The following is a 122,537-nucleotide window of genomic DNA, read 5'->3' on the forward strand; positions in this document are numbered from 1 at the left end:
ACGTAGTTACAGACTGGAATCTAATCGAGGCGTTCAGGGGGTTTAGTTATAGAATAACAGATATCCGATAGTGAGTTACAGACTGGAATCTAATAGAGGGGATCGGGGGGGTTTATATATAGAATAACAGATACCCGGGATTGAGTTACAGACTGGAACTAACCGAGCGGTTCGGGGTGTTTTATATATAGAATAACAGATACTCGGGAGTGAGTTACAGACTGGAATCTAATCGAGGGGTTCGGGGTGGTTTATATATAGAATAACAGATACCCGGGATTGAGTTACAGACTGGAACTAACCGAGCGGTTCGGGGTGTTTTATATATAGAATAACAGATACCTGGGAGTGAGTTACAGACTGGAATCTAATCGAGGGGTTCAGGAGGGGTGGTTTATTGATAGAATAACAGATACCCAGGAGGGAGTTACAGACTGGAAACTCAACGAGAGATTTGGCGTGGTTTATATATAGAATAACAGATACCCGGGAGTGAGTTACAGACTTGAATCTAATTGAGGGGTTCGGGGTGGTTTATACAAAGAATAACAGATACCTGGGAGTGAGTTACAGACAGGATTCGAATCGAGGGGTTCAGGGGGGTTTATATACAGAATAACAGATACCCTGAAGTGAGTTACAGACTGGAATCTAATCGAGGGGTTCGGGGTGGTTTATATATAGAATAACAGATACCCGGGAGTGAGTTACAGACTGGAATCTAATCCAGGGGTTCGGGTGGTTTATATATAGAATAACAGATACCCGGGAGTGAGTAACAGACTGGAATCTAATCGAGGTGTTCGGGGTGGTTTATATATAGAATAACAGATAGCCGGGAGTGAGTTAGAGACTGGAATCTAATCGATGGGTTCAGGGTGGTTTATATATAGAATAAGAGATACACGGGAGTGAGATACAGATTGGAATCTAAACAAGAGGTTCGGGGTGATTTATATATAGAATAACAGATACCCGTGAGTGAGTTACAGTCTGGAATCTAATCGAGGGTTCGGGGTGGTTTATATATAGAATAATAGATACCCGGGAGTGAGTAACAGAATGGAATCTAATCGAGGGGTTCGAGGGGTTTATATATAGAATAACAGATACCCGGGAGTGAGTTACAGACTGGAATCTAATCGAGGGGTTCGAGGGGGTTTATATATAGAATATCAGATACTCAGGAGTGAGTTACAGACTGGAATCTAATCGAGGGGTTCGAGGGGGTTTATATATAGAATATCAGATACCTGGGAGTGAGTTACAGACTGGAATATAATCAAGGGGTTCACCGGGTTTATATATAGAATAACAGATACCCGGGAGTGAGTTACAGACTGGAGTCTAATCGAGGGGTTTGAGGTGATTTATATATAGAATAATAGAGACCCGGGAGTGAGTAACGGAATGGAATCTAATCGAGGGGTTCAGGGAGGTTTATATATAGAATAACAGATACCCGGGAGTGAGTTACAGACAGGATTATAATCAAGGGGTTCACTGGGTTAATAGATAGAATAACAGATACCCGGGAGTGAGTTACAGACTGGAGTCTAATCGAGGGGTTCAAGGTGGTTTATATACAGAATAACAGATACTCGGGAGTGAGTTACAGACTGGAATCTAATCGAGGGGTTCAGGGTGGTTTATATATAGAATAACAGATACCCGGGAGTGAGTTACAGACTGGAATCTAATTGAGGGGTTTGGTGTGGTTTATATATAGAATAACAGATACCCGGGAGTGAGTTACAGACTGGAATCGAATCGAGGGGTTCGGGGTGGTTTATATATAGAATAACAGATACCCGGAAGAGTTGCAGGCTGGAATCTAATCGAGGGGTTCGGGGTGGTTTATATATAGAATAACAGATACCCAGGAGTGAGATACAGACTGGACTCTAATCGAGGGGTTCGGGGGGGTTTATATATAGAATACCAGATACCCGGGAGTGAGTTACAGACTGGAATATAATCAAGGGGTTCACCGGGTTTATATATAGAATAACAGATACCCGGGAGTGAGTTACAGACTGGAGTCTAATCGAGGGGTTTGAGGTGGTTTATATATAGAATAATAGACACCCGGGAGTGAGTTACAGACTGGAATCTAATCGAGGGGTTCAGGGAGGTTTATATATAGAATAACAGATACCCGGGAGTGAGTTACAGACTGGAATCTATTCGAGGGATTCGGGGTGGTTTATATATAGAATAACAGATACCCGGGAGTGAGTTACAGACTGCAATCTATTCGAGGGGTTCGGGGTGGGGTTTATATATAGAATAACAGATACCCGGGAGTGAGTTACAGACTGCAATCTAATCGAGGGGTTCAGGGGGGTTTATATATAGAATAACAGATACCCGGGAGTGAGTTACAGACTGGAATCTAATCGAGGGGTTCAGGGTGGTTTATATATAGAATAACAGATACCCGGGAGTGAGTTACAGACTGGAATCTAATAGAGGGGTTCGGGGTGGTTTATATATAGAATAACAGATACCCGGGAGTGAGTTACAGACTGGAATCTAATCGAGAGGTTTGGGGTGGTTTATATATAGAATAACAGATACCTGGGAGTGAGTTACAGACTGGGATCTAATCGAGGGGTTCGGGGTGGTTTATATATAGAATAACATATACCCGGGAGTGAGTTACAGACTGGAATATAATCAAGGGGTTCACCGGGTTTATATATAGAATAACAGATACCCGGGAGTGAGTTACAGACTGGAATCTAATCGAGGGGTTCGGGGTGGTTTATATATAGAATAACATATACCCGGGAGTGAGTTACAGACTGGAATATAATCAAGGGGTCCACCGGGTTTATATATAGAATAACAGATACCCAGGAGTGAGTTACAGACTGGAATCTAATCGAGGGGTTCAGTGGGTTTTTATGTTGAATAACAGATACCCGGGAGTGAGTTACAGACTGGAGTCTAATCGAGGGGTTCGGGGGGGGTTTATATATAGAATAACAGATACCCGGGAGTGAGTTACAGAATGGAATCTAATCGAGGGGTTCAGGGGGGTTTATATATAGAATAACAGATACCCGGGAGTGAGTTACAGAATGGAATTTAATCGAGGGGTTCAGGGGGGTTTATATATAGAATAACAGATACCCGGGAGTGAGTTACAGACTGGAGTCTAATCGAGGGGTTCGAGGTGGTTTTTCTAGAATAACAGATACCCGGGAGTGAGTTACAGCCTGGAATCTAATCGAGGGATTCGGGGTGGTTTATATATAGAATGACAGATACCATGAGTGATTTACAGACTGGAATCTAATCGAGGGGTTCGGGGGGCTTTAGAGATAGAATAACAGATACCCGGGATTGTTACAGATTGGAATCTAATCAAGGGGTTCGGGGTGGTTTATATATAGAATAACAGATATCATGAGTGAGTTACAGACTGGAATCTAATCCATGGGTTCAGGGTGGTTTATGTATAGAATAAGAGATACACGGGAGTGAGCTACAGATTGGAATCTAAACAAGAGGTTCGGGGTGATTTATATATAGAATAACAGATACCCGTGAGTGAGTTACAGACTGGAATCTAATCGAGGGATTCGGGGTGGTTTATATATAGAATAACAGATACCCGGGAGTGAGTTACAGACTGGAATCTAATCGACGGGTTCAGTGGGTTTTTATGTAGAATAACAGATACCCGGGAGTGAGTTACAGACTGGAGTCTAATCGAGGGGTTTGAGGTGATTTATATATAGAATAACAGATACCTGTGAGTGAGTTACAGACTGGGATCTAATCGAGGGATTCGGGGTGGTTTATATATAGAATAACAGATACCCGGGAGTGAGTTACAGACTGGAATCTAATCGACGGGTTCAGTGGGTTTTTATATAGAATAACAGATACCCAGGAGTGAGTTACAGACTGGAGTCTAATCGAGGGGTTCAAGGTGGTTTATATATAGAATAACAGATACCCGGGAGTGAGTTACAGACTGGAGTCTAATCGAGGGGTTCGAGGTGGTTTTTCTAGAATAACAGATACCCGGGAGTGAGTTACAGACTGGAATCTAATCGAGGGGTTCGGGGGGTTTATATATAGAATAACAGATACCCGGGATTGAGTTACAGACTGGAATCTAATCAAGGGGTTCAGGGTGGTTTATATATAGAATAACAGATACCCGGGAGTGAGTTACAGACTGGAATCTAATCGAGGGGTTCAGGGTGGTTTATATATAGAATAACAGATACCCGGGAGTGAGTTACAGACTGGAATCTAATTGAGGGGTTTGGTGTGGTTTATATATAGAATAACAGATACCCGGGAGTGAGTTACAGACTGGAATCGAATCGAGGGGTTCGGGGTGGTTTATATATAGAATAACAGATACCCGGAAGAGTTGCAGGCTGGAATCTAATCGAGGGGTTCGGGGGGGTTTATATATAGAATATCAGATACCCGGGAGTGAGTTACAGACTGGAATATAATCAAGGGGTTCACCGGGTTTATATATAGAATAACAGATACCTGGGAGCGAGTTACAGACTGGAGTCTAATCGAGGGGTTTGAGGTGGTTTACATATAGAATAATAGAGACCCGGGAGTGAGTTACAGACTGGAATCTAATCGAGGGGTTCAGGGAGGTTTATATATAGAATAACAGATACCCGGGAGTGAGTTACAGACTGGAATCTATTCGAGGGATTCGGGGTGGTTTATATATAGAATAACAGATACCCGGGCGTGAGTTACAGACTGGAATCTAATCGAGAGGTTCGGGGTGCTTTATATATAGAATAACAGATACCCGGGAGTGAGTTACAGACTGGAACCTAATCGAGGGGTTCAGAGTGTTTAGATATAGAATAACAGATACCCGGGAGTGAGTTACAGACTGGAATCTAATCGAGGGGTTCGGGGTGGGGTTTATATATAGAATAACAGATACCCGGGAGTGAGTTACAGACTGCAATCTAATCGAGGGGTTCAGGGGGTTTTATATACAGAATAACAGATACCCGGGAGTGAGTTACAGACTGGAATCTAATCGAGGGGTTCAGGGTGGTTTATATATAGAATAACAGATACCCGGGAGTGAGTTACAGACTGGAATCTAATAGAGGGGTTCGGGGTGGTTTATATATAGAATAACAGATACCCGGGAGTGAGTTACAGACTGGAATCTAATCGAGGTTTTCGGGGTGGTTTATATGTAGAATAACATATACCTGGGAGTGAGTTACAGACTGGAATCTAATCGAGGGGTTCGGGGTGGGGTTTATATTTAGAATAACAGATACCTTTGAGTGAGTTACAGACTGGAATCTAATCGAGAGGTTCAGGGTGGTTTATATATAAAATAACAGATACCCGGGAATGAGTTACAGACTGGAATCTAATCGAGGGGTTCGGGGTGGTTTACACGTGAATGATTTAGATTTGAATTTAGGAGGGTTGATCAGGTAAGTTTGCTGGTGACACGAAAATTGGTGGGGTCGTCAATATTCAGGATAGCCTTAGATTACAGGAGGATATAGATGGGCTGATCAGTGGCAAATGGAATTTAATCCGGATAAGTGTGAGGTGATGCACTTGGGCAGGACAAACAAGGCTCGGGAATACACGATGAGTGGTAGGACCCAGGGAAGTTCCGAGGATCAGAGGGACCTTGGTGTGCATGTCCACCGGTCCCTTAGGGTAGTGGGACAGGTAGATAAGGTGGTTAAGGAGGAATATGGGATACTTGCCTTTATTATCCAAGGCATAGAATATAAGAGCAGGGAGGTTATGCTGGAACTGTGTAAAACGCTGTTTAGGCCACAACTATAGTATTGCATGCAGTTCTGGAATCTGCATTATAGGGAGGATGTGATTGCGCTAGAGAGAGCGCAGAGGAGATTTACCAGGATGTTGCCCGGGCTGGAGAGTTTTAGTTATGAGGAGAGATTGGATAGACTGGGGTTATTTTCCCTGGAGCAGAGGAGATTGAGGGGAGGACATGATTGAGGTGTATACAATTATGAGGGGCATAGATAGGGTGGACAAGAAGGAACTTTTCCCCATGGTGGAGGGATCAATAACCAGGGGGCATAGATTTAAGGTAAGGAGCAGGAGGTTTAGAGGGGATGTGAGGAAGAATTGTTTCACCCAGAGGGTGGAGGGAATCTGGAACTCACTGCCAGAGACCCTCGTAACATCGAAGAAGTATTTGGATGTACACTTGCTATGATGCCATGGCGTTCAAGGCTGTGGGCCTAGTGCTGGAAGATGGGATTCGGATAGTTCGGCACTTGTGTTCAACCAGCGCAGACCCGATGGGCCGAAGGGCCTTTTTTTGTGCCGTTGGCCTCTGTGACTCCAAACCTGCTGCTCGGATTCTGTGAACCTAAATTAAGGAGTTAGGTAGCGTCGGGGCAGTCTGTTGGTTTGGTCTAAATATTTCACGTTAATTGTGGCTCGGGGAAGTGGGGGCTTCGGTGTTACAGTGCCCGACCCCCAGTGAAATCCTGACACTGGCAAGGGGGCTGGACCAGTGACCCAAGAGCTGCCGAGCGCCCGGGGAATACGGGCTTAAATATCCCCCCGCCCCCCCCCCCCACCGTCCCATCGGTGGCGGAGTTTGAATTCCAATTGGCGAATCTGGAATCGAAGGCGACGGCGATCCATGAAAATCTCACCTCCTCCGGCCCCTTTAAGGGAGGCCATTGGTCCCTAGCGACGGGGACAGCCAAGTCAGGCCACCCGCCCTTCCGGCCGGACTGTCGGAGGCGGGTTCCACGGTCGGTGAGCACTCGGCGAATGACCCCGAGCGCGCCGGTCGCTCCTGCTGACCGCCACCTTTCGACACTCGGGCGAGCAGTCGGCTGGGGGGGGGGGGGTGGTGGTGGGCCGCGAACTTCCGGGATTGCCCCGCCACACTCTACGACGGGAGGGGGGGTGAAAAGGGGGTGGCCGATTGGTCAGCAAGTCTACGCTGTCTGACGGCCAAGGGGAGCTCTCGGGTTACACAGGAAGAAAAGGGAGGAGGGCCCAAGAAGTGTTGTTGCAACCGTTCAAGGCATTGGTGAGTGCGCACCTGGAGTACTGTGCACAGGTTTGGGCCCCTTACTTGAGGAAGGATGTAGCTGCACTGGAGGCGGTTCACTCGATTGATTTGAGAGAGACAGGACTTGGCTTAGGAGAAGAGATTGAACACTTCAGGCTGATAATTGCTAGAGTTTAGAAGGATGAGAGGGGATCTAATTGAGGTGTATAAGATGCTAAAGGGGATAGACAAAGTAGACGTGGAGCAGATGTTGCCCCTTGTGGGGCATTCTAGAACGAGAGGCCACAGTTTTAGGCTAAGGGGGGGTAGATTTAAATCAGAAACGAGGAGGAATTATTTTTCTCAAAGGGTGGTGAATCTGTGGAATTCACTCCCTCAGAGAGCAGTGGAGGCCGGGACACTGAATAAATTTAAGGAGGAGATGGACAGATTTTTAATCAGTGACGGGGTGAAAGGTTATGGAGAGAGGGCGGGAAATTGGAGTTGAGGCCGAAATGAGGTCAGCCACGATCGTTAACGAATGGCGGGGCAGGCTCGAGGGGCTGAATGGCCCGCTCCTGATTCTCACGCATTCCCGTCCGCACTGTGGAGGACGGGGAACCCTCAGGGCGGATGGCACTGTCGCTTCCGGGTCGGCGAAAGTCGGCCACATCAGAAGCCGCTCGGAACATCGTAGATCGGTCGCCGGCCGTGGTGACCGGCGCACTCGGGGTTGATCAGCGGTTGCTCCTCCCATTGCATCCTGGGAATCCAACCCCCCTCCACCCCTAACCGCCGTGCACGGACAGCCCGTCAGCGGCAGGCTTGCCCCCCTTCCCCCCACCCCACCCCGAAGACAGGCTCGACCGATCACCTCGGGTTTTGGGGGAGGGGCGGCTGGCGCACTCGAGCTCCTTCAGTAAGTGCTGTCCCAATCGTGGAAACGCACCCGACAAGGGGGCTTTATCTCGTCCTCTCATCTCCGGCGAGAACAATCCGGGCCGGTCGATCGCTAGACGTCTGTACGATCTGCCTCGAGCGCTCCCCGCGGGCAGCCGCTTCCACACTCCCCACCCCCCCCACCACCACCACCACCCCCCACCTCTCTGGGCGAAGGCGTTCCTCCCAAACCCCCAGGCCGCATTCCCTCACCAGCCGGCGATTACTGACGGGGTCTCCGGCGCTCTTCCCAACCGGATACAGGCAGGATCGTCCCCCTGGATCCGCTTGACCAACACCGGACCCCCTCCCCTCCCCTCTGACCCACTCGGTCTTGTCTTGCCCCGAGAGAGAGAGAGAGAGCGAGCGAGCCCGAGGGCAATGCCCCTCCCAGGCCATTTCAGGGACTGTCCTCGCAAATCGTCAACCAAACCTCCTCACCACCCCACCCTCCGGGGGCAGAGGGCGGGATTTTGGGGGGGGGGGGTGCTGGGTGGGTGGGGGAAGGCCAGAGGTCAGTGGAGGGGCAAAGGCCACAGTTTTCACCACACCACACCACACCCCCCCCCCCCAACCCCTTCCTTCCACGCGCGACACCCCACCCCTGCCAAGCCCACCAGCCTCAGCGCCGCCACCACCCGCGATCGGATTCCACCACACGCGCCGTGGCAAGAGGGAGCAACAATCCTCCCACCCCCGCTGTCCCCACCCCCCTGGACCCCGACGCTTGCCGGCAGATCTGTCGGCTCGGTTCACCCACCCCTGGGTCAACACTACCGCTCCAGCCCCCGCTCCAGAAACCCCAAACCACAGAAGAGGGGGAAGTTGGCGCTGAGCCGCTGGTTCATTTTCCGGGAGCAACCCCCAAACGCAGAGATGGAAGGTGACGCTCAGCCGCTGGTTCATTTTCCGGGAGCAACCCCCAAACTGCAGAGGTGGGCGGAAGTTGACGCTCAGCCGCTGGTTCATTTTCCGGGAGCAACCCCCAAACCTCAGAGTTGGAGGAAGGTGACGCTCAGCCACTGGTACATTTTCTGGGAACAACCCACAAACCGCAGTGGGGGGGGGGGGGGGGGTGGGGGGGGGTGGCATTCAGCAGCTGGTTCATTTTCCGGGAGCAACCCCAAAACCGCAGAGGTGGGGGGGGAGGTGACGCTCAGCCGCTGGTTCATTTTCCAGGAGCTCGCAACGCCCCCAGTTTCGGTGAACTCCGGCCGCGCGGAGAGGGTGAACACGCGACCCCCATCTCGAGGCGAGAGACAAACAGAGGAGAGCGAACCAGGAGGGGGGGCTTTTTTACAGAAATGAAAGGAAAGTCCATTTTTTATTGTTCATTCTTTTTCATCGTACTTGCCTATTTACACGTGTCAGCGGCACCCGCGTCCTTGTCAAGCTTCCGCCTCTCTCCCCCCCCCCCCACCAGGGGGCGCACACCCAGCTCACTGCTGCAGCCACACCCCCCACCCCCCCCACCCCTCTCCACACGCCCTCCGCCCACCAAGAGGGGGGGGGGGGGGGGGGGCGGAGTTTCACACCAATTTCGGGCGGGTTAACAAGCCCGTCCTACAAAGCTGCTCTCCCACCCCCGAGCCGCGTACCACCCGACGCAATTTCGTCACCGCTCACCACCCACTCCCCCCCAACCCACCAACCACCCCCCCAAACCCCCACCTCTTCTCTTCACGCTCCCACATGCCTCGCAGCCCAGGGGTCACCAGGAGCGGAATTAGAGCCAGAATAAATCTCCCCCCCCCTCTCTACACCGTCCCCCATCAAACACTCCTCAGGACAGGTACAGCAAGGGGTCAGATACAGAGTAAAGCTCCCTCTAGACCGTCCCCATCAAACACTCCCAGGACAGGTACAGCACGGGGTTAGATACAGAGTAAATCTCCCTCTACACTGTCCCCATCAAACACTCCCAGGACAGGTACAGCACGGGGTCAGATACAGAGTAAAGCTCCCTCTACACCATCCCCATCAAACACTCCCAGGACAGGTACAGCACGGGGTTAGATACAGAGTAAATCTCCCTCTACACTGTCCCCATCAAACACTCCCAGGACAGGTACAGCACGGGGTTAGATACAGAGTAAATCTCCCTCTACACCGTCCCCATCAAACACTCCCAGGACAGGTACAGCACGGGGTTAGATACAGAGTAAATCTCCCTCTACACTGTCCCCATCAAACACTCCCAGGACAGGTACAGCACGGGGTTAGATACAGAGTAAAGCTCCCTCTACACCTTCCCCATCAAACACTCCCAGGACAAGTACAGCACGGGGTTAGATACAGAGTAAAGCTCCCTCTACACCGTCCCCATCAAACACTCCCAGGACAGGTACAGCACGGGGTTAGATACAGAGTAAATCTCCCTCTACACTGTCCCCATCAAACACTCCCAGGACAGGTACAGCACGGGGTTAGATACAGAGTAAATCTCCCTCTACACTGTCCACATCAAACACTCCCAGGACAGGTACAGCACGGTGTTAGATACAGAGTAAATCTCCCTCTACAAGGGCTGGCGAGGGTGGGGGGGGGTTGGGGGGGGGGAGTGCCAATGGACCCTCTGGGAGAGGGGAGATGCGGGCGGCTGGTGGTGGGGGGAGGGGGTCGTGACTCTCGAGCCGAGGTGCTGATGCGGGGTGGGTGCACCAAATTCAGCGAGTGCCCGCAGGAGCCCTGCTTACTCTCCGTCCCTCTCTCTCCCTCCCCCGAGATTCCTGCTTTCGGTGGGGGGGGGGGGGGGTGGCGGAGAGAGAGAGAGAGAGAGAGAGAGAGCGGACGACGTCCAGGTCCAACCGACAGCCGAGGGGGGCCCTGGCGGGGAGGGAGAGTTGCCCCACCAACGACCGAGGGGTCCCCCAACAAACCGCACCCCCCCCCCCCCCCCGCTGGACTGACACTGCAGCACTCCCCCTCAGCCTCCCTCGAGGAGGAGAGGCAGCGATCGATCGACCGAGAGAGCAAGAGAGAGCGAGCGCGCGCGCGCGGGAGAGAGAGAGAGAGGGAGACACACACACACACACACACGCACACACAAGGGAGAGAATAGATGCCGATGTTTTTAAGATTCACAAAGAGTAAAAATATTGGGTGAGGTTAAAAATGCCAAGGATTAAAAAACGGACAAATAATATATATATATATATGTATAGAGAGAGAGAGAGAGAGAGAGAGAGAGAGAGAGACAGAAAGAGAGAGCGGGAGGGACAGAGGGTGAGACAGGCAAAAAAAAAAATAAAAATAAAAAGAGAAATCTAATAATCACCATCGAACAGGAGCCAACGGGAGGGGAGGGGGGGGGCGGGGGGGAGAACTAGGTCGCAGCCTAGGCCTGAGGCCTAGACGTCGGGTTGCTAGAGTCCCCAAGGGCGAGGCCTTGACACAAGACGAGGTGAAGGAGGAGGAGGAAGGTTGGAGGGGGGGGGTGGGGGGTCCCGGGTTTCTCAAGACCTAGAAAGAGTCGCCGGACGGTGGGATCCGTGGGTCCCTCTAACCCTCCTCACCCCAACTTCGACGACCCCCACCCCAACCCCAACCCCAACTCCACCCCCCCCCCCCGCCCCCCCCAGACTCTCGTGAGGCCGCTCTCCCAAAACCTCCGGTTGTCTTGACCGGCGGGCGGCGCATCCTGCGCTGGAGACGCGTCTCGGGTCATCGGGGGAGGGAAGGGGGGCAGATCTTCGCTGAAATGCACACCCTCCCCCTCCCTCCCTCCCTCCTCTTCCTCCTCTCTCCGCCGGCTCTGAGGGAGGGAGGGAGGGAGGGGTGTAGAGCGAGAAAGAGAGAGAGAGAGAGAGAGAGAGTCTGTCGAGAGGCCAGGGGCACCCTCTTTAGGAGCCACCCATCTGATCGACCTGGAGTGCAGAGGCGCTGACGGTCAGGCAGGGCTCCTTGTGGGACTCAGGTTTGAAGGGCAGGAGGTCAAAGGAGCACTGGGCGCCATCGGGGGCCGGAGGCCGCGAGACCGCGACCGGCGCCGCTCCATAGAGCTCGGCACCTTGCTCGGGGGTCTTGTGTTTCCTCATGTGTTTCATCAGATAGGTCTCCTGCGGGAAGGAGCAGAGGGAAAGAGAGAGTGAGAGAGGGTGTCAGGTCGGAGGGTCAGCCCCTACCCCAGCCACGGGGACACCCACTCCACCACCGCCCCTCACCAACCACCCCCCCCCACCCCGCCCGACTTTGCACCCATCCAACACCCCCCCAGGGACAGGTACAATACAGAGCTCCCTCTGTGAATGGGGAAATCTGACAAAGGGAGAGCATGATAACCCTCCTATAGTCCCAGGGACAGGTTACAATACAGAGCTCCCTCTGTGAATGGGGAAATCTGACAAAGGGAGAGCATGATAACCCTCCTATAGTCCCAGGGACAGGTTACAATACAGAGATCCCTCTGTAAATGGGAAATCTGACAAAGGGAGAGCATGATAACCCTCCTATAGTCCCAGGGACAGGTTACAATACAGAGATCCCTCTGTAAATGGGAAATCTGACAAAGGGAGAGCATGATAACCCTCCTATAGTCCCAGGGACAGGTTACAATACAGAGCTCCCTCTGTAAATGGGTAATCTGACAAAGGGAGAGCATGATAACCCTCCTATAGTCCCAGGGACAGGTTACAATACAGAGCTCCCTCTGTAAATGGGAAATCTGACAAAGGGAGAGCATGATAACCCTCCTATAGTCCCAGGGACAGGTACAATACAGAGATCCCTCTGTAAATGGGAAATCTGACAAAGGGAGAGCATGATAACGCTCCTACAGTCCCAGGGACAGGTTACAATACAGATCTCCCTCTGTAAATGGGAAATCTGACAAAGGGAGAGCATGATAACCCTCCTATAGTCCCAGGGACAGGTACAATACAGAGATCCCTCTGTAAATGGGGAATCTGACAAAGGGAGAGCATGATAACCCTCCTATAGTCCCAGGGACAGGTTACAATACAGAGCTCCCTCTGTGAATGGGAAATCTGACAAAGGGAGAGCATGATAACCCTCCTATAGTCCCAGGGACAGGTTACAATACAGAGATCCCTCTGTAAATGGGAAATCTGACAAAGGGAGAGCATGATAACACTCCTATAGTCCCAGGGACAGGTTACAATACAGAGATCCCTCTGTAAATGGGGAATCTGACAAAGGGAGAGCATGATAACCCTCCTATAGTCCCAGGGACAGGTTACAATACAGAGATCCCTCTGTAAATGGGAAATCTGACAAAGGGAGAGCATGATAACACTCCTATAGTCCCAGGGACAGGTTACAATACAGAGATCCCTCTGTAAATGGGGAATCTGACAAAGGAAGAGCATGATAACCCTCCTATAGTCCCATCCACTTTATACCCAGTGTCAGCATCGAGCACTCCCAGGGACAGGTACAATACAGAGCTCTCTCTACATTACCCTGACAGTGTAACCCCCTCCCCACTTTATACCCAGTGTCAGCATCGAGCACTCCCAGGGACAGGTACAATACAGAGCTCCCTCTACATTACCCCACTCACCGATGTGTACGATTTCCTGCAGGAACTGCAAGCGAATGCCTTGATATGTTTGACAGTGTGCGTCGCCAGGTGAACCTGCAGCGAGGGGGAGTCCGTGTATGCACGGTGACAGTGTTGACACTTAAAAGGTTTGTCCTTATTGTGTTGTCTCCTGTGTGACTGAGAGAGAGAGCGGGAGAGTCAGAGGTGTAACACTGCTGGGGAGCGGGAGGGTGGAGTGCGTGGGGGAGAGGGAGAGAGGGGGGAGAGGGAGTGAGGGGGGAGAGGGAGTGAGGGGGGAGAGGGAGTGAGCGAAGGAGAGAGAGAGTGAGCGACGGAGAGTGAGCGAAGGAGAGAGAGAGCGAGCGAAGGAGAAAGAGAGTGAAGCAGAGAGAGTGAAGCAGAGAGAGCGAGTGAAGGAGAAAGATAGAGGGAAGGAGAGAACGAGGGAAGGAGAGAGAGCAAGTGAAGGAGAGAGAGCAAGTGAAGGAGAGAGAGAGCGAAGGAGAGAGAGAGCGAGTGAAGGAGAGAGAGCGAGTGAAGGAGAGAGAGAGCGAGTGAAGGAGAGAGAGCGAGTGAAGGAGAGAGAAAGCGAGTGAAGAGAGAGAGCGAGTGAAGAAGAGAGAGAGAGCGAGTGAAGGAGAGAGAGAGAGCGGGTGAAGGAGAGAGAGAGCGAGTGAAGGAGAGAGAGAGCGAGTGAAGGAGAGAAAGAGAGCGAGTGAAGGAGAGAGCGAGTGAAGGAGAGAGCGAGGGAAGGAGAGAGCGAGGGAAGGAGAGAGAGAGCGAGGGAAGGAGAGAGAGAGCGAGGGAAGGAGAGAGAGCGAGCGAAGGAGAGAGAGCGAGCGAAGGAGAGAGAGCGAGCGAAGGAGAGAGAGCGAGCGAAGGCGAGAGAGCGAGCGGAGAGAAAAAGCGAGCAAAGGAGAGAGAGCGAGCGAAGGAGAGAGCGAGCGAAGGAGAGAGCGAGCGAAGGAGAGAGCGAGCGAAGGAGAGAGCGAGCGAAGGAGAGAGCGAGCGAAGGAGAGAGCGAGCGAAGGAGAGAGCGAGCGAAGGAGAGAGCGAGCGAAGGAGAGAGCGAGCGAAGGAGAGAGCGAGCGAAGGAGAGAGCGAGCGAAGGAGAGAGCGAGCGAAGGAGAGAGCGAGCGCGGGAAGGAGAGAGCGCGGGAAGGAGAGAGAGAGCGAGGGAAGGAGAGAGAGCGAGCGAAGGCGAGAGAGCGAGCGAAGGAGAGAAAAAGCGAGCGAAGGAGAGAAAAAGCGAGCGAAGGAGAGAAAAAGCGAGCGAAGGAGAGAGAGCGAGCGGAGAGAGAGAGCGAAGGAGAGAGAGAGCGAGCGAAGGAGAGAGCGAGCGAAGAAGAGAGCGAGCGAAGGAGTGAGCGAGCGAAGGAGTGAGCGAGCGAAGGAGAGAGCGAGCGAAGGAGAGAGAGAGCGAGCGAAGGAGAGAGAGAGCGAGCGAAGGAGAGAGAGAGCGAGCGAAGGAGAGAGAGAGCGAGCGAAGGAGAGAGAGAGCGAGCGAAGGAGAGAGCGAGCGAAGGAGAGAGAGCGAGGGAAGGAGAGAGAGAGCGAGGGAAGGAGAGAGCGAGGGAAGGAAAGAGAGAGCGAGGGAAGGAAAGAGAGAGCGAGGGAAGGAGAGAGCGAGGGAAGGAGAGAGAGCGAGCGAAGGCGAGAGCGAGCGAAGGAGAGAGAGCGAGCGAAGGAGAGAGAGAGCGAGCGGAGAAAAAGAGCGAGCGAAGGAGAGCGTGCGAAGGAGAGAGCGGGCGAAGGAGAGAGAGAGCGAGCGAAGGAGAGAGAGAGCGAGGGAAGGAGAGAGAGAGCGAGGGAAGGAGAGCGAGAGCGAGCGAAGGAGAGAGCGGGCGAAGGAGAGAGAGAGCGAGCGAAGGAGAGAGAGAGCGGAGAGGGTGAGCGAGCGAAGGAGAGAGAGCGAGCGAAGGAGAGAGAGAGCGAACGAAGGAGAGAGAGAGCGAACGAAGGAGAGAGTGAGCGAAGGAGAGAGAGAGCGAGCGAAGGAGAGAGAGAGCGAGCGAAGGAGAGAGAGAGCGAGCGGAGAAAAAGAGCGAGCGAAGGAGAGCGTGCGAAGGAGAGAGAGCGAGCGAAGGAGAGAGAGCGAGCGAAGGAGAGAGAGCGAGCGAAGGAGAGAGAGCGAGCGAAGGAGAGAGCGGGCGAAGGAGAGAGCGGGCGAAGGAGAGAGAGAGCGAGCGAAGGAGAGAGAGAGCGAGGGAAGGAGAGAGAGAGCGAGGGAAGGAGAGCGAGAGCGAGCGAAGGAGAGAGCGGGCGAAGGAGAGAGAGAGCGAGCGAAGGAGAGAGCGGAGAGGGTGAGCGAGCGAAGGAGAGAGAGAGCGAGCGAAGGAGAGAGAGAGCGAACGAAGGAGAGAGCGAGCGAAGGAGAGAGAGAGCGAGCGAAGGAGAGAGAGAGCGAGCGAAGGAGAGAGAGAGCGAGCGAAGGAGAGAGAGAGCGAGCGAAGGAGAGAGAGCGAGCGGAGAAAAAGAGCGAGCGAAGGAGAGCGTGCGAAGGAGAGAGAGCGAGCGAAGGAGAGAGAGCGAGCGAAGGAGAGAGAGCGAGCGAAGGAGAGAGAGCGAGCGAAGGAAAGAGAGCGAGCAAAGGAGAGAGAGCGAGCGAAGGAGAGAGAGCGCGAGTGAAGGAGATAGAGCGCGAGGGAAGGAGAGAGCGAGCGAAGGAGAGAGAGAGAGCGAGCAAAGGTGAGAGAGAGAATGAAGCAGAGAGAGAGCGAAGCATAGAGAGAGCAATGCAGAGAGAGAGCGAGTGAAGGGAGAGAGCGAGCGAAGGAGAGAGAGCGAGCGGAGAGAGAGCGAGGGAAGGAGAGAGAGCGAGCGAAGGAGAGAGAGAGCAAGCGAAGGAGAGAGAGAGCGAGCGAAGGAGAGAGAGAGCGAGCGAAGGAGAGAGAGCGAGCGAAGGAGAGAGCGAGCGAGGGAAGGAGAGAGCGAGCGAGGGAAGGAGAGAGCGAGCGAGGGAAGGAGAGAGCGAGCGAGGGAAGGAGAGAGCGAGCGAGGGAAGGAGAGAGCGAGCGAGGGAAGGAGAGAGCGAGCGAGGGAAGGAGAGAGCGAGCGAAGGAAGGAGAGAGCGAGCGAAGGAAGGAGAGAGCGAGCGAAGGAGTGAGCGAGCGAAGGAAGGAGAGAGCGAGCGAAGGAGAGAGAGAGCGAGCGAAGGAGAGAGAGAGCGAGCGAAGGAGAGAGAGAGCGAGCGAAGGAGAGAGCGAGCGAAGGAGAGAGCGAGCGAAGGAGAGAGAGAGCGAGGGAAGGAGAGAGCGAGGGAAGGAGAGAGAGAGCGAGGGAAGGAGAGAGCGAGGGAAGGAGAGAGAGAGCGAGCGAAGGAGAGAGCGAGCGAAGGAGAGCGAGCGAAGGAGAGAGAGCGAGCGAAGGAGAGAGAAAACGAGCGGAGAGAGAGAGCGAGCGGAGAGAGAGAGCGAGCGGAGAAAGCGAGCGAAGGAGAGAGCGAGCGAAGGAGAGAGCGAGCGAAGGAGAGAGCGAGCGAAGGAGAGAGCGAGCGAAGGAGAGAGCGAGCGAAGGAGAGAGCGAGCGAAGGAGAGAGCGAGCGAAGGAGAGAGAGAGAGAGAGAGCGAAGGAGAGAGCGAGCGAAGGAGAGAGAGAGCGAGGGAAGGAGAGAGAGAGCGAAGGAGAGAGCGAGCGAAGGAGAGAGCGAGCGAGCGAAGGAGAGAGAAAGCGAGCGAAGGAGAGAGCGAGCGGAGAGAGCGAGGGAGGGTGAGAGCGAGCGAGCGAGGGAGAGAGAGAGCGAGGGAGGGAGACAGAGAGCGAGGGAGGGAGAGAGAGCGAGTGAAGGAGGGAGAGAGCGAGCGAAGGAGGGAGAGAGCGAGCGAAGGAGGGAGAGAGCGAGCGAAGGAGGGAGAGAGCGAGCGAAGGAGGGAGAGAGCGAGCGAAGGAGGGAGAGCGAGCGAAGGAGGGAGAGCGAGCGAAGGAGGGAGAGAGCGAGCGAAGGAGGGAGAGAGCGAGCGGAGGGAGAGAGCGAGCGAAGGAGGGGGAGAGCGAGCGAAGGAGGGAGAGAGCGAGCGAAGGGGGGAGAGAGCGAGCGAAGGAGGGAGAGAGCGAGCGAAGGAGGGAGATAGCAAGAGATGGAGGGAGAGAGCGAGCGAAGCAGAGAGAGAGCGAGCGAAGGAGAGAGAAAGCGAGCGGAGAGAGAGAGAGCGAGCGAAGGAGAGAGAGAGCGAAGGAGAGAGCGAGCGAAGGAGAGAGAGAGCGAGGGAAGGAGAGAGAGAGCGAGGGAAGGAGAGCGAGAGCGAGCGAAGGAGAGAGCGGGCGAAGGAGAGAGAGAGCGAGCGAAGGAGAGAGAGAGCGGAGAGGGTGAGCGAGCGAAGGAGAGAGAGAGCGAGCGAAGGAGAGAGAGAGCGAGCGAAGGAGAGAGCGAACGAAGGAGAGAGCGAGGGAAGGAGAGAGAGAGCGAGGGAAGGAGAGCGAGAGCGAGCGAAGGAGAGAGAGCGAGCGAAGGAGAGAGAGCGAGCGAAGGAGAGAGAGCGAGCGAAGGAGAGAGAGCGAGCGAAGGAAAGAGAGCGAGCGAAGGAGAGAGAGCGAGCGAAGGAGAGAGAGCGCGAGGGAAGGAGAGAGAGCGAGCGAAGGAGAGAGAGAGAGCGAGCAAAGGTGAGAGAGAGAATGAAGCAGAGAGAGAGCGAAGCATAGAGAGAGCAATGCAGAGAGAGAGCAAGTGAAGGGAGAGAGAGAGCGAGCGAAGGAGAGAGAGCGAGCGGAGAGAGCGAGGGAAGGAGAGAGAGCGAGCGGAGAGAGAGAGCAAGCGAAGGAGAGAGAAAGCGAGCGAAGGAGAGAGAGAGCGAGCGAAGGAGAGAGAGAGCGAGCGAAGGAGAGAGCGAGCGAAGGAGAGAGAGAGCGAGCGAAGGAGACAGAGAGCGAACGAAGGAGAGAGAGAGCGAGCGAAGGAGAGAGAGAGCGAGCGACGGAGAGAGTGAGCGAAGGAGAGAGAGAGCGAGCGAAGGAGAAAGAGAGTGAAGCAGAGAGAGAGTGAAGCAGAGAGAGAGTGAGTGAAGAAGAGAGAGCGAGTGAAGGAGAAAGATAGAGTGAAGGAGAGAACGAGGGAAGGAGAGAGAGCAAGTGAAGGAGAGAGAGAGTGAAGGAGAGAGAGAGAGAGAGAGAGAATGAAGGAGAGAGAGAGAGAGTGAAGGAGAGAGAGAGAGAGAGAGAGAATGAAGGAGCGAGAGAGCGAGCGAAGGAGAGAGCGAGCGAGCGAAGGAGAGCGAGCGAGCGAAGGAGAGAGCGAGCGAGCGAAGGAGAGAGCGAGCGAGCGAAGGAGAGAGCGAGCGAGCGAAGGAGAGAGCGAGCGAGCGAAGGAGAGAGCGAGCGAGCGAAGGAGAGAGCGAGCGAGCGAAGGAGAGAGCGAGCGAGCGAAGGAGAGAGTGAGCGAGCGAAGGAGAGAGCGAGCGAAGGAGAGAGCGAGCGAAGGAGAGAGCGAGCGAGCGAAGGAGAGAGAGAGCGAGCGAAGGAGGGAGAGAGCGAGCGAAGGAGGGAGAGAGAGTGAAGGAGACAGAGCAAGCGAAGGTGAGAGAGAGCGAGAGAAGGGGAGAGTGAGCGGAGAGAGAGAGCGAGCGAAGGAGAGAGAGAGCGAGCGAAGGAGAGAGAGAGCGAGCGAAGGAGAGAGAGAGCGAGCGAAGGAGAGAGAGAGCGAGCGAAGGAGAGAGAGAGCAAGCGAAGGAGAGAGAGAGCGAGCGAAGGAGAGAGAGAGAGCGAAGGAGAGAGAGAGAGCGAAGGAGAGAGAGAGCGAGCGGAGAGAGAGCGAGCGAAAGAGAGAGAGAGCGAGCGAAGGAGAGCGAGCGAAGGAGAGAGAGAGCGAGCGATGGAGAGAGAGAGCGAGCGAAGGAGAGAGTGAGCGAAGGAGAGAGAGAGCGAGCGAAGGAGAGCGAGAGCGAGCGAAGGAGAGCGAGAGCGAGCGAAGGAGAGAGCGGGCGAAGGAGAGAGAGAGCGAGCGAAGGAGAGAGAGAGCGAGCGAAGGAGAGAGAGAGCGAGCAAAGGAGAGAGCGAGCGAAGGAGAGAGAGAGCGAGCGAAGGAGAGAGAGACTGAGTGACGGAGAGAGTGAGCGAAGGAGAGAGAGAGCGAGCGAAGGAGAAAGAGAGTGAAGCAGAGAGTGAAGCAGAGAGACAGTGAGTGAAGAGAGAGCGAGTGAAGGAGAAAGATAGAGTGAAGGAGAGAACGAGGGAAGGAGAGAGAGCAAGTGAAGGAGAGAGAGAGAGAGTGAAGGAGAGAGAGAGAGAGAGTGAAGGAGAGAGAGAGAGAGAGAGAATGAAGGAGAGAGAGAGAGAAAGAAGGAGAGAGAGAGAGAGAATGAAGGAGCGAGAGAGCGAGCGAAGGAGAGAGCGAGCGAGCGAAGGAGAGAGCGAGCGAGCGAAGGAGAGAGCGAGCGAGCGAAGGAGAGAGCGAGCGAGCGAAGGAGAGAGCGAGCGAGCGAAGGAGAGAGCGAGCGAGCGAAGGAGAGAGCGAGCGAGCGAAGGAGAGAGCGAGCGAGCGAAGGAGAGAGACAGCGAGGGAAGGAGAGAGACAGCGAGGGAAGGAGAGAGAGCGAGCGAAGGCGAGAAAAAGCGAGCGAAGGAGAGAGCGAGCGAACGAGAGAGAGAGCGAAGGAGAGAGTGAGCGAGCGAAGGAGAGAGTGAGCGAGCGAAGGAGAGAGCGAGCGAGCGAAGGAGAGAGCGAGCGAAGGAGAGAGCGAGCGAAGGAGAGAGCGAGCGAAGGAGAGAGCGAGCGAAGGAGAGAGCGAGCGAAGGAGAGAGCGAGCGAAGGAGAGAGCGAGCGAAGGAGAGAGCGAGCGAAGGAGAGAGCGAGCGAAGGAGAGAGCGAGCGAAGGAGAGAGAGAGCGAGCGAAGGAGAGAGAAAGCGAGAGGAGAGAGAGAGCGAGCGGAGAGAGCGAGCGAAGGAGAGAGCGAGCGAAGGAGAGAGAGCGAGCGAAGGAGGGAGAGAGCGAGCGAAGGAGAGAGAGAGCGAGCGAAGGAGAGAGAGAGCGAGCGAAGGAGAGAGAGAGCGAGCGAAGGAGAGAGCGAGAGAGCGAGCGAAGGAGAGAGAGAGCGAGCGAGCGAAGGAGAGAGAGAGCGAGCGAAGGAGAGAGAGAGCGAGCGAAGGAGAGAGAGAGCGAGCGAAAGAGAGAGCGCGCAGAGAGAGAGAGAGCGAAGGAGAGAGCGAGGGAAGGAGAGAGAGAGCGAGGGAAGGAGCGAGCGAGGGAAGGAGAGAGCGAGGGAAGGAGAGAGCGAGCGAGGGAAGGAGAGAGCGAGCGAGGGAAGGAGAGAGCGAGCGAGGGAAGGAGAGCGAGCGAGGGAAGGAGAGAGCGAGCGAGGGAAGGAGAGAGCGAGCGAGGGAAGGAGAGAGCGAGCGGAGGAGAGAGAGAGCGAGCGAAGGAGAGAGCGAGCGAAGGAGAGAGAGAGCGAGCGAAGGAGAGAAAAAGCGAGCGAAGGAGAGGGAGAGCAAGCGAAGGAGAGGGAGAGCGAGCGAAGGAGAGAGAGAGCGAGCAAAGGAGAGAGCGAGCGAAGGAGAGAGAGAGCTAGCGAAGGAGAGAGAGAGCGAGCGGAGAGAGAGCACGAGCGAAGGAGAGCGCGAGTGAAGGAGAGAGAGCGCGAGCGAAGGAAACAGAGCGCGAGCGAAGGAAATAGAGCGTGAGCGAAGGAGAGAGAGCGAGCGAAGGAGAGAGAGCGAGCGAAGGAGAGAGAGCGAGCGAAGGAGAGAGAGCGAGCGAAGGAGAGAGAGCGAGCGAAGGAGAGAGAGCGAGCGGAGAGAGAGAGAGCGAGCAGAGAGAGTGAGCGAAGGAGAGCGCGAGCGAAGGAGAGAGAGCGCGAGCGAAGGAGAGAGAGCGCGAGCGAAGGAGAGAGAGCGCGAGCGAAGGAGAGAGAGCGCGAGCGAAGGAGAGAGAGCGCGAGCGAAGGAAATAGAGCGCGAGCGAAGGAAATAGAGCGCGAGCGAAGGAGAGAGAGCGAGAGCGAAGGAGAGCGAGCGGAGAGAGAGCGAGCGAAGGAGAGAGAGAGCGAGCGAAGGAGAGAGAGAGCGAGCGAAGGAGACAGAGCGAGCGAAGGAGACAGAGCGAGCGAAGGAGACAGAGCGAGCGAAGGAGACAGAGCGAGCGAAGGAGAGAGAGAGCGAAGGAGAGAGAGAGCGAGCGAAGGAGAGAGCGAGCAAAGGAGAGAGAGAGCGAGGGAGGGAGGGAGAGAGTAAGGGAGGGAGACAGCGAGGGAGGGAGAGAGCGAGGAGCGAGAGCGGGAGAGAGCGAGGGCGGGAGAGAGAGAGCGAGGGCGGGAGAGAGAGAGCGAGGGCGGGAGAGAGCGAGGGCGGGAGAGAGAGAGCGAGGGCGGGAGAGAGAGAGCGAGGGCGGGAGAGAGAGAGCGAGGGCGGGAGAGAGAGAGCGAGGGCGGGAGAGAGAGAGCGAGGGCCGGAGAGAGAGAGCGAGGGCCGGAGAGAGAGAGCGAGGGCCGGAGAGAGAGAGCGAGGGCCGGAGAGAGAGAGCGAGGGCCGGAGAGAGAGAGCGAGGGCCGGAGAGAGAGAGCGAGGGCCGGAGAGAGAGAGCGAGGGCCGGAGAGAGAGAGCGAGGGCCGGAGAGAGAGAGCGAGGGCCGGAGAGAGAGAGCGAGGGCCGGAGAGAGAGAGCGAGGGCCGGAGAGAGAGAGCGAGGGCCGGAGAGAGAGAGCGAGGGCCGGAGAGAGAGAGCGAGGGCGGGAGAGAGAGAGCGAGGGCGGGAGAGAGAGAGCGAGGGCGGGAGAGAGAGATCGAGGGCCGGAGAGAGAGAGCGAGGGCCGGAGAGAGAGAGCGAGGGCCGGAGAGAGAGAGCGAGGGCCGGAGAGAGAGAGCGAGGGCGGGAGAGAGAGAGCGAGGGCGGGAGAGAGAGAGCGAGGGCGGGAGAGAGAGAGCGAGGGCGGGAGAGAGAGACCGAGGGCGGGAGAGAGAGACCGAGGGCGGGAGAGAGAGACCGAGGGCGGGAGAGAGAGACCGAGGGCGGGAGAGAGAGACCGAGGGCGGGAGAGAGAGACCGAGGGCGGGAGAGAGAGAGCGAGGGCGGGAGAGAGAGAGCGAGGGCGGGAGAGAGAGAGCGAGGGCGGGAGAGAGAGAGCGAGGGGCGGGAGAGAGAGAGCGAGGGCGGGAGAGAGAGAGCGAGGGCGGGAGAGAGAGAGCGAGGGCGGGAGAGAGAGAGCGAGGGCGGGAGAGAGAGAGCGAGGGCGGGAGAGAGAGAGCGAGGGCGGGAGAGAGAGAGCGAGGGCCGGAGAGAGAGAGCGAGGGCCGGAGAGAGAGAGCGAGGGCCGGAGAGAGAGAGCGAGGGCCGGAGAGAGAGAGCGAGGGCCGGAGAGAGAGAGCGAGGGCCGGAGAGAGAGAGCGAGGGCCGGAGAGAGAGAGCGAGGGCCGGAGAGAGAGAGCGAGGGCCGGAGAGAGAGAGCGAGGGCCGGAGAGAGAGAGCGAGGGCCGGAGAGAGAGAGCGAGGGCCGGAGAGAGAGAGCGAGGGCCGGAGAGAGAGAGCGAGGGCCGGAGAGAGAGAGCGAGGGCCGGAGAGAGAGAGCGAGGGCCGGAGAGAGAGAGCGAGGGCCGGAGAGAGAGAGCGAGGGCCGGAGAGAGAGAGCGAGGGCCGGAGAGAGAGAGCGAGGGCCGGAGAGAGAGAGCGAGGGCCGGAGAGAGAGAGCGAGGGCCGGAGAGAGAGAGCGAGGGCCGGAGAGAGAGAGCGAGGGCCGGAGAGAGAGAGCGAGGGCCGGAGAGAGAGAGCGAGGGCCGGAGAGAGAGAGCGAGGGCGGGAGAGAGAGAGCGAGGGCGGGAGAGAGAGAGCGAGGGCGGGAGAGAGAGAGCGAGGGCGGGAGAGAGAGAGCGAGGGCGGGAGAGAGAGAGCGAGGGCCGGAGAGAGAGAGCGAGGGCCGGAGAGAGAGAGCGAGGGCCGGAGAGAGAGAGCGAGGGCGGGAGAGAGAGAGCGAGGGCGGGAGAGAGAGAGCGAGGGCGGGAGAGAGAGAGAGCGAGGGCGGGAGAGAGAGCGAGCGAGCAAAGGAGAGAGAGAGCGAGGGAGGGAGAGAGAGAGCGAGGGCGGGAGAGAGAGAGCGAGGGCGGGAGAGAGAGAGCGAGGGAAGGAGAGAGAGAGCGAGGGAAGGAGAGAGCGAGCGAGCGAAGGAGAGCGAGCGGAGGAGGGAGAGAGCGAGCGGAGGAGGGAGAGAGCGAGCGGAGGAGGGAGAGAGCGAGCGGAGGAGGCAGAGACCGAGCGGAGGAGGCAGAGACCGAGCGGAGGAGGCAGAGAGCGAGCGAAGGAGAGAGCGAGCGAAGGAGAGAGCGAGCGAAGGAGAGAGCGAGCGAAGGAGAGAGCGAGCGAAGGAGAGAGCGAGCGAAGGAGAGAGCGAGCGAAGGAGAGAGCGAGCGAAGGAGAGAGCGAGCGAAGGAGAGAGCGAGCGAAGGAGAGAGCGAGCGAAGGAGAGAGCGAGCGAAGGAGAGAGCGAGCGAAGGAGAGAGCGAGCGAAGGAGAGAGCGAGCGAAGGAGAGAGCGAGCGAAGGAGAGAGCGAGCGAAGGAGAGAGCGAGCGAGCGAAGGAGAGAGCGAGCGAGCGAAGGAGGGAGAGAACGAGCGAAGGAGGGAGAGAGCGAGCGAAGGAGGGAGAGAGCGAGCGAAGGAGAGAGAGAGCGAGCGAAGGAGAGAGCGAGAGAGCGAGCGAAGGAGAGAGAGAGCGAGCGAAGGAGAGAGAGAGCGAGTGAAGGAGAGAGAGAGCGAGCGAAAGAGAGAGAGAGCGCGCGGAGAGAGAGAGAGCAAAGGAGAGAGCGAGCGAAGGAGAGAGAGAGCGAGCGAAGGAGGGAGAGAGCGAGCGAAGGAGGGAGAGAGCGAGCGAAGGAGAGAGAGAGCGAGCGAAGGAGAGAGAGAGCGAGCGAAGGAGAGAGAGAGCGAGCGAAGGAGAGAGAGAGCGAGCGAAGGAGAGAGAGAGCGAGCGAAGGAGAGAGAGAGCGAGCGAAAGAGAGAGCGAGCGAAAGAGAGCGAGCGAAAGAGAGAGCGAGCGAAAGAGAGAGAGAGCGCGCGGAGAGAGAGAGAGAGCGAAGGAGAGAGCGAGCGAAGGAGAGAGAGAGCGAGGGAAGGAGCGAGCGAGGGAAGGAGCGAGCGAGGGAAGGAGAGAGCGAGCGAGGGAAGGATAGAGAGAGCGAGGGAAGGAGAGAGCGAGCGAGGGAAGGAAGGAGAGAGCGAGCGAGGGAAGGAGAGAGCGAGCGAGGGAAGGAGAGAGCGAGCGAGGGAAGGAGAGAGCGAGCGAGGGAAGGAGAGAGCGAGCGAGGGAAGGAGAGAGCGAGCGAGGGAAGGAGAGAGCGAGCGAGGGAAGGAGAGAGCGAGCGAAGGAGAGAGAGAGCGAGCGAAGGAGAGAGAGAGCGAGCGAAGGAGAGAGAGAGCGAGCGAAGGAGAGAAAAAGCGAGCGAAGGAGAGAAAAAGCGAGCGAAGGAGAGGGAGAGCGAGCGAAGGAGAGGGAGAGCGAGCGAAGGAGAGAGAGAGCGAGCGAAGGAGAGAGAGAGCGAGCGAAGGAGAGAGAGAGCAAGCGAAGGAGAGAGAGAGCAAGCGAAGGAGAGAGCGAGCGAGCGGAGAGAGAGCACGAGCGAAGGAGAGCGCGAGCGAAGGAGAGAGAGCGCGAGTGAAGGAAACAGAGCGCGTGAAGGAAACAGAGCGCGAGCGAAGGAAACAGAGCGCGAGCGAAGGAAACAGAGCGCGAGCGAAGGAAATAGAGAGCGAGCGAAGGAGAGAGAGCGAGCGAAGGAGAGAGAGCGAGCGAAGGAGAGAGAGCGAGCGGAGAGAGAGAGAGCGAGCAGAGAGAGAGAGAGCGAGCAGAGAGAGCGAGCGAAGGAGAGAGAGCGCGAGCGAAGGAGAGAGAGCGCGAGCGGAGAGAGAGCGCGAGCGAAGGAGAGCGAGCGAAGGAGGGAGAGAGCGAGCGAAGGAGAGAGAGAGCGAGCGAAGGAGAGAGAGAGCGAGCGAAGGAGAGAGCGAGAGAGCGAGCGAAGGAGAGAGAGAGCGAGCGAGCGAAGGAGAGAGAGAGCGAGCGAGCGAAGGAGAGAGAGAGCGAGCGAAGGAGAGAGCGAGCGGTGAGAGAGCGAGCGAAAGAGAGAGCGCGCGGAGAGAGAGAGAGCGAAGGAGAGAGCGAGGGAAGGAGAGAGAGAGCGAGGGAAGGAGCGAGCGAGGGAAGGAGAGAGCGAGCGAGGGAAGGAGAGAGCGAGCGAGTGAAGGAGAGAGCGAGCGAGGGAAGGAGAGCGAGCGAGGGAAGGAGAGAGCGAGCGAGGGAAGGAGAGAGCGAGCGAGGGAAGGAGAGAGCGAGCGAAGGAGAGAGAGAGCGAGCGAAGGAGAGAGAGAGCGAGCGAAGGAGAGAGAGAGCGAGCGAAGGAGAGAGAGAGCGAGCGAAGGAGAGAAAAAGCGAGCGAAGGAGAGGGAGAGCGAGCGAAGGAGAGGGAGAGCGAGCGAAGGAGAGGGAGAGCGAGCGAAGGAGAGAGCGAGCGAAGGAGAGAGAGCGAGCGAAGGAGAGAGAGAGCGAGCGAAGGAGAGAGAGAGCGAGCGAAGGAGAGAGAGAGCGAGCGAAGGAGAGAGAGAGCGAGCGGAGAGAGAGCACGAGCGAAGGAGAGCGCGAGCGAAGGAGAGAGAGCGCGAGTGAAGGAGAGAGAGCGCGAGCGAAGGAGAGAGAGCGCGAGCGAAGGAAAAAGAGCGCGAGCGAAGGAAAAAGAGCGCGAGCGAAGGAAATAGAGCGTGAGCGAAGGAGAGAGAGCGAGCGAAGGAGAGAGAGCGAGCGAAAGAGAGAGAGCGAGCGGAGAGAGAGAGCGAGCAGAGAGAGCGAGCGAAGGAGAGAGAGCGCGAGCGAAGGAGAGAGAGCGCGAGCGAAGGAGAGAGAGCGCGAGCGAAGGAGAGAGAGCGTGAGCGAAGAAGAGAGAGCGCGAGCGAAGGAGAGAGAGAGCGGAGAGGGTGAGCGAGCGAAGGAGAGAGAGAGCGAGCGAAGGAGAGAGAGAGCGAGCGAAGGAGAGAGAGAGCGAACGAAGGAGAGCGCAAGCGAAGGAGAGCGAGCGGAGAGAGAGCGAGCGAAGGAGAGAGAGCGCGAGCGAAGGAGAGAGAGCGCAAGCGAAGGAGAGCGAGCGGAGAGAGAGCGAGCGAAGGAGAGAGAGAGCGAAGGAGAGAGAGAGCGAGCGAAGGAGAGAGAGAGCGAGCGAAGGAGAGAGAGAGCGAGCGAAGGAGAGAGAGAGCGAGCGAAGGAGAGAGAGAGCGAGCGAAGGAGAGAGAGAGCGAGCGAAGGAGAGAGAGAGCGAGCGAAGGAGAGAGAGAGCGAGCGAAGGAGAGAGAGAGCGAGCGAAGGAGAGAGCGAGCGAGCGAAGGAGAGAGAGAGCGAGGAAGGAGAGAGAGAGCGAGCAATTGAGAGAGAGAGCGAGAGAAGGAGAGAGCGAGCAAAGGAGAGAGCGAGCAAAGGAGAGAAAGAGCGAGCAAAGGAGAGAGCGAGCAAAGGAGAGAGCGAGCAAAGGAGAGAGCGAGCAAAGGAGAGAGAGAGCGAGGGAGGGAGAGAGCGAGGGAGGGAGGGAGAGAGTAAGGGAGGGAGACAGCGAGGGCGGGAGAGGGAGAGCGAGGGCGGGAGAGAGAGAGCGAGGGCGGGAGAGAGAGAGCGAGGGCGGGAGAGAGAGAGCGAGGCCGGGAGAGAGAGAGCGAGGGCGGGAGAGAGAGAGCGAGGGCGGGAGAGAGAGAGCGAGGGCGGGAGAGAGAGAGCGAGGGCGGAGAGAGAGAGCGAGGGCGGGAGAGAGAGAGCGAGGGCGGGAGAGAGAGAGCGAGGGCGGGAGAGAGAGCGCGAGGGCGGGAGAGAGAGCGCGAGGGCGGGAGAGAGAGAGCGAGGGCGGGAGAGAGAGAGCGAGGGCGGGAGAGAGAGAGCGAGGGCGGGAGAGAGAGAGCGAGGACGGGAGAGAGAGAGCGAGGGCGGGAGAGAGAGCGAGGGCGGGAGAGAGAAAGCGAGGGCGGGAGAGAGAAAGCGAGGGCGGGAGAGAGAGAGCGAGGGCGGGAGAGAGAGCGAGGGCGGGAGAGAGAGCGAGGGCGGGAGAGAGAGCGAGGGCGGGAGAGAGAGCGAGGGCTGGAGAGAGAGCGAGGGCTGGAGAGAGAGAGCGAGGGCCGGAGAGAGAGAGCGAGGGCGGGAGAGAGAGAGCGAGGGCGGGAGAGAGAGAGCGAGGGCGGGAGAGAGAGAGAGCGAGGGCGGGAGAGAGAGAGCGAGGGCGGGAGAGAGAGAGCGAGGGCGGGAGAGAGAGAACGAGGGCGGGAGAGAGAGAACGAGGGCGGGAGAGAGACAGCGAGGGCGGGAGAGAGCGAGGGCGGGAGAGAGAGCGAGCGAAGGAGAGAGAGAGTGAGCGAAGGAGAGAGAGAGTGAGCGAAGGAGAGAGAGAGCGAGCGAAGGAGAGAGCGAGCGAAGGACAGAGAGAGCGAGCGAAGGAGAGAGAGAGCGAGCGAAGAAGAGAGAGAGCGAGCGAAGGAGAGAGAGAGCGAGCGAAGGAGAGAGAGAGCGAGCGAAGGAGAGAGAGAGCGAGCGAAGGAGAGCGCGAGCGAAGGAGAGAGAGAGCGAGTGAAGGATAGAGAGAGCGAGCGAAGGAGAGAGAGAGCGAGCGAAGGAGAGAGCGAGCGAAGGAGAGAGAGAGCGAGCGAAGGAGAGAGAGAGCGAGCAAAGGAGAGAGAGAGCGAGCAAAGGAGAGAGAGAGCGAGCAAAGGAGAGAGAGAGCGAGCAAAGGAGAGAGAGAGCGAGCAAAGGAGAGAGAGAGCGAGCAAAGGAGAGAGAGCGAGCAAAGGAGAGAGAGAGCGAGCAAAGGAGAGAGAGAGCGAGCAAAGGAGAGAGAGCGAGGGAGGGAGGGAGAGAGGGAGGGGGAGAGACAGCGGAGGGAGAGAGCGAGGAGGGAGGGAGGGAGAGAGCGAGGGCGGGAGAGAGAGCGAAGGCGGGGGAGAGAGCGAGGGCGGGAGAGAGAGAGCGAGGGCGGGAGAGAGAGCGAGGGCGGGAGAGAGAGCGAGGGCGGGAGAGAGAGCGAGGGCGGGAGAGAGAGCGAGGGGCGGGAGAGAGAGCGAGGGCGGGAGAGAGAGAGCGAGGGCGGGAGAGAGAGAGCGAGGGCGGGAGAGAGAGAGCGAGGGAGGGAGAGAGAGAGCGAGGGCGGGAGAGAGAGAGCGAGGGCGGGAGAGAGAGAGCGAGGGCGGGAGAGAGAGAGCGAGGGCGGGAGAGAGATAGCGAGGGCGGGAGAGAGATAGCGAGGGCGGGAGAGAGAGAGCGAGGGCGGGAGAGAGAGAGCGAGGGCGGGAGAGAGAGCGAGGGAAGGAAGGAGAGAGCGAGCGAGGGAAGGAGAGAGCGAGCGAGGGAAGGAGAGAGCGAGCGAGGGAAGGAGAGAGCGAGCGAGGGAAGGAGAGAGCGAGCGAGGGAAGGAGAGAGCGAGCGAGGGAAGGAGAGAGCGAGCGAGGGAAGGAGAGAGCGAGCGAGGGAAGGAGAGAGCGAGCGAGGGAAGGAGAGAGCGAGCGAGGGAAGGAGAGAGCGAGCGAGGGAAGGAGAGAGCGAGCGAAGGAGAGAGAGCGCGAGCGAAGGAGAGAAAAAGCGAGCGAAGAAGAGGGAGAGCGAGCGAAGGAGAGGGAGAGCGAGCGAAGGAGAGAGAGAGCGAGCGAAGGAGAGAGAGAGCGAGCGAAGGAGAGAGAGAGCGAGCGAAGAAGAGAGAGAGCAAGCGAAGGAGAGAGCGAGCGAAGGAGAGAGAGAGCGAGTGAAGGAAACAGAGCGCGAGTGAAGGAAACAGAGCGCGAGTGAAGGAAACAGAGCGCGAGTGAAGGAAACAGAGCGCGAGCGAAGGAAACAGAGCGCGAGCGAAGGAAACAGAGCGCGAGCGAAGGAAACAGAGCGCGAGCGAAGGAGAGAGAGCGAGCGAAGGAGAGAGAGCGAGCGAAGGAGAGAGAGCGAGCGAAGGAGAGAGAGCGAGCGGAGAGAGAGAGAGCGAGCAGAGAGAGAGAGAGCGAGCAGAGAGAGCGAGCGAAGGAGAGAGAGCGCGAGCGAAGGAGAGAGAGCGCGAGCGGAGAGAGAGCGCGAGCGAAGTAGAGCGAGCGAAGGAGGGAGAGAGCGAGCGAAGGAGAGAGAGAGCGAGCGAAGGAGAGAGAGCGAGCGAAGGAGAGAGCGAGAGAGCGAGCGGAGAGAGAGAGCGAGCGAAGGAGAGAGCGAGCGAGCGAAGGAGAGAGCGAGCGAAGGAGAGAGAGAGCGAGCGAAAGAGAGAGCGCGCGGAGAGAGAGAGAGAGCGAAGGAGAGAGAGAGAGAGCGAAGGAGAGAGCGAGGGAAGGAGAGAGAGAGCGAGGGAAGGAGAGAGCGAGCGAGGGAAGGAGAGAGCGAGCGAGGGAAGGAGAGAGCGAGCGAGGGAAGGAGAGAGCGAGCGAGGGAAGGAGAGAGCGAGCGAGGGAAGGAGAGCGAGCGAGGGAAGGAGAGCGAGCGAGGGAAGGAGAGAGCGAGCGAGGGAAGGAGAGAGCGAGCGAAGGAGAGAGCGAGCGAAGGAGAGAGAGAGCGAGCGAAGGAGAGAGCGAGCGAAGGAGAGAGAGAGCGAGCGAAGGAGAGAAAAAGCGAGCGAAGGAGAGGGAGAGCGAGCGAAGGAGAGGGAGAGCGAGCGAAGGAGAGAGAGCGCGAGCGAAGGAGAGAGAGCGCGAGCGGAGAGAGAGCGCGAGCGAAGTAGAGCGAGCGAAGGAGGGAGAGAGCGAGCGAAGGAGAGAGAGAGCGAGCGAAGGAGAGAGAGAGCGAGCGAAGGAGAGAGCGAGAGAGCGAGCGAAGGAGAGAGAGAGCGAGCGAAGGAGAGAGAGAGCGAGCGAAGGAGAGAGAGCGAGCGAAGGAGAGAGCGAGCGAGCGAAGGAGAGAGCGAGCGAGCGAAGGAGAGAGCGAGCGAAGGAGAGAGAGAGCGAGCGAAAGAGAGAGCGCGCGGAGAGAGAGAGAGCGAAGGAGAGAGCGAGGGAAGGAGAGAGAGAGCGAGGGAAGGAGCGAGCGAGGGAAGGAGAGAGCGAGCGAGGGAAGGAGAGAGCGAGCGAGGGAAGGAGAGAGCGAGCGAGGGAAGGAGAGAGCGAGCGAGGGAAGGAGAGAGCGAGCGAGGGAAGGAGAGAGCGAGCGAGGGAAGGAGAGCGAGCGAGGGAAGGAGAGAGCGAGCGAGGGAAGGAGAGAGCGAGCGAAGGAGAGAGCGAGCGAAGGAGAGAGAGAGCGAGCGAAGGAGAGAGCGAGCGAAGGAGAGAGAGAGCGAGCGAAGGAGAGAAAAAGCGAGCGAAGGAGAGGGAGAGCGAGCGAAGGAGAGGGAGAGCGAGCGAAGGAGAGGGAGAGCGAGCGAAGGAGAGAGCGAGCGAAGGAGAGAGAGAGCGAGCGAAGGAGAGAGAGAGCGAGCGAAGGAGAGAGAGCACGAGCGAAGGAGAGCGCGAGCGAAGGAGAGAGAGCGCGAGTGAAGGAGAGAGAGCGCGAGCGAAGGAAACAGAGCGCGAGCGAAGGAAATAGAGCGTGAGCGAAGGAGAGAGAGCGAGCGAAGGAGAGAGAGCGAGCGGAGAGAGAGAGAGCGAGCGGAGAGAGAGCGAGCAGAGAGAGCGAGCGAAGGAGAGAGAGCGCGAGCGAAGGAGAGAGAGCGCGAGCGAAGGAGAGAGAGCGCGAGCGAAGGAGAGAGAGCGCGAACGAAGGAGAGAGAGCGCGAACGAAGGAGAGAGAGCGCGAGCGAAGGAGAGAGAGCGCGAGCGAAGGAGAGAGAGCGCGAGCGAAGGAGAGAGAGAGCGGAGAGGGTGAGCGAGCGAAGGAGAGAGAGAGCGAGCGAAGGAGAGAGAGAGCGAGCGAAGGAGAGAGAGCGCAAGCGAAGGAGAGCGAGCGGAGAGAGAGCGAGCGAAGGAGAGAGAGCGCGAGCGAAGGAGAGAGAGCGCGAGCGAAGGAGAGAGAGCGCGAGCGAAGGAGAGAGAGCGCAAGCGAAGGAGAGCGAGCGGAGAGAGAGCGAGCGAAGGAGAGAGAGAGCGAGCGAAGGAGAGAGAGAGCGAGCGAAGGAGAGAGAGAGCGAGCGAAGGAGAGAGCGAGCGAGCGAAGGAGAGAGCGAGCGAGCGAAGGAGAGAGCGAGCGAGCGAAGGAGAGAGAGAGCGAGGAAGGAGAGAGAGAGCGAGCAATTGAGAGAGAGAGCGAGCGAAGGAGAGAGCGAGCAAAGGAGAGAGCGAGCAAAGGAGAGAGCGAGCAAAGGAGAGAAAGAGCGAGCAAAGGAGAGAGCGAGCAAAGGAGAGAGCGAGCAAAGGAGAGAGAGAGCGAGGGAGGGAGAGAGCGAGGGAGGGAGGGAGAGAGTAAGGGAGGGAGACAGCGAGGGCGGGAGAGAGAGAGCGAGGGCGGGAGAGAGAGAGCGAGGGCGGGAGAGAGAGAGCGAGGGCGGGAGAGAGAGAGCGAGGGCGGGAGAGAGAGAGCGAGGGCGGAGAGAGAGAGCGAGGGCGGGAGAGAGAGAGCGAGGGCGGGAGAGAGAGAGCGAGGGCGGGAGAGAGAGAGCGAGGGCGGGAGAGAGAGAGCGAGGGCGGGAGAGAGAGAGCGAGGGCGGGAGAGAGAGAGCGAGGGCGGGAGAGAGAGAGCGAGGGCGGGAGAGAGAGAGCGAGGGGCGGGAGAGAGAGCGAGCGAAGGAGAGAGAGAGCGAGCGAAGGAGAGAGAGAGCGAAGGAGAGAGAGAGCGAGCGAAGGAGAGAGAGAGCGAGCGAAGGAGAGAGAGAGCGAGCGAAGGAGAGAGAGAGCGAGCAAAGGAGAGAGAGAGCGAGCAAAGGAGAGAGAGAGCGAGCAAAGGAGAGAGAGAGAGAGGGAGGGAGAGAGGGAGGGAGAGAGACAGCGGAGGGAGAGAGCGAGGAGGGAGGGAGGGAGAGAGCGAGGGCGGGAGAGAGAGCAAAGGCGGGGGAGAGAGCGAGGGCGGGAGAGAGAGAGCGAGGGCGGGAGAGAGAGCGAGGGCGGGAGAGAGAGCGAGGGCGGGAGAGAGAGCGAGGGCGGGAGAGAGAGCGAGGGCGGGAGAGAGAGCGAGGGCGGGAGAGAGAGCGAGGGCGGGAGAGAGAGAGCGAGGGCGGGGAGAGAGAGAGCGAGGGCGGGAGAGAGAGAGCGAGGGCGGGAGAGAGAGAGCGAGGGAGGGAGAGAGAGAGCGAGGGCGGAGAGAGAGCGAGGGCGGGAGAGAGAGAGCGAGGGCGGGAGAGAGAGAGCGAGGGCGGGAGAGAGAGAGCGAGGGCGGGAGAGAGAGCGCGAGGGCGGGAGAGAGAGAGCGAGGGGCGGGAGAGAGAGAGCGAGGGCGGGAGAGAGAGAGCGAGGGCGGGAGAGAGAGAGCGAGGACGGGAGAGAGAGAGCGAGGGCGGGAGAGAGAGCGAGGGCGGGAGAGAGAGAGCGAGGGCTGGAGAGAGAGAGAGCGAGGGCTGGAGAGGGAGCGAGGGCTGGAGAGGGAGCGAGGGCTGGAGAGGGAGCGAGGGCTGGAGAGAGAGCGAGGGCTGGAGAGAGAGCGAGGGCTGGAGAGTGAGCGAGGGCTGGAGAGTGAGCGAGGGCGGGAGAGAGAGAGCGAGGGCGGGAGAGAGAGAGCGAGGGCGGGAGAGAGAGAGAGCGAGGGCGGGGAGAGAGAGAGCGAGGGCGGGAGAGAGAGAGCGAGGGGCGGAGAGAGAGAGCGAGGGCGGGAGAGAGAGAGCGAGGGCGGGAGAGAGAGCGAGGGCGGGAGAGAGAGAACGAGGGCAGGAGAGAGAGAACGAGGGCGGGAGAGAGAGAACGAGGGCGGGAGAGAGACAGCGAGGGCGGGAGAGAGCGAGGGCGGGAGAGAGAGCGAGCGAAGGAGAGAGAGAGCGAGCGAAGGAGAGAGAGAGCGAGCGAAGGAGAGAGAGAGCGAGCGAAGGACAGAGAGAGCGAGCAAAGGAGAGAGCGAGCAAAGGAGAGAAAGAGCGAGCAAAGGAGAGAGCGAGCAAAGGAGAGAGCGAGCAAAGGAGAGAGAGAGCGAGGGAGGGAGAGAGCGAGGGAGGGAGGGAGAGAGTAAGGGAGGGAGACAGCGAGGCGGGAGAGAGAGAGCGAGGGCGGGAGAGAGAGAGCGAGGGCGGGAGAGAGAGCGAGGGGCGGGAGAGAGAGAGCGAGGGCGGGAGAGAGAGAGCGAGGGGCGGGAGAGAGAGAGCGAGGGCGGGAGAGAGAGAGCGAGGGGCGGGAGAGAGAGAGCGAGGGGCGGGAGAGAGAGAGCGAGGGCGGGGAGAGAGAGAGCGAGGGCGGGAGAGAGAGAGCGAGGGCGGGAGAGAGAGAGCGAGGGCGGGAGAGAGAGAGCGAGGGCGGGAGAGAGAGAGCGAGGACGGGAGAGAGAGAGCAAGGACGGGAGAGAGAGAGCGAGGGCGGGAGAGAGAGCGAGGGCGGGAGAGAGAGAGCGAGGGCTGGAGAGAGAGAGAGAGAGAGCGAGGGCGGGAGAGAGAGCGAGGGCTGGAGAGAGCGAGAGAGAGCGAGGGCTGGAGAGAGAGCGCGGGCTGGAGAGAGAGCGAGGGCTGGAGAGAGAGAGCGAGGGCTGGAGAGTGAGCGAGGGCTGGAGAGTGAGCGAGGGCTGGAGAGCGAGAGGCGAGGGGCGGGAGAGAGAGAGCGAGGGCGGGAGAGAGAGAGCGAGGGCGGGAGAGAGAGAGCGAGGGCGGGAGAGAGAGAGCGAGGGCGGGAGAGAGAGAGCGAGGGCGGGAGAGAGAGAGCGAGGGCGGGAGAGAGAGAGCGAGGGCGGGAGAGAGAGAGCGAGGGGCGGAGAGAGAGAGCGAGGGCGGGAGAGAGAGAGCGAGGGCGGGAGAGAGAGAGCGAGGGCGGGAGAGAGAGAGCGAGGGCGGGGAGAGAGAGCGAGCGAAGGAGAGAGAGAGCGAGCGAAGGAGAGAGAGAGCGAAGGAGAGAGAGAGCGAGCGAAGGAGAGAGAGAGCGAGCAAAGGAGAGAGAGAGCGAGCAAAGGAGAGAGAGAGCGAGCAAAGGAGAGAGAGAGCGAGCAAAGGAGAGAGAGAGCGAGCAAAGGAGAGAGAGAGCGAGCAAAGGAGAGAGAGAGAGAGGGAGGGAGAGAGGGAGGGAGAGAGACAGCGGAGGGAGAGAGCGAGGAGGGAGGGAGGGAGAGAGCGAGGGCGGGAGAGAGAGCAAAGCGGGGAGAGAGCGAGGGCGGGAGAGAGAGAGCGAGGGCGGGAGAGAGAGCGAGGGCGGGAGAGAGAGCGAGGGCGGGAGAGAGAGCGAGGGCGGGAGAGAGAGCGAGGGCGGGAGAGAGAGCGAGGGCGGGAGAGAGAGCGAGGGCGGGAGAGAGAGAGCGAGGGCGGGAGAGAGAGAGCGAGGGCGGGAGAGAGAGAGCGAGGGCGGGAGAGAGAGAGCGAGGGCGGGAGAGAGAGAGCGAGGGAGGGAGAGAGAGAGCGAGGGGCGGGAGAGAGAGAGCGAGGGCGGGAGAGAGAGAGCGAGGGCGGGGAGAGAGAGAGCGAGGGCGGGAGAGAGAGAGCGAGGGCGGGAGAGAGAGCGCGAGGGCGGGAGAGAGAGAGCGAGGGCGGGAGAGAGAGAGCGAGGGCGGGAGAGAGAGAGCGAGGGCGGGAGAGAGAGAGCGAGGACGGGAGAGAGAGAGCGAGGGCGGGAGAGAGAGCGAGGGCGGGAGAGAGAAAGCGAGGGCGGGAGAGAGAGAGCGAGGGCGGGAGAGAGAGCGAGGGCGGGAGAGAGAGCGAGGGCGGGAGAGAGAGCGAGGGCGGGAGAGAGAGCGAGGGCTGGAGAGAGAGCGAGGGCTGGAGAGAGAGAGCGAGGGCCGGAGAGAGAGAGCGAGGGCGGGAGAGAGAGAGCGAGGGCGGGAGAGAGAGAGCGAGGGCGGGAGAGAGAGAGAGCGAGGGGCGGGAGAGAGAGAGCGAGGGCGGGAGAGAGAGAGCGAGGGCGGGAGAGAGAGAGCGAGGGCGGGAGAGAGAGAACGAGGGCGGGAGAGAGAGAACGAGGGCGGGAGAGAGAGAACGAGGGCGGGAGAGAGAGAACGAGGGCGGGAGAGAGACAGCGAGGGCGGGAGAGAGCGAGGGCGGGAGAGAGAGCGAGCGAAGGAGAGAGAGAGTGAGCGAAGGAGACAGAGAGCGAGCGAAGGAGAGAGAGAGCGAGCGAAGGACAGAGAGAGCGAGCGAAGGAGAGAGAGAGCGAGCGAAGGAGAGAGAGAGCGAGCGAAGGAGAGAGAGAGCGAGCGAAGGAGAGCGCGAGCGAAGGAGAGAGAGAGCGAGTGAAGGATAGAGAGAGCGAGCGAAGGAGAGAGAGAGCGAGCGAAGGAGAGAGCGAGCGAAGGAGAGAGAGAGCGAGCGAAGGAGAGAGAGAGCGAGCAAAGGAGAGAGCGAGCAAAGGAGAGAGAGAGCGAGCAAAGGAGAGAGAGAGCGAGCAAAGGAGAGAGAGCGAGCAAAGGAGAGAGAGAGCGAGCAAAGGAGAGAGAGAGCGAGCAAAGGAGAGAGAGAGCGAGCAAAGGAGAGAGAGCGAGGGAGGGAGGGAGAGAGGGAGGAGGAGAGAGACAGCGAGGGAGAGAGCGAGGAGGGAGGGAGGGAGAGAGCGAGGGCGGGAGAGAGAGCGAAGGCGGGGGAGAGAGCGAGGGGCGGGAGAGAGAGAGCGAGGGCGGGAGAGAGAGCGAGGGCGGGAGAGAGAGCGAGGGCGGGAGAGAGAGCGAGGGCGGGAGAGAGAGCGAGGCGGGAGAGAGAGCGAGGGCGGGAGAGAGAGCGAGGGCGGGAGAGAGAGCGAGGGGCGGAGAGAGAGCGAGGGCGGGAGAGAGAGCGAGGGCGGGAGAGAGAGAGCGAGGGGCGGAGAGAGAGAGCGAGGGCGGGAGAGAGAGAGCGAGGGAGGGAGAGAGAGAGCGAGGGCGGGAGAGAGAGCGAGGGCGGGAGAGAGAGAGCGAGGGCGGGAGAGAGAGAGCGAGGGCGGGAGAGAGAGAGCGAGGGCGGGAGAGAGAGAGCGAGGGCGGGAGAGAGAGAGCGAGGGCGGGAGAGAGAGAGCGAGGGCGGGAGAGAGAGAGCGAGGGCGGGAGAGAGAGAGCGAGGGCGGGAGAGAGAGAGCGAGGGCGGGAGAGAGAGAGCGAGGGCGGGAGAGAGAGCGAGGGGCGGGAGAGAGAGAGCGAGGGCGGGAGAGAGAGCGAGGGAAGGAAGGAGAGAGCGAGCGAGGGAAGGAGAGAGCGAGCGAGGGAAGGAGAGAGAGAGCGAGGGAAGGAGAGAGCGAGCGAGGGAAGGAGAGAGCGAGCGAGGGAAGGAGAGAGCGAGCGAGGGAAGGAGAGAGCGAGCGAGGGAAGGAGAGAGCGAGCGAGGGAAGGAGAGAGCGAGCGAGGGAAGGAGAGAGCGAGCGAGGGAAGGAGAGAGCGAGCGAGGGAAGGAGAGAGCGAGCGAAGGAGAGAAAAAGCGAGCGAAGGAGAGAAAAAGCGAGCGAAGAAGAGGGAGAGCGAGCGAAGGAGAGGGAGAGCGAGCGAAGGAGAGAGAGAGCGAGCGAAGGAGAGAGAGAGCGAGCGAAGGAGAGAGAGAGCGAGCGAAGGAGAGAGAGAGCGAGCGAAGGAGAGAGAGAGTAAGCGAAGGAGAGAGCGAGCGAAGGAGAGAGAGAGCGAGTGAAGGAAACAGAGCGCGAGTGAAGGAAACAGAGCGCGAGTGAAGGAAACAGAGCGCGAGCGAAGGAAACAGAGCGCGAGCGAAGGAAATAGAGAGCGAGCGAAGGAGAGAGAGCGAGCGAAGGAGAGAGAGCGAGCGAAGGAGAGAGAGCGAGCGAAGGAGAGAGAGCGAGCGGAGAGAGAGAGAGCGAGCAGAGAGAGAGAGAGCGAGCAGAGAGAGCGAGCGAAGGAGAGAGAGCGCGAGCGAAGGAGAGCGCGCGCGAGCGGAGAGAGAGCGCGAGCGAAGTAGAGCGAGCGAAGGAGGGAGAGAGCGAGCGAAGGAGAGAGAGAGCGAGCGAAGGAGAGAGAGCGAGCGAAGGAGAGAGCGAGAGAGCGAGCGAAGGAGAGAGAGAGCGAGCGAAGGAGAGAGAGAGCGAGCGAAGGAGAGAGCGAGCGAGCGAAGGAGAGAGCGAGCGAAGGAGAGAGAGAGCGAGCGAAAGAGAGAGCGCGCGGAGAGAGAGAGAGAGCGAAGGAGAGAGCGAGGGAAGGAGAGAGAGAGCGAGGGAAGGAGCGAGCGAGGGAAGGAGAGAGCGAGCGAGGGAAGGAGAGAGCGAGCGAGGGAAGGAGAGAGCGAGCGAGGGAAGGAGAGAGCGAGCGAGGGAAGGAGAGAAAGAGCGAGGGAAGGAGAGAGCGAGCGAGGGAAGGAGAGAGCGAGCGAGGGAAGGAGAGCGAGCGAGGGAAGGAGAGCGAGCGAGGGAAGGAGAGAGCGAGCGAGGGAAGGAGAGAGCGAGCGAAGGAGAGAGCGAGCGAAGGAGAGAGAGAGCGAGCGAAGGAGAGAGCGAGCGAAGGAGAGAGAGAGCGAGCGAAGGAGAGAAAAAGCGAGCGAAGGAGAGGGAGAGCGAGCGAAGGAGAGGGAGAGCGAGCGAAGGAGAGAGAGAGAGAGCGAGCGAAGGAGAGAGAGCGCGAGCGAAGGAGAGAAAGCGCGAGCAGAGAGAGAGCGCGAGCGAAGTAGAGCGAGCGAAGGAGGGAGAGAGCGAGCGAAGGAGAGAGAGAGCGAGCGAAGGAGAGAGAGAGCGAGCGAAGGAGAGAGCGAGAGAGCGAGCGAAGGAGAGAGCGAGAGAGCGAGCGAAGGAGAGAGCGAGCGAAGGAGAGAGCGAGCGAGCGAAGGAGAGAGCGAGCGAAGGAGAGAGAGAGCGAGCGAAAGAGAGAGCGCGCGGAGAGAGAGAGAGCGAAGGAGAGAGCGAGGGAAGGAGAGAGAGAGCGAGGGAAGGAGCAAGCGAGGGAAGGAGAGAGCGAGCGAGGGAAGGAGAGAGCGAGCGAGGGAAGGAGAGAGCGAGCGAGGAAGGAGAGAGCGAGCGAGGGAAGGAGAGAGCGAGCGAGGGAAGGAGAGAGCGAGCGAGGGAAGGAGAGCGAGCGAGGGAAGGAGAGAGCGAGCGAGGGAAGGAGAGAGCGAGCGAAGGAGAGAGAGAGCGAGCGAAGGAGAGAGCGAGCGAAGGAGAGAGAGAGCGAGCGAAGGAGAGAAAAAGCGAGCGAAGGAGAGGGAGAGCGAGCGAAGGAGAGGGAGAGCGAGCGAAGGAGAGGGAGAGCGAGCGAAGGAGAGAGCGAGCGAAGGAGAGAGAGAGCGAGCGAAGGAGAGAGAGAGCGAGCGAAGGAGAGAGAGCACGAGCGAAGGAGAGCGCGAGCGAAGGAGAGAGAGCGCGAGTGAAGGAGAGAGAGCGCGAGCGAAGGAAACAGAGCGCGAGCGAAGGAAATAGAGCGTGAGCGAAGGAGAGAGAGCGAGCGAAGGAGAGAGAGCGAGCGGAGAGGGTGAGCGAGCGAAGGAGAGAGAGAGCGAGCGAAGGAGAGAGAGAGCGAGCGAAGGAGAGAGAGAGCGAGCGAAGGAGAGAGAGAGCGAGCGAAGGAGAGAGAGCGCAAGCGAAGGAGAGCGAGCGGAGAGAGAGCGCGAGCGAAGGAGAGAGAGCGCGAGCGAAGGAGAGAGAGCGCGAGCGAAGGAGAGAGAGCGCGAGCGAAGGAGAGAGAGCGCAAGCGAAGGAGAGCGAGCGGAGAGAGAGCGAGCGAAGGAGAGAGAGAGCGAGCGAAGGAGAGAGAGAGCGAGCGAAGGAGAGAGAGAGCGAGCGAAGGAGAGAGAGAGCGAGCGACGGAGAGAGAGAGCGAGCGAAGGAGAGAGCGAGCGAGCGAAGGAGAGAGCGAGCGAGCGAAGGAGAGAGCGAGCGAGCGAAGGAGAGAGAGAGCGAGGAAGGAGAGAGAGAGCGAGCAATTGAGAGAGAGAGCGAGCGAAGGAGAGAGCGAGCAAAGGAGAGAGCGAGCAAAGGAGAGAGCGAGCAAAGGAGAGAAAGAGCGAGCAAAGGAGAGAGCGAGCAAAGGAGAGAGCGAGCAAAGGAGAGAGCGAGCAAAGGAGAGAGAGAGCGAGGGAGGGAGAGAGCGAGGGAGGGAGGGAGAGAGTAAGGGAGGGAGACAGCGAGGGAGGGAGAGAGCGAGGGCGGGAGAGAGAGAGCGAGGGCGGGAGAGAGAGAGCGAGGGCGGAAGAGAGAGCGAGGGCGGGAGAGAGAGAGCGAGGGCGGGAGAGAGAGAGCGAGGGCGGGAGAGAGAGAGAGAGGGCGGGAGAGAGAGAGCGAGGGCGGGAGAGAGAGAGCGAGGGCGGGAGAGAGAGAGAGAGGGCGGGAGAGAGAGAGCGAGGGCGGGAGAGAGAGAGCGAGGGCGGGAGAGAGAGAGCGAGGGCGGGAGAGAGAGCGAGGACGGGAGAGAGAGAGCGAGGGCTGGAGAGAGAGCGAGAGAGAGCGAGGGCTGGAGAGAGAGCGAGGGCTGGAGAGAGAGCGAGGGCTGGAGAGAGAGCGAGGGCTGGAGAGAGAGCGAGGGCTGGAGAGAGAGCGAGGGCTGGAGAGAGAGCGAGGGCTGGAGAGAGAGCGAGGGCTGGAGAGAGAGAGCGAGGGCTGGAGAGAGAGAGCGAGGGCTGGAGAGAGAGAGCGAGGGCTGGAGAGAGAGAGCGAGGGCTGGAGAGAGAGAGCGAGGGCTGGAGAGAGAGAGCGAGGGCTGGAGAGAGAGAGCGAGGGCGGGAGAGAGAGAGCGAGGGCGGGAGAGAGAGAGCGAGGGCGGGAGAGAGAGAGCGAGGGCGGGAGAGAGAGAGCGAGGGCGGGAGAGAGAGAGCGAGGGCGGGAGAGAGAGAGCGAGGGCGGGAGAGAGAGCGAGCGAAGGAGAGAGAGAGCGAGCGAAGGAGAGAGAGAGCGAAGGAGAGAGAGAGCGAGCGAAGGAGAGAGAGAGCGAGCAAAGGAGAGAGAGAGCGAGCAAAGGAGAGAGAGAGCGAGCAAAGGAGAGAGAGAGCGAGCAAAGGAGAGAGAGAGCGAGGGAGGAGAGAGGGAGGGAGAGAGACAGCGGAGGGAGAGAGCGAGGAGGGAGGGAGGGAGAGAGCGAGGGCGGGAGAGAGAGCAAAGGCGGGGAGAGAGCGAGGGCGGGAGAGAGAGAGCGAGGGCGGGAGAGAGAGCGAGGGCGGGAGAGAGAGCGAGGGCGGGAGAGAGAGCGAGGGCGGGAGAGAGAGCGAGGGCGGGAGAGAGAGCGAGGGCGGGAGAGAGAGAGCGAGGGCGGGAGAGAGAGAGCGAGGGCGGGAGAGAGAGAGCGAGGGCGGGAGAGAGAGAGCGAGGGAGGGAGAGAGAGAGCGAGGGCGGGAGAGAGAGAGCGAGGGCGGGAGAGAGAGAGCGAGGGCGGGAGAGAGAGAGCGAGGGGCGGGAGAGAGAGAGCGAGGGCGGGAGAGAGATAGCGAGGGCGGGAGAGAGATAGCGAGGGCGGGAGAGAGAGAGCGAGGGCGGGAGAGAGAGAGCGAGGGCGGGAGAGAGAGAGCGAGGGCGGGAGAGAGAGAGCGAGGGCGGGAGAGAGAGAGCGAGGGCGGGAGAGAGAGAGCGAGGGCGGGAGAGAGAGAGCGAGGGCGGGAGAGAGAGAGCGAGGGCGGGAGAGAGAGAGCGAGGGCGGGAGAGAGAGAGCGAGGGCGGGAGAGAGAGAGCGAGGGCGGGAGAGAGAGAGCGAGGGCGGGAGAGAGAGAGCGAGGGCGGGAGAGAGAGAGCGAGGGCGGGAGAGAGAGAGCGAGGGCGGGAGAGAGAGAGCGAGGGCGGGAGAAAGAGAGCGAGGGCGGGAGAGAGAGAGCGACGGAAGGAGAGAGAGAGAGCGAGCAAAGGAGAGAGAGAGAGCGAGCAAAGGTGAGAGAGCGAGCAAAGGAGAGAGAGAGCGAGCAAAGGAGAGAGAGAGCGAGCAAAGGATAGAGAGAGAACGAGCAAAGGAGAGAGAGAGAGCGAGCAAAGGAGAGAGAGCGAGCAAAGGAGAGAGAGCGAGCAAAGGAGAGAGAGCGAGCAAAGGAGAGAGAGCGAGCAAAGGAGAGAGCGAGCGAGCAAAGGAGAAAGAGCGAGCAAAGGAAAGAGAGAGAGAGCAAAGGAGAGAGAGAGAGAGCAAAGGAGAGAGAGAGAGAGCAAAGGAGAGAGAGAGGGAGGGAGGGAGGGAGAGAGGGAGGGAGGGAGAGAGAGCAAGGAGGGAGGGAAGGAGAGAGCGAGGGCGGGAGAGAGAGCGAGGGCGGGAGACAGAGGGCGAGGGCGGGAGAGAGAGAGCGAGGGCGGGAGAGAGAGAGCGAGGGCGGGAGAGAGAGAGCGAGGGCGGGAGAGAGAGAGCGAGGGCGGGAGAGAGAGAGCGAGGGCGGGAGAGAGAGAGCGAGGGCCGGAGAGAGAGAGCGAGGGCCGGAGAGAGAGAGCGAGGGCCGGAGAGAGAGAGCGAGGGCCGGAGAGAGAGAGCGAGGGCCGGAGAGAGAGAGCGAGGGCCGGAGAGAGAGAGAGCGAGGGCCGGAGAGAGAGAGCGAGGGCCGGAGAGAGAGAGCGAGGGCCGGAGAGAGAGAGCGAGGGCCGGAGAGAGAGAGCGAGGGCCGGAGAGAGAGAGCGAGGGCCGGAGAGAGAGAGCGAGGGCCGGAGAGAGAGAGCGAGGGCCGGAGAGAGAGAGCGAGGGCCGGAGAGAGAGAGCGAGGGCCGGAGAGAGAGAGCGAGGGCCGGAGAGAGAGAGCGACGGCCGGAGAGAGAGAGCGAGGGCCGGAGACAGAGAGCGAGGGCCGGAGAGAGAGAGCGAGGGCCGGAGAGAGAGAGCGAGGGCGGGAGAGAGAGTGCGAGGGCCGGAGAGAGAGAGCGAGGGCGGGAGAGAGAGAGCGAGGGCGGGAGAGAGAGAGCGAGGGCGGGAGAGAGAGAGCGAGGGCGGGAGAGAGAGAGCGAGGGCGGGAGAGAGAGAGCGAGGGCGGGAGAGAGAGAGCGAGGGCGGGAGAGAGAGAGCGAGCGAAGGAGAGACCGAGCGAGCGAAGGAGAGAGAGAGCGAGCAATTGAGAGAGAGCGAGCAATTGAGAGAGAGAGCGAGCAAAGGAGAGAGCGAGCAAAGGAGAGAGCGAGCAAAGGAGAGAGCGAGCAAAGGAGAGAGCGAGCAAAGGAGAGAGCGAGCAAAGGAGAGAGCGAGCAAAGGAGAGAGCGAGCAAAGGAGAGAGCGAGCAAAGGAGAGAGAGAGCGAGGGAGGGAGGGAGAGAGTAAGGGAGGGAGACAGCGAGGGAGGGAGAGAGCGAGGAGCGAGAGCGGGAGAGAGCGAGGAGCGAGAGCGGGAGAGAGCGAGGGCGGGAGAGAGAGAGCGAGGGCGGGAGAGAGAGAGCGAGGGCGGGAGAGAGAGCGAGGGCCGGAGAGAGAGAGCGAGGGCCGGAGAGAGAGAGCGAGGGCCGGAGAGAGAGAGCGAGGGCCGGAGAGAGAGAGCGAGGGCCGGAGAGAGAGAGCGAGGGCCGGAGAGAGAGAGCGAGGGCCGGAGAGAGAGAGCGAGGGCCGGAGACAGAGAGCGAGGGCCGGAGACAGAGAGCGAGGGCCGGAGACAGAGAGCGAGGGCCGGAGACAGAGAGCGAGGGCCGGAGAGAGAGAGCGAGGGCCGGAGAGAGAGAGCGAGGGCCGGAGAGAGAGAGCGAGGGCCGGAGAGAGAGAGCGAGGGCCGGAGAGAGAGAGCGAGGGCCGGAGAGAGAGAGCGAGGGCCGGAGAGAGAGAGCGAGGGCGGGAGAGAGAGAGCGAGGGCGGGAGAGAGAGAGCGAGGGCGGGAGAGAGAGAGCGAGGGCCGGAGAGAGAGAGCGAGGGCCGGAGAAAGAGAGCGAGGGCCGGAGAGAGAGAGCGAGGGGCCGGAGAGAGAGAGAGAGAGAGAGCGAGGGCCGGAGAGAGAGAGAGAGAGAGAGCGAGGGCCGGAGAGAGAGAGAGAGAGAGAGCGAGGGCCGGAGAGAGAGAGAGAGAGAGAGCGAGGGCCGGAGAGAGAGGGCGAGGGCCGGAGAGAGAGAGCGAGGGCCGGAGAGAGAGAGCGAGGGCCGGAGAGAGAGAGCGAGGGCGGGAGAGAGAGAGCGAGGGCGGGAGAGAGAGAGCGAGGGCGGGAGAGAGAGAGCGAGGGCGGGAGAGAGAGAGCGAGCAAAGGAGAGAGAGAGCGAGCAAAGGAGAGAGAGAGCGAGCAAAGGAGAGAGAGAGCGAGGGAGGGAGAGAGAGAGCGAGGGAAGGAGAGAGAGAGCGAGGGAAGGAGAGAGCGAGCGGAGGAGGGAGAGAGCGAGCGGAGGAGGGAGAGAGCGAGCGGAGGAGGGAGAGAGCGAGCGGAGGAGGGAGAGAGCGAGCGGAGGAGGCAGAGACCGAGCGGAGGAGGCAGAGAGCGAGCGAAGGAGAGAGCGAGCGAAGGAGAGAGCGAGCGAAGGAGAGAGCGAGCGAAGGAGAGAGCGAGCGAAGGAGAGCGAGCGAAGGAGAGAGCGAGCGAAGGAGAGAGCGAGCGAAGGAGAGAGCGAGCGAAGGAGAGAGCGAGCGAAGGAGAGAGCGAGCGAAGGAGAGAGCGAGCGAAGGAGAGAGCGAGCGAAGGAGAGCGAGCGGAGAGAGAGCGAGCGAAGGAGAGAGAGAGCGAGCGAAGGAGAGAGAGAGCGAGCGAAGGAGAGAGAGAGCGAGCGAAGGAGAGACCGAGCGAGCGAAGGAGAGACCGAGCGAGCGAAGGAGAGAGAGAGCGAGGAAGGAGAGAGCGAGGAAGGAGAGAGCGAGGAAGGAGAGAGAGCGAGCAATTGAGAGAGAGAGCGAGCAAAGGAGAGAGCGAGCAAAGGAGAGAGCGAGCAAAGGAGAGAAAGAGCGAGCAAAGGAGAGAGCGAGCAAAGGAGAGAGCGAGCAAAGGAGAGAGCGAGCAAAGGAGAGAGCGAGCAAAGGAGAGAGCGAGCAAAGGAGAGAGCGAGCAAAGGAGAGAGCGAGCAAAGGAGAGAGAGAGCAAAGGAGAGAGAGAGCGAGGGAGGGAGGGAGAAAGGGAGGGAGACAGCGAGGGAGGGAGAGAGCGAGGAGCGAGAGCGGGAGAGAGCGAGGAGCGAGAGCGGGAGAGAGCGAGGGCGGGAGAGAGAGAGCGAGGGCGGGAGAGAGAGAGCGAGGGCGGGAGAGAGAGAGCGAGGGCGGGAGAGAGAGAGCGAGGGCGGGAGAGAGAGAGCGAGGGCGGGAGAGAGAGAGCGAGGGCGGGAGAGAGAGAGCGAGGGGCGGGAGAGAGAGAGCGAGGGCGGGAGAGAGAGAGCGAGGGCGGGAGAGAGAGAGCGAGGGCGGGAGAGAGAGAGCGAGGGCGGGAGAGAGAGAGCGAGGGCGGGAGAGAGAGAGCGAGGGCGGGAGAGAGAGAGCGAGGGCGGGAGAGAGAGAGCGAGGGCGGGAGAGAGAGAGCGAGGGCGGGAGAGGGAGAGCGAGGGCGGGAGAGGGAGAGCGAGGGCGGGAGAGGGAGAGCGAGGGCGGGAGAGGGAGAGCGAGGGCGGGAGAGGGAGAGCGAGGGCGGGAGAGGGAGAGCGAGGGCGGGAGAGAGAGAGCGAGGGCGGGAGAGAGAGAGCGAGGGCGGGAGAGAGAGAGCGAGGGCGGGAGAGAGAGAGCGAGGGAAGGAGAGCGAGCGGAGGAGGGAGAGAGCGAGCGGAGGAGGGAGAGAGCGAGCGGAGGAGGGAGAGAGCGAGCAGAGCAGGGTGAGAGCGAGCGGAGGAGGGAGAGAGTGAGCGGAGGAGGGAGAGAGCGAGTGAAGGGAGAGAGAGCAAGGGAAGGAGAGAGAGTGGAGTGAGAAAGCGAGCGAAGGTGAGAGCGAGCGAAGGAGAGAGCGAGCGAAGGAGAGAGCGAGCGAAGGAGTGAGCGAGCGAAGGAGAGAGCGAGCGAAGGAGAGAGCGAGCGAAGGAGAGAGCGAGCGAAGGAGAGAGCGAGCGAAGGAGAGAGCGAGCGAAGGAGAGAGCGAGCGAAGGAGAGAGCGAGCGAAGGAGACAGCGAGCGAAGGAGAAGAGCGAGCGAAGGAGAAGAGCGAGCGAAGGAGAGCGAGCGAAGGAGCGAGCGAGCGAAGGAGACCGAAGGAGAGAGAAAGCGAGTGAAGGAGAGAAAGAGCGAGCGAAAAGAGAGACAGCGAGCGAAGGAGATAGAGAGCGAACGAGCGAGGGAGGGAGAGAGAGAAGGCGGGACGCAGAGACCGAGTGCGGGAGGCAGAAAGCAAGCGAAGGTGAGTGAGAGCGAGGGAGGGAAAGAGAGAGCGAGGGAGGGAAAGAGAGAGCGAGGGAGGGAAAGAGAGAGCGAGGGAGGGTTGAGGGAGAGCGAGGGAGGGTTGAGGGAGAGCGAGGGAGGGTTGAGGGAGAGCGAGGGAGGGTTGAGGGAGAGCGAGGGAGGGTTGAGGGAGAGCGAGGGAGGGTTGAGGGAGAGCGAGGGAGGGTTGAGGGAGAGCGAGGGAGGGTTGAGGGAGAGCGAGGGAGGGTTGAGGGAGAGCGAGGGAGGGTTGAGGGAGAGCGAGGGAGGCTTGAGGGAGAGCGAGGGAGGCTTGAGGGAGAGCGAGGGAGGGTTGAGGGAGAGCGAGGGAGGGTTGAGGGAGAGCGAGGGAGGGTTGAGGGAGAGCGAGGGAGGGTTGAGGGAGAGCGAGGGAGGGTTGAGGGAGAGCGAGGGAGGGTTGAGGGAGAGCGAGGGAGGGTTGAGGGAGAGCGAGGGAGGGTTGAGGGAGAGCGAGGGAGGGTGGAGGGAGAGCGAGGGAGCGTGGAGGGAGAGCGAGGGAGGGTGGAGGGAGAGCGAGGGAGGGTGGAGGGAGAGCGAGGGAGGGTGGAGGGAGAGCGAGGGAGGGTTGAGGGAGAGCGAGGGAGGGTTGAGGGAGAGCGAGGGAGGGTTGAGGGAGAGCGAGGGAGGGTTGAGGGAGAGCGAGGGAGGGTTGAGGGAGAGCGAGGGAGGGTTGAGGGAGAGCGAGGGAGGGTTGAGGGAGAGCGAGGGAGGGTTGAGGGAGAGCGAGGGAGGGTTGAGGGAGAGCGAGGGAGGGTTGAGGGAGAGCGAGGGAGGGTTGAGGGAGAGCGAGGGAGGGTTGAGGGAGAGCGAGGGAGGGTTGAGGGAGAGCGAGGGAGAGCTGAGGGAGGGTTGAGGGAGAGCGAGGGAGGGTTGAGGGAGAGCGAGGGAGGGTTGAGGGAGAGCGAGGGAGGGTTGAGGGAGAGCGAGGGAGGGTTGAGGGAGAGCGAGGGAGGGTTGAGGGAGAGCGAGGGAGGGTTGAGGGAGAGCGAGGGAGGGTTGAGGGAGAGCGAGGGAGGGTTGAGGGAGAGAGAGGGAGGGAGGCGGAGAGCGAGGGAGGGAAAGAGCGAGGGAGGGAAAGAGCGAGGGAGGGAAAGAGCGAGGGAGGGAAAGAGAATGAGGGAGGGAAAGAGAGCGAGGGAGGGAAAGAGAGCGAGGGAGGGAAAGAGAGCGAGGGAGGGAAAGAGAGCGAGGGAGGGAAAGAGAGAGCGAGGGAGGGAAAGAGAGAGCGAGGGAGGGAAAGAGAGAGCGAGGGAGGGAAAGAGAGCGAGGGAGGGAAAGAGAGCGAGAAAGGGAAAGAGAGCGAGAAAGGGAAAGAGAGCGAGAAAGGGAAAGAGAGCGAGAAAGGGAAAGAGAGCGAGAAGTGGAAAGAGAGCGAGAATGGGAAAGAGAGCGAGAAAGGGAAAGAGAGCGAGAAAGGGAAAGAGAGCAAGGGAGGAAGGGAGAGAGGGAGAGAGCGAGGGAGGGAGGGAGAGAGCGAGGGAGGGAGGGAGAGCGAGGGAGGGAGGGAGAGAGCGAGGGAGGGAGAGAGAGAGCGAGGGAGGGAGAGAGAGAGCGAGGGAGGGAGAGAGAGAGCGAGGGAGGGAGAGAGAGTGCGAGGGAGGGAGAGAGAGAGCGAGCGAAGGAGAGAGAGAGCGAGCGAAGGAGAGAGAGAGCGAGCGAAGGAGAGAGAGAGCGAGCGAAGGAGAGAGAGCGAGCGAAGGAGAGAGAGCGAGCGAAGGAGAGAGAGCGAGCGAAGGAGAGAGAGAGCGAGCGAAGGAGAGAGAGAGCGAGCGAAGGAGAGAGAGCGAGCGAAGGAGAGAGCGAGCGAAGGAGAGAGAGAGCGAGCGAAGGAGAGAGAGAGCGAGCGAAGGAGAGAGAGAGCGAGCGAGCGAAGGAGAGAGAGCGAGCGAAGGAGAGAGAGAGCGAGCGAAGGAGAGAGAGAGCGAGCGAAGGAGAGAGAGAGCGAGCGAAGGAGAGAGAGAGCGAGCGAAGGAGAGAGAGAGCGAGCGAAGGAGAGAGAGAGCGAGCGAAGGAGAGAGAGAGCGAGCGAAGGAGAGAGAGAGCGAGCGAAGGAGAGAGCGAGCGAGCGAAGGAGAGAGAGAGCGAGCAAAGGAGAGAGAGAGCGAGCAAAGGAGAGAGAGAGCGAGCAAAGGAGAGAGAGAGCGAGCAAAGGAGAGAGAGAGCGAGCAAAGGAGAGAGAGAGCGAGCAAAGGAGAGAGAGAGCGAGGGAGGGAGGGAGAGAGGGAGGGAGAGAGACAGCGAAGGAGGGATAGAGCGAGGAGGGAGGGAGAGAGCGAGCGAAGGAGAGAGCGAGCGAAGGAGAGAGCGAGCGAAGGAGAGAGCGAGCGAAGGAGAGCGCGAGCGAAGGAGAGAGCGAGCGAAGGAGAGAGCGAGCGAAGGAGAGAGCGAGCGAAGGAGAGAGAGAGCGAGGGAGGGAGGGAGAGAGGGAGGGAGGGAGAGAGGGAGGGAGAGAGACAGCGAAGGAGGGATAGAGCGAGGAGGGAGGGAGGGAGAGAGCGAGGGCGGGAGAGAGAGCGAGGGCGGGGGAGAGAACGAGGGCGGGGGAGAGAGAGCAAGCAAAGGAGAGAGAGAGCGAGAGAAGGAGAGAGGGCGAGCGAAGGAGGGAGAGAGCGAGCGAAGGAGAGAGAGAGCGAGGGAAGGAGAGAGAGCGAGGGAAGGAGAGAGAGAGCGAGCGAAGGAGAGAGAGAGCGAGGGAAGGAGAGAGCGAGGGAAGGAGAGAGAGCGAGGGAAGGAGAGAGAGAGCGAGGGAAGGAGAGAGAGAGCGAGGGAAGGAGAGCGAGCGGAGAGAGAGAAGCGAGCGAAGGAGAGAGCGAGCGAAGGAAAGAGCGAGCGAAGGAAAGAGCGAGGGAAGGAGAGAGCGAGCGAAGGAGAGAGCGAGCGAAGGAGAGAGCGAGCGAAGGAGAGAGCGAGCGAAGGAGAGAGCGAGCGAAGGAGAGAGCGAGCGAAGGAGAGAGCGAGCGAAGGAGAGAGCGAGCGAAGGAGAGAGCGGGCGAAGGAGAGAGCGGGCGAAGGAGAGAGCGGGCGAAGGAGAGAGCGGGCGAAGGAGAGAGCGGGCGAAGGAGAGAGCGGGCGAAGGAGAGAGCGGGCGAAGGAGAGAGCGGGCGAAGGAGAGAGCGGGCGAAGGAGAGAGCGGGCGAAGGCGAGAGAGAGCGAGCGAAGGAGAGAGAGAGCGAGCTAAGGAGAGAGAGAGCGAGCGACGGAGAGAGAGCGAGCGAAGGAGAGAGAGCGAGCGAAGGAGGGAGAGAGCTAGCGAAGGAGGGAGAGAGCGAGCGAAGGAGAGAGAGAGCGAGCGAAGGAGAGAGAGAGCGAGAGAAGGAGAGAGAGAGCGAGGGAAGGAGAGAGAGAGCGAGGGAAGGAGAGAGAGAGCGAGGGAAGGAGAGAGAGAGAGCGAGGGAAGGAGAGGGAGAGCGAGGGAAGGAGAGAGACAGCGAGCGGAGAGAGAAGCGAGGGCGGGAGAGGGAGAGCGAGGGCGGGGAGAGAGAGAGCGAGGGCGGGAGAGAGCAAGGGGCGGGAGAGAGAGAGCGAGGGCGGGAGAGAGAGAGCGAGGGCGGGAGAGAGAGAGCGAGGGCGGGAGAGAGAGAGCGAGGGCGGGAGAGAGAGAGCGAGGGCGGGAGAGAGAGAGCGAGGGCGGGAGAGAGAGAGCGAGGGCGGGAGAGGGAGAGCGAGGGCGGGAGAGAGAGAGCGAGGGCGGGAGAGGGAGAGCGAGGGCGGGAGAGGGAGAGCGAGGGCGGGAGAGGGAGAGCGAGGGCGGGAGAGGGAGAGCGAGGGCGGGAGAGGGAGAGCGAGGGCGGGAGAGGGAGAGCGAGGGCGGGAGAGAGAGAGCGAGGGAGGGAGAGAGAGAGCGAGGGAAGGAGAGAGAGAGCGAGGGAAGGAGAGAGAGAGCGAGGGCGGGAGAGAGAGAGCGAGGGCGGGAGAGAGAGAGCGAGGGCGGGAGAGAGAGAGCGAGGGCGGGAGAGAGAGAGCGAGGGCGGGAGAGAGAGAGCGAGGGCGGGAGAGAGAGAGCGAGGGCGGGAGAGAGAGAGCGAGGGCGGGAGAGAGAGAGCGAGGGCGGGAGAGAGCGAGGGCGGGAGAGAGAGAGCGAGGGCGGGAGAGAGAGAGCGAGGGCGGGAGAGAGAGAGCGAGGGCGGGAGAGAGAGAGCGAGGGCGGGAGAGAGAGAGCGAGGGCGGGAGAGAGAGAGCGAGGGCGGAGAGAGAGAGCGAGGGCGGGAGAGAGAGAGCGAGGGCGGGAGAGAGAGAGCGAGGGCGGGAGAGAGAGAGCGAGCAAAGGAGAGAGAGAGCGAGCAAAGGAGAGAGAGAGCGAGCAAAGGAGAGAGAGAGCGAGCAAAGGAGAGAGAGAGCGAGCAAAGGAGAGAGAGAGCGAGCAAAGGAGAGAGAGAGCGAGCAAAGGAGAGAGAGAGCGAGGGAGGGAGGGAGAGAGGGAGGGAGAGAGACAGCGAAGGAGGGATAGAGCGAGGAGGGAGGGAGGGAGAGAGCGAGGGCGGGAGAGAGAGCGAGGGCGGGGGAGAGAACGAGGGCGGGGGAGAGAGAGCGAGCAAAGGAGAGAGAGAGCGAGCGAAGGAGAGAGAGAGTGAGCGAAGGAGAGAGAGCGAGCGAAGGAGGGAGAGAGCGAGCGAAGGAGAGAGAGAGCGAGGGAAGGAGAGAGAGAGCGAGCGAAGGAGAGAGAGAGCGAGGGAAGGAGAGAGAGAGTGAGGGAAGGAGAGAGAGAGCGAGGGAAGGAGAGAGAGAGCGAGGGAAGGAGAGAGCGAGCGGAGAGAGAGAGAAGCGAGCGAAGGAGAGAGCGAGCGAAGGAAAGAGCGAGCGAAGGAAAGAGCGAGGGAAGGAGAGAGCGAGCGAAGGAGAGAGCGAGCGAAGGAGAGCGCGAGCGAAGGAGAGAGCGAGCGAAGGAGAGAGCGAGCGAAGGAGAGAGCGAGCGAAGGAGAGAGCGGGCGAAGGAGAGAGCGGGCGAAGGAGAGAGCGGGCGAAGGCGAGAGAGAGCGAGCGAAGGAGAGAGAGAGCGAGCTAAGGAGAGAGAGAGCGAGCGAAGGAGAGAGAGCGAGCGAAGGAGAGAGAGCGAGCGAAGGAGGGAGAGAGCTAGCGAAGGAGGGAGAGAGCGAGCGAAGGAGAGAGAGAGCGAGCGAAGGAGAGAGAGAGCGAGGGAAGGAGAGAGAGAGCGAGGGAAGGAGAGAGAGAGCGAGGGAAGGAGAGAGAGAGCGAGGGAAGGAGAGAGAGAGCGAGGGAAGGAGAGAGAGAGCGAGGGAAGGAGAGAGAGAGCGAGGGAAGGAGAGAGAGAGCGAGGGAAGGAGAGAGAGAGCGAGGGAAGGAGAGAGAGAGCGAGGGAAGGAGAGAGCGAGCGGAGAGAGAGAAGCGAGCGAAGGAGAGAGCGAGCGAAGGAGAGAGCGAGCGAAGGAGAGAGCGAGCGAAGGAGAGAGCGAGCGAAGGAGAGAGCGAGCGAAGGAGAGAGCGAGCGAAGGAGAGAGCGAGCGAAGGAGAGAGCGAGCGAAGGAGAGAGAGAGCGAGGGAGGGAGGGAGAGAGGGAGGGAGGGAGAGAGGGAGGGAGAGAGACAGCGAAGGAGGGATAGAGCGAGGAGGGAGGGAGGGAGAGAGCGAGGGCGGGAGAGAGAGCGAGGGCGGGGGAGAGAACGAGGGCGGGGGAGAGAGAGCGAGCAAAGGAGAGAGAGAGCGAGCGAAGGAGAGAGCGCGAGCGAAGGAGGGAGAGAGCGAGCGAAGGAGAGAGAGAGCGAGGGAAGGAGAGAGAGAGCGAGCGAAGGAGAGAGAGAGCGAGGGAAGGAGAGAGCGAGGGAAGGAGAGAGAGAGCGAGGGAAGGAGAGAGAGAGCGAGGGAAGGAGAGAGAGAGCGAGGGAAGGAGAGAGAGAGCGAGGGAAGGAGAGCGAGCGGAGAGAGAGAGCGAGCGAAGGAGAGAGCGAGCGAAGGAAAGAGCGAGCGAAGGAAAGAGCGAGGGAAGGAGAGAGCGAGCGAAGGAGAGAGCGAGCGAAGGAGAGCGCGAGCGAAGGAGAGAGCGAGCGAAGGAGAGAGCGAGCGAAGGAGAGAGCGAGCGAAAGAGAGAGCGAGCGAAAGAGAGAGCGAGCGAAAGAGAGAGCGAGCGAAGGAGAGAGCGAGCGAAGGAGAGAGCGGGCGAAGGAGAGAGCGGGCGAAGGAGAGAGCGGGCGAAGGAGAGAGCGGGCGAAGGAGAGAGCGGGCGAAGGAGAGAGCGGGCGAAGGCAAGAGAGAGCGAGCGAAGGAGAGAGAGAGCGAGCTAAGGAGAGAGAGAGCGAGCGACGGAGAGAGAGCGAGCGAAGGAGAGAGAGCGAGCGAAGGAGGGAGAGAGCTAGCGAAGGAGGGAGAGAGCGAGCGAAGGAGAGAGAGAGCGAGCGAAGGAGAGAGAGAGCGAGGGAAGGAGAGAGAGAGCGAGGGAAGGAGAGAGAGAGCGAGGGAAGGAGAGAGAGAGCGAGGGAAGGAGAGAGAGAGCGAGGGAAGGAGAGAGAGAGAGCGAGGGAAGGAGAGGGAGAGCGAGGGAAGGAGAGAGACAGCGAGCGGAGAGAGAAGCGAGGGCGGGAGAGGGAGAGCGAGGGCGGGAGAGAGAGAGCGAGGGCGGGAGAGAGCTAGGGCGGGAGAGAGAGAGCGAGGGCGGGAGAGAGAGAGCGAGGGCGGGAGAGAGAGAGCGAGGGCGGGAGAGAGAGAGCGAGGGCGGGAGAGGGAGAGCGAGGGCGGGAGAGGGAGAGCGAGGGCGGGAGAGGGAGAGCGAGGGCGGGAGAGGGAGAGCGAGGGCGGGAGAGGGAGAGCGAGGGCGGGAGAGGGAGAGCGAGGGCGGGAGAGGGAGAGCGAGGGGCGGAGAGGGAGAGCGAGGGCGGGAGAGAGAGAGCGAGGGCGGGAGAGAGAGAGCGAGGGAGGGAGAGAGAGAGCGAGGGAAGGAGAGAGAGAGCGAGGGAAGGAGAGAGAGAGCGAGGGCGGGAGAGAGAGAGCGAGGGCGGGAGAGAGAGAGCGAGGGCGGGAGAGAGAGAGCGAGGGCGGGAGAGAGAGCGAGGGAAGGAAGGAGAGAGCGAGCGAGGGAAGGAGAGAGCGAGCGAGGGCGGGAGAGAGAGAGCGAGGGCGGGAGAGAGAGAGCGAGGGCGGGAGAGAGAGAGCGAGGGCGGAGAGAGAGAGCGAGGGCGGGAGAGAGAGAGCGAGGGCGGGAGAGAGAGAGCGAGGGCGGGAGAGAGAGAGCGAGGGCGGGAGAGAGCGAGGGCGGGAGAGAGAGAGCGAGGGCGGGAGAGAGAGAGCGAGGGCGGGAGAGAGAGAGCGAGGGCGGGAGAGAGAGAGCGAGGGGCGGGAGAGAGAGAGCGAGGGCGGGAGAGAGAGAGCGAGGGCGGGAGAGAGAGAGCGAGGGCGGGAGAGAGAGAGCGAGGGCGGGAGAGAGAGAGCGAGGGCGGGAGAGAGAGAGCGAGGGGGCGGGAGAGAGAGAGCGAGGGCGGGAGAGAGAGAGCGAGCAAAGAGAGAGAGAGCGAGCAAAGGAGAGAGAGAGCGAGCAAAGGAGAGAGAGAGCGAGCAAAGGAGAGAGAGAGCGAGCAAAGGAGAGAGAGAGCGAGCAAAGGAGAGAGAGAGCGAGGGAGGGAGGGAGAGAGGGAGGGAGAGAGACAGCGAAGGAGGGATAGAGCGAGGAGGGAGGGAGGGAGAGAGCGAGGGCGGGAGAGAGAGCGAGGGCGGGGGAGAGAACGAGGGCGGGGGAGAGAGAGCGAGCAAAGGAGAGAGAGAGCGAGCGAAGGAGAGAGAGAGTGAGCGAAGGAGAGAGAGCGAGCGAAGGAGAGAGCGAGCGAAGGAGAGAGAGAGCGAGCGAAGGAGAGAGAGAGCGAGCGAAGGAGAGAGAGAGCGAGGGAAGGAGAGAGAGAGTGAGGGAAGGAGAGAGAGAGCGAGGGAAGGAGAGAGAGAGCGAGGGAAGGAGAGAGCGAGCGGAGAGAGAGAAGCGAGCGAAGGAGAGAGCGAGCGAAGGAAAGAGCGAGCGAAGGAAAGAGCGAGGGAAGGAGAGAGCGAGCGAAGGAGAGAGCGAGCGAAGGAGAGCGCGAGCGAAGGAGAGAGCGAGCGAAGGAGAGAGCGAGCGAAGGAGAGAGCGGGCGAAGGAGAGAGCGGGCGAAGGAGAGAGCGGGCGAAGGCGAGAGAGAGCGAGCGAAGGAGAGAGAGAGCGAGCTAAGGAGAGAGAGAGCGAGCGAAGGAGAGAGCGAGCGAAGGAGAGAGAGCGAGCGAAGGAGGGAGAGAGCTAGCGAAGGAGGGAGAGAGCGAGCGAAGGAGAGAGAGAGCGAGCGAAGGAGAGAGAGAGCGAGGGAAGGAGAGAGAGAGCGAGGGAAGGAGAGAGAGAGCGAGGGAAGGAGAGAGAGAGCGAGGGAAGGAGAGAGAGAGCGAGGGAAGGAGAGAGAGAGCGAGGGAAGGAGAGAGAGAGAGCGAGGGAAGGAGAGAGAGAGCGAGGGAAGGAGAGAGACAGCGAGCGGAGAGAGAAGCGAGGGCGCGAGAGGGAGAGCGAGGGCGGGAGAGAGAGAGCGAGGGCGGGAGAGAGCGAGGGCGGGAGAGAGCGAGGGCGGGGAGAGAGCGAGGGCGGGAGAGAGCGAGGGCGGGAGAGAGCGAGGGCGGGAGAGAGCGAGGGCGGGAGAGAGAGAGGGCGGGAAGAGAGAGAGCGAGGGCGGGAGAGAGAGAGCGAGGGCGGGAGAGAGAGAGCGAGGGCCGGAGAGAGAGAGCGAGGGCCGGAGAGAGAGAGCGAGGGCCGGAGAGAGAGAGCGAGGGCGGGAGAGAGAGAGCGAGGGCGGGAGAGAGAGAGCGAGGGCGGGAGAGAGAGAGCGAGGGCGGGAGAGAGAGAGCGAGGGCGGGAGAGAGAGAGCGAGGGCGGGAGAGAGAGAGCGAGGGCGGGAGAGAGAGAGCGAGGGCGGGAGAGAGAGAGCGAGGGCGGGAGAGAGAGAGCGAGGGCGGGAGAGAGAGAGCGAGGGCGGGAGAGAGAGAGCGAGGGCGGGAGAGAGAGAGCGAGCAAAGGAGAGAGAGAGCGAGCAAAGGAGAGAGAGAGCGAGCAAAGGAGAGAGAGAGCGAGCAAAGGAGAGAGAGAGCGAGCAAAGGAGAGAGAGAGCGAGCAAAGGAGAGAGAGAGCGAGGGAGGGAGGGAGAGAGGGAGGGAGAGAGACAGCGAAGGAGGGATAGAGCGAGGAGGGAGGGAGGGAGAGAGCGAGGGCGGGAGAGAGAGCGAGGGCGGGGGAGAGAACGAGGGCGGGGGAGAGAGAGCGAGCAAAGGAGAGAGAGAGCGAGCGAAGGAGAGAGAGAGTGAGCGAAGGAGAGAGAGCGAGCGAAGGAGGGAGAGAGCGAGCGAAGGAGAGAGAGAGCGAGGGAAGGAGAGAGAGAGCGAGCGAAGGAGAGAGAGAGCGAGGGAAGGAGAGAGAGAGTGAGGGAAGGAGAGAGAGAGCGAGGGAAGGAGAGAGAGAGCGAGGGAAGGAGAGAGCGAGCGGAGAGAGAGAAGCGAGCGAAGGAGAGAGCGAGCGAAGGAAAGAGCGAGCGAAGGAAAGAGCGAGGGAAGGAGAGAGCGAGCGAAGGAGAGAGCGAGCGAAGGAGAGCGCGAGCGAAGGAGAGAGCGAGCGAAGGAGAGAGCGAGCGAAGGAGAGAGCGAGCGAAGGAGAGAGCGAGCGAAGGAGAGAGCGGGCGAAGGAGAGAGCGGGCGAAGGAGAGAGCGGGCGAAGGCGAGAGAGAGCGAGCGAAGGAGAGAGAGAGCGAGCTAAGGAGAGAGAGAGCGAGCGAAGGAGAGAGAGCGAGCGAAGGAGAGAGAGCGAGCGAAGGAGGGAGAGAGCTAGCGAAGGAGGGAGAGAGCGAGCGAAGGAGAGAGAGAGCGAGCGAAGGAGAGAGAGAGCGAGGGAAGGAGAGAGAGAGCGAGGGAAGGAGAGAGAGAGCGAGGGAAGGAGAGAGAGAGCGAGGGAAGGAGAGAGAGAGCGAGGGAAGGAGAGAGAGAGCGAGGGAAGGAGAGAGAGAGCGAGGGAAGGAGAGAGAGAGCGAGGGAAGGAGAGAGAGAGCGAGGGAAGGAGAGAGAGAGCGAGGGAAGGAGAGAGCGAGCGGAGAGAGAGAAGCGAGCGAAGGAGAGAGCGAGCGAAGGAGAGAGCGAGCGAAGGAGAGAGCGAGCGAAGGAGAGAGCGAGCGAAGGAGAGAGCGAGCGAAGGAGAGAGCGAGCGAAGGAGAGAGCGAGCGAAGGAGAGAGCGAGCGAAGGAGAGAGAGAGCGAGGGAGGGAGGGAGAGAGGGAGGGAGGGAGAGAGGGAGGGAGAGAGACAGCGAAGGAGGGATAGAGCGAGGAGGGAGGGAGGGAGAGAGCGAGGGCGGGAGAGAGAGCGAGGGCGGGGGAGAGAACGAGGGCGGGGGAGAGAGAGCGAGCAAAGGAGAGAGAGAGCGAGCGAAGGAGAGAGCGCGAGCGAAGGAGGGAGAGAGCGAGCGAAGGAGAGAGAGAGCGAGGGAAGGAGAGAGAGAGCGAGCGAAGGAGAGAGAGAGCGAGGGAAGGAGAGAGCGAGGGAAGGAGAGAGAGAGCGAGGGAAGGAGAGAGAGAGCGAGGGAAGGAGAGAGAGAGCGAGGGAAGGAGAGAGAGAGCGAGGGGAAGGAGAGCGAGCGGAGAGAGAGAGCGAGCGAAGGAGAGAGCGAGCGAAGGAAAGAGCGAGCGAAGGAAAGAGCGAGGGAAGGAGAGAGCGAGCGAAGGAGAGAGCGAGCGAAGGAGAGCGCGAGCGAAGGAGAGAGCGAGCGAAGGAGAGAGCGAGCGAAGGAGAGAGCGAGCGAAAGAGAGAGCGAGCGAAAGAGAGAGCGAGCGAAAGAGAGAGCGAGCGAAGGAGAGAGCGAGCGAAGGAGAGAGCGGGCGAAGGAGAGAGCGGGCGAAGGAGAGAGCGGGCGAAGGAGAGAGCGGGCGAAGGAGAGAGCGGGCGAAGGAGAGAGCGGGCGAAGGCAAGAGAGAGCGAGCGAAGGAGAGAGAGAGCGAGCTAAGGAGAGAGAGAGCGAGCGACGGAGAGAGAGCGAGCGAAGGAGAGAGAGCGAGCGAAGGAGGGAGAGAGCTAGCGAAGGAGGGAGAGAGCGAGCGAAGGAGAGAGAGAGCGAGCGAAGGAGAGAGAGAGCGAGGGAAGGAGAGAGAGAGCGAGGGAAGGAGAGAGAGAGCGAGGGAAGGAGAGAGAGAGCGAGGGAAGGAGAGAGAGAGCGAGGGAAGGAGAGAGAGAGAGCGAGGGAAGGAGAGGGAGAGCGAGGGAAGGAGAGAGACAGCGAGCGGAGAGAGAAGCGAGGGCGGGAGAGGGAGAGCGAGGGCGGGAGAGAGAGAGCGAGGGCGGGAGAGAGCAAGGGCGGGAGAGAGAGAGCGAGGGGCGGGAGAGAGAGAGCGAGGGCGGGAGAGAGAGAGCGAGGGCGGGAGAGAGAGAGCGAGGGCGGGAGAGGGAGAGCGAGGGCGGGAGAGGGAGAGCGAGGGCGGGAGAGGGAGAGCGAGGGCGGGAGAGGGAGAGCGAGGGCGGGAGAGGGAGAGCGAGGGCGGGAGAGGGAGAGCGAGGGCGGGAGAGGGAGAGCGAGGGCGGGAGAGGGAGAGCGAGGGCGGGAGAGAGAGAGCGAGTGCGGGAGAGAGAGAGCGAGGGAGGGAGAGAGAGAGCGAGGGAAGGAGAGAGAGAGCGAGGGAAGGAGAGAGAGAGCGAGGGCGGGAGAGAGAGAGCGAGGGCGGGAGAGAGAGAGCGAGGGCGGGAGAGAGAGAGCGAGGGCGGGAGAGAGAGCGAGGGAAGGAAGGAGAGAGCGAGCGAGGGACGGAGAGAGCGAGCGAGGGCGGGAGAGAGAGAGCGAGGGCGGGAGAGAGAGAGCGAGGGCGGGAGAGAGAGAGCGAGGGCGGGAGAGAGAGAGCGAGGGCGGGAGAGAGAGAGCGAGGGCGGGAGAGAGAGAGCGAGGGCGGGAGAGAGAGAGCGAGGGCGGGAGAGAGCGAGGGCGGGAGAGAGAGAGCGAGGGCGGGAGAGAGAGAGCGAGGGCGGGAGAGAGAGAGCGAGGGCGGGAGAGAGAGAGCGAGGGCGGGAGAGAGAGAGCGAGGGCGGGAGAGAGAGAGCGAGGGCGGGAGAGAGAGAGCGAGGGCGGGAGAGAGAGAGCGAGGGCGGGAGAGAGAGAGCGAGGGCGGGAGAGAGAGAGCGAGGGCGGGAGAGAGAGAGCGAGCAAAGGAGAGAGAGAGCGAGCAAAGGAGAGAGAGAGCGAGCAAAGGAGAGAGAGAGCGAGCAAAGGAGAGAGAGAGCGAGCAAAGGAGAGAGAGAGCGAGCAAAGGAGAGAGAGAGCGAGGGAGGGAGGGAGAGAGGGAGGGAGAGAGACAGCGAAGGAGGGATAGAGCGAGGAGGGAGGGAGGGAGAGAGCGAGGGCGGGAGAGAGAGCGAGGGCGGGGGAGAGAACGAGGGCGGGGGAGAGAGAGCGAGCAAAGGAGAGAGAGAGCGAGCGAAGGAGAGAGAGAGTGAGCGAAGGAGAGAGAGCGAGCGAAGGAGGGAGAGAGCGAGCGAAGGAGAGAGAGAGCGAGGGAAGGAGAGAGAGAGCGAGCGAAGGAGAGAGAGAGCGAGGGAAGGAGAGAGAGAGTGAGGGAAGGAGAGAGAGAGCGAGGGAAGGAGAGAGAGAGCGAGGGAAGGAGAGAGCGAGCGGAGAGAGAGAAGCGAGCGAAGGAGAGAGCGAGCGAAGGAAAGAGCGAGCGAAGGAAAGAGCGAGGGAAGGAGAGAGCGAGCGAAGGAGAGAGCGAGCGAAGGAGAGCGCGAGCGAAGGAGAGAGCGAGCGAAGGAGAGAGCGAGCGAAGGAGAGAGCGAGCGAAGGAGAGAGCGGGCGAAGGAGAGAGCGGGCGAAGGAGAGAGCGGGCGAAGGCGAGAGAGAGCGAGCGAAGGAGAGAGAGAGCGAGCTAAGGAGAGAGAGAGCGAGCGAAGGAGAGAGAGCGAGCGAAGGAGAGAGAGCGAGCGAAGGAGGGAGAGAGCTAGCGAAGGAGGGAGAGAGCGAGCGAAGGAGAGAGAGAGCGAGCGAAGGAGAGAGAGAGCGAGGGAAGGAGAGAGAGAGCGAGGGAAGGAGAGAGAGAGCGAGGGAAGGAGAGAGAGAGCGAGGGAAGGAGAGAGAGAGCGAGGGAAGGAGAGAGAGAGCGAGGGAAGGAGAGAGAGAGCGAGGGAAGGAGAGAGAGAGCGAGGGAAGGAGAGAGAGAGCGAGGGAAGGAGAGAGAGAGCGAGGGAAGGAGAGAGCGAGCGGAGAGAGAGAAGCGAGCGAAGGAGAGAGCGAGCGAAGGAGAGAGCGAGCGAAGGAGAGAGCGAGCGAAGGAGAGAGCGAGCGAAGGAGAGAGCGAGCGAAGGAGAGAGCGAGCGAAGGAGAGAGCGAGCGAAGGAGAGAGCGAGCGAAGGAGAGAGAGAGCGAGGGAGGGAGGGAGAGAGGGAGGGAGGGAGAGAGGGAGGGAGAGAGACAGCGAAGGAGGGATAGAGCGAGGAGGGAGGGAGGGAGAGAGCGAGGGCGGGAGAGAGAGCGAGGGCGGCGGAGAGAACGAGGGCGGGGGAGAGAGAGCGAGCAAAGGAGAGAGAGAGCGAGCGAAGGAGAGAGCGCGAGCGAAGGAGGGAGAGAGCGAGCGAAGGAGAGAGAGAGCGAGGGAAGGAGAGAGAGAGCGAGCGAAGGAGAGAGAGAGCGAGGGAAGGAGAGAGCGAGGGAAGGAGAGAGAGAGCGAGGGAAGGAGAGAGAGAGCGAGGGAAGGAGAGAGAGAGCGAGGGAAGGAGAGAGAGAGCGAGGGAAGGAGAGCGAGCGGAGAGAGAGAGCGAGCGAAGGAGAGAGCGAGCGAAGGAAAGAGCGAGCGAAGGAAAGAGCGAGGGAAGGAGAGAGCGAGCGAAGGAGAGAGCGAGCGAAGGAGAGCGCGAGCGAAGGAGAGAGCGAGCGAAGGAGAGAGCGAGCGAAGGAGAGAGCGAGCGAAAGAGAGAGCGAGCGAAAGAGAGAGCGAGCGAAAGAGAGAGCGAGCGAAGGAGAGAGCGAGCGAAGGAGAGAGCGGGCGAAGGAGAGAGCAGGCGAAGGAGAGAGCGGGCGAAGGAGAGAGCGGGCGAAGGAGAGAGCGGGCGAAGGAGAGAGCGGGCGAAGGCAAGAGAGAGCGAGCGAAGGAGAGAGAGAGCGAGCTAAGGAGAGAGAGAGCGAGCGACGGAGAGAGAGCGAGCGAAGGAGAGAGAGCGAGCGAAGGAGGGAGAGAGCTAGCGAAGGAGGGAGAGAGCGAGCGAAGGAGAGAGAGAGCGAGCGAAGGAGAGAGAGAGCGAGGGAAGGAGAGAGAGAGCGAGGGAAGGAGAGAGAGAGCGAGGGAAGGAGAGAGAGAGCGAGGGAAGGAGAGAGAGAGCGAGGGAAGGAGAGAGAGAGCGAGGGAAGGAGAGAGAGAGAGCGAGGGAAGGAGAGGGAGAGCGAGGGAAGGAGAGAGACAGCGAGCGGAGAGAGAAGCGAGGGCGGGAGAGGGAGAGCGAGGGCGGGAGAGAGAGAGCGAGGGCGGGAGAGAGCAAGGGCGGGAGAGAGAGAGCGAGGGCGGGAGAGAGAGAGCGAGGGCGGGAGAGAGAGAGCGAGGGCGGGAGAGAGAGAGCGAGGGCGGGAGAGGGAGAGCGAGGGCGGGAGAGGGAGAGCGAGGGCGGGAGAGGGAGAGCGAGGGCGGGAGAGGGAGAGCGAGGGCGGGAGAGGGAGAGCGAGGGCGGGAGAGGGAGAGCGAGGGCGGGAGAGGGAGAGCGAGGGCGGGAGAGGGAGAGCGAGGGCGGGAGAGAGAGAGCGAGGGCGGGAGAGAGAGAGCGAGGGAGGGAGAGAGAGAGCGAGGGAAGGAGAGAGAGAGCGAGGGAAGGAGAGAGAGAGCGAGGGCGGGAGAGAGAGAGCGAGGGCGGGAGAGAGAGAGCGAGGGCGGGAGAGAGAGAGCGAGGGCGGGAGAGAGAGAGCGAGGGCGGGAGAGAGAGAGCGAGGGAGGGAGAGAGAGAGCGAGGGAAGGAGAGAGAGAGCGAGGGAAGGAGAGAGAGAGCGAGGGCGGGAGAGAGAGAGCGAGGGCGGGAGAGAGAGAGCGAGGGCGGGAGAGAGAGAGCGAGGGCGGGAGAGAGAGAGCGAGGGCGGGAGAGAGAGAGCGAGGGCGGGAGAGAGCGAGGGCGGGAGAGAGAGAGCGAGGGCGGGAGAGAGAGAGCGAGGGCGGGAGAGAGAGAGCGAGGGCGGGAGAGAGAGAGCGAGGGCGGAGAGAGAGAGCGAGGGCGGGAGAGAGAGAGCGAGGGCGGGAGAGAGAGAGCGAGGGCGGGAGAGAGAGAGCGAGGGCGGGAGAGAGAGAGCGAGCAAAGGAGAGAGAGAGCGAGCAAAGGAGAGAGAGAGCGAGCAAAGGAGAGAGAGAGCGAGCAAAGGAGAGAGAGAGCGAGCAAAGGAGAGAGAGAGCGAGGGAGGGAGGGAGAGAGGGAGGGAGAGAGACAGCGAAGGAGGGATAGAGCGAGGAGGGAGGGAGGGAGAGAGCGAGGGCGGGAGAGAGAGCGAGGGCGGGGGAGAGAACGAGGGCGGGGGAGAGAGAGCGAGCAAAGGAGAGAGAGAGCGAGCGAAGGAGAGAGAGAGTGAGCGAAGGAGAGAGAGCGAGCGAAGGAGGGAGAGAGCGAGCGAAGGAGAGAGAGAGCGAGGGAAGGAGAGAGAGAGCGAGCGAAGGAGAGAGAGAGCGAGGGAAGGAGAGAGAGAGCGAGGGAAGGAGAGAGAGAGCGAGGGAAGGAGAGAGAGAGCGAGGGAAGGAGAGAGCGAGCGGAGAGAGAGAAGCGAGCGAAGGAGAGAGCGAGCGAAGGAGAGAGCGAGCGAAGGAGAGAGCGAGCAAAGGAGAGAGCGAGCGAAGGAGAGAGCGAGCGAAGGAGAGAGCGAGCGAAGGAGGAGAGCGAGCGAAGGAGAGAGCGAGCGAAGGAGAGAGCGAGCGAAGGAGAGAGCGAGCGAAGGAGAGAGAGAGCGAGGGAGGGAGGGAGAGAGGGAGGGAGGGAGAGAGGGAGGGAGAGAGACAGCGAAGGAGGGATAGAGCGAGGAGGGAGGGAGGGAGAGAGCGAGGGCGGGGAGAGAGAGCGAGGGCGGGGGAGAGAACGAGGGCGGGGGAGAGAGAGCGAGCAAAGGAGAGAGAGAGCGAGCGAAGGAGAGCGAGCGAAGGAGGGAGAGAGCGAGCGAAGGAGAGAGAGAGCGAGGGAAGGAGAGAGAGCGAGGGAAGGAGAGAGAGAGCGAGCGAAGGAGAGAGAGAGCGAGGGAAGGAGAGAGCGAGGGAAGGAGAGAGAGAGCGAGGGAAGGAGAGAGAGAGCGAGGGAAGGAGAGAGAGAGCGAGGGAAGGAGAGAGAGAGCGAGGGAAGGAGAGCGAGCGGAGAGAGAGAAGCGAGCGAAGGAGAGAGCGAGCGAAGGAAAGAGCGAGCGAAGGAAAGAGCGAGGGAAGGAGAGAGCGAGCGAAGGAGAGAGCGAGCGAAGGAGAGAGCGAGCGAAGGAGAGCGCGAGCGAAGGAGAGAGCGAGCGAAGGAGAGAGCGAGCGAAGGAGAGAGCGAGCAAAGGAGAGAGCGAGCAAAGGAGAGAGCGAGCGAAGGAGAGAGCGGGCGAAGGAGAGAGCGGGCGAAGGAGAGAGCGGGCGAAGGCGAGAGAGAGCGAGCGAAGGAGAGAGAGAGCGAGCTAAGGAGAGAGAGAGCGAGCTAAGGAGAGAGAGAGCGAGCGAAGGAGAGAGAGCGAGCGAAGGAGAGAGAGCGAGCGAAGGAGGGAGAGAGCTAGCGAAGGAGGGAGAGAGCGAGCGAAGGAGAGAGAGAGCGAGCGAAGGAGAGAGAGAGCGAGGGAAGGAGAGAGAGAGCGAGGGAAGGAGAGAGAGAGCGAGGGAAGGAGAGAGAGAGCGAGGGAAGGAGAGAGAGAGCGAGGGAAGGAGAGAGAGAGCGAGGGAAGGAGAGAGAGAGAGCGAGGGAAGGAGAGGGAGAGCGAGGGAAGGAGAGAGACAGCGAGCGGAGAGAGAAGCGAGGGCGCGAGAGGGAGAGCGAGGGCGGGAGAGAGAGAGCGAGGGCGGGAGAGAGCGAGGGCGGGAGAGAGCGAGGGCGGGAGAGAGCGAGGGCGGGAGAGAGCGAGGGCGGGAGAGAGCGAGGGCGGGAGAGAGCGAGGGCGGGAGAGAGCGAGGGCGGGAGAGAGAGAGCGAGGGCGGGAGTGAGAGAGCGAGGGCGGGAGAGAGAGAGCGAGGGCGGGAGAGAGAGAGCGAGGGCGGGAGAGAGAGAGCGAGGGCGGGAGATGGAGAGCGAGGGCGGGAGAGGGAGAGCGAGGGCGGGAGAGGGAGAGCGAGGGCGGGAGAGGGAGAGCGAGGGCGGGAGAGGGAGGGCGAGGGCGGGAGAGGGAGAGCGAGGGCGGGAGAGGGAGAGCGAGGGCGGGAGAGGGAGAGCGAGGGCGGGAGAGGGAGAGCGAGGGCGGGAGAGAGAGAGCGAGGGAGGGAGAGAGAGAGTGAGGGAAGGAGAGAGAGAGCGAGGGAAGGAGAGAGAGAGCGAGCGGAGGAGGGAGAGAGCGAGCGGAGGAGGGAGAGAGCGAGCGGAGCAGGGTGAGAGCGAGCGGAGCAGGGTGAGAGCGAGCGGAGGAGGGAGAGAGCGAGTGAAGGGAGAGAGAGCAAGGGAAGGAGAGAGAGAGAGAGGGAAGGAGAGAGAGCGAGGGAAGGAGAGAGCGAGCGAAGGAAAGAGAGAGAGCGAGCAAAGGAGAGAGAGAGAGCGAGCGGAGAGAGAGAGAGCGAACGAAGGAGAGAGAGCGAGCGAAGGAGAGAGAGCGAGCGAAGGAGAGAGAGCGAGCGAAGGAGAGCGAGCGAGCGAAGGAGAGAGCGAGCGAGCGAAGGAGAGAGCGAGCGAGCGAAGGAGAGAGCGAGCGAGCGAAGGAGAGAGCGAGCGAGCGAAGGAGAGAGCGAGCGAAGGAGAGAGAGAGCGAGCGAAGGAGAGAGAGCGAGCGGAGAGAGAGAGCGAGGGAAGGAGAGAGAGAGCGAGGGAAGGAGAGAGAGAGCGAGGGAAGGAGAGAGAGAGCGAGGGAAGGAGAGAGAGAGCGAGGGAAGGAGAGAGAGAGCGAGGGAGAGAGGGAGAGAGCGAGGAGGGAGGGAGCGAGGAGGGAGGGAGAGAGAGAGCGAGGGTGGGAGAGAGAGAGCGAGGGCTGGAGAGAGAGAGCGAGGGCGGGAGAGAGCGAGGGCTGGAGAGAGCGAGGGCTGGAGAGAGCGAGAGAGAGCGAGGGCTGGAGAGAGCGAGAGAGAGCGCGGGCTGGAGAGAGCGAGAGAGAGCGAGGGCTGGAGAGAGAGAGCGAGGGCGGGAGAGAGAGAGCGAGGGCGGGAGAGAGAGAGCGAGGGCGGGAGAGAGAGAGCGAGGGCGGGAGATGGAGAGCGAGGGCGGGAGAGGGAGAGCGAGGGCGGGAGAGGGAGAGCGAGGGCGGGAGAGGGAGAGCGAGGGCGGGAGAGGGAGGGCGAGGGCGGGAGAGGGAGAGCGAGGGCGGGAGAGGGAGAGCGAGGGCGGGAGAGGGAGAGCGAGGGCGGGAGAGGGAGAGCGAGGGCGGGAGAGAGAGAGCGAGGGAGGGAGAGAGAGAGTGAGGGAAGGAGAGAGAGAGCGAGGGAAGGAGAGAGAGAGCGAGCGGAGGAGGGAGAGAGCGAGCGGAGGAGGGAGAGAGCGAGCGGAGCAGGGTGAGAGCGAGCGGAGCAGGGTGAGAGCGAGCGGAGGAGGGAGAGAGCGAGTGAAGGGAGAGAGAGCAAGGGAAGGAGAGAGAGAGAGAGGGAAGGAGAGAGAGCGAGGGAAGGAGAGAGCGAGCGAAGGAAAGAGAGAGAGCGAGCAAAGGAGAGAGAGAGAGCGAGCGGAGAGAGAGAGAGCGAACGAAGGAGAGAGAGCGAGCGAAGGAGAGAGAGCGAGCGAAGGAGAGAGAGCGAGCGAAGGAGAGCGAGCGAGCGAAGGAGAGAGCGAGCGAGCGAAGGAGAGAGCGAGCGAGCGAAGGAGAGAGCGAGCGAGCGAAGGAGAGAGCGAGCGAGCGAAGGAGAGAGCGAGCGAAGGAGAGAGAGAGCGAGCGAAGGAGAGAGAGCGAGCGGAGAGAGAGAGCGAGGGAAGGAGAGAGAGAGCGAGGGAAGGAGAGAGAGAGCGAGGGAAGGAGAGAGAGAGCGAGGGAAGGAGAGAGAGAGCGAGGGAAGGAGAGAGAGAGCGAGGGAGAGAGGGAGAGAGCGAGGAGGGAGGGAGCGAGGAGGGAGGGAGAGAGAGAGCGAGGGCTGGAGAGAGAGAGCGAGGGCTGGAGAGAGAGAGCGAGGGCTGGAGAGAGAGAGCGAGGGCTGGAGAGAGAGAGCGAGGGCGGGGGAGAGAGAGCGAGAGCGGGAGAGAGAGAGCGAGGGCGGGAGAGAGAGAGCGAGGGCGGGAGAGAGAGAGCGAGGTCGGGAGAGAGAGAGCGAGGGCGGGAGAGAGAGCGAGGGCGGGAGAGAGAGAGCGAGGGCGGGAGAGAGAGAGCGAGGGCGGGAGAGAGAGAGCGAGGGCGGGAGAGAGAGAGCGAGAGCGGGAGAGAGAGAGCGAGGGCGGGAGAGAGAGCGAGGGCGGGAGAGAGAGCGAGGGCGGGAGAGAGAGAGCGAGGGCGGGAGAGAGAGAGCGAGGGCGGGAGAGAGAGAGCGAGGGCGGGAGAGAGAGAGCGAGGGCGGGAGAGAGAGAGCGAGGGCGGGAGAGAGAGAGCGAGGGCGGGAGAGAGAGAGCGAGGGCGGGAGAGAGAGAGCGAGGGCGGGAGAGAGAGAGCGAGGGCGGGAGAGAGAGAGCGAGGGCGGGAGAGAGAGAGCGAGCGAAGGAGAGAGAGAGCGAGCGAAGGAGAGAGAGAGTGAAGGAGAGAGAGCGAGCAAAGGAGAGAGAGCGAGCAAAGGAGAGAGAGTGAGCGAGCAAAGGAGAGAGAGAGAGCGAGCAAAGGAGAGAGAGAGAGCGAGCAAAGGAGAGCGAGCGAGCAAAGGAGAGAGAGAGAGCGAGCAAAGGAGAGAGAGAGAGCGAGCAAAGGAGAGAGAGAGAGCGAGCAAAGGAGAGCGAGCGAGCAAAGGAAAGAGAGAGAGCGAGCAAAGGAGAGAGAGCGAGCAAAGCAGAGAGAGAGCGAGCAAAGGAGAGAGAGAGAGCGAACAAAGGAGAGAGAGAGCGAGCAAAGGAGAGAGCGAGCGAGCAAAGGAGAGAGAGAGCGAGCAAAGGAGAGAGAGAGCGAGCAAAGGAGAGAGAGAGCGAGCAAAGGAGAGAGAGAGCGAGCAAAGGAGAGAGAGAGCGAGCAAAGGAGAGAGAGAGCGAGCAAAGGAGAGAGAGAGCGAGCAAAGGAGAGAGGGAGGGAGAGAGCGAGGGAAGGAGAGAGAGAGCGAGGGAAGGAGCGAGAGAGCGAGGGAAGGAGAGAGAGAGCGAGGGAAGGAGAGAGAGAGCGAGGGAAGGAGAGAGAGAGCGAGCAAAGGAGAGAGAGAGAGCGAACAAAGGAGAGAGAGAGCGAGCAAAGGAGAGAGCGAGCGAGCAAAGGAGAGAGCGAGCAAAGGAGAGAGAGAGCGAGCAAAGGAGAGAGAGAGCGAGCAAAGGAGAGAGAGAGCGAGCAAAGGAGAGAGAGAGCGAGCAAAGGAGAGAGAGAGCGAGCAAAGGAATGAGAGAGCGAGCAAAGGAGAGAGGGAGGGAGAGAGCGAGGGAAGGAGAGAGAGAGCGAGGGAAGGAGCGAGAGAGCGAGGGAAGGAGAGAGAGAGCGAGGGAAGGAGAGAGAGAGCGAGCGGAGAGAGAGAAGCGAGCGAAGGAGAGAGCGAGCGAAGTTGAGAGCGAGCGAAGGAGAGAGCGAGCGAAGGAGAGAGCGAGCGAAGGAGAGAGCGAGCGAAGGAGAGAGCGAGCGAAGGAGAGAGCGAGCGAAGGAGAGAGCGAGCGAAGGAGAGAGCGAGCGAAGGAGAGAGCGAGCGAAGGAGAGAGCGAGCGAAGGAGAGAGCGAGCGAAGGAGAGAGCGAGCGAAGGAGAGAGCGAGCGAAGGAGAGCGCGAGCGAAGGAGAGAGCGAGCGAAGGAGAGAGCGAGCGAAGGAGAGAGCGAGCGAAGGAGAGAGCGAGCGAAGGAGAGAGCGAGCGAAGGAGAGAGCGAGCGAAGGAGAGAGCGAGCGAAGGAGAGAGCGAGCGAAGGAGAGAGAGAGCGAGCGAAGGAGAGAGCGAGCGAAGGAGAGAGAGAGCGAACGAAGGAGAGAGAGAGCGAGCGAAGGAGAGAGAGAGCGAGCGAAGGAGAGAGAGAGCGAGCGAAGGAGAGAGAGAGCGAGCAAAGGAGAGAGAGAGCGAGCAAAGGAGAGAGAGCGAGCGAAGGAGAGAGAGCGAGCGAAGGAGGGAGAGAGCTAGCGAAGGAGGGAGAGAGCGAGCGAGGAGAGAGAGAGCGAGCGAAGGAGAGAGAGAGCGAGCGAAGGAGAGAGAGAGCGAGGGAAGGAGAGCGAGAGCGAGGGAAGGAGAGAGAGAGCGAGGGAAGGAGAGAGAGAGCGAGGGAAGGAGAGAGAGAGCGAGGGAAGGAGAGAGAGAGCGAGGGAAGGAGAGAGAGAGCGAGGGAAGGAGAGAGAGAGCGAGGGAAGGAGAGGGAGAGCGAGGGAAGGAGAGAGACAGCGAGCGGAGAGAGAGAAGCGAGGGCGGGAGAGGGAGAGCGAGGGCGGGAGAGAGAGAGCGAGGGCGGGAGAGAGAGAGCGAGGGCGGGAGAGAGAGAGCGAGGGCGGGAGAGAGAGAGCGAGGGCGGGAGAGAGAGAGCGAGGGCGGGAGAGAGAGAGCGAGGGCGGGAGAGAGAGAGCGAGGGCGGGAGAGGGAGAGCGAGGGCGGGAGAGGGAGAGCGAGGGCGGGAGAGGGAGAGCGAGGGCGGGAGAGTGAGAGCGAGGGCGGGAGAGGGAGAGCGAGGGCGGGAGAGGGAGAGCGAGGGCGGGAGAGGGAGAGCGAGGGCGGGAGAGGGAGAGCGAGGGCGGGAGAGAGAGAGCGAGGGCGGGAGAGAGAGAGCGAGGGCGGGAGAGAGAGAGCGAGGGCGGGAGAGAGAGAGCGAGGGAAGGAGAGAGAGAGCGAGGGAAGGAGAGAGAGAGCGAGGGAAGGAGAGAGAGAGCGAGCGGAGGAGGGAGAGAGCGAGCGGAGGAGGGAGAGAGCGAGCGGAGGAGGGAGAGAGCGAGCGGAGCAGGGTGAGAGCGAGCGGAGGAGGGAGAGAGCGAGTGAAGGGAGAGAGAGCAAGGGAAGGAGAGAGAGCGAGGGCAGGGGAGAGAGCGAGGGCGGGAGAGAGAGAGCGAGGGCGGGAGAGAGAGAGCGAGGGCGGGAGAGAGAGAGCGAGGGCGGGAGAGAGAGAGCGAGGGCGGGAGAGAGAGAGCGAGGGCGGGAGAGAGAGAGCGAGGGCGGGAGAGAGAGAGCGAGGGCGGGAGAGAGAGCGAGGGCGGGAGAGAGAGCGAGGGCAGGGGAGAGAGCGAGGGCAGGGGAGAGAGCGAGGGCGGGAGAGAGAGAGCGAGGGCGGGAGAGAGAGAGCGAGGGCGGGAGAGAGAGAGCGAGGGCGGGAGAGAGAGAGCGAGGGCGGGAGAGAGAGAGCGAGGGCGGGAGAGAGAGAGCGAGGGCGGGAGAGAGAGAGCGAGGGCGGGAGAGAGAGAGCGAGGGCGGGAGAGAGAGAGCGAGGGCGGGAGAGAGAGAGCGAGGGCGGGAGAGAGAGCGAGGGCGGGAGAGAGAGCGAGGGCGGGAGAGAGAGCGAGGGCGGGAGAGAGAGAGCGAAGACGGGAGAGAGAGAGCGAAGACGGGAGAGAGAGAGCGAAGACGGGAGAGAGAGAGCGAGGGCGGGAGAGAGAGCGAGGGCGGGAGAGAGAGCGAGGGCGGGAGAGAGAGCGAGGGCGGGAGAGAGAGAGCGAGGGCGGGAGAGAGAGAGCAAGGGCGGGAGAGAGAGAGCGAGGGCGGGAGAGAAAGAGCGAGGGCGGGAGAGAGAGAGCGAGCGAAGGAGAGAGAGAGAGTGAGCAAAGGAGAGAGAGCGCGAGCGAAGGAGAGAGAGAGCGAGCCAAGGAGAGAGAGAGCGAGCGAAGGAGAGAGAGAGTGAAGGAGAGAGAGCGAGCAAAGGAGAGAGAGCGAGCAAAGGAGAGAGAGCGAGCAAAGGAGAGAGAGCGAGCAAAGGAGAGAGAGAGAGCAAAGGAGAGAGAGAGAGCGAGCAAAGGAGAGAGAGAGCGAGCAAAGGAGAGAGAGAGAGCGAGCAAAGGAGAGAGAGCGAGCAAAGGAGAGAGAGCGAGCAAAGGAGAGAGAGCGAGCAAAGGAGAGAGAGAAAGCGAGCAAAGGAGAGAGAGCGAGCAAAGCAGAGAGAGAGAGCAAGCAAAGGAGAGAGAGAGAGCGAACAAAGGAGAGAGAGAGCGAGCAAAGGAGAGCGAGCAAAGGAGAGAGAGAGCGAGCAAAGGAGAGAGAGAGCGAGCAAAGGAGAGAGAGAGCGAGCAAAGGAGAGAGAGCGAGCAAAGGAGAGAGAGAGCAAAGGAGAGAGAGAGAGCGAGCAAAGGAGAGAGAGAGAGCGAGCAAAGGAGAGAGAGAGAGCGAGCAAAGGAGAGAGAGAGAGCGAGCAAAGGAGAGAGAGCGAGCAAAGGAGAGAGAGAGAGCGAGCAAAGGAGAGAGAGCGAGCAAAGCAGAGAGAGAGAGCGAGCAAAGGAGAGAGAGAGAGCGAACAAAGGAGAGAGAGAGCGAGCAAAGGAGAGCGAGCAAAGGAGAGAGAGAGCGAGCAAAGGAGAGAGAGAGCGAGCAAAGGAGAGAGAGAGCGAGCAAAGGAAAGAGAGAGCGAGCAAAGGAGAGAGAGAGCGAGCAAAGGAGAGAGCGAGCAAAGGAATGAGAGAGCGAGCAAAGGAATGAGAGAGCGAGCAAAGGAGAGAGAGAGGGAGGGAGAGAGCGAGGGAAGGAGAGAGAGAGCGAGGGAAGGAGCGAGAGAGCGAGGGAAGGAGAGAGAGAGCGAGGGAAGGAGAGAGAGAGCGAGCGGAGAGAGAGAAGCGAGCGAAGGAGAGAGAGAGCGAAGTTGAGAGCGAGCGAAGGAGAGAGCGAGCGAAGGAGAGATCGAGCGAAGGAGAGAGCGAGCGAAGGAGAGAGCGAGCGAAGGAGAGAGCGAGCGAAGGAGAGAGCGAGCGAAGGAGAGAGCGAGCGAAGGAGAGAGCGAGCGAAGGAGAGAGCGAGCGAAGGAGAGAGCGAGCGAAGGAGAGAGCGAGCGAAGGAGAGCACGAGCGAAGGAGAGAGCGAGCGAAGGAGAGCACGAGCGAAGGAGAGAGCGAGCGAAGGAGAGAGCGAGCGAAGGAGAGAGCGAGCGAAGGAGAGAGCGAGCGAAGGAGAGAGCGAGCGAAGGAGAGAGCGAGCCAAGGAGAGAGCGAGCGAAGGAGAGAGCGAGCGAAGGAGAGAGCGAGCGAAGGAGAGAGCGGGCGAAGGAGAGAGCGGGCGAAGGAGAGAGAGAGCGAGCGAAGGAGAGAGAGAGCGAGCGAAGGAGAGAGAGAGCGAGCGAAGGAGAGAGAGAGCGAGCGAAGGAGAGAGAGAGCGAGCGAAGGAGAGAGAGAGAGCGAGCGAAGGAGAGAGAGAGCGAGCGAAGGAGAGAGAGAGCGAGCAAAGGAGAGAGAGAGCGAGCAAAGGAGAGAGAGAGCGAGCGAAGGAGAGAGAGCGAGCGAAGGAGAGAGAGCGAGCGAAGGAGGGAGAGAGCTAGCGAAGGAGGGAGAGAGCGAGCGAGGAGAGAGAGAGCGAGCGAAGGAGAGAGAGAGCGAGGGAAGGAGAGCGAGAGCGAGGGAAGGAGAGAGAGAGCGAGGGAAGGAGAGAGAGAGCGAGGGAAGGAGAGAGAGAGCGAGGGAAGGAGAGAGAGAGCGAGGGAAGGAGAGAGAGAGCGAGGGAAGGAGAGAGAGCGAGGGAAGGAGAGAGAGAGCGAGGGAAGGAGAGAGAGAGCGAGGGAAGGAGAGGGAGAGCGAGGGAAGGAGAGAGACAGCGAGCGGAGAGAGAGAAGCGAGGGCGGGAGAGGGAGAGTGAGGGCGGGAGAGAGAGAGCGAGGGCGGGAGAGAGAGAGCGAGGGCGGGAGAGAGAGAGCGAGGGCGGGAGAGAGCGAGGGCGGGAGAGACCGAGGGCGGGAGAGAGAGAGCGAGGGCGGGAGAGAGAGAGCGAGGGCGGGAGAGAGAGAGCGAGGGCGGGAGAGAGAGAGCGAGGGCGGGAGAGAGAGAGCGAGGGCGGGAGAGAGAGAGCGAGGGCGGGAGAGGGAGAGCGAGGGCGGGAGAGGGAGAGCGAGGGCGGGAGAGGGAGAGCGAGGGCGGGAGAGGGAGAGCGAGGGCGGGAGAGTGAGAGCGAGGGCGGGAGAGGGAGAGCGAGGGCGGGAGAGGGAGAGCGAGGGCGGGAGAGGGAGAGCGAGGGCGGGAGAGGGAGAGCGAGGGCAGGAGAGGGAGAGCGAGGGCAGGAGAGGGAGAGCGAGGGCGGGAGAGAGAGAGCGAGGGCGGGAGAGAGAGCGAGGGAAGGAGAGAGAGAGCGAGGGAAGGAGAGAGAGAGCGAGCGGAGGAGGGAGAGAGCGAGCGGAGGAGGGAGAGAGCGAGCGGAGGAGGGAGAGAGCGAGCGGAGCAGGGTGAGAGCGAGCGGAGGAGGGAGAGAGCGAGTGAAGGGAGAGAGAGCAAGGGAAGGAGAGAGAGCGAGGGCAGGGGAGAGAGCGAGGGCGGGAGAGAGAGAGCGAGGGCGGGAGAGAGAGAGCGAGGGCGGGAGAGAGAGAGCGAGGGCGGGAGAGAGAGAGCGAGGGCGGGAGAGAGAGCGAGGGCGGGAGAGAGAGCGAGGGCGGGAGAGAGAGCGAGGGCAGGGGAGAGAGCGAGGGCAGGGGAGAGAGCGAGGGCAGGGGAGAGAGCGAGGGCGGGAGAGAGAGAGCGAGGGCGGGAGAGAGAGAGCGAGGGCGGGAGAGAGAGAGCGAGGGCGGGAGAGAGAGAGCGAGGGCGGGAGAGAGAGAGCGAGGGCGGGAGAGAGAGCGAGGGCGGGAGAGAGAGCGAGGGCGGGAGAGAGAGCGAGGGCGGGAGAGAGAGCGAGGGCGGGAGAGAGAGAGCGAAGACGGGAGAGAGAGAGCGAGGGCGGGAGAGAGAGCGAGGGCGGGAGAGAGAGCGAGGGCGGGAGAGAGAGCGAGGGCGGGAGAGAGAGCGAGGGCGGGAGAGAGAGCGAGGGCGGGAGAGAGAGCGAGGGCGGGAGAGAGAGAGCGAGGGCGGGAGAGAGAGAGCGAGGGCGGGAGAGAGAGAGCGAGGGCGGGAGAGAGAGAGCGAGCGAAGGAGAGAGAGAGCGAGCCAAGGAGAGAGAGCGCGAGCGAAGGAGAGAGAGAGCGAGCCAAGGAGAGAGAGAGCGAGCGAAGGAGAGAGAGAGCGAGCGAAGGAGAGAGAGCGAGCAAAGGAGAGAGAGCGAGCAAAGGAGAGAGAGCGAGCAAAGGAGAGAGAGAGAGCAAAGGAGAGAGAGAGAGCGAGCAAAGGAGAGAGAGAGAGCGAGCAAAGGAGAGAGTGCGAGCAAAGGAGAGAGAGAAAGCGAGCAAAGGAGAGAGAGCGAGCAAAGCAGAGAGAGAGAGCAAGCAAAGGAGAGAGAGAGAGCGAACAAAGGAGAGAGAGAGAGCGAGCAAAGGAGAGCGAGCAAAGGAGAGAGAGAGCGAGCAAAGGAGAGAGAGAGCGAGCAAAGGAGAGAGAGAGCGAGCAAAGGAGAGAGAGAGCGAGCAAAGGAGAGAGAGAGCGAGCAAAGGAGAGAGAGAGCGAGCGAAGGAGAGAGAGAGTGAAGGAGAGAGAGCGAGCAAAGGAGAGAGAGCGAGCAAAGGAGAGAGAGAGAGCGAGCAAAGGAGAGAGAGAGAGCGAGCAAAGGAGAGAGAGAGAGCGAGCAAAGGAGAGAGAGAGAGCGAGCAAAGGAGAGAGAGCGAGCAAAGGAGAGAGAGAGAGCGAGCAAAGGACAGAGAGAGAGCAAAGCAGAGAGAGAGAGCGAGCAAAGGAGAGAGAGAGAGCGAACAAAGGAGAGAGAGAGCGAGCAAAGGAGAGCGAGCAAAGGAGAGAGAGAGCGAGCAAAGGAGAGAGAGAGCGAGCAAAGGAGAGAGCGAGCAAAGGAGAGAGAGAGCGAGCAAAGGAGAGAGAGAGCGAGCAAAGGAGAGAGAGAGCGAGCAAAGGAATGAGAGAGCGAGCAAAGGAATGAGAGAGCGAGCAAAGGAATGAGAGAGCGAGCAAAGGAGAGAGAGAGGGAGGGAGAGAGCGAGGGAAGGAGAGAGAGAGCGAGGGAAGGAGAGAGAGAGCGAGGGAAGGAGCGAGAGAGCGAGGGAAGGAAAGAGAGAGCGAGGGAAGGAGAGAGAGAGCGAGCGGAGAGAGAGAAGCGAGCGAAGGAGAGAGAGAGCGAAGTTGAGAGCGAGCGAAGGAGAGATCGAGCGAAGGAGAGAGCGAGCGAAGGAGAGAGCGAGCGAAGGAGAGAGCGAGCGAAGGAGAGAGCGAGCGAAGGAGAGAGCGAGCGAAGGAGAGAGCGAGCGAAGGAGAGAGCGAGCGAAGGAGAGAGCGTGCGAAGGAGAGAGAGCGAGCGAAGGAGAAAGAGAGCGAGCGAAGGAGAAAGAGAGCGAGGGAAGGAGAGAGAGAGCGAGGGAAGGAGAGAGAGAGCGAGGGAAGGAGAGAGAGAGCGAGGGAAGGAGAGAGAGAGCGAGGGAAGGAGAGAGAGAGCGAGGGAAGGAGAGAGAGCGAGGGAAGGAGAGAGAGAGCGAGGGAAGGAGAGGGAGAGCGAGGGAAGGAGAGGGAGAGCGAGGGAAGGAGAGAGAGAGCGAGGGAAGGAGAGAGAGAGTGAGGGAAGGAGAGAGAGAGCGAGGGAGAGAGGGAGAGAGCGAGGAGGGAGGGAGCGAGGAGGGAGGGAGAGAGAGAGCGAGGGCGGGAGAGAGAGAGCGAGGGCTGGAGAGAGAGAGCGAGGGCGGGAGAGAGAGAGCGAGGGCTGGAGAGAGAGAGCGAGGGCTGGAGAGAGAGAGCGAGGGCTGGAGAGAGAGAGCGAGGGCTGGAGAGAGAGAGCGAGGGCTGGAGAGAGAGAGCGAGGGCTGGAGAGAGAGAGCGAGGGCGGGAGAGAGAGACCGAGGGGAGGAGAGAGAGACCGAGGGCGGGGAAGAGAGAGACCGAGGGGGGGAGAGAGAGACCGAGGGCGGGAGAGAGAGACCGAGGGCGGGAGAGAGAGACCGAGGGCGGGAGAGAGAGACCGAGGGCGGGAGAGAGAGACCGAGGGCGGGAGAGAGAGAACGAGGGCGGAAGAGAGAGAACGAGGGCGGGAGAGAGAGAACGAGGGCGGGAGAGAGAGACCGAGGGCGGGAGAGAGAGACCGAGGGCGGGAGAGAGAGACCGAGGGCGGGAGAGAGAGACCGAGGGCGGGAGAGAGAGACCGAGGGCGGGAGAGAGAGCGAGGGCAGGGGAGAGAGCGAGGGCGGGAGAGAGAGAGCGAGGGCGGGAGAGAGAGAGCGAGGGCGGGAGAGAGAGAGCGAGGGCGGGTGAGAGAGCGAGGGCGGGAGAGAGAGCGAGGGCGGGAGAGAGAGAGCGAGGGCGGGAGAGAGAGAGCGAGGGCGGGAGAGAGAGAGCGAGGGCGGGAGAGAGAGAGCGAGGGCGGGAGAAAGAGCGAGGGCGGGAGAGAGAGCGAGGGCGGGAGAGAGAGAGCGAGGGCGGGAGAGAGAGAGCGAGGGCGGGAGAGAGCGAGGGCGGGAGAGAGAGAGCGAGGGCGGGAGAGAGAGAGCGAGGGCGGGAGAGAGAGAGCGAGGGCGGGAGAGAGAGAGCGAGGGCGGGAGAGAGAGAGCGAGGGCGGGAGAGAGAGAGCGAGGGCGGGAGAGAGAGAGCGAGGGCGGGAGAGAGAGAGCGAGGGCGGGAGAGAGAGAGCGAGCGAAGGAGAGAGAGCGCGAGCGAAGGAGAGAGAGCGCGAGCGAAGGAGAGAGAGAGCGAGCGAAGGAGAAGAGCGAGCGAAGGAGAGAGCGAGCGAAGGAGAGAGCGAGCGAAGGAGCGAGCGAGCGAAGGAGACCGAAGGAGAGAGAAAGCGAGTGAAGGAGAGAAAGAGCGAGCGAAAAGAGAGACAGCGAGCGAAGGAGATAGAGAGCGAACGAGCGAGGGAGGGAGAGAGAGAAGGCGGGACGCAGAGACCGAGTGCGGGAGGCAGAAAGCAAGCGAAGGTGAGTGAGAGCGAGGGAGGGAAAGAGAGAGCGAGGGAGGGTTGAGGGAGAGCGAGGGAGGGTTGAGGGAGAGCGAGGGAGGGTTGAGGGAGAGCGAGGGAGGGTTGAGGGAGAGCGAGGGAGGGTTGAGGGAGAGCGAGGGAGGGTGGAGGGAGAGCGAGGGAGGGTGGAGGGAGAGCGAGGGAGGGTGGAGGGAGAGCGAGGGAGGGTGGAGGGAGAGCGAGGGAGGGTGGAGGGAGAGCGAGGGAGGGTGGAGGGAGAGCGAGGGAGGGTGGAGGGAGAGCGAGGGAGGGTGGAGGGAGAGCGAGGGAGGGTGGAGGGAGAGCGAGGGAGGGTGGAGGGAGAGCGAGGGAGGGTGGAGGGAGAGCGAGGGAGGGTGGAGGGAGAGCGAGGGAGGGTGGAGGGAGAGCGAGGGAGGGTGGAGGGAGAGCGAGGGAGGGTGGAGGGAGAGCGAGGGAGGGTTGAGGGAGAGCGAGGGAGGGTTGAGGGAGAGCGAGGGAGGGTTGAGGGAGAGCGAGGGAGGGTTGAGGGAGAGCGAGGGAGGGTTGAGGGAGAGCGAGGGAGGGTTGAGGGAGAGCGAGGGAGGGTTGAGGGAGAGCGAGGGAGGGTTGAGGGAGAGCGAGGGAGGGTTGAGGGAGAGCGAGGGAGGGTTGAGGGAGAGCGAGGGAGGGTTGAGGGAGAGCGAGGGAGGGTTGAGGGAGAGCGAGGGAGGGTTGAGGGAGAGCGAGGGAGGGTTGAGGGAGAGCGAGGGAGGGTTGAGGGAGAGCGAGGGAGAGGGAGGGAGGGCGAGGGAGAGCGAGGGAGGGTTGAGGGAGAGCGAGGGAGGGTTGAGGGAGAGCGAGGGAGGGTTGAGGGAGAGCGAGGGAGGGTTGAGGGAGAGCGAGGGAGGGTTGAGGGAGAGCGAGGGAGGGTTGAGGGAGAGCGAGGGAGGGTTGAGGGAGAGCGAGGGAGGGTTGAGGGAGAGCGAGGGAGAGTTGAGGGAGAGCGAGGAGAGTTGAGGGAGAGCGAGGGAGGGTTGAGGGAGAGCGAGGGAGGGTTGAGGGAGAGCGAGGGAGGGTTGAGGGAGAGCGAGGGAGGGTTGAGGGAGAGCGAGGGAGGGTTGAGGGAGAGCGAGGGAGGGTTGAGGGAGAGCGAGGGAGGGTTGAGGGAGAGCGAGGGAGGGTGGAGGGAGAGCGAGGGAGGGTGGAGGGAGAGCGAGGGAGGGTGGAGGGAGAGCGAGGGAGGGTGGAGGGAGAGCGAGGGGAGGGTGGAGGGAGAGCGAGGGAGGGTGGAGGGAGAGCGAGGGAGGGTGGAGGGAGAGCGAGGGAGGGTTGAGGGAGAGCGAGGGAGGGTTGAGGGAGAGCGAGGGAGGGTTGAGGGAGAGCGAGGGAGGGTTGAGAGAGCGAGGGAGGGTTGAGGGAGAGCGAGGGAGGGTTGAGGGAGAGCGAGGGAGGGTTGAGGGAGAGCGAGGGAGGGTTGAGGGAGAGCGAGGGAGGGTTGAGGGAGAGCGAGGGAGGGAGGCGGAGAGCGAGGGAGGGAAAGAGAGCGAGGGAGGGAAAGAGAGCGAGGGAGGGAAAGAGAGAGCGAGGGAGGGAAAGAGAGCAAGGGAGGGAAAGAGAGCGAGGGAGGGAAAGAGCGAGGGAGGGAAAGAGCGAGGGAGGGAAAGAGAGAGCGAGGGAGGGAAAGAGAGAGCGAGGGAGGGAAAGAGAGAGCGAGGGAGGGAAAGAGAGAGCGAGGGAGGGAAAGAGAGAGCGAGGGAGGGAAAGAGAGCGAGGGAGGGAAAGAGAGCGAGAAAGGGAAAGAGAGCGAGAAAGGGAAAGAGAGCGAGAAAGGGAAAGAGAGCGAGAAAGAGAAAGAGAGCGAGAAAGGGAAAGAGAGCGAGAAAGGGAGGAAGGGAGAGAGGGAGAGAGCGAGGGAGGGAGGGAGAGAGCGAGGGAGGGAGGGAGAGAGCGAGGGAGGGAGGGAGAGAGCGAGGGAGGGAGGGAGAGAGCGAGGGAGGGAGAGAGAGAGCGAGGGAGGGAGAGAGCGAGGGAGGGAGAGAGAGTGCGAGGGAGGGAGAGAGAGCGAGCGAAGGAGAGAGAGAGCGAGCGAAGGAGAGAGAGAGCGAGCGAAGGAGACAGAGCGAGCGAAGGAGAGAGAGAGCGAGCGAAGGAGAGAGAGCGAGCGAAGGAGAGAAAGCGAGCGAAGGAGAGAGAACGAGCAAAAGAGAGAGAACGAGCGAAGGAGAGAGCGAGCAAAGGAGAGAGAGAGTGAGGGAGGGAGAGAGAGAGCGAGGGAGGGAGAGAGAGAGCGAGGGAAGGAGAGAGAGCGAAGGAAGGAGAGCGAAGGAAGGAGAGAGAGCGAGGGAAGGAGAGAGAGCGAGGGAAGGAGAGAGAGCGAGGGAAGGAGAGAGAGAGCGAGGGAAGGAAAGAGAGAGCGAGGGAAGGAGAGAGAGCGAGGGAAGGAGAGAAAGCGAGGGTGGGAGAGAGAGAGCGAGGGAGGGAAAGAGAGAGCGAGGGAGGGAAAGAGAGAGCGAGGGAGGGAAAGAGAGAGCGAGGGAAGGAAAGAGAGAGCGAGGGAGGGAAAGAGAGAGCGAGGGAGGGAAAGAGAGAGCGAGGGAGGGAAAGAGAGAGCGAGGGAGGGAAAGAGAGAGCAAGGGAGGGAAAGAGAGAGCGAGGGAGGGAAAGAGAGCGAGGGAGGGAAAGAGAGCGAGAGAGGGAAAGAGAGCGAGAGAGGGAAAGAGAGCGAGAAAGGGAAAGAGAGCGAGAAAGGGAAAGAGAGCGAGAAAGGGGAAAGAGCGAGAAGGGGAAAGAGAGCGAGAAGGGGAAAGAGAGCGAGAAAGGGAAAGAGAGCGAGAAAGGGAAAGAGAGCAAGGGAGGAAGGGAGAGAGGGAGAGAGCGAGGGAGGGAGGGAGCGAGGGAGGGAGGGAGAGCGAGGGAGGGAGGGAGAGAGTGAGGGAGGGAGGGAGAGAGCGAGGGAGGGAGAGAGAGAGCGAGTGAGGGAGAGAGAGCGAGGGAGGGAGAGAGAGCGAGGGAGGGAGAGAGAGAGCGAGGGAGGGAGAGAGTGCGACGGAGGGAGAGAGAGCGAGCGAAGGAGAGAGAGAGCGAGCGAAGGAGAGAGAGAGCGAGCGAAGGAGAGAGAGAGCGAGCGAAGGAGAGAGAGAGCGAGCGAAGGAGAGAGAGAGCGAGCGAAGGAGAGAGAGAGCGAGCGAAGGAGAGAGAGAGCGAGCGAAGGAGAGAGAGAGCGAGCGAAGGAGAGAGCGAGCGAGCGAAGGAGAGAGAGCGAGCAAAGGAGAGAGAGAGCGAGCGAAGGAGAGAGCGAGCGAAGGGGAGAGCGAGCGAGCGAAGGAGAGAGAGAGCGAGCAAAGGAGAGAGAGAGCGAGCAAAGGAGAGAGAGAGCGAGCAAAGGAGAGAGAGAGCGAGCAAAGGAGAGAGAGAGCGAGCAAAGGAGAGAGAGAGCGAGCAAAGGAGAGAGAGAGCGAGCAAAGGAGAGAAAGAGCGAGCAAAGGAGAGAGAGAGCGAACAAAGGAGAGAGAGAGCGAGCAAAGGAGAGAGAGCGAGGGAGGGAGGGAGAGAGGGAGGGAGAGAGACAGCGAAGGAGGGAGAGAGCGAGGAGGGAGGGAGAGAGCGAGGGCGGGAGAGAGAGCGAGGGCGGGAGAGAGAGCGAGGGCGGGAGAGAGAGCGAGGGCGGGAGAGAGAGCGAGGGCGGGAGAGAGAGCGAGGGCGGGAGAGAGAGAGCGAGGGCGGGAGAGAGAGAGCGAGGGCGGGAGAGAGAGAGCGAGGGCGGGAGAGAGAGAGCGAGGGCGGGAGAAAGAGCGAGGGCGGGAGAGAGAGAGCGAGGGCGGGAGAGAGAGAGCGAGGGCGGGAGAGAGAGAGCGAGGGCGGGAGAGAGAGAGCGAGGGCGGGAGAGAGCGAGGGCGGGAGAGAGAGAGCGAGGGCGGGAGAGAGAGAGCGAGGGCGGGAGAGAGAGAGCGAGGGCGGGAGAGAGAGAGCGAGGGCGGGAGAGAGAGAGCGAGGGCGGGAGAGAGAGAGCGAGGGCAGGAGAGAGAGAGCGAGGGCGGGAGAGAGAGAGCGAGGGCGGGAGAGAGAGAGCGAGGGCGGGAGAGAGAGAGCGAGCGAAGGAGAGAGAGCGCGAGCGAAGGAGAGAGAGCGCGAGCGAAGGAGAGAGAGAGCAAGCGAAGGAGAAGAGCAAGCGAAGGAGAGAGCGAGCGAAGGAGAGAGCGAGCGAAGGAGCGAGCGAGCGAAGGAGACCGAAGGAGAGAGAAAGCGAGTGAAGGAGAGAAAGAGCGAGCGAAAAGAGAGACAGCGAGCGAAGGAGATAGAGAGCGAACGAGCGAGGGAGGGAGAGAGAGAAGGCGGGACGCAGAGACCGAGTGCGGGAGGCAGAAAGCAAGCGAAGGTGAGTGAGAGCGAGGGAGGGAAAGAGAGAGCGAGGGAGGGTTGAGGGAGAGCGAGGGAGGGTTGAGGGAGAGCGAGGGAGGGTTGAGGGAGAGCGAGGGAGGGTTGAGGGAGAGGGAGGGAGGGTTGAGGGAGAGCGAGGGAGGGTTGAGGGAGAGCGAGGGAGGGTGGAGGGAGAGCGAGGGAGGGTGGAGGGAGAGCGAGGGAGGGTGGAGGGAGAGCGAGGGAGGGTGGAGGGAGAGCGAGGGAGGGTGGAGGGAGAGCGAGGGAGGGTGGAGGGAGAGCGAGGGAGGGTTGAGGGAGAGCGAGGGAGGGTTGAGGAGAGCGAGGGAGGGTTGAGGGAGAGCGAGGGAGGGTTGAGGGAGAGCGAGGGAGGGTTGAGGGAGAGCGAGGGAGGGTTGAGGGAGAGCGAGGGAGGGTTGAGGGAGAGCGAGGGAGGGTTGAGGGAGAGCGAGGGAGGGTTTGAGGGAGAGCGAGGGAGGGTTGAGGGAGAGCGAGGGAGGGTTGAGGGAGAGCGAGGGAGGGTTGAGGGAGAGCGAGGGAGGGTTGAGGGAGAGCGAGGGAGAGCGAGGGAGGGTTGAGGGAGAGCGAGGGAGGGTTGAGGGAGAGCGAGGGAGGGTTGAGGGAGAGCGAGGGAGGGTTGAGGGAGAGCGAGGGAGGGTTGAGGGAGAGCGAGGGAGGGTTGAGGGAGAGCGAGGGAGGGTTTGAGGGAGAGCGAGGGAGGGTTGAGGGAGAGCGAGGGAGGGTTGAGGGAGAGCGAGGGAGGGTTGAGGGAGAGCGAGGGAGGGTTGAGGGAGAGCGAGGGAGGGTTGAGGGAGAGCGAGGGAGGGTTGAGGGAGAGCGAGGGAGGGTTTGAGGGAGAGCGAGGGAGGGTGGAGGGAGAGCGAGGGAGGGTGGAGGGAGAGCGAGGGAGGGTGGAGGGAGAGCGAGGGAGGGTGGAGGGAGAGCGAGGGAGGGTGGAGGGAGAGCGAGGGAGGGTTGAGGGAGAGCGAGGGAGGGTGGAGGGAGAGCGAGGGAGGGTTGAGGGAGAGCGAGGGAGGGTTGAGAGAGAGCGAGGGAGGGTTGAGAGAGCGAGGGAGGGTTGAGGGAGAGCGAGGGAGGGTTGAGGGAGAGCGAGGGAGGGTTGAGGGAGAGCGAGGGAGGGTTGAGGGAGAGCGAGGGAGGGTTGAGGGAGAGCGAGGGAGGGTTGAGGGAGAGCGAGGGAGGGTTGAGGGAGAGAGAGGGAGGGAGGCGGAGAGCGAGGGAGGGAAAGAGAGCGAGGGAGGGAAAGAGAGAGCGAGGGAGGGAAAGAGAGCGAGGGAGGGAAAGAGAGCGAGGGAGGGAAAGAGAGCGAGGGAGGGAAAGAGAGCGAGGGAGGGAAAGAGCGAGGGAGGGAAAGAGCGAGGGAGGGAAAGAGAGAGCGAGGGAGGGAAAGAGAGAGCAAGGGAGGGAAAGAGAGAGCAAGGGAGGGAAAGAGAGAGCAAGGGAGGGAAAGAGAGCGAGGGAGGGAAAGAGAGAGCGAGGGAGGGAAAGAGAGAGCGAGGGAGGGAAAGAGAGAGCGAGGGAGGGAAAGAGAGCGAGGGAGGGAAAGAGAGCGAGGGAGGGAAAGAGAGCGAGGGAGGGAAAGAGAGCGAGGGAGGGAAAGAGAGCGAGAAAGGGAAAGAGAGCGAGAAAGGGAAAGAGAGCGAGAAAGGGAAAGAGAGCGAGAAAGGGAAAGAGAGCGAGAAAGGGAAAGAGAGCGAGAAAGGGAGGAAGGGAGAGAGGGAGAGAGCGAGGGAGGGAGGGAGAGAGCGAGGGAGGGAGGGAGAGAGCGAGGGAGGGAGGGAGAGAGCGAGGGAGGGAGAGAGAGAGCGAGGGAGGGAGAAAGAGAGCGAGGGAGGGAGAGAGAGTGCGAGGGAGGGAGAGAGAGCGAGCGAAGGAGAGAGAGAGCGAGCGAAGGACAGAGAGAGCGAGCGAAGGAGACAGAGCGAGCGAAGGAGAGAGAGAGCGAGCGAAGGAGAGAGAGCGAGCGAAGGAGGGAAAGCGAGCGAAGGAGAGAGAACGAGCAAAAGAGAGAACGAGCGAAGGAGAGAGCGAGCAAAGGAGAGAGAGAGTGAGGGAGGGAGAGAGAGAGCGAGGGAGGGAGAGAGAGAGCGAGGGAAGGAGAGAGAGCGAAGGAAGGAGAGCGAAGGAAGGAGAGAGAGCGAGGGAAGGAGAGAGAGCGAGGGAAGGAGAGAGAGCGAGGGAAGGAGAGAGAGCGAGGGAAGGAGAGAGAGAGCGAGGGAAGGAAAGAGAGAGCGAGGGAAGGAGAGAGAGCGAGGGAAGGAGAGAAAGCGAGGGCGGGAGAGAGAGAGCGAGGGAGGGAAAGAGAGAGCGAGGGAGGGAAAGAGAGAGCGAGGGAGGGAAAGAGAGAGCGAGGGAAGGAAAGAGAGAGCGAGGGAGGGAAAGAGAGAGCGAGGGAGGGAAAGAGAGAGCGAGGGAGGGAAAGAGAGAGCGAGGGAGGGAAAGAGAGAGCGAGGGAGGGAAAGAGAGCGAGGGAGGGAAAGAGAGCGAGAGAGGGAAAGAGAGCGAGAAAGGGAAAGAGAGCGAGAAAGGGAAAGAGAGCGAGAAAGGGAAAGAGAGCGAGAAGGGGAAAGAGCGAGAAGGGGAAAGAGCGAGAAGGGGAAAGAGAGCGAGAAAGGGAAAGAGAGCGAGAAAGGGAAAGAGAGCAAGGGAGGAAGGGAGAGAGGGAGAGAGCGAGGGAGGGAGGGAGCGAGGGAGGGAGGGAGAGCGAGGGAGGGAGGGAGAGAGTGAGGGAGGGAGGGAGAGAGCGAGGGAGGGAGAGAGAGAGCGAGGGAGGGAGAGAGAGCGAGGGAGGGAGAGAGAGCGAGGGAGGGAGAGAGAGAGCGAGGGAGGGAGAGAGTGCGACGGAGGGAGAGAGAGCGAGCGAAGGAGAGAGAGAGCGAGCGAAGGAGAGAGAGAGCGAGCGAAGGAGAGAGAGAGCGAGCGAAGGAGAGAGAGAGCGAGCGAAGGAGAGAGAGAGCGAGCGGAGAGAGCGAGCGAGCGAAGGAGAGAGAGCGAGCAAAGGAGAGAGAGAGCGAGCGAAGGAGAGAGCGAGCGAGCGAAGGAGAGAGCGAGCGAAGGGGAGAGCGAGCGAGCGAAGGAGAGAGAGAGCGAGCGAAGGAGAGAGAGAGCGAGCAAAGGAGAGAGAGAGCGAGCAAAGGAGAGAGAGAGCGAGGGAGGGAGGGAGAGAGGGAGGGAGAGAGACAGCGAAGGAGGGAGAGAGCGAGGAGGGAGGGAGAGAGCGAGGGCGGGAGAGAGAGCGAGGGCGGGGGAGAGAACGAGGGCGGGGGAGAGAACGAGGGCGGGGGAGAGAGAGCGAGCAAAGGAGAGAGAGAGCGAGCGAAGGAGAGAGAGCGAGCGAAGGAGAGAGAGCGAGCGAAGGAGAGAGAGCGAGCGAAGGAGAGAGAGAGCGAGCAAAGGAGAGAGAGAGCGAGCAAAGGAGAGAGAGAGCGAGCAAAGGAGAGAGAGAGCGAGCAAAGGAGAGAGAGAGCGAGCAAAGGAGAGAGAGAGCGAGCAAAGGAGAGAGAGAGCGAGCAAAGGAGAGAGAGAGCGAGCAAAGGAGAGAGCGAACAAAGGAGAGAGAGAGCGAGCAAAGGAGAGAGAGAGCGAGCGAAGGAGAGAGAGAGCGAGGGAGGGAGGGAGAGAGGGAGGGAGAGAGACAGCGAAGGAGGGAGAGAGCGAGGAGGGAGGGAGAGAGCGAGGGCGGGAGAGAGAGCGAGGGCGGGGGAGAGAACGAGGGCGGGGGAGAGAACGAGGGCGGGGGAGAGAACGAGGGCGGGGGAGAGAGAGCGAGCAAAGGAGAGAGAGATCGAGCGAAGGAGAGAGAGCGAGCGAAGGAGAGAGAGCGAGCGAAGGAGGGAGAGAGCGAGCGAAGGAGAGAGAGAGCGAGCGAAGGAGAGAGAGAGCGAGGGAAGGAGAGAGAGAGCGAGGGAAGGAGAGAGAGAGCGAGGGAAGGAGAGAGCGAGCGAGGGAAGGAGAGAGCGAGCGGAGAGAAGCGAGCGAAGGAGAGAGCGAGCGAAGGAAAGAGCGAGCGAAGGAGAGAGCGAGCGAAGGAAAGAGCGAGCGAAGGAGAGAGCGAGCGAAGGAGAGCGAGCGAAGGAGAGAGCGAGCGAAGGAGAGCGCAAGCGAAGGAGAGAGCGAGCGAAGGAGAGAGCGAGCGAAGGAGAGAGCGAGCGAAGGAGAGAGCGAGCGAAGGAGAGAGCGAGCGAAGGAGAGAGCGGGCGAAGGAGAGAGCCGGCGAAGGAGAGAGCCGGCGAAGGAGAGAGCGGGTGAAGGAGAGAGAGAGCGAGCGAAGGAGAGAGAGAGCGAGCCAAGGAGAGAGAGAGCGAGCCAAGGAGAGAGAGAGCGAGCAAAGGAGAGAGAGAGCGAGCGAAGGAGAGAGAGAGCGAGCGAAGGAGAGAGAGCGAGCGAAGGAGAGAGAGCGAGCGAAGGAGAGAGAGCGAGCGAAGGAGAGAGAGCGAGCGAAGGAGAGAGAGCGAGCGAAGGAGAGAGAGCGAGCGAAGGAGAGAGAGCGAGCGAAGGAGAGAGAGCGAGCGAAGGAGGGAGAGAGCTAGCGAAGGAGGGAGAGAGCGAGCGAAGGAGAGAGACAGCGAGCGAAGGAGAGAGAGAGCGAGGGAAGGAGAGAGAGAGCGAGGGAAGGAGAGAGAGAGCGAGGGAAGGAGAGAGAGAGCGAGGGAGGGAAAGAGAGAGCGAGGGAGGGTTGAGGGAGAGCGAGGGAGGGTTGAGGGAGAGCGAGGGAGGGTTGATGGAGAGCGAGGGAGGGTTGATGGAGAGCGAGGTAGGGTTGAGGGAGAGAGAGGGAGGGAGGCGGAGAGCGAGGTAGGGTTGAGGGAGAGAGAGGGAGGGAGGCGGAGAGCGAGGGAGGGAAAGAGAGCGAGGGAGGGAAAGAGAGCGAGGGAGGGAAAGAGAGCGAGGGAGGGAAAGAGAGCGAGGGAGGGAAAGAGAGCGAGGGAGGGAAAGAGAGCGAGGGAGGGAAAGAGCGAGGGAGGGAAAGAGCGAGGGAGGGAAAGAGCGAGGGAGGGAAAGAGCGAGGGAGGGAAAGAGCGAGGGAGGGAAAGAGAGAGCGAGGGAGGGAAAGAGAGAGCGAGGGAGGGAAAGAGAGCGAGGGAGGGAAAGAGAGAGCGAGGGAGGGAAAGAGAGAGCGAGGGAGGGAAAGAGAGAGCGAGGGAGGGAAAGAGAGAGCGAGGGAGGGAAAGAGAGAGCGAGGGAGGGAAAGAGAGCGAGGGAGGGAAAGAGAGCGAGGGAGGGAAAGAGAGCGAGGGAGGGAAAGAGAGCGAGAAAGGGAAAGAGAGCGAGAAAGGGAAAGAGAGCGAGAAAGGGAAAGAGAGCGAGAAGAGGAAAGAGAGCGAGAAAGAGAAAGAGAGCGAGAAAGGGAAAGAGAGCGAGAAAGGGAAAGAGAGCGAGAAAGGGAGGAAGGGAGAGAGGGAGAGAGCGAGGGAGGGAGGGAGAGAGCGAGGGAGGGAGGGAGAGAGCGAGGGAGGGAGGGAGAGAGCGAGGGAGGGAGAGAGAGTGCGAGGGAGGGAGAGAGAGCGAGCGAAGGAGAGAGAGAGCGAGCGAAGGAGAGAGAGAGCGAGCGAAGGAGAGAGAGAGCGAGCGAAGGAGAGAGAGAGCGAGCGAAGGAGACAGAGCGAGCGAAGGAGACAGAGCGAGCGAAGGAGACAGAGCGAGCGAAGGAGAGAGAGAGCGAGCGAAGGAGAGAGAGCGAGCGAAGGAGAGAAAGCGAGCGAAGGAGAGAAAGCGAGCGAAGGAGAGAGAACGAGCAAAAGAGAGAGAACGAGCGAAGGAGAGAGCGAGCAAAGGAGAGAGAGAGTGAGGGAGGGAGAGAGAGCGCGAGGGAGGGAGAGAGAGAGCGAGGGAAGGAGAGAGCGAAGGAAGGAGAGCGAAGGAAGGAGAGAGAGCGAGGGAAGGAGAGAGAGCGAGGGAAGGAGAGAGAGCGAGGGAAGGAGAGAGAGCGAGGGAAGGAGAGAGAGCGAGGGAAGGAGAGAGAGAGCGAGGGAAGGAAAGAGAGAGCGAGGGAAGGAGAGAGAGCGAGGGAAGGAGAGAAAGCGAGGGCGGGAGAGAGAGAGCGAGGGAGGGAAAGAGAGAGCGAGGGAGGGAAAGAGAGAGCGAGGGAGGGAAAGAGAGAGCGAGGGAGGGAAAGAGAGAGCGAGGGAGGGAAAGAGAGAGCGAGGGAGGGAAAGAGAGAGCGAGGGAGGGAAAGAGAGAGCGAGGGAAGGAAAGAGAGAGCGAGGGAGGGAAAGAGAGAGCGAGGGAGGGAAAGAGAGAGCGAGGGAGGGAAAGAGAGAGCGAGGGAGGGAAAGAGAGCGAGGGAGGGAAAGAGAGCGAGGGAGGGAAAGAGAGCGAGAAAGGGAAAGAGAGCGAGAAAGGGAAAGAGAGCGAGAAAGGGAAAGAGAGCGAGAAGGGGAAAGAGCGAGAAGGGGAAAGAGAGCGAGAAAGGGAAAGAGAGCGAGAAAGGGAAAGAGAGCAAGGGAGGAAGGGAGAGAGGGAGAGAGCGAGGGAGGGAGGGAGCGAGGGAGGGAGGGAGAGCGAGGGAGGAAGGGAGAGAGCGAGGGAGGGAGGGAGAGAGCGAGGGAGGGAGAGAGAGAGCGAGGGAGGGAGAGAGAGAGCGAGGGAGGGAGAGAGTGCGACGGAGGGAGAGAGTGCGACGGAGGGAGAGAGAGCGAGCGAAGGAGAGAGCGAGCGAAGGAGAGAGAGAGCGAGCGAAGGAGAGAGAGAGCGAGCGAAGGAGAGAGAGAGCGAGCGAAGGAGAGAGAGAGCGAGCGAAGGAGAGAGAGAGCGAGCGAAGGAGAGAGAGAGCGAGCGAAGGAGAGAGAGAGCGGGCGAAGGAGAGAGCGAGCGAGCGAAGGAGAGAGAGCGAGCAAAGGGGAGAGAGAGCGAGCGAAGGAGAGAGCGAGCGAGCGAAGGAGAGAGCGAGCGAAGGGGAGAGCGAGCGAGCGAAGGAGAGAGAGAGCGAGCAAAGGAGAGAGAGAGCGAGCAAAGGAGAGAGAGAGCGAGCAAAGGAGAGAGAGAGCGAGCAAAGGAGAGAGAGAGCGAGCAAAGGAGAGAGAGAGCGAGCAAAGGAGAGAGAGAGCGAGCGAAGGAGAGAGAGAGCGAGCGAAGGAGAGAGAGAGCGAGGGAGGGAGGGAGAGAGGGAGGGAGAGAGACAGCGAAGGAGGGAGAGAGCGAGGAGGGAGGGAGGGAGAGAGCGAGGGCGGGAGAGAGAGCGAGGGCGGGGGAGAGAACGAGGGCGGGGGAGAGAACGAGGGCGGGGGAGAGAGAGCGAGCAAAGGAGAGAGAGAGCGAGCGAAGGAGAGAGAGCGAGCGAAGGAGAGAGAGCGAGCGAAGGAGAGAGAGCGAGCGAAGGAGGGAGAGAGCGAGCGAAGGAGAGAGAGAGCGAGGGAAGGAGAGAGAGAGCGAGGGAAGGAGAGAGAGAGCGAGGGAAGGAGAGAGCGAGCGGAGAGAAGCGAGCGAAGGAGAGAGCGAGCGAAGGAAAGAGCGAGCGAAGGAGAGAGCGAGCGAAGGAGAGAGCGAGCGAAGGAGAGAGCGAGCGAAGGAGAGAGCGAGCGAAGGAGAGAGCGAGCGAAGGAGAGAGCGAGCGAAGGAGAGAGCGAGCGAAGGAGAGCGAGCGAAGGAGAGCGAGCGAAGGAGAGAGCGAGCGAAGGAGAGCGCGAGCGAAGGAGAGAGCGAGCGAAGGAGAGAGTGAGCGAAGGAGAGAGCGAGCGAAGGAGAGAGCGAGCGAAGGAGAGAGCCGGCGAAGGAGAGAGCCGGCGAAGGAGAGAGCGGGTGAAGGAGAGAGAGAGCGAGCGAAGGAGAGAGAGAGCGAGCAAAGGAGAGAGAGAGCGAGCGAAGGAGAGAGAGCGAGCGAAGGAGAGAGAGCGAGCGAAGGAGAGAGAGCGAGCGAAGGAGAGAGAGCGAGCGAAGGAGAGAGAGCGAGCGAAGGAGGGAGAGAGCTAGCGAAGGAGGGAGAGAGCGAGCGAAGGAGAGAGACAGCGAGCGAAGGAGAGAGAGAGCGAGGGAAGGAGAGAGAGAGCAAGGGAAGGAGAGAGAGAGCGAGGGAAGGAGAGAGAGAGCGAGGGAAGGAGAGAGAGCGAGGGAAGGAGAGAGAGAGAGCGAGGGAAGCAGAGGGAGAGCGAGGGAAGGAGAGAGACATCGAGCGGAGAGAGAGAAGCGAGGGCGGGAGAGGGAGAGCGAGGGCGGGAGAGAGAGAGCGAGGGCGGGAGAGAGCGAGGGCGGGAGAGAGAGAGCGAGGGCGGGAGAGAGAGAGCGAGGGCGGGAGAGAGAGAGCGAGCAAAGGAGAGAGAGAGAGCGAGCAAAGGAGAGAGAGAGAGCGAGCAAAGGAGAGAGAGAGCGAGGGAGGGAGAGAGAGAGCGAGGGCGGGAGAGGGAGAGCGAGGGCGGGAGAGGGAGAGCGAGGGCGGGAGAGGGAGAGCGAGGGCGGGAGAGGGAGAGCGAGGGCGGGAGAGGGAGAGCGAGGGCGGGAGAGGGAGAGCGAGGGCGGGAGAGGGAGAGCGAGGGGCGGGAGAGAGAGAGCGAGGGCGGGAGAGAGAGAGCGAGGGCGGGAGAGAGAGAGCGAGGGCGGGAGAGAGAGAGCGAGGGCGGGAGAGAGAGAGCGAGGGCGGGAGAGGGAGAGCGAGGGCGGGAGAGGGAGAGCGAGGGCGGGAGAGGGAGAGCGAGGGGCGGGAGAGGGAGAGCGAGGGCGGGAGAGGGAGAGCGAGGGCGGGAGAGGGAGAGCGAGGGGCGGGAGAGGGAGAGCGAGGGCGGGAGAGGGAGAGCGAGGGCGGGAGAGGGAGAGCGAGGGCGGGAGAGGGAGAGCGAGGGCGGGAGAGGGAGAGCGAGGGCGGGAGAGGGAGAGCGAGGGCGGGAGAGAGAGAGCGAGGGCGGGAGAGGGAGAGCGAGGGCGGGAGAGAGAGAGCGAGGGCGGGAGAGAGAGAGCGAGCGAAGGAGAGAGAGAGCGAGCGAAGGAGAGAGAGAGCGAGCGAAGGAGAGAGAGAGCGAGCGAAGGAGAGAGAGAGCGAGCGAAGGAGAGAGCGAGCGAAGGAGAGAGAGAGCGAGCGAAGGAGAGAGAGAGCGAGCGAAGGAGAGAGAGAGCGAGCGAAGGAGAGAGAGAGCGAGGGAGGGAGAGAGAGCGAGGGAGGGAGAGAGAGCGAGGGAGGGAGAGAGAGCGAGGGAGGGAGAGAGCGAGGGAGGGAGAGAGCGAGGGAGGGAGAGAGCGAGGGAGGGAGAGAGCGAGGGAGGGAGAGAGCGAGGGAGGGAGAGAGCGAGGGAGGGAGAGAGAGAACATGGAGAGAGAGAGCTAGGGAGGGAGAGAGCGAGCGAGGGAAGGAGAGAGAGGGAGCGAGGGAGCGAGAGGGACGGAGCGAGGGAGGGAGAGAGAGGGAGCGAGGGAGGGAGAGAGAGGGAGCGAGGGAGGGAGAGAGAGGGAGCGAGGGAGGGAGAGAGACAGAGCGAGGGAGGGAGAGAGACAGAGCGAGGGAGGGAGAGAGACAGAGCGAGGGAGGGAGAGAGACAGAGCGAGGGAGGGAGAGAGAGCGAGGGAGGGAGAGAGAGCGAGGGAGGGAGGGAGAGGGAGCGAGGGAGGGAGGGAGAGGGAGCGAGGGAGGGAGAGAGAGCGAGGGAGGGAGAGAAAGCGAGGGAGGGAGAGAGAGCGAGGGAGGGAGAGAGAGCGAGGGAGGGAGAGAGAGCGAGGGAGGGAGAGAGAGCGAGGGAGGGAGAGAGAGCGAGGGAGGGAGAGCGAGGGAGGGAGAGAGGGCGAGCGAATTAGAGAGTGAGCGAAGGAGAGAGAGAGCGAGCGAAGGAGAGAGAGAGCGAGCGAAGGAGAGTGAGAGCGAGCGAAGGAGAGAGAGAGCGAGCGAAGGAGAGAGAGAGCGAGCGTAGGAGAGAGAGAGCGAGCGAAGGAGAGAGAGAGCGAGGGAAGGAGAGAGAGCGAGGGAAGGGGAGAGAGAGCGAGGGAAGGAGAGAGAGCGAGGGAAGGAGGGAGAGCGAGGGAAGGAGGGAGAGAGCGAGGGAAGGAGGGAGAGAGCGAGGGAAGGAGGGAGAGAGCGAGGGAAGGAGGGAGAGAGCGAGGGAAGGAGGGAGAGAGCGAGGGAAGGAGAGAGCGAGGGAAGGAGAGAGAGCGAGGGAAGGAGAGAGAGCAAGGGAAGGAGAGAGAGCGAGGGAAGGAGAGAGAGCGAGTGAAGGAGAGTGAACGAGAGAGAGAGCGAGTGAAGGAGAGAGAGTGAAAGAGAGACAGAGAGCGAGTGAAGGAGAGAGAGCGAGTGAAGGAGAGAGAGAGCAAGTGAAGGAGAGAGAGAGAGCAAGTGAAGGAGAGAGAGAGCGCGAGTGAAGGAAGGAGAGAGAGAGTGAATGAGAGAAGGCGAGGGAGGGAGAGAGAGAGCGAGTGAAGGAGAGGGAGATCGAGAGATGAAGGAGAGAGCGAGTGAAGGAGAGGGAGATCGAGAGATGGAGGTAGAGCGAGTGAAGGAGAGAAAGAGCGAGTGAAGGAGGGAGAGCGAGTGAAGGAGGGAGAGAGCGAGTGAAGGAGGGAGAGAGCGAGTGAAGGAGAGAGAGAGCGAGTGAAGGAGAGAGAGCGAGTGAAGGAGAGAGAGCGAGAGTGAAGGAGAGAGAGCGAGAGTGAAGGAGAGAGAGAGCGAGAGTGAAGGAGAGAGAGAGCGAGAGTGAAGGAGAGAGAGAGGGAGAGAGTGAAGGAGGGAGAGAGCGAGTGAAGGAGGGAGAGAGCGAGTGAAGGAGGGAGAGAGCGAGAGAAGGAGGGAGAGAGCGAGTGAAGGAGGGAGAGAGCGAGTGAAGGAGAGAGAGAGCGAGTGAAGGAGAGAGAGCGAGAGTGAAGGAGAGAGAGCGAGAGTGAAGGAGAGAGAGAGCGAGAGTGAAGGAGAGAGAGAGCGAGAGTGAAGGACAGAGAGGGAGTGAAGGAGGGAGAGAGCGAGTGAAGGAGGGAGAGAGCGAGTGAAGTAGAGAGAGAGCGAGTGAAGGAGAGAGAGAGCCAGTGAAGGAGAGAGAGCGAGAGTGAAGGAGAGAGAGCGAGAGTGAAGGAGGGAGAGAGCGAGAGTGAAGGAGAGAGGGAGAGAGTGAAGGAGGGAGAGAGCGAGTGAAGGAGGGAGAGAGCGAGTGAAGGAGGGAGAGAGCGAGTGAAGGAGGGAGAGAGCGAGAGAAGGAGGGAGAAAGCGAGAGAAGGAGGGAGAGAGCGTGAGAAGGAGGGAGAGAGCGAGAGAAGGAGGGAGAGAGCGAGAGAAGGAGGGAGAGAGCGAGCGGAGGGAGAGAGAGAGTGAAGGAGGGAGAGAGAGAGTAAAGGAGGCAGAGAGCGAGTGAAGGAGGGAGAGAGCGAGTGAAGGAGGGAGAGAGAGTGTGAAGGAGAGAGAGTGGAGAGAGAGCGAGAGATGGAGGGAGAGCGAGTGAAGGAGGGAGAGAGCGAGTGAAGGAGGGAGAGAGCGAGCGAAGGAGAGAGAGAGCGAGCGAAGGAGAGAGAGAGCGAGGGAAGGAGAGAGCGAGCGAGGGAAGGAGAGAGAGAGCGAGGGAAGGAGAGAGAGAGCGAGGGAAGGAGAGAGAGAGCGAGGGAAGGAGAGAGAGAGCGAGGGAAGGAGAGAGAGAGCGAGGGAAGGAGAGAGAGAGCGAGGGAAGGAGAGAGAGAGCGAGGGAAGGAGAGAGAGAGCGAGGGAAGGAGAGAGAGCGAGGGAAGGAGAGAGAGAGAGCGAGGGAAGGAGAGAGAGAGCGAGGGAAGGAGAGAGAGAGAGCGAGGGAAGAAGAGAGAGAGAGCGAGGGAAGAAGAGAGAGAGAGCGAGGGAAGAGAGAGCGAGCGAAGGAGAGAGAGAGCGAGCGAAGGAGAGAGAGAGCGAGCGAAGGAGAGAGTGAGCGAGCGAAGGAGAGAGAGAGCGAGCGGAGAGAGAGAGCGAGCGAAGGAGAGAGAGAGCGAGCGAAGGAGAGAGAGAGCGAGCGAAGGAGAGAGAGAGCGAAGGAGAGAGCGAGCGAAGGAGAGAGAGAGCGAGCGAAGGAGAGAGAGAGCGAGCGAAGGAGAGAGAGAGCGAGCGAAGGAGAGAGAGAGCGAGCGAAGGAGAGAGAGAGAGCGAGCGAAGGAGAGAGAGAGCGAGCGAAGGAGAGAGAGAGAGCGAGCGAAGGAGAGAGAGAGCGAGCGAAGGAGAGAGAGAGCGAGGGAGGGAGAGAGAGCGAGGGAGGGAGAGAGAGCGAGGGAGGGAAAGCGAGGGAGGGAGAGAGCGAGGGAGGGAGAGAGCGAGGGAGGGAGAGAGCGAGGGAGGGAGAGAGCGAGGGAGGGAGAGCGCGAGGGAGGGAGAGAGCGAGGGAGGGAGAGAGCGAGGGAGGGAGAGAGCGAGGGAGGGAGAGAGCGAGGGAGGGAGAGAGCGAGGGAGGGAGAGAGAGAACATGGAGAGAGAGAGAGAGAGAGCTAGGGAGGGAGAGAGCGAGCGAGGGAAGGAGAGGGAGCGAGGGAGGGAGAGGGACGGAGCGAGGGAGGGAGAGGGAGAGAGGGAGGTAGAGAGAGGGAGCGAGGGAGGGAGAGAGAGGGAGCGAGGGAGGGAGAGAGAGGGAGCGAGGGAGGGAGAGAGACAGAGCGTGGGAGGGAGAGGGAGCGAGGGAGGGAGGGAGAGGGAGCGAGGGAGGGAGGGAGAGGGAGCGAGGCAGGGAGAGAGAGGGAGCGAGGGAGGGAGAGAGTGCGAGGGAGGGAGAGAGCGCGAGGGAGGGAGAGAGAGCGAGGGAGGGAGAGAGAGCGAGGGAGGGAGAGAGAGCGAGGGAGGGAGAGCGAGGGAGGGAGAGAGGGCGAGCGAAGGAGAGAGCGAGCGAAGGAGAGAGAGAGCGAGCGAAGGAGAGAGAGAGCGAGCGAAGGAGAGAGAGAGCGAGCGAAGGAGAGAGAGAGCGAGCGAAGGAGAGAGAGAGCGAGCGAAGGAGAGAGAGAGCGAGGGAAGGAGAGAGAGCGAGGGAAGGAGAGAGAGCGAGGGAAGGAGGGAGAGAGCGAGAGAAGGAGGGAGAGAGCGAGGGAAGGAGGGAGAGCGAGGGAAGGAGAGAGAGCGAGTGAAGGAGAGAGAGCGAGTGAAGGAGAGAGAGCGAGTGAAGGAGAGTGAACGAGAGAGAGAGCGAGTGAAGGAGAGAGAGTGAAAGAGAGAGAGAGAGCGAGTGAAGGAGAGAGTGCACGAGAGAGAGAGCGAGTGAAGGAGAGAGAGCGAGTGAAGGAGAGAGAGAGCGAGTGAAGGAGAGAGAGAGCGAGTGAAGGAGAGAGAGAGCAAGTGAAGGAGAGAGAGAGCGCGAGTGAAGGAAGGAGAGAGAGAGTGAATGAGAGAAGGCGAGGGAGGGAGAGAGAGAGCGAGTGAAGGAGAGGGAGATCGAGAGATGAAGGAGAGAGCGAGTGAAGGAGAGGGAGATCGAGAGATGGAGGTAGAGCGAGTGAAGGAGAGAAAGAGCGAGTGAAGGAGGGAGAGAGCGAGTGAAGGAGGGAGAGAGCGAGTGAAGGAGGGAGAGAGCGAGTGAAGGAGAGAGAGCGAGTGAAGGAGAGAGAGCGAGTGAAGGAGAGAGAGCGAGAGTGAAGGAGAGAGAGAGCGAGAGTGAAGGAGAGAGAGAGCGAGAGTGAAGGAGGGAGAGAGCGAGTGAAGGAGGGAGAGAGCGAGTGAAGGAGGGAGAGAGCGAGTGAAGGAGGGAGAGAGCGAGAGAAGGAGGGAGAGAGCGAGAGAAGGAGGGAGAGAGCGAGTGAAGGAGAGAGAGAGCGAGTAAAGGAGAGAGAGAGCGAGTGAAGGAGAGAGAGCGAGAGTGAAGGAGAGAGAGAGCGAGAGTGAAGGAGAGAGAGAGCGAGAGTGAAGGAGAGAGAGCGAGAGTGAAGGAGAGAGAGGGAGTGAAGGAGGGAGAGAGCGAGTGAAGGAGGGAGAGAGCGAGTGAAGGAGAGAGAGAGAGCGAGTGAAGGAGAGAGAGCGAGAGTGAAGGAGAGAGAGCGAGAGTGAAGGAGAGAGAGAGCGAGAGTGAAGGAGAGAGAGAGCGAGAGTGAAGGAGAGAGAGAGCGAGAGTGAAGGAGAGAGAGAGCGAGAGTGAAGGAGGGAGAGAGCGAGAGTGAAGGAGAGAGAGAGCGAGAGTGAAGGAGAGAGGGAGAGAGTGAAGGAGGGAGAGAGCGAGTGAAGGAGGGAGAGAGCGAGTGAAGGAGGGAGAGAGCGAGTGAAGGAGGGAGAGAGCGAGTGAAGGAGGGAGAGAGCGAGTGAAGGAGGGAGAGAGCGAGAGAAGGAGGGAGAAAGCGAGAGAAGGAGGGAGAGAGCTTGAGAAGGAGGGAGAGAGCGAGAGAAGGAGGGAGAGAGCGAGAGAAGGAGGGAGAGAGCGAGCGGAGGGAGAGAGAGAGTGAAGGAGGGAGAGAGAGAGTAAAGGAGGGAGAGAGCGAGTGAAGGAGGGAGAGAGCGAGTGAAGGAGGGAGAGAGCGAGTGAAGGAGGGAGAGAGCGAGTGAAGGAGGGAGAGAGAGTGTGAAGGAGAGAGAGAGTGGAGAGAGAGCGAGAGATGGAGGGAGAGCGAGTGAAGGAGGGAGAGCGAGTGAAGGAGGGAGAGCGAGTGAAGGAGGGAGAGAGCGAGTGAAGGAAGGAGAGAGCGAGTGAAGGAGGGAGAGAGCAAGTGAAGGAGAGAGTGAAGGAGAGAGAGAGAGATAGAGAGTGAAGGAGAGAGAGCGAGAGGGTGGCCGAGAGAGCGAGCGAGTGGAGGAGGGAGAGAGCGAGCGAGTGAACGAGAGAGGGAGTGAAGGAGGGGGAGAGAGAGAGAGTGAAGGAGGGAGAGAGAGAGTGAAGGAGGGAGAGGGAGAAGGAGGGAGAGAGTGAAGGCGGGAGAGAGTGAACGAGAGAGCGAGTGAACGAGAGAGCGAGTGAACGAGTGAACGAGAGAGTGAATGAGAGAGAGTGAACGAGAGAGAGTGAACGAGAGAGAGAGTGAACGAGAGAGAGAGAGTGAACGAGAGAGAGAGAGTGAACGAGAGAGAGAGAGAGAGTGAACGAGAGAGAGAGAGAGTGAAGGACCGAGACTGAGTGAAGGACAGAGACCGAGTGAACGAGAGAGAGAGAGCGATGAAGGAGGGGTGCTCTCTTCGTTACCTGAAGGTTTGAGAGTTGAGTGAATGATTTCTCACACCCCGGCTGTGCACATTTGTAGGGCCGATCTCCTGTGTGGATTCTACCAGAGACACAGAGGAGATTAAACAGCATCACATCGTCCAGGGGCACAGGACAACGCTCACCCTCACACACAGCCCCCTACACACACACACACCCTACACACACACACACACTCGCGCTACACACACACACACACACACACACACACACACACACACACACACACACCCCCTACACACACACACCCCCTACACACACACAGCTACACACACACACAGCTACACACACACACAGCTACACACACACACAGCTACACACACACACAGCTACACACACACACACACACCCCTACACATACATACACCCCTCTACACACATACACACACCCCCTACACACATACACACACCCCCCTACACATACACACACCGCTACACACACTCACACACTGCTACACACACACACACACACACATCCCCCTACACACATACACACACCCCTCTACACAAATACACACATCCCCTACACACACAGACACACCGCGCTACACATACACACACCCCTACACACACACACTACACACACACACACACCCCTACACACACACACACCCCTACACACACACACCGCGCTACACACACACACACACACCCCTACACACACACACACACCCCTACACACACACACACACCCCTACACACACACACCCCGCTACACACACACACACCCCGCTACACACACACACACCCCGCTACACACATACACACACACCCCTTACACACATACACACACACACCCCCCTACACACACACACCCCCCTACACACACACACCCCCCTACACACACACACCCCCCTACACACACACACCCCCCTACACACACACACCCCCCTACACACACACACACACACACACCCCTACACACACACACACCCCCACCTACACACACACACACCCCCACCTACACACACACACACAGAGCCCTACACACACACCGCCCTACACACACACACACACCGCCCTACACACACACACACCGCCCTACACACACACACACCGCCCTACACACACACACACCGCCCTACACACACACACACCGCCCTACACACACACACACACACCGCCCTACACACACACCGCCCTACACACACACACACCGCCCTACACACACACACACCGCCCTACACACACACACACACCGCCCTACACACACACACACACCGCCCTACACACACACACACACCGCCCTACACACACACACACACCGCCCTACACACACACACACACCGCCCTACACACACACACACACCGCCCTACACACACACACACACCGCCCTACACACACACACACACACCGCCCTACACACACACACACACACCGCCCTACACACACACACACACCGCCCTACACACACACACACCGCCCTACACACACACACACCGCCCTACACACACACACACACCGCCCTACACACACACACACCGCCCTACACACACACACACCGCCCTACACACACACACACCGCCCTACACACACACACACACACACACACACCCCTACACACACACACCCCCCTACACACACACACCCCCCTACACACACACACCCCCCTACACACACACACCCCCCTACACACACACACACACACAGCGGCCTACACACACACACACACACACACACACACACACACACACAGCGCCCTACACACACACACACGCCCCCCTACACACACACACACACAGCGCCCTACACACACACACGCCCCCCTACACACACACAGCGCCCTACACACACACAGCGCCCTACACACACACAGCGCCCCCCTACACACACACAGCGCCCCCCTACACAAACACACGCCCCCTTACACACACACACCGCCCTACACACACACACCGCCCTACACACACACACCGCCCTACACACACACACCCACCACTCACACACACACACCCACCCCTCACACACACACCCTCTCTCTCACACACACACCCTCTCTCTCACACACACACCCTCTCTCTCACACACACACCCTCTCTCACACACACACACCCCTCTCACAAACACACACACCCCTCTCACACACACACACACCCCTCTCTCACACACACACCCCCTCTCTCACACACACACCCCCCTCTCTCACACACACACCCCCCTCTCTCACACACACACCCCCCTCTCTCACACACACACCCCCCTCTCACACACACACCCCCCTCTCACACACACACACCCCCCTCTCTCACACACACCCCCCTCTCACACACACACCCCCCTCTCACACACACACCCCCCTCTCACACACACACCCCTCTCTCACACACACACCCCTCTCTCACACACACACCCCTCTCTCACACAGACACACCTCTCTCACACACACACCCCTCTCTCACACACACACCCCTCTCTCACACACACACCCCTCTCTCACACACACACCCCTCTCTCACACACACACCCCTCTCTCACACACACACCCCTCTCTCACACACACACACACACACACACACACCCCTCTCTCACACACACACACACACACACACACCCCTCTCTCACACACACACACCCCTCTCTCACACACACACACACACACACACACACCCCTCTCTCACACACACACACCCCTCTCTCACACACACACACACACACTCCCATCTCTCACACACATACCCCTCTCTCTCACACACACCCCTCTCTCTCAAACACACACACACACCCCTCTCTCACACACACACACACCCCTCTCTCTCACACACACACACACCCCTCTCTCTCACACACACACACCCCCCCCTCTCTCACACACACACCCCCCTCTCACACACACACACACACACCCCCCTCTCACACACACACACACACACCCCTCTCTCACACACACACACCCCCCCCTCTCTCACACACACACACCCCCCCCTCTCTCACACACACACACCCCTCTCTCACACACACACACCCCCCTCTCTCACACACACACACACACCCTCCTCTCACACACACACACACCCCCCTCTCTCACACACACACACACACCCCTCTCTCACACACACACACACCCCTCTCTCACACACACACACACACCCCCCTCTCACACACACACACACACCCCCCTCTCACACACACACCCCTCTCTCACACACACACACCCCTCTCTCACACACACACACCCCTCTCTCACACACACACACCCCTCTCTCACACACACACACCCCTCTCTCACACACACACACCCCTCTCTCACACACACACACCCCTCTCTCACACACACACACCCCTCTCTCACACACACACACCCCTCTCTCACACACACACACTCTCTCTCACACACACACCTCCATAGTCTCTCTCACACACACACACCTCCATACTCTCTCTCACACACACACACCTCCATACTCTCTCTCACACACACACACCCCTCTCTCACACACACAAACACACCCCTCTCTCACACACACACACCCCTCTCTCACACACACACACCTATCTCTCTCTCACACACACACACCCCTCTCTCCCACACACAAACACACCGCTCTTTCTCACACACACACACCCCTCTCTCTCTCACACACACACACCCCTCTCTCACACACATACCCCTCTCTCTCACACACACACACCCCTCTCTCACACACACACACACCCCTCTCTCACACACACACACCCCTCTCTCACACACACACACCCCTCTCTCTCACACACACACCCCTCTCTCACACACACACACCCCTCTCTCACACACACACACCCCTCTCTCACACACACACACCCCTCTCTCACACACACACACACCCCCCTCTCTCACACACACACACACACCCCTCTCTCACACACACACACACACCCCTCTCTCTCACACACACACACACCCCCCACTCTCTCACACACACACACACCCCCCTCTCACACACACACACCCCTCTCTCTCACACACACACACACCCCCCTCTCTCTCACACACACACACACCCCCCTCTCTCACACACACACACCCCCCTCTCTCTCACACACACACACACACCCCCCTCTCTCACACACACACACACCCCTCTCTCACACACACACACACACCCCTCTCTCACACACACACACACCCCTCTCTCACACACACACACACCCCTCTCTCACACACACACACACACCCTCCTCTCACATACACACACACCCCCCTCTCTCACACACACACACACACCCCTCTCTCACACACACACACACCCCTCTCTCACACACACACACACACCCCCCTCTCTCTCACACACCCCTCTCTCACACACACACACCCCTCTCTCACACACACACACCCCTCTCTCACACACACACACCCCTCTCTCACACACACACACCCCTCTCTCACACACACACACCCCTCTCTCACACACACACACACCCCCCTCTCTCACACACACACACACCCCCCTCTCTCACACACACACACACCCCCCTCTCTCACACACACACACACACCCCTCTCTCTCACACACACACACACCCCCCTCTCTCTCACACACACACACACCCCCCTCTCACACACACACACACACACCCCTCTCTCTCACACACACACACACCCCCCTCTCTCTCACACACACACACACCCCCCTCTCTCACACACACACACCCCCCTCTCTCTCACACACACACACACACACCCCCCTCTCTCACACACACACACACACCCCCCTCTCTCACACACACACACACCCCTCTCTCACACACACACACACACCCCTCTCTCACACACACACACACCCCTCTCTCACACACACACACACCCCTCTCTCACACACACACACACCCCCCTCTCTCACACACACACACACCCCTCTCTCTCACACACACACCCTCCTCCCTCTGCTCTGCACCGCACCCTCGACCCCTCTCCCGCAACCCCCCTCCAGCCTCCTGTGTCCCCCCTGCCCTCCACCCTATCGCGCCCCTGCCCACCTTATGTGTTGCTGCAGGTGAGAGAGCTGTCGAAAACTCTTTTGACAGTAGTTGCAGCTGTAGGGCTTAGCTCCTGAGTGGATGCGGATGTGCTGGGCCAGGTACGAGGTGTTGGCAAATGTCTTTGAACAATGAGGACAATGATGGGGCTTGGATTCTGTGTGAGACTTCGCGTGAATCTGCATTTCTGACTTTGACAGGAAGGTCAGAGGACAGATCCTGCACCTGGAGACCAACAGGGAGCATTAGACCCTCCGACAGTGCGGCTCTCCCTCAGCACCGACCCTCCAACAGTGCGGCTCTCCCTCAGCACTGACCCTCCGACAGTGCGGATCTCCCTCAGGACTGACCCTCCGACAGTGCGGCTCTCCCTCAGCACTGACCCTCCGACAGTGCGGCTCTCCATCATTACTGACCCTCCGACAGTGCGGATCTCACTCAGCACTGACCCTCCGACAGTGCGGCTCTCCCTCAGCACTGACCCTCCGACATTACGGCTCTCCCTCAGCACTGACCCTCCGACAGTGCGGCTCTCCCTCAGCACTGACCCTCCGACAGTGCGGCTCTCCCACAGCACTGACCGTCCGACAGTGCGGCTCTCCCTCAGCACTGACCCTCCGACAGTGCGGCTCTCCCTCAGCACTGACCCTCCGACAGTGCGGCTCTCCCTCAGCACTGACCCTCCGACATTACGGCTCTCCCTCAGCACTGACCCTCCGACAGTGCGGCTCTCCCTCAGCACTGACCCTCCGACAGTGCGGCTCTCCCTCAGTACTGACCCTCCGACAGTGCGGCTCCCCCTCAGTACTGACCCTCCGACAGTGCATCTCTCCCTCAGTACGGACCCTCCCACAGTGCGGCTCTCCCTCAGTACTGACCCTCCGACAGAGCGCCACTCCCTCAGTACTCACCCTACGACAGTGCGGCTCTCCCACAGTACTGACTCTCCGACAATGCGGCTCCCCCTCAGTACTGACCCTCTCTCAGCGCTGACCCTCCGACAGTGCAGCTCTCCCTCAGCACTGACCCTCCGACGGTGCGGAACTCCCTCAGCACTGACCCTCCGAAAGTGCAGAACTCCCTCAGCACTGACCCTCCGAAAGTGCAGAACTCCCTCAGCACTGACCCTCCGACAATGTGGCTCCCCCTCAGTACTGACCCTCCCTCAGCACTGACCCTCCGACAGTGCGGCTCACCCTCAGCACTGACCCTCCGACAATGTGGCTCCCCCTCAGTACTGACCCTCCCTCAGCGCTGACCCTCCGACAGTGCGGCTCTCCCTCAATACTGACCCTCCTACAGTGCGAATCTCCCTCAGAACTGACCCTCCGACAGTGCGGCTCTCCCTCAATACTGACCCTCTGACAGTGCGGCTCTCCCTCAGCACTGACCCTCCGACAGTGTGGCGCTCCCTCAGCACTGACCCTCCGACAGTGCGGCGTTACCTCAGCACGGACCCTCCGACAGCACTGACCCTCCGACAGTGCGGCTCTCCCTCAATACTGACCCTCCCACAGTGCGGCTCTCCCTCAGTACTGACCCTCCGACAGTGCGGCTCTCCCTCAGCACTGGCCCTCCGACAGTGCGGCTCTCCCTCAGCACTGGCCCTCCGACAGTGCGGCTCTCCCTTAGCACTGACCCTCCGACAGTGCGGCTCTCCCTTAGCACTGGCCCTCCGACAGTGCGGCTCTCCCTCAGCACTAACCCTCCGAAAGTGCAGCTCTCCCTCAGCACTGACCCTCCGACAGTGCGGCTCTCCCTCAGCACTGACCCTCCCACAGTGCGGCGCTCCCTCAGCACTGACCCTCGGAGAATGCGGCTCTCCCTCAGCACTGAACCTCCGACAGTGCGGCTCTCCGTCAGCACTGACCCTCCCTCAGCGCTGACCCACTGACAGTGCGGCTCTCCCTCAGCATTGAGCCTCCGACAGTGCGGCTCTCCCTCAGCACTGACCCTCCGACAGTGCGGCACTCACTCAGCACTGACCCTCCGACAGTGCGGCTCTCCCTCAGCACTGACCCTCCGACAGGGCGGCTCTCCCTCAGCACTGACCCTCCGAAAGTGCAGAACTTCCTCAGCACTGAGCCTCCGACAATGTGGCTCCCCCTCAGTACTGACCCTCGCTCAGCGCTGACCCTCCGACAGTGCGGCTCTCCCTCAGCACTGACCCTCCGACAATGTGGCTCCGCCTCAGCGCTGACCCTCCAACAGTGCGGCTCTCCCTCAGTAATGACCCTCCGACAGTGCGGCTCTCCCTCAGGACTGACCCTCCGACAGTGCGGCTCTCCCTCAGCACTGACCCTCCGACAGTGCAGCTCTCCCTCAGCACTGACCCTCCGACAGTGCGGCTCTCCCTCAGCACTGACCCTCCGACAGTGCGGCTCTCCCTCAGCACTGACCCTCCGACAGTGCGGCTCTCCCTCAGCACTGACCCTCCGACAGTGCGGCGCTCCCTCAGCACTGACCCTCCGACAGTGCGGCGCTCCCTCAGCACTGACCCTCCGACAATGCGACTCTCCCTCAGCACTGACCCTCCGACAGTGCGGCTCTCCCTCAGCACTGACCCTCCGACAGTGCGGCTCTCCCTCAGCAATGACCGTCCGACAGAGCGGCTCTCCCTCAGTACTGAACCCCCTACAGTGCGGCTCTCCCTCAGCACTGAACCTCCGACAGTGCGGCTCTTCCTCAGTACTGACCCTTCGACAGTGCGGCTCTCCCTCAGCACTGACCCTCCGACCATGCCGCTCCCGCTCAGTACTGACCACCCCTCTGCGCTGACCCTCCGACAGCGCAGCACTCCCTCAGTACTGACCCTCCGACAGTGCGGCACTCCCTCAGCCCTGACCCTCCCACAGTGCGGCGCTCCCTCAGCACTGACCCTCCGACACTCCGGCTCTCCCTCAGCACTGACCCTCCGACAGTGAGGAACTCCCTCAGCACTGACCCTCCGACAGTGAGGCTCTCCCTCAGTCCTGATTCTCCGACAGTTCGGCGCTCCCTCAGTACTGACCCTCCGACAGTGCGGCTCTCCCTCAGCACTGACCCTCCGACAGTGCGGCTCTCCCTCAGCACTGACCCTCCCACAGTGCAGCGCTCCCTCAGTACTGACCCTCAGACAGTGCAGCTCTCCCTCAGTACTGACCCTCCCTCAGCGCTGACCCTCCGACAGCGCAGCACTCCCTCAGTACTGACCCTCAGACAGTGCAGCGCTCCCTCAGCACTGACCCTCCCTCAGCGCTGACCCTCCGACAGCGCAGCACTCCCTCAGTACTGACCCTCAGACAGTGTGGCTCTCCCTCATTACTGACCCTCTGACAGTGCGGCTCTCCCTCAGTACTGACCGACAGTGTGGCACTCCCTCAGCGCTGACCCTCCGACAGTGCGGCTCCCCCTCAGCACTGACCCTCTGACAGGTCGGCTCTCCCTCAGCACTGACCCTCCGACAGTGCGGCTCTCCCTCAGCACTGACCCTCCGACAGTGTGACTCTCCCTCAGCACTGACCCTCCGACAGCGCAGCATTCCCTCAGTACTGACCCTCCGACACTGCGGCTCTCCCTCAGTACTGACCCTCTGACAGTGCGGCTCTCCCTCAGTACTGACCCTCTGACAGTGCGGCTCTCCCTCAGTACTGACCCTCCGACAGTGCGGCTCTCCCTCAGTACTGACCCTCCGACAGTGCGGCTCTCCCTCAGTACTGACCCTCTGACAGTGCAGCATTCCCTCAGTACTGACCCTCCGACATTGCGGCTCTCCCTCAGCACTGACCCTCCGACAGCGCAGCATTCCCTCAGTACTGACCCTCCGACACTGCGGCTCTCCCTCAGTACTGACCCTCTGACAGTGCGGCTCTCCCTCAGTACTGACCGACAATGCGGCGCTCCCTCAGTAGTGACCCCCCGACAGTGTGGCACTCCCTCAGCACTGACCCTCCGACAGTGCAGCGCTCCCTCAGTACTGACCCTCCGACAGTGAGGCTCTCCCTCAGTACTGACCCTCTGACTGTGCGGCTCTCCCTCAGCACTGACCCTCTGACTGTGCGGCTCTCCCTCAGCACTGACCCTCCGACAGTGCGGCTCTCCCTCAGCACTGACCCTCCGACAGTGCGGCACTCCCTCTGTACTGACCCTCCGACAGTGCGGCTCTCCCTCAGCACTGACCCTCCGACAGTGCGGCTCTCCCTCAGCACTGACCCTCCGACAGTGCGGCTCTCCCTCAGCACTGACCCTCCGACAGTGCGGCTCTCCCTCAGCACTGACCCTCCGACAGTGCGGCTCTCCCTCAGCACTGACCCCCCGACAGTGCGGCTCTCCCTCAGCACTGACCCTCCGACAGTGCGGCTCTCCCTCAGCACTGACCCTCCGACAGTGCGGCTCTCCCTCAGCACTGACCCTCCGACAGTGCGGCTCTCCCTCAGCACTGACCCTCCGACAGTGCGGCTCTCCCTCAGTACTGACCCTCCGACAGTGCGGCTCCCCCTCAGTACTGACCCTCCGACAGTGCATCTCTCCCTCAGTACTGACCCTCCCACAGTGCGGCTCTCCCTCAGTACTGACCCTCCCACAGTGCGCCACTCCCTCAGTACTCACCCTACGACAGTGCGGCTCTCCCACAATACTGACTCTCCGACAATGCGGCTCCCCCTCAGTACTGACCCTCTCTCAGCGCTGACCCTCCGACAGTGCAGCTCTCCCTCAGCACTGACCCTCCGACGGTGCGGAACTCCCTCAGCACTGACCCTCCGAAAGTGCAGAACTCCCTCAGCACTGACCCTCCGAAAGTGCAGAACTCCCTCAGCACTGACCCTCCGACAATGTGGCTCCCCCTCAGTACTGACCCTCCCTCAGCACTGACCCTCCGACAGTGCGGCTCACCCTCAGCACTGACCCTCCGACAATGTGGCTCCCCCTCAGTACTGACCCTCCCTCAGCGCTGACCCTCCGACAGTGCGGCTCTCCCTCAATACTGACCCTCCTACAGTGCGAATCTCCCTCAGAACTGACCCTCCGACAGTGCGGCTCTCCCTCAATACTGACCCTCTGACAGTGCGGCTCTCCCTCAGCACTGACCCTCCGACAGTGTGGCGCTCCCTCAGCACTGACCCTCCGACAGTGCGGCGTTACCTCAGCACGGACCCTCCGACAGCACTGACCCTCCGACAGTGCGGCTCTCCCTCAATACTGACCCTCCCACAGTGCGGCTCTCCCTCAGTACTGACCCTCCGACAGTGCGGCTCTCCCTCAGCACTGGCCCTCCGACAGTGCGGCTCTCCCTCAGCACTGGCCCTCCGACAGTGCGGCTCTCCCTTAGCACTGACCCTCCGACAGTGCGGCTCTCCCTTAGCACTGGCCCTCCGACAGTGCGGCTCTCCCTCAGCACTAACCCTCCGAAAGTGCAGCTCTCCCTCAGCACTGACCCTCCGACAGTGCGGCTCTCCCTCAGCACTGACCCTCCCACAGTGCGGCGCTCCCTCAGCACTGACCCTCGGAGAATGCGGCTCTCCCTCAGCACTGACCCTCCGACAGTGCGGCTCTCCCTCAGCACTGACCCTCCCTCAGCGCTGACCCACTGACAGTGCGGCTCTCCCTCAGCATTGAGCCTCCGACAGTGCGGCTCTCCCTCAGCACTGACCCTCCGACAGTGCGGCACTCACTCAGCACTGACCCTCCGACAGAGCGGCTCTCCCTCAGCACTGACCCTCCGACAGGGCGGCTCTCCCTCAGCACTGACCCTCCGAAAGTGCAGAACTTCCTCAGCACTGAGCCTCCGACAATGTGGCTCCCCCTCAGTACTGACCCTCGCTCAGCGCTGACCCTCCGACAGTGCGGCTCTCCCTCAGCACTGACCCTCCGACAATGTGGCTCCGCCTCAGCGCTGACCCTCCAACAGTGCGGCTCTCCCTCAGTAATGACCCTCCAACAGTGCGGCTCTCCCTCAGGACTGACCCTCCGACAGTGCGGCTCTCCCTCAGCACTGACCCTCCGACAGTGCGGCTCTCCCTCAGCACTGACCCTCCGACAGTGCGGCTCTCCCTCAGCACTGACCCTCCGACAGTGCGGCTCTCCCTCAGCACTGACCCTCCGACAGTGCGGCTCTCCCTCAGCACTGACCCTCCGACAGTGCGGCTCTCCCTCAGCACTGACCCTCCGACAGTGCGGCTCTCCCTCAGCACTGACCCTCCGACAGTGCGGCGCTCCCTCAGCACTGACCCTCCGACAATGCGACTCTCCCTCAGCACTGACCCTCCGACAGTGCGGCTCTCCCTCAGCACTGACCCTCCGACAGTGCGGCTCTCCCTCAGCAATGACCGTCCGACAGAGCGGCTCTCCCTCAGTACTGAACCCCCTACAGTGCGGCTCTCCCTCAGCACTGAACCTCCGACAGTGCGGCTCTTCCTCAGTACTGACCCTTCGACAGTGCGGCTCTCCCTCAGCACTGACCCTCCGACCATGCCGCTCCCGCTCAGTACTGACCACCCCTCTGCGCTGACCCTCCGACAGCGCAGCACTCCCTCAGTACTGACCCTCCGACAGTGCGGCACTCCCTCAGCCCTGACCCTCCCACAGTGCGGCGCTACCTCAGCACTGACCATCCGACAGCGCAGCATTCCCTCAGCACTGACCCTCCGACAGTGCGGCTCTCCCTCAGCACTGACCCTCCGACAGTGCGGCTCTCCCTCAGTCCTGACCCTCCGACACTGCGGCGCTCCCTCAGTACTGACCCTCCGACAGTGCGGCTCTCCCTCAGCACTGACCCTCCGACAGTGCGGCTCTCCCTCAGTACTGACCCTCAGACAGTGCAGCGCTCCCTCAGTACTGACCCTCAGACAGTGCAGCTCTCCCTCAGTACTGACCCTCCCTCAGCGCTGACCCTCCGACAGCGCAGCACTCCCTCAGTACTGACCCTCAGACAGTGCAGCGCTCCCTCAGCACTGACCCTCCCTCAGCGCTGACCCTCCGACAGCGCAGCACTCCCTCAGTACTGACCCTCAGACAGTGTGGCTCTCCCTCATTACTGACCCTCTGACAGTGCGGCTCTCCCTCAGTACTGACCGACAGTGTGGCACTCCCTCAGCGCTGACCCTCCGACAGTGCGGCTCTCCCTCAGCACTGACCCTCTGACAGGTCGGCTCTCCCTCAGCACTGACCCTCCGACAGTGCGGCTCTCCCTCAGCACTGACCCTCCGACAGTGTGACTCTCCCTCAGCACTGACCCTCCGACAGCGCAGCATTCCCTCAGTACTGACCCTCCGACACTGCGGCTCTCCCTCAGTACTGACCCTCTGACAGTGCGGCTCTCCCTCAGTACTGACCCTCTGACAGTGCGGCTCTCCCTCAGTACTGACCCTCCGACAGTGCGGCTCTCCCTCAGTACTGACCCTCCGACAGTGCGGCTCTCCCTCAGTACTGACCCTCTGACAGTGCAGCATTCCCTCAGTACTGACCCTCCGACATTGCGGCTCTCCCTCAGCACTGACCCTCCGACAGCGCAGCATTCCCTCAGTACTGACCCTCCGACACTGCGGCTCTCCCTCAGTACTGACCCTCTGACAGTGCGGCTCTCCCTCAGTACTGACCGACAATGCGGCGCTCCCTCAGTAGTGACCCCCCGACAGTGTGGCACTCCCTCAGCACTGACCCTCCGACAGTGCAGCGCTCCCTCAGTACTGACCCTCCGACAGTCAGGCTCTCCCTCAGTACTGACCCTCTGACTGTGCGGCTCTCCCTCAGCACTGACCCTCTGACTGTGCGGCTCTCCCTCAGCACTGACCCTCCGACAGTGCGGCTCTCCCTCAGCACTGACCCTCCGACAGTGCGGCACTCCCTCTGTACTGACCCTCCGACAGTGCGGCTCTCCCTCAGCACTGACCCTCCGACAGTGCGGCTCTCCCTCAGCACTGACCCTCCGACAGTGCGGCTCTCCCTCAGCACTGACCCTCCGACAGTGCGGCGCTCCCACAGTCCTGACCCTCCGACAGTGCAGCGCTCCCTCAGCACAGACCCTCCTTCAGCGCTGACCCTCCGACAGCGCAGCACTCCCTCAGGACTGACCCTCAGACAGTGCAGCGCTCTCTCAGTACTGACCCTCCGACAGTGCGGCTCTCCCTCAGCACTGACCCTCCGACAGTGCGGCTCTCCCTCAGCACTGACCCTCCGACAGTGCGGCTCTCCCTCAGCACTGACCCTCCGACAGTGCGGCTCTCCCTCAGCACTGACCCTCCGACAGTGCGGCTCTCCCTCAGCACTGACCCCCCGACAGTGCGGCTCTCCCTCAGCACTGACCCTCCGACAGTGCGGCTCTCCCTCAGCACTGACCCTCCGACAGTGCGGCTCTCCCTCAGCACTGACCCTCCGACAGTGCGGCTCTCCCTCAGCACTGACCCTCCGACAGTGCGGCTCTCCCTCAGCACTGACCCTCCGAAAGTGCGGCTCTCCCTCAGCACTGACCCTCCGACAGTGCGGCTCTCCCTCAGCACTGACCCTCCGACAGTGCGGCTCTCCCTCAGCACTGACCCTCCGACAGTGCGGCTCTCCCTCAGCACTGACCCTCCGACAGTGCGGCTCTCCCTCAGCACTGACCCTCCGACAGTGCGGCTCTCCCTCAGCACTGACCCTCCGACAGTGCGGCTCTCCCTCAGCACTGACCCTCCGACGATGCGGCTCTCCCTCAGCACTGACCCTCCGACAGTGCGGCTCTCCCTCAGCGCTGACCCTCCGACAGTGCGGCTCTCCCTCAGCACTGACCCTCCGACAGTGCGGCTCTCCCTCAGCACTGACCCTCCGACAGTGCGGCTCTCCCTCAGCGCTGACCCTCCTACAGTGCGGCTCTCCCTCAGCACGGACCCACCCACAGTGCGGGTCTCCCTCAGCACTAACCCTCCGAAAGTGCAGCTCTCCCTCAGCACTGACCCTCCGACAGTGCGGCTCTCCCTCAGCACTGACCCTCCCACAGTGCGGCGCTCCCTCAGCACTGACCCTCGGAGAATGCGGCTCTCCCTCAGCACTGACCCTCCGACAGTGCGGCTCTCCCTCAGCACTGACCCTCCCTCAGCGCTGACCCACTGACAGTGCGGCTCTCCCTCAGCATTGAGCCTCCGACAGTGCGGCTCTCCCTCAGCACTGACCCTCCGACAGTGCGGCACTCACTCAGCACTGACCCTCCGACAGTGCGGCTCTCCCTCAGCACTGACCCTCCGACAGGGCGGCTCTCCCTCAGCACTGACCCTCCGAAAGTGTAGAACTTCCTCAGCACTGAGCCTCCGACAATGTGGCTCCCCCTCAGTACTGACCCTCGCTCAGCGCTGACCCTCCGACAGTGCGGCTCTCCCTCAGCACTGACCCTCCGACAATGTGGCTCCGCCTCAGCGCTGACCCTCCAACAGTGCGGCTCTCCCTCAGTAATGACCCTCCGACAGTGCGGCTCTCCCTCAGGACTGACCCTCCGACAGTGCGGCTCTCCCTCAGCACTGACCCTCCGACAGTGCGGCTCTCCCTCAGCACTGACCCTCCGACAGTGCGGCTCTCCCTCAGCACTGACCCTCCGACAGTGCGGCTCTCCCTCAGCACTGACCCTCCGACAGTGCGGCGCTCCCTCAGCACTGACCCTCCGACAATGCGACTCTCCCTCAGCACTGACCCTCCGACAGTGCGGCTCTCCCTCAGCACTGACCCTCCGACAGTGCGGCTCTCCCTCAGCAATGACCGTCCGACAGAGCGGCTCTCCCTCAGTACTGAACCTCCGACAGTGCGGCTCTTCCTCAGTACTGACCCTTCGACAGTGCGGCTCTCCCTCAGCACTGACCCTCCGACCATGCCGCTCCCGCTCAGTACTGACCACCCCTCTGCGCTGACCCTCCGACAGCGCAGCACTCCCTCAGTACTGACCCTCCGACAGTGCGGCACTCCCTCAGCCCTGACCCTCCCACAGTGCGGCGCTACCTCAGCACTGACCATCCGACAGCGCAGCATTCCCTCAGCACTGACCCTCCGACAGTGCGGCTCTCCCTCAGCACTGACCCTCCGACAGTGCGGCTCTCCCTCAGTCCTGACCCTCCGACACTGCGGCGCTCCCTCAGTACTGACCCTCCGACAGTGCGGCTCTCCCTCAGCACTGACCCTCCGACAGTGCGGCTCTCCCTCAGTACTGACCCTCAGACAGTGCAGCGCTCCCTCAGTACTGACCCTCAGACAGTGCAGCTCTCCCTCAGTACTGACCCTCCCTCAGCGCTGACCCTCCGACAGCGCAGCACTCCCTCAGTACTGACCCTCAGACAGTGCAGCGCTCCCTCAGCACTGACCCTCCCTCAGCGCTGACCCTCCGACAGCGCAGCACTCCCTCAGTACTGACCCTCAGACAGTGTGGCTCTCCCTCATTACTGACCCTCTGACAGTGCGGCTCTCCCTCAGTACTGACCGACAGTGTGGCACTCCCTCAGCGCTGACCCTCCGACAGTGCGGCTCTCCCTCAGCACTGACCCTCTGACAGGTCGGCTCTCCCTCAGCACTGACCCTCCGACAGTGCGGCTCTCCCTCAGCACTGACCCTCCGACAGTGTGACTCTCCCTCAGCACTGACCCTCCGACAGCGCAGCATTCCCTCAGTACTGACCCTCCGACACTGCGGCTCTCCCTCAGTACTGACCCTCTGACAGTGCGGCTCTCCCTCAGTACTGACCCTCTGACAGTGCGGCTCTCCCTCAGTACTGACCCTCCGACAGTGCGGCTCTCCCTCAGTACTGACCCTCCGACAGTGCGGCTCTCCCTCAGTACTGACCCTCTGACAGTGCAGCATTCCCTCAGTACTGACCCTCCGACATTGCGGCTCTCCCTCAGCACTGACCCTCCGACAGCGCAGCATTCCCTCAGTACTGACCCTCCGACACTGCGGCTCTCCCTCAGTACTGACCCTCTGACAGTGCGGCTCTCCCTCAGTACTGACCGACAATGCGGCGCTCCCTCAGTAGTGACCCCCCGACAGTGTGGCACTCCCTCAGCACTGACCCTCCGACAGTGCAGCGCTCCCTCAGTACTGACCCTCCGACAGTGAGGCTCTCCCTCAGTACTGACCCTCTGACTGTGCGGCTCTCCCTCAGCACTGACCCTCTGACTGTGCGGCTCTCCCTCAGCACTGACCCTCCGACAGTGCGGCTCTCCCTCAGCACTGACCCTCCGACAGTGCGGCTCTCCCTCTGTACTGACCCTCCGACAGTGCGGCTCTCCCTCAGCACTGACCCTCCGACAGTGCGGCTCTCCCTCAGCACTGACCCTCCGACAGTGCGGCTCTCCCTCAGCACTGACCCTCCGACAGTGCGGCTCTCCCTCAGCACTGACCCTCCGACAGTGCGGCGCTCCCACAGTCCTGACCCTCCGACAGTGCAGCGCTCCCTCAGCACAGACCCTCCTTCAGCGCTGACCCTCCGACAGCGCAGCACTCCCTCAGGACTGACCCTCAGACAGTGCAGCGCTCTCTCAGTACTGACCCTCCGACAGTGCGGCTCTCCCTCAGCACTGACCCTCCGACAGTGCGGCTCTCCCTCAGCACTGACCCTCCGACAGTGCGGCTCTCCCTCAGCACTGACCCTCCGACAGTGCGGCTCTCCCTCAGCACTGACCCTCCGACAGTGCGGCTCATCTCAGCACTGACCCCCCGACAGTGCGGCTCTCCCTCAGCACTGACCCTCCGACAGTGCGGCTCTCCCTCAGCACTGACCCTCCGACAGTGCGGCTCTCCCTCAGCACTGACCCTCCGACAGTGCGGCTCTCCCTCAGCACTGACCCTCCGACAGTGCGGCTCTCCCTCAGCACTGACCCTCCGAAAGTGCGGCTCTCCCTCAGCACTGACCCTCCGACAGTGCGGCTCTCCCTCAGCACTGACCCTCCGACAGTGCGGCTCTCCCTCAGCACTGACCCTCCGACAGTGCGGCTCTCCCTCAGCACTGACCCTCCGACAGTGCGGCTCTCCCTCAGCACTGACCCTCTGACAGTGCGGCTCTCCCTCAGCACTGACCCTCCGACAGTGCGGCTCTCCCTCAGCACTGACCCTCCGACGATGCGGCTCTCCCTCAGCACTGACCCTCCGACAGTGCGGCTCTCCCTCAGTGCTGACCCTCCGACAGTGCGGCTCTCCCTCAGCACTGACCCTCCGACAGTGCGGCTCTCCCTCAGCACTGACCCTCCGACAGTGCGGCTCTCCCTCAGCGCTGACCCTCCTACAGTGCGGCTCTCCCTCAGCACTGACCCACCCACAGTGCTGGTCTCCCTCAGCACTGACCCTCCGACAGTGCGGCTCTCCCTCAGTGCGGCTCTCCCTCAGCACTGACCCTCCGACAGAGCGGCTCTCCCTCAGCACTGACCCACCAACAGTGCGGCCCTCCATCAGCACTGACCCTCCGACAGTGCGGCCCTCCATCAGCACTGACCCTCCGACAGTGCGGCTCCCCCTCAGTAATGACCCTCCCTCAGCGCTGACCCTCCGACAGCGCAGCACTCCCTCAGCACTGACCCTCCGACACTGCGGCTCTCCCTCAGCACTGACCCTCCGACAGTGCGGCTCTCCCTCAGCACTGACCCTCCGACAGTGCGGCTCTCCCTCAGCACTGACCCTCCGACAGTGCGGCTCTCCCTCAGCACTGACCCTCCGACAGTGCGGCTCTCCCTCAGCACTGACCCTCCGACAGTGCGGCTCTCCCTCTGTACTGACCCTCCGACAGTGCGGCTCTCCCTCAGCACTGACCCTCCGACAGTGCGGCTCTGCCTCAGCACTGACCCTCCGACAGTGCGGCTCTCCCTCAGCACTGACCTTCCCTCAGTGCTGAGCCTCCGACAGTGCAGCTCTCCCTCAGCACTGACCCTCCGACACTGCGGCTCTCCCTCAGCACTGACCCTCCGACAGTGCGGCTCTCCCTCAGCACTGACCCTCCGACAGTGCGGCTCTCCCTCAGCACTGACCCTCCGACAGTGCGGCTCTCCCTCAGCACTGACCCTCCGACAGTGCGGCTCTCCCTCAGCACTGACCCTCTGACAGGTCGGCGCTCCCTCAGTACTGACCCTCCCACAGTGCGGCTCTCCCTCAGAACTGAAAATCCGACAGTGCGGCACTCCCTCAGCACTGACCCTCCGACAGTGCGGCTCTCCCTCAGCACGACCCTCCCACAGTGCAGCTCTCCCTCAGTGCGGCTCTCCATCAGCACTGACCCTCCGACAGTGTGACTCTCCGTCAGTACTGACCCTCCGACAGTGCGGCTCTCCCTCAGTAGTGACCCTCCGACGGTGCGGCTCTCCCTCAGCACTGACCCTCCCACATTGCGGCTCTCCCTCAGCACTGACCCACCCACAGTGCGGGTCTCCCTCAGCACTGACCCTCCGACAGTGCGGCTCTCCCTCAGTGCGGCTCTCCCTCAGCACTGACACTCCGACAGAGCGGCTCTCCCTCAGCACTGACCCACCGACTGTGCGCCGCTCCCTCAGTACTGACCCTCCGACAGTGCGGCCCTCCATCAGCACTGACCCTCCGACAATGCGGCTCCCCCTCAGTAATGACCCTCCCTCAGCGCTGACCCTCCAACAGCGCAGCACTCCCTCAGCACTGACCCTCCGACAGTGCGGCACTCCCTCAGCACTTACCCTCCGACAGGTCGGCGCTCCCTCAGTACTGACCCTCCCAAAGTGCGGCTCTCCCTCAGCACTGACCCTCCGACAGTGCGGCGCTCCCTCAGCAATGACACTCCGACAGTGCGGCTCTCCCTCAGCACTGACCCTCCGACAGTGCGGCTCTGCCTCAGCACTGACCCTCCGACAGTGTGACTCTCCCTCAGTACTGACCCTCCGACAGTGCGGCTCTCCCTCAGTACTGACCCTCCAACAGTGCGGCTCTCCCTCAGCACTGACCCTCCGACAGTGCGGCTCTCCCTCAGCACTGACCCTCCGACAGTGCGGCATTCCATCAGCACTGACCCTCCGACAGCGCGGCTCTCCCTCAGTACTGACCCTCCGACAGTGCGGCACTCCCTCAGCCTGGACCCTCCGACAGTGCGGCACTCCCTCAGTACTGACCCTCCGACACTGCGGCTCTCCCTCAGTACTGACCCTCTGACAGTGCAGCTCTCCCTCAGTACTGACCCTCTGACAGTGCGGCTCTCCCTCAGTACTGACCCTCCGACAGTGCGGCTCTCCCTCAGTACTGACCCTCCGACAGTGCGGCTCTCCCTCAGTACTGACCCTCTGACAGTGCGGCTCTCCCTCAGTACTGACCCTCTAACAGTGCAGCATTCCCTCAGTACTGACCCTCCGACATTGCGGCTCTCCCTCAGCACTGACCCTCCGACAGCGCAGCATTCCCTCAGTACTGACCCTCCGACACTGCGGCTCTCCCTCAGTACTGACCCTCTGACAGTGCGGCTCTCCCTCAGTACTGACCATCCGACAGTGCAGCGCTCCCTCAGTACTGACCCTCCGACAGTGAGGCTCTCCCTCAGTACTGACCCTCTGACTGCGGCTCTCCCTCAGCACTGACCCTCTGACTGTGCGGCTCTCCCTCAGCACTGACCCTCCGACAGTGCGGCTCTCCCTCAGCACTGACCCTCCGACAGTGCGGCACTCCCTCTGTACTGACCCTCCGACAGTGCGGCTCTCCCTCAGCACTGACCCTCCGACAGTGCGGCTCTCCCTCAGCACTGACCCTCCGACAGTGCGGCTCTCCCTCAGCACTGACACTCCGACAGTGCGGCTCTCCCTCAGCACTGACACTCCGACAGTGCGGCTCTCCCTCAGCACTGACACTCCGACAGTGCGGCTCTCCCTCAGCACTGACCCTCCGACAGTGCGGCGCTCCCACAGTCCTGACCCTCCGACAGTGCAGCGCTCCCTCAGCACAGACCCTCCTTCAGCGCTGACCCTCCGACAGCGCAGCACTGACCCTCAGGACTGACCCTCAGACAGTGCAGCGCTCTCTCAGTACTGACCCTCCGACAGTGCGGCTCTCCCTCAGCACTGACCCTCCGACAGTGCGGCTCTCCCTCAGCACTGACCCTCCGACAGTGCGGCTCTCCCTCAGCACTGACCCTCCGACAGTGCGGCTCTCCCTCAGCACTGACCCTCCGACAGTGCGGCTCTCCCTCAGCACTGACCCTCCGACAGTGCGGCTCTCCCTCAGCACTGACCCTCCGACAGTGCGGCTCTCCCTCAGCACTGACCCTCCGACAGTGCGGCTCTCCCTCAGCACTGACCCTCCGACAGTGCGGCGCTCCCTCAGCACTGACCCTCCGACAGTGCGGCTCTCCCTCAGCACTGACCCTCCGACAGTGCGGCTCTCCCTCAGCACTGACCCTCCGACAGTGCGGCTCTCCCTCAGCACTGACCCTCCCACAGTGCGGCTCTCCCTCAGCACTGACCCTCCGACAGTGCGGCTCTCCCTCAGCACTGACCCTCCGACAGTGCGGCTCTCCCTCAGCACTGACCCTCCGACAGTGCGGCTCTCCCTCAGCACTGACCCTCCGACAGTGCGGCTCTCCCTCAGCACTGACCCTCCGACAGTGCGGCTCTCCCTCAGCACTGACCCTCCGACAGTGCGGCTCTCCCTCAGCACTGACCCTCCGACAGTGCGGCTCTCCCTCAGCACTGACCCTCCGACAGTGCGGCTCTCCCTCAGCACTGACCCTCCGACGATGCGGCTCTCCCTCAGCGCTGACCCTCCGACAGTGCGGCTCTCCCTCAGCACTGACCCTCTGACAGTGCGGCTCTCCCTCAGCACTGACCCTCCGACAGTGCGGCTCTCCCTCAGCGCTGACCCTCCGACAGTGCGGCTCTCCCTCAGCACTGACCCACCCACAGTGCGGGTCTCCCTCAGCACTGACCCTCCGACAGTGCGGCTCTCCCTCAGCACTGACCCACCAACAGTGCGGCCCTCCATCAGCACTGACCCTCCGACAGTGCGGCCCTCCATCAGCACTGACCCTCCGACAATGCGGCTCCCCCTCAGTAATGACCCTCCCTCAGCGCTGACCCTCCGACAGCGCAGCACTCCCTCAGTACTGACCATCCGACAGTGCGGCACTCCCTCAGCACTGACCCTCCGACAGGTCGGCGCTCCCTCAGTACTGACCCTCCCAAAGTGCAGCCCTCCTTCAGTACTGACCCTCCCTCAGTACGGCTAGCCCTCAGTACTGACCCTCCGACAGTGCGGCTCTCCCTCAGTACTGACCCTCCGACAGTGCGGCTCTCCCTCAGTACTGACCTTCCGACAGTGCGGCTCTCCCTCAGCACTGACCCTCCGACAGTGCGGCTCTCCCTCAGCACTGACCCTCCGACAGTGCGGCTCTCCCTCAGCACTGACCCTCCGACAGTGCGGCTCTCCCTCAGCACTGACCCTCCGACAGTGCGGCTCTCCCTCAGCACTGACCCTCCGACAGTGCGGCTCTCCCTCAGCACTGACCCTCCGACAGTGCGGCGCTCCCTCAGTACTGACCCTCCGACAGTGCGGCTCTCCCTCAGCACTGACCCTCCGACAGTGCGGCTCTCCCTCAGCACTGACCCTCCGACAGTGCGGCTCTCCCTCAGCACTGACCCTCCGACAGTGCGGCTCTCCCTCAGCACTGACCCTCCGACAGTGCGGCTCTCCCTCAGCACTGACCCTCCGACAGTGTGGCTCTCCCTCAGCACTGACCCTCTGACAGTGCGGCTCTCCCTCAGCACTGACCCTCCGACAGTGCGGCTCTCCCTCAGTACTGACCCTCCGACAGTGCGGCTCTCCCTCAGTACTGACCACCCCTCAGCGCTGACCCTCCGACAGCGCAGCCCTCCCTCAGCACTGACCCTCAGCACTGACCTTCCCTCAGCGCTGACACTCCGACAGTGCGGCGCTCCCACAGTACTGACCCTCCGACAGTGCGGCTCTCCCTCAGCACTAACCCTCCGACAGGTCGGCGCTCCCTCAGCACTGACCGTCCCACAGTGCGGCTCTCCCTCAGCACTAACCCTCTGACAGTGCGGCTCTCCCTCAGCACTAACCCTCCGACAGTGCGGCGCTCCCACAGTACTGACCCTCCGACAGTGCGGAGCTCCCACTGTACTGACCCTCCGACAGTGCGGCACTCCCTCAGCACTGACCCTCCGATAGTGCGGCTCTTCCTCAGTGCAGACCCTCCGAAAGTGCGGCGCTCCCTCAGCGCAGACCCTCCCTCAGTACTGACCATCTGACAGTGCGGCTCTCCCTCAGCACTGACTCTCTGACAGTGCGGCGCTCCCTCAGTACTGACCCTCCGACAGTGCAGCGCTCACTTGGCACTGATCCTCCAACAGCACTTACCCTCCGACAGCGCGGCTCTCCCTCAGTACTGACCCTCCGACAGTGCAGCGCTCACTCGGCGCTGATCCTCCAACAGCACTTACCCTCCGACAGTGCGGCTCTCCCTCAGCACTGACCATCCGACAGCGCGGCTCTCCCTCAGCGCCGACCCTCCCACAGCGCGGCTCTCCCTCGGCGCCGACCCTCCGACAGCGCGGCTCTCCCTCGGCACCGACCCTCCGACAGCGCGGCTCACCCCCAGCACTGACCGTCCGACTGTGCGGCTCTCCCTCAGCACTGACCCTCCGAAAGTGCAGAACTTCCTCAGCACTGACCCTCCGACAATGTGGCTCCCCCTCAGTACTGACCCTCGCTCAGCGCTGACCCTCCGACAGTGCGGCTCTCCCTCAGCGCTGACCCTCCGACAATGTGGCTCCGCCTCAGCGCTGACCCTCCAACAGTGCGGCTCTCCCTCAGTAATGACTCTCCGACAGTGCGGCTCTCCCTCAGGACTGACCCTCCGACAGTGCGGCTCTCCCTCAGCACTGACCCTCCGACAGTGCGGCTCTCCCTCAGCACTGACCCTCCGACAGTGCGGCTCTCCCTCAGCACTGACCCTCCGACAGTGCGGCTCTCCCTCAGCACAGACCCTCCGACAGTGCGGCTCTCCCTCAGCACTGACCCTCCGACAGTGCGGCGCTCCCTCAGCACTGACCCTCCGACAATGCGGCTCTCCCTCAGCACTGACCCTCCGACAGTGCGGCTCTCCCTCAGCACTGACCCTCCGACAGTGCGGCTCTCCTTCAGCACTGACCCTCCGACAGTGCGGCTCTCCCTCAGCAATGACCGTCCGACAGAGCGGCTCTCCCTCAGTACTGAACCCCCTACCGTGCGGCTCTCCCTCAGCACTGAACATCCGACAGTGCGGCTCTTCCTCAGTACTGACCCTCAGACAGTGCGGCTCTCCCTCAGCACTGACCCTCCGACAGTGCGGCTCTCCCTCAGCAATGACCGTCCGACAGAGCGGCTCTCCCTCAGTACTGAACCCCCTACAGTGCGGCTCTCCCTCAGCACTGAACCTCCGACAGTGCGGCTCTTCCTCAGTACTGACCCTTCGACAGTGCGGCTCTCCCTCAGCACTGACCCTCCGACCATGCCGCTCCCGCTCAGTACTGACCACCCCTCAGCGCTGACCCTCCGACAGCGCAGCACTCCCTCAGTACTGACCCTCCGACAGTGCGGCACTCCCTCAGCACTGACCCTCCGACAGTGCGGCTCTCCTTCAGCACTGACCCTCCGACAGTGCGGCTCTCCCTCAGCACTGACCCTCCGACAGTGCGGCTCTCCTTCAGCACTGACCCTCCGACAGTGCGGCTCTCCCTCAGCAATGACCGTCCGACAGAGCGGCTCTCCCTCAGTACTGAACCCCCTACCGTGCGGCTCTCCCTCAGCACTGAACATCCGACAGTGCGGCTCTTCCTCAGTACTGACCCTCAGACAGTGCGGCTCTCCCTCAGCACTGACCCTCCGACAGTGCGGCTCTCCCTCAGCAATGACCGTCCGCCAGTGCGGCTCTCCCTCAGTACTGAACCCCCTACAGTGCGGCGCTCCCTCAGCACTGAACCTCCGACAGTGCGGCTCTTCCTCAGTACTGACCCTCCGACAGCGCAGCACTCCCTCAGTACTGACCCTCAGACAGTGCAGCGCTCCCTCAGCACTGACCCTCCCTCAGCGCTGACCCTCCGACAGCGCAGCACTCCCTCAGTACTGACCCTCAGACAGTGTGGCTCTCCCTCATTACTGACCCTCCGACAGTGCGGCTCTCCCTCAGTGCGGCTCTCCCTCAGCACTGACCCTCCGACAGAGCGGCTCTCCCTCAGCACTGACCCACCGACAGTGCGGCCCTCCATCAGCACTGACCCTCCGACAGTGCGGCCCTCCATCAGCACTGACCCTCCGACAATGCGGCTCCCCCTCAGTAATGACCCTCCCTCAGCGCTGACCCTCCGACAGCGCAGCACTCCCTCAGCACTGACCCTCCGACAGTGCGGCACTCCCTCAGCACTGACCCTCCGACAGGTCGGCGCTCCCTCAGTACTGACCCTCCCAAAGTGCAGCCCTCCTTCAGTACTGACCCTCCCTCAGTACGGCTAGCCCTCAGTCCGACAGTGCGGCTCTCCCTCAGTACTGACCCTCCGACAGTGCGGCTCTCCCTCAGTACTGACCTTCCGACAGTGCGGCTCTCCCTCAGTACTGACCCTCCGACAGTGCGGCTCTCCCTCAGCACTGACACTCCGACAGTGCGGCTCTCCCTCAGCACTGACCCTCCGACAGTGCGGCTCTCCCTCAGCACTGACACTCCAACAGTGCGGCTCTCCCTCAGCACTGACCCTCCGACAGTGCGGCTCTCCCTCAGCACTGACCCTCCGACAGTGCGGCTCTCCCTCAGCACTGACCCTCCGACAGTGCGGCTCTCCCTCAGCACTGACCCTCCCACAGTGCGGCTCTCCCTCAGCACTGACCCTCCGACAGTGCGGCTCTCCCTCAGCACTGACCCTCCGACAGTGCGGCTCTCCCTCAGCACTGACCCTCCGACAGTGCGGCTCTCCCTCAGCACTGACCCTCCGACAGTGCGGCTCTCCCTCAGCACTGACCCTCCGACAGTGCGGCTCTCCCTCAGCACTGACCCTCCGACAGTGCGGCTCTCCCTCAGCACTGACCCTCCGACAGTGCGGCTCTCCTTCAGCACTGACCCTCCGACAGTGCGGCTCTCCCTCAGCACTGACCCTCCGACAGTGCGGCTCTCCCTCAGCACTGACCCTCCGACAGTGCGGCTCTCCCTCAGCACTGACCCTCCGACAATGCGGCTCTCCCTCAGCACTGACCCTCCGACAGTGCGGCTCTCCCTCAGTACTGACCCTCCGACAGTGCGGCTCTCCCTCAGTACTGACCACCCCTCAGCGCTGACCCTCCGACAGCGCAGCCCTCCCTCAGCACTGACCCTCAGCACTGACCTTCCCTCAGCGCTGACACTCCGACAGTGCGGCGCTCCCACAGTACTGACCCTCCGACAGTGCGGCTCTCCCTCAGCACTAACCCTCCGACAGGTCGGCGCTCCCTCAGCACTGACCGTCCCACAGTGCGGCTCTCCCTCAGCACTAACCCTCCGACAGTGCGGCTCTCCCTCAGCACTAACCCTCCGACAGTGCGGCGCTCCCACAGTACTGACCCTCCGACAGTGCGGCGCTCCCTCAGTACTGACCCTCCGACAGTGCGGCGCTCCCACAGTACTGACCCTCCGACAGTGCGGCGCTCCCACAGTACTGACCCTCCGACAGGGCGGCGCTCCGTCAGCGTAGACCCTCCCTCAGCGCTGACCCTCCAACAGTGCGGCTCTCCCTCAGTGCAGACCCTCCGATAGTGCGGCTCTCCCTCAGTGCAGACCCTCCGAAAGTGCGGCGCTCCCTCAGCGCAGACCCTCCCTCAGTACTGACCATCTGACAGTGCGGCTCTCCCTCAGCACTGACTCTCTGACAGTGCGGCTCTACCTCAGCACTGACCCTCCAAAAGTGCGGCGCTCCCTCAGTACTGACCCTCCGACGGTGCAGCGCTCACTTGGCACTGATCCTCCAACAGCACTTACCCTCCGACAGCGCGGCTCTCCCTCAGTACTGACCCTCCGACAGTGCAGCGCTCACTCGGCGCTGATCCTCCAACAGCACTTACTCTCCGACAGTGCGGCTCTCCCTCAGCACTGACCCTCCGACAGTGCGGCGCTCCCTCAGCGCCGACCCTCCCACAGCGCGGCTCTCCCTCGGCGCCGACCCTCCGACAGCGCGGCTCTCCCTCGGCACCGACCCTCCCACTGCGCGGCTCTCCCTCGGCGCCGACCCTCCGACAGCGCGGCTCTCCCTCAGCGCCGACCCTCCGACAGCACGGCTCTCCCTCGGCGCCGACCCTCCGACAGCGCGGCTCTCCCTCGGCGCCGACCCTCCGACAGCGCGGCTCTCCCTCGGCGCCGACCCTCCGACAGCGCGGCTCCCCCTCGGCGCCGACCCTCCGACAGCGCGGCTCTCCCTCGGCGCCGACCCTCCCACAGCGCGGCGCTCCCCCTCGGCGCCGACCCTCCCACAGCGCGGCGCTCCCCCTCGGCGCCGACCCTCCGACAAGCACTGACCTGTAGGACTTGCCGTCCCTCCCTCCCTCGTCGTCGTTGGGCACGGCGTACGGGTCCCCCAGCTCGGCCAGCGTGGGTTCACTGGGCCGCCCTTTTCGCTTCCTGGCGCCGGGCGTCTTGAGGGTGCCCTCGTCCTGGGCGGGGGGGTGGGGAGGGGGAGGAGGGGGGGGAGGGGGAGGAGGGGGAGGAGGAGGAGGAGGAGGAGGATGAGGGGGGTGGGGGGGTTGGGGGTGTGCCTGCTCCCCGGCCTCCTTCTCCAGGCCCGACAGCGAGGGCACCCCCTGGGCGCCGGCTGACAGGGCGGGCGGCAAGCCTGACACTATCATGGCGGGCGCGCCCGCCAGCGAGAAGGTGGGGGGGTGGGCTAGAGGGCTGAGACCCGAGCTGGACGAGGACAGGCTGGCGCTGGGCGAGGTGATGACCAGACCTGTGGGAGGCGGCGGAAGGGCAACAAGAAAAAGAATCGAGGGTCAATACCACGCGCAAGAGGGGCTGGAGGTGGCCACTTGGCCCCTCTGGACTGCTCCGCCACTCACTCCTACCGTGGCCCCTCTCGCTTCCGCTCCCAACGGCTCCATTCCACACCCCCCCCCCACCCCCAAGCCCCAACCACATTCTGCTATTTCGCTTTCGGACAGTACTGACCGCTGTTCACGCCGCTATTAAAACCTACTCCGGACCAGAGTCTTTAACACCTTCCTTAAACAACCCCCCCTCCCCCCACCAAATAACCCTCGCCCCCACCCGCCACCCCCCCCCTCCCCCCACTCTTGTCGATCAGAAACCCCGTTGGATATATTCACTGGCCCGGCCTCCACCACTCCCTAGCGGGGGAGAGAATCCCACAGACCGACCCACCCTCCGAGAGCAGAACTTCCTCCTCATGTCCGTCTTCAGTGGGAGGCGGCAGAAGGGCAACAAGAAAAAGAATCGAGGGTCAATACCACGCGCAAGAGGGGCTGGAGGTGGCCACTTGGCCCCTCTGGACTGCTCCGCCACTCACTCACACGCCCCTTATTCGGAAACTGAGCCCCCCTCCCTCCCCCCAACCCTTCCCTCCGTTCTAGATAAACACCACCCCCCCCCCCCCCCCACCCCCCCCCACCACGAGCGGGGGGGTAAACAACCTCCCAGCATCCACCCTGTCAAGCCGTCCTGTCAGGATCTTATACGTTTCAATAGGATCGCCTCTCATCCTTCTAAACTCCAGTGGGTACGGTCCCAACCTGCTCAACCTTTCCTTGTAAGACAATCGCAGCCCCCCACTTCTCCCCAGGGGTCAGCCCAGTGTACCGCCTCTGAAGCACCTCTCCAATAAGAGTCTATTCCCTCCTTAAATAAGGAGACCAGAGCTCTACGCAGTACTCCGGCTGCGGACTCGCCAGAACCCTGTACAGTTGGAGCAAGGCTCCTTAACTTTTAGACTCCTTCGTACCCCAACCCTTGCAACAAAGACCAACACGCCGTCTGCCAAACTAGACACATAGAAACGTAGAATTATAGGAGGAGTAGACCAATCGACCTTGACCCACCATTCATTATGATCATGGCTGATCATCCAACTCAATAGCCCGCTTTGTCCCCATATCCTTTGATCCCTTTGGCCCCCAAGAGCTATATCTAACTCCTCCTTGAGAACACACAATGTTCCGTGGTAGCGAATTCCACAGTCTCACCACTCTCTGGGGTGAAGCAATTTCTCCTGGTTACGGCTACGTAGTACTCTGGCTGCGGACTCGCCGGCTCCCTGTACAGTTGTGGCGAGGCTTCCCGGCTTTTGTACTTCGCCTCCCCTGCCCCACCTTGCGACGAGAGGCCGACGCTCCGTGTGCCTTCCCAATCGCTTGCTGCGTCGGCGGACTGACTTTGTGAGAAGTGTGGAGCAGGACGCCCGGATGCCTTGGCCCCACAGAGTTCTGAAATCTCTCTCCGTTTGAACAGTCCGCGGCTCTCCTATCATGACCGGCAAAGTCGACGGGTGCCGGTCTTCCCCCCACCAACACCACCCCCCCCCCCCCACCCCCCACCACTGCCACCGTGTTTGTGCCCGCCCGCTTTTAACCTGCGCGATCTCTTTGTATCCTCCCCGCAGCTTCCTTTACCGACCGACCGTTGGGTCGCGGTCGTTTCACGGGGGACGTGGGTGCCGCTGGGCCGGCGGTTGCTACCCGTCCTTAGTAGCCTCCGAGCGGGGCAAATCAGGCGCCGCGCCAACGCTACCCCGCCACCCCAACCCCCCCACCCCACGACCGCCCCCCCCACCAACGGCCCCTCACCCACCTGTCATGAGTGCGGAGGGCAGAGGGAGCACCGTGACGTTCTCCGTGACCACCG

The 122,537-nt window shown here is 62.0% G+C and overlaps 1 protein-coding gene across 1 annotated transcript; it reads right to left on the reverse strand.

The window, feature by feature from the left end:
- Positions 1-11,740: 11,740 nt before the first annotated feature.
- LOC121275022 (zinc finger protein 362-like) lies at positions 11,741-120,361 on the reverse strand (the record flags this gene model as incomplete). Its single annotated transcript, XM_041182413.1, has 5 exons — positions 11,741-12,018; positions 13,482-13,640; positions 93,778-93,856; positions 98,750-98,974; positions 120,204-120,361. Coding segments are annotated over 5 exons (837 nt in total), but the record flags the coding sequence as incomplete, so codon positions are not given.
- Between the last annotated feature and the right edge of the window lie 2,176 nt (positions 120,362-122,537).

This window comes from Carcharodon carcharias (genome assembly GCF_017639515.1).
Source record: "Carcharodon carcharias isolate sCarCar2 chromosome 40 unlocalized genomic scaffold, sCarCar2.pri SUPER_40_unloc_10, whole genome shotgun sequence".
In the NCBI taxonomy this organism is placed as follows: domain Eukaryota; kingdom Metazoa; phylum Chordata; class Chondrichthyes; order Lamniformes; family Lamnidae; genus Carcharodon; species Carcharodon carcharias.